At 48.4% G+C, this 142,953-nt stretch overlaps 1 protein-coding gene across 1 annotated transcript; it reads right to left on the minus strand.

Moving 5' to 3' along the window:
• Window positions 1–47,791: 47,791 nt before the first annotated feature.
• On the minus strand, window positions 47,792–101,501 carry LOC137381216 (probable G-protein coupled receptor 139). The gene is given in 2 exon segments (XM_068053593.1): window positions 47,792–48,690; window positions 101,195–101,501. Coding segments are annotated over 2 exon segments (1,206 nt in total).
• Between the last annotated feature and the right edge of the window lie 41,452 nt (window positions 101,502–142,953).

A 142,953-nucleotide genomic window follows, 5' to 3' on the forward strand; every position in this document is an offset into this window, starting at 1 on the left:
CAGAATATTACACCCTGTGTATTGGTGATGACATCTAATTTAACAAATAACCGGAATATTAAACACTGTGTATTAGTGATGAAATCTAATTTAACAATTAATCAGAATATTATGCACTGTGTATTCGTGAGGGCATCTAATTTAACAATTAACTAGAACATTATACATTGTGTATCAGTGGTGACAGTAAAATTTACCAATTAACCCGAATATTATACACTGTGTATTAGTGATGACATCGTATTTAAAAATTAACCGGAACATAATACACTGTGTATTAGTGATGACACCTAATTCAACAATTAACCAGAATATTATTCGCTGTGTACAGGTGATGACATCTAATTTAACAATTAAACAGATTATATGCTGTGTATTCCTGAGGAGTTCTAATTTCACATATAACCAGAATATTACACCCTGTGTATTGGTGATGACATCTAATTTAACAAATAACCGGAATATTAAACACTGTGTATTAGTGTTGACATCTAACTTAACAATTAACCAGAATATTATACACTGTGTATTCGTGATGACATCTAATTTAACAATTAACCAGAATATTATACACTGTGTATTAGTGGTGACATCTATTTTAACAATTAACCAGAGTATTATACCCTGTGTACTAGTGATGACATCTAATGTAACAATTAATGGGAATACTATACACTGTATATTAGTGATGACATCTTATTTAACAATTAACCAGAATATGAAGCACCGTCTATTAGTGATAACTTCTAATTTAACAAATAGCCGGAATATTAAACACTGTGTATTAGTGATGACATCTAATTTAACAATTAAGCAAATATTATACACTGTGTATAAGTGATGTCTTCTAATTTAACAATTAATCAGAATATTATCCACTGTGTATTAGTGATGGCAACTCATTTAACAATTAGCCAGAATACTATTCCCTGTGTATTAGTGATGACATCTAAATTAACAATTAACCAGAACATTACGCACTGTGTATTAGTGATTACACCTAATTTAACAATTTACCGTAATATTATACACTGTGCATTTGTGATGACATCTAATTTAACTAATAACTGCAATATTGGAGGCCTGGATTGAATTGGCACTTTCCTGGCGTGTGAGTGGTACTCAGTACCTCTCCAGCTGGTATTAATAGAGGCCTGTCTTCAATTGGTACTTTACTGGTGTGTGAGTGGGGCACAGTTCCGCTCCAAATGTTATTAATAGAGGCCTGGATTGAATTGGCTCTTTCTGTTATGTGACAGGGGCTCAGCAGCATTCCAGGTGGTATTGACAGTGGCCTGGATCGAGCTGGCTCTTTCCTGTTGTCTGCGTGCGACTCAGTACCACTCCAGCTGGTATTAATAGAGGCCTGGATTGAATTGGCTCTTTCTGGTGTGTGAGTGGGACTCAGTACCAATCGAGCTGTTACTAAGAGAAGACTGGAATGAATTGGCTGTTTCCTGGTGTGTGAGTGCAGTTCAGTCCCACTCCAGCTGGCATTAACAGTGGCCTGGGTTTAATTGACACTTTCCTGGTGTTTGAGTGGGGCTCAGTACCATTCCAGCTGGTATTAATGGAGTCTTGGATTAAATTGGCGCTTTCTGGCATGTGACTGGGGCTCAGCAGCATTCCAGGTGGTATTACTAGAGGCCTGGATTGAGCTGGCTCTTTCCTGTTGTGAGCGTGGGACTCAGCCGCACTCCACCTGGTATTAATGGAAGCCTGCATTGAATTGGCTCTTTCCTGGAGTATGAGTGGGACTCAGTGCCACTACAAATGGTTTCAGCAGAGGTCTGGATTGAATTGGCTCTTTCCTGCTGCGTGAGAGGGTCTCAGTATCTCTCCAGCTGGTATTAAGAGAAGCCTGGAATGAATTGGCTCTTTACTGGTGTGTGAGTGTGGTTCAGTACCGCTCCAGCTGATATTTATAGAGGCTTGGATTGAATTGGCACTTTCGTGGTGTGTGAGTGGGGCTCAGTACCATTCCAGCTGGTATTAATAGAGTCCTGGATTGAATTGGCACATTCCTGGTGTGTGAACAAAGAACAAAGAACAGTACAACACAGGAACAGGACATTCGTCCCTCCAAGCCTGCGCCGATCTTGATGCCTGCCGAAACTAACGCCTTCTGCACTTCCATGGCCCATATCCCTCTTTCCCTTCCTATTCATATATTTGTCAAGATGTCTCTTAAACGTCGCTATCGTATCTGCTTCAACCACCTCCCCTGGCAGCAAGTTCCAGGCACTCACCACCTTCTGTGTAAAAAAACCTGCCTGCACATCACCTCTAAACTTTGCCCCTTGCACCTTAAACCTATGTCCCCTAGTATTTGACACTTCCTCCCTAGGAAAAAGCTTCTAACTATCACTCTGTCCATGCCCCTCATAACTTAGTCTATCATGTCGCACCTCCACCTCCGTCGATCCAGTGAAAACAATCCGAGTTTTACCAACCTCTCCTCATAGCTAATGCCCTCCAGACCAGGCCACAGACTGGTAAATCTCCTCTGTACCCTCTCCAACGCCTCCACGTCCTTCTAGTAGTGTAGTGACCAGAATTGCACGCAATATTCTAAGTGTTGCCTAACTAAGGTTCTGTACAACTGCAACATGACTTGTCAATTTTTATACTCTATGCCCCGACCGATGAAGGCAAGCATGCCGTCTGCCCACATGACCATCTTATCCACCTGCGTTGCCACTTTCAGTGACCTATGGATCTGTACGCCCAGATCTCTCTGCCTGTCAATACTCCTAAGGGTTCTGCCATTTACTGTATACCTCCCAGCTGCATTAGACCTTCCAAAATGCATTCCCTTCCATTTGTCCGGATTAAACTCCATCTGCCATTTCTCTGCCCAAGTCTCCAACCGATCTGCATCCTGCTGTATCCTCTGACAATCCTCATCATTATCCACAACTCCACCAACCTTTGTGTCGTCCGCAAACTTGCTAATCAGACCAGCTACATTTGCCTCCAAATCATGTATATATACTACAAACAGCAAAGGTCCCAGCACTGATCCCTGTGGAACACCATTAGTCACATCCCTCCATTCAGAAAAACACCCATCCACTGTTACCCTCTGTCTTCTGTGATTGAGCCAGTTCTGTATCCATCTTGCCAGCTCACCTCTGATCCCGTGTGACTTCACCTTTTGCACCAGTCTGCCATGCGGGACCTTCTCAAAAGCTTTACTAACGTCCACATAGACAGCATCCACCGCTCTTCCCTCATCAATCATCTTCGTCACTTCCTCAAAAAACTCAATCAAATTAGTAAGACACGCCCTCCCCTTTACAAAACCATGCTGTCTCTCGCTAATAAGTTTGTTTGTTTCCAAATGGGACTAAATCCTGTCCCGAAGAATCCTGTCTGATAGTTTCCCTACCACTGACATAAAGCTCACTGGCCTATAATTTCCTGGATTATCCTTCCCACCCTTCTTAAACAAAGGAACAACATTGGCTATTCTCCAGTCCTCTGGGACCTCACCTGTCGCCAATGCGGATGCAAAGATTTCTTTCAAGGCCCCAGCAATTTCTTTCCTTGCCTTCCTCAGTATTCTAGGGCAGAGCCCATCAGGCCCTGGGGACTTATCTACTTTAATGCTCAGCAAGACACCCAACACCTCCTCCTTTTTGATAATGTGACGAATGAGACTATCTGCACTCCCTTCCCTCGGCTCATCTTCCACCAAGTCATTCTCCTTGATGAATACTGATGCAAAGTACTCATTTAGCACCTCACCCATTTCCTCTGGCTCCACGCATAGATTCCCATCTCTGTCCTTGGGTGGACCAATCCTTTTCCTGGTTACCCTCTTGCTCTTTATATATGTATAAGAAGGCTTGGGATTTTCCTTAATCCTGCTTCGAATGACTTTTCATGACCCCTTTTAGCCCTCCTAACTCCTTGCTTATGTTCCTTACTACTGTCTTCATATTCATCAAGTGCTTCATCTGTTCCTAGCCTTCCAGCCCTTACAAATGCTTTTTTTTACTTTTTGAATAGGCTCACAATATCCCGTCTTATCCAAGTTTCCCGAAACTTGCCAAACTTGTCTTGCTTCCTCACAGGAACATGCTGCTCCTGGATTCTAACCAGCTGACGTTGTAAGACTGCCACATGTCAGATGTTGATTTACCCTCAAACATCCGCCACCAATCTAAATTCTTCAGTTCCTGCCTAATATTGTTATAATTAGCCTTCCCCCAATTTAGCACCTTCACCTTCAGTACCACTCCAGTTGGTACTAATAGAGGCCTGGATTGAATTGGCTCTTTCCTGGTGTGTGAGTGGGGCACAGTTCCACTCCAAATGTTATTTATAGAGTCCTTGATTGAATTGGCTCTTTCTGGTGTTAGTGGGGCTCAGTACCATGCCACCCGGTATTAATAGAGGCCTGGGTTGAACTGGTTCTTCCCTGGTCTGTGCGTGGGATTCAGTACCACTCCAGTTGTTATTAATAGTGGCCTGCATTGAATTGGCACTTTCCTGGCTAGTGAGTGGAGCTCAGTACCACTCCAGCTTGCATTAATAGAGGTCTGGATTGAATTGGCTCTTCCCTGGTGTGTGAGTGAGACTCAGTACCATTCCAGCTGGAATTAATAGAGTCCTGGATTGAATTGGCACATTCCTGGTGTGTGGTGTGTGATTGCGGCACAATTCCACTCCAAATGTTATTAATAGAGGAATGGATTGAATTGGCTATTTCTGTTGTTTGACTGGGGCTCAGTAACATTTCAGCTGGTATTAATAAAGGCCTGGATTGAATTGGCTCTTTTCTGGTGTATGAGTGGGACTCATTGCCACTCCAGGTGGTTTTAACAGAGGTCTGGATTGAATTGGTTCTTTCCTGATGCTTGAATGGGACTCAGTACCACTCCAGCTGGCATAAATAGAGGCCTGGATTGAATTGGCACTTTCCTGATGTGTGGGTGGGACTCAGAACCACTCCAGCTGGTATTAATAGAGGTCTGGATTGAACTGTCTCTTCCCTGGTGTGTGAGTGGGGACAGTTCCAGTCCAAATGTTTTGTTAATAGTGACCTGGATTGAATTGGCTCTTTCTGGTGTGTGAGTGGGGCTCCGTACCACTCGAGCTGGTATTAATAGAGGCCTGGATTGAATTGGCGCTTTCCTGGAGTGTTTGAGGGGCTTAGCAAAACTCCAGCTGCTATGAATAGAGGCCCGGATTGAATTGGCTCTTTGCTGGTGCGTGAGTGGGGCTCAGTACCACTCCAGCTGGTATCAATAGGGGCCTGGATTGTATTGGCTCTTGCTGGCGGTGAGTGGATCTCAGTACCACTCCAGCTGGTTTTAATAGAGTTCTGGAATGAACTGTCTCTTCTCTGGTGTGTGAATGGGACTCAGTACCACTCCAGCTGGTACGAATAAAGGCCTGGATTGAATTGGCACTTTCCTGATGTGTGAGCGGGGCACAGACCACTCCAGATGTTTTGTTAATAGCGCCCTGGATTGCATTGGCTCTTTCTGGTGAGTGAGTGGGGCTCAGTACCACTCCTGCTGTTATTAATAGAGGCCTGGATTGAATTGGCTCATTCGTGAAATGTGTCTGGGACTCAAAGCCTCTCCAACTGGTATTAATAGAGGCCTGGACTGAGTTGTCTCTTTCCTGGTGTGTGAGTGCGGCTCAGTACCACTCCAGCGAGTATTAGTGGAGAACTGGATTAGATTGGCTCTTCCCGAGCGTGTGAGTGGGAGTAAATTCCTCTCCACATGGTATTAATAGAGTCGTGGATTGAATTGGCTCTTTTCTGGTGTGTGCGTGAGGTTCGGTACCACTCCAGCTGTTAGTACTGGAGATCTGGCTTGAATTCACTCTTTCCTGGTGTGTGAGTGGGTCTCAGTACCACTCCAGCTGGTATTAATGGATGCCTGGATAGAATTTGCTCTTTCCTGGTGGGTGAGTGGGTCTCAGTACCACTCCACCTGGTATTAAGGGAAGCCTGAAGTGAATTGGCATTTACTGGTGTGTGAGTGGGACTCAGTACCACTCTAGCTGATATTAAGAAAAGCCTGGAATGAATTGGTCCTTTCATGGTGTGAGAGTGGGTTTCAGTACCACTCCAGCTGGTATGAATAGAGGTCCGGATTGAATTTGCTCTTTCCTGGTGTGGGAGTGGGGCTCAGTAAAACTCCAGCTGGTATGAAGAGAGGACGAAATTGAACTGGCTCTGTCCTGCTATGTGATTGGGACTCAGTCCAAATTCAGCTGATATTAATAGCGGCTCTGATTGAATTGGCTCCTTCACGTGAATGAGTGGAGTTCAGTACCACTCCAGCTGTTATTAATAGAGGTCTGGATTGATTTGGCTCTTTCCTGGTGTGTGAGTGGGACTCTGTGCCCGTCCAGCTGGTATTCATAGTGGTCTGGATTGAATTGTCTCTTTCCTGGTGTGTGAGTTGGACTCAGTACCATTCCAGTTGATAGTAATAGAGGTCTGGTTTGTATTGGCTCTTTCCTGGTCTGTGCGTGGGGCTCAGTACCACTCCAGCTTCTATTGGTAGAGACCTGGATTGAATTGGCTCTTTCCTGGTGCGTGAGTGGGGCTCAGTTCATCTCCAGCTGGCATTAATAGAGGCTTGGATTGAATTGGCTCTTTCCTGGTGAGTAAGTGAGACTCAGAGTCAGTGCTGCTGTAATTAATAGAGGCCTGGATTGAATTGGCACTTTTCTGGTGTGTGAGTGGGACTCAGTACCACTACAGCTGATATGAAGAGAAGTCAGGAATGAATTGGCTCTTTCCTGCTGTCTGTGTGTTTCAGTGCCATTCCAGCTGGTATTGATGGAGGCCAGGATTGAATTGCACACTTCTGGGATGTGAGTTGGGATCTGAACCACTCCAGCTGCTATTAATGGAGGCCTGGATTAGAACATTACAGCGCAGTACAAGCCCTTCGGCCCTCGATGTTGCGCCGACCTGTGTAACCATCTGACCTATACTATTGCATTTTCATCCATATATCTATCCAATGACCACTTAAAAGCCCTTAAAGTTGGCGAGTCTACTACTGTTGCAGGCAGGGCGTTCCCGTACTACTCTCTGCGGAAAGAAACTACCTCTGACATCTGTCCTATATCTATCAACCCTCAACTTAAAGCTATGTCCACTCGTATTTGCCATCACCATCCGAGGAAAAAGACTCTCACTATCCACCCTATCTAACCCTCTGATTATCTTATATGTCTCTATTAAGTCACCTCTCCTCCTCCTTCTCTCCAACGAAAACAACCTCAAGTCCATCAGCCTTTCCTCGTAAGACCTTCCCTCCATACCAGGCAACATCCTAGTAAATCTCCTCTGCACCCTTTCTATGGCTTCCACATCCTTCCTATAATACGGTGACCAGAACAGCACGCAATATTCCAGGTGCAGTCTCACCAGAGTTTTGTACAGCTGCAGCATGACCTCGTGGCTCCGAAACTCGATCCCCCGACTAATAAAAGCTAACACACCATATGCCTTCTTAACAGCCCTATTAACCTGGGTAGCAACCATCAGGGATTTATGCACCTGGACACCAAGATCTCTCTGTTCATCGACACTACCAAGAATCTTCCCATTAGCCCAGTACTCTGAATTCCTGTTACTCCTTCCAAAGTGAATCACCTCGAACTTTTCCGCATTAAACTCCATTTGCCATCTCTCAGCCCAGCTCTGCAGCCTACCTATGTCCCTCTGTACCCTACAACATCCTTCGGCACTATCCACAACTCCACCGACCTTAGTGTCATCTGCAAATTTACTAACCCACCCTTCTGCACCCTCTTCCAGGTCATTTATAAAGATGACAAACAGCAGTGGCCCCAAAACAGATCCTTGCGGTTCACCACGAGGAACTAAACTCCAGGATGAACATTTGCCATCAACCACCACCCTCTGTCTTCTTTCAGCTAGCCAATTTCTGATCCAAAGCTCGAAATCACCTTCAACCCCATACTTCCGTATTTTCTGCAATAGACTACCATGGGGAACCTTATCAAACGCCTTACTGAAATCCATATACACCACATCCACTGCTTTACCCTCATCCACCTGTTTGGTCAACTTCTCGAAAAACTCAATAAGGTTTGTGAGGCCCGACCTACCCGTCACAAAACCGTGCTGACTATCTCTAATGAACTTATTCTTTTCAAGATGATTATAAATCCTGTCTCTTATAACCTTTTCCAACATTTTACCCACAACCGAAGTAAGGCTCACAGGTCGATAATTAACAGAGCTGTCTCTACTCACCTTCTTGAACAAGGGGACAACATTTGCTATGCTCCAGTCTTCCGGCACTATTCCTGTCGACAATGACGACATAACGATCAAGGACAAAGGCTCTGCAATCTTCTCCCTAGCTTCCCAGAGAATCCTAGGATAAATCCCATCTGGCCCAGGGGACTTATCTATTTTCACACTTTCCAAAATTGCTAACACCTCCTTCTTGTGAACCTCAATCCCATCTAGCCTAGTAGCCTGAATCTCAGTATTCTCCACGACAACATTACCATAACCCCTCCCCCCCTGCCCCCCCCCCCCCCCCCCACGAAGAGCATAAGCAAATCTCCCCCCCAGGATATTGGTACTCCTCTGGTTCAGGTGAAGACCATCCTGTTTGTAGAGGTCCCACCTCCCCCAGAAAGAACCCCAATTATCCAGGAAACCAAAACACTCCCTCCTGCACCATCCCTGCAGCCACGTGTTCAACTCCTCTCTCTCCCTATTCCTCGCTTTGCTTTCACGTGGCACGGGCAACAACCCAGAGATAACATCTCTGTTTGTTCTCGCCCTAAGCTTCCACCCTAGCTCCCTGAATTTCTGTCTTAATTCCCCATCTCTCTTCCGACCTATGTCGTTGGTGCCGATGTGGACCACGACTTGGGGCTGCTCCCCGTCCCCCTTAAGGAACCCAAAAACACTGTCCGAGACATCATGAACCCTGGCACCTGGGAGGCAACATACCAACCGTGATTCTCTCTCCTTCCCACAGAACCTCCTATCTGTTCCCCTAACAAAAGAGTCCCCAATGACTAATGCTCTGCTCCTCTTCCCCCTTCCCTTCTGAGCAACAGGGACAGACTCTGTGCCAGATACCTGTACCCCATTGCTTACCCCTTGTAAGTCGTCCCCCGCAACAGTATCCAAAACGGTATACCTGTTGTTGAGGGACACGGCCACAGGGGATGCCTGCACTGCCTGCTGGTTCCCTCTCCTTCCCCTGACGGTAACCCATCTGCATGCTTCTTTTACCTGAGGTGTGACTACCTCCCCATAACTCCTCTCAATAACCCCTCCGCCTCCAGAATGATCCTATGTTCATCCAGCTCCAGTTCCCTAACGCGGTTCTCGAGGAGCTGGAGTTGGGTGCACTTCCCGCAGATGCAGTCAGCAGGGACACTCTTGGCGACCCTTACCTCCCACATTCTGCAGGAGGAACATACAACTGCCTTAACTTCCATTCTTTCTATTCTGAATTTCCAACAAATCTACCAGAAGTCCCCTGGTCCTCCGAAAACAAAAGGGAATTAACTTTCAAACTTCCACTGAAATTGACTTCCCAGCTGTAAGCTCGCTCTCGCACCTTCGCTACTGTCAAGCTGCAGTCACCAAAACTAAAAAAAGCTGGAAGTGGCTCTTTCCTCGTGTGTCTGTGGGGTTCAGTACCACTGCAGCTCCTATTAGTAGAGGCCTGGATTGATTTGGCTCTTTCCTGGTGTTTGAGTGGGAATCAGTACCACTCCAGCAGTTATTAACGAACGCCTGGATTTAATTGGCTCTTTCCTGGTTTCTGAATGGTGTTCAGTACCACTTCAGCTGGTGTTAATAAAGGCCTGGGTTGAATTGGCTATTTATTGGTATGTGAATGCGGTTCAGTACCACTCCAACTGGTATTAATAGAGGTCTGGATTGAATTGGCTCTTTCCTGGTGTGTGAGTGGGACTCAGTACCACTTCAGCTGATATTAATAGAGGTCTGGATTGAATTGGCTCTTTCCTGGTGTGTGAGTGGGATTCAGTGGCACACCAGCTTGAACTAACCGAGGTCTGGATTGAATTGGTTCTTTGCTGGAGTGTGTGTGGGACTCACTACAACTACAGCTTGTTTTTATAGAGGTCCAGATTGAATTGGCTCTTTCCTGGTGTGAGTGGGACTCAGTGGCACTCCAGCTTGAACTAATTTAGGTCCGGATTGAATTGGCTCTTTCTTGGAGTGTGAGTGGGGCTCAGTTCCACTACAGCTGGTATTAATAGAGGTCTGGATTGAATTGGCACTTTCCTGGTGTGTGAGTGGGACTCAGTGGCACTCCAGGTGATATTAGTAGAGGCCTGGATTGATTTGGCTCTTTCCTGGTGTTTGAGTGGGAATCAGTACCACTCCAGCAGTTATTAACGAACGCCTGGATTTAATTGTCTCTTTCCTGGTTTCTGAATGGTGTTCAGTACCACGTCAGCTGGTGTTAATAAAGGCCTGGGTTGAATTGGCTATTTATTGGTATGTGAATGCTGTTCAGTACCACGCCAGATGGCATTAACAGAGGTCTAGATTGAATTGGCTCTTTCCTGGTGTGTGAGTGGGACTCAGTACCACTTCAGCTGGTATTAATAGAGGTCTGGATTGAATTGGCTCTTTCCTGGTGTGTGAGTGTGACTCAGTACCACTTCAGCTGGTATTAATAGAGGTCTGGATTGAATTGGCTCTTTCCTGGTGTGTGAGTGGGACTCAGTGGCACTCAAGCTTGATCTAATCGAAGTCTGGATTGAATTAGTTTTTGCATGGAGTGTGAGTGGGGCTCAGTCCCACTACAGCTGGTATTAATAGACGTCTGGATTGAATTGGCACTTTCTTGGAGTGTGAGTGGGACTCAGAACCACTTCAGCTGGTATTAATAGAGGTCTGGATTGAATTGGCTCTTTCCTGGTGTGTGAGTGGGACTCAGTGGCACTCAAGCTTGATCTAATCGAAGTCTGGATTGAATTAGTTCTTGCTTGGAGTGTGAGAGGGGCTCAGTGCCACTACAGCTGGTATTAATAGACGTCTGGATTGAATTGGCACTTTCCTGTTGTGTGAGTGGGACTCAGAACCACTGCAAATGCTATTAATAGACGGCTGGATTGAATTGCACTTTCCTGGTTTGTGAGTGGGACTCAGTTCCACTCCAGCTTGTATTAATAGAGGTCCGCATTGAATTGGCTCTTACCTTGTGTGTCAGTGAGTCTCAGTTCCACTCCAGGTGATATTAATAGTGGTCTGGATTGAATTGGCTCTTTCCTGGTGTGAGTGGGAATCAGTACCACTCCTGCAGTTATTAATGAACGCCTGGATTGAATTGGCTCTTTCCTGGTTTTCTGAATGATGTTCAGTACCACTTCAGCTGGTGTTAATAAAGGCCTGGGTTGAATTGGCTATTTATTAGGATGTGAATTCGTTTCAGCACCACTCCAGCTGGTATTAATAGAGGTCTAGATTGAATTGTCTCTTTCCTGGTGTGTGAGTGGGACTCAGTGGCACTCCAGCTTGAACTAATCGAGGTCTGGATTGAATTGGTTCTTTTCTGCTGTGTGTGTGGGACTCACTACAACTACAGCTTGTTTAAATAGAGGTCTAGATTGAATTGGCTCCATCCTGGTTTCTGAATGGTGTTCAGTACCACTTCAGCTGGTGTTAATAAAGGCCTGGGTTGAATTGGCTATTTATTCGTATGTGAATGCGGTTCAGCACGACTCCAGCTGGTATTATTAGACGTCTTGATTGAATTGGCTCTTTCCTGGTGTGTGAGTGGGACTCAGTACCACTTCAGCTGGTATTAATAGAGGTCTGGATTGAATTGGCTCTTACCTTGTGCGTGAGTGGGTCTCAGTTTTACTCCAGGTGATATTAATAGATATCTGGATTGAATTGGCTCTTTCCGGGTCTGTGAGTGGGAATCGGCACCACTCCTGCAGTTATTATTGCACGCCTGGGTTGAATTGGCTCTTTCCTGGTTTTCTGAATGGTGTTCAGTACCACTGCAGCTGGTATTAATAGACTTCTTGATTGAATTGGCTCTTTCCTGGTGTGTGAGTGGGACTCAGTACCACTTCAGCTGGTATTAATATAGGTCTGGATTGAATTGGCTCTTTCCTGGTGTGTGAGTGGGACTCAGTGGCACTCCAGCTTGAACTAATTGAGGTCTGGATTGAATCAGTTCTTTGCTGGAGTGTGTGTGGGACTCTGTACAACTACAGCTTGTTTTAATAGACGTCTGGATTGAATTGGCTCTTTCCTGGTGTGTGAGTGGGAATCATTGGCACTCCAGCTTGAACTAATCTCGGTCTGGATTGAATTGGCTCTTTCTTGGAGTGTGAGTGGGGCTCAGTCCCACTCCAGGTGATATTATTAGAGGTCTGGATTGAATTGGCTCTTTCCTGGTGTTTGAGTGGGAATCAGTACCACTCCTGCAGTTATTAATGCACGCCTGGATTCAATTGGCTCTTTCCTGGTTTCTGAATGATGTTCAGTACCACTTCAGCTGGTGTTAATAAAGGCCTGGGTTGAATTGGCTATTTATTAGGATGTGAATTCGTTTCAGCACCACTCCAGCTGGTATTAATAGAGGTCTTGATGAATTGGCTCTTTCCTGGTGTGTGAGTGGGGCTCAGTCCCACTACAGCTGGTATTAATAGTCGTCTGGATTGAATTGGCACGTTCCTGTTGTGTGAGTGGGACTCAGAACCACTGCAAATGTTATTAATAGAGGGCTGGATTGAATTGGCAAGTTCCTGGTTTGTGAGTGGGACTCAGTACCACTCCAGCGTGTATTAATAGAGGTCCACATTGAATTGGCTCTTACCTTGTGTGTGAGTGGGTCTCAGTTCCACTCCAGGTGATATTAATAGAGGTCTGGATTGAATTGGCTCTTTCCTGGTGTGTGAGTGGGAATCAGTACCACTCCTGCAGTTATTAATGCACGCCTGGATGGAATTGTCTCTTTCCTGGTTTCTGAATGGTGTTCAGTACCACTTCAGCTGGTGTGAATAAAGGCCTGGGTTGAATTGGCTATTTATTCGTATGTGAATGCGGTTCAGCACGACTCCAGCTGGTATTAATAGACGTCTTGATTGAATTGGCTCTTTCCTGGTGTGTGAGTGGGACTCAGTACCACTTCAGCTGGTATTAATAGAGGTCTGGATTGAATTGGCTCTTTCCTGGTGTGTGAGTGGGACTCAGTACCATTCCAGCTTGAATTAATAGAGGTCCGCATTGAATTGGCTCTTACCTTGTGCGTGAGTGGGTCTCAGTTTTACTCCAGGTGATATTAATAGATATCTGGATTGAATTGGCTCTTTCCTGGTGTGTGAGTGGGACTCAGTACCACTTCAGCTGGTATTAATAGAGGTCTGGATTGAATTGGCTCTTTCCTGGTGTGTGAGTGGGGCTCAGTCCCACTACAGCTGGTATTAATAGAGGTCCGGATAGAATTGGTTCTTTGCTGGAGTGTGTGTGGGACTCAGTACAACTACAGCTTGTTTTAATGGAGGTCTCGATTGAATTGGCTCTTTCCTGGTGTGAGGTGGACTCAGTGGCCCTGCAGCTTGAACTATTCAAGGTCTGGATTGAATTGGCTCTTTCCTGGAGAGTGAGTGGGGCTCAGACCGACTACAGCTGGTATTAATAGACGTCTGGATTTAATTGGCACTTTCCTGTTGTGTGAGTGGGACTCAGAACCACTGCCAATGTTATTAATAGACGGCTGGATTGAATTGGCACTTTCCTGGTTTGTGAGTGGGACTCAGTACCACTCCAGCTGGTATTAATAGAGGTCTAGATTGAATTGGCTCTTTCCTGGTGTGTGAGTGGGACTCAGTGGCACTCCAGCTTGAACTAATCGAGTTCTGGATTGAATTGGCTCTTTCTTGTCGTGTGAGTGTGGCTCAGTCCCACTACAGCTGGTATTAATAGACGTCTGGATTGAATTGGCCCATTCATTGTTTGTGAGTGGGACTCAGCACCACGACAGCTGGTATTAATAGACGTCTGTATTGAATTGGCAATTTCATGTGTGTGTGGGACTCAGAACCACTGCAAATGTTATTAATAGACGGCTGGATTGAATTGGCACTTTCCTGGTTTGTGAGTGGGATTCTGTGCCACTCCAGCTTGTATTAATAGAGGTCCGCATTGAATTGGCTCTTACCTTGTGTGTGAATGGGTCTCAGTTCCACTCCAGGTGATATTAATAGAGGTCTGGATTGAATTGGCTCTCACCTGATGTGTGAGTGGGAATCAATACCACTCCTGCAGTTATTAATGCACGCCTGGATTGAATTAGCTCTTTCCTGGTTTTCTGAATGGTGTTCAGTACCACTTCAGCTGGTGTTAATAAAGGCCTGGGTTGAATTGGCTATGTATTGGTCTGTGAATGCGGTTCAGTAACACTCCAGCTGCTATTAATAGAGGCCTAGATTGAATTGTCTCTTTCCTGGTGTGTGAGTGGGACTCAGTGGCACTCCAGCTTCAACTAATCGAGGTCTGGATTGAATTGGCTCTTTTTTGGAGTGTGAATGGGGCTCAGTCCCACTACAGCTGGTATTAATAGACGTCTGGATTGAATTGGCTCTTTCCTGGAGTGAGTGGGAATCAGAACCACTGCAAATGCTATTGGGCGGCTGGATTGAATTGGCACTTTCCTGGTTTGTAAGTGGGACTCAGTACCACTCCAGCTTGTATTAATAGAGGTCCGCATTGAATTGGCTCTTACCTTGTGTGTGAGTGGGTCTCAGTTCCACTCCAGGTGATATTAATAGAGGTCTGGATTGAATTGGCTCTTTCCTGCTGTGTGAGTCGGACTCAGTGGCACTCCAGCTTGAACTAATCGAGGTCTGGATTGAATTATTTCTGTGCTGGAGTGTGTGTGGGACTTCGGACAACTACAGCTTGTTTTAATAGACGTCTGGATTGAATTGGCTCTTTCCTGGTGTGTGAGTGGGACTCAGTGGCACTCCAGCTTGAACTAATCTAGGTCTGGATTGAATTGCCTCTTTCTTGGAGTGTGAGTGGGGCTCAGTCCCACTACAGCTGGTATTATTAGACGTCTGGATCGAATTTCCACTTTCCTGTTGTGAGTGGGACTCAGAACCACTGCAAATGTTATTAATAGACGGCTGGATTGAATTGGCACTTTCCTGGTTTGTGAGTGGGACTCAGTACCACTCCAGCTTGTATTAATTGAGGTCCGCATTGAATTGGCTCTTACAAAGAACAAAGAACAAAGATAATTACAGCACAGGAACAGGCCCTTCGGCCCTCCAAGCCTGCGCCGATCCAGATCCTCTCTCGAAACATGTCGCCTATTTTCTAAGGTTCTGTATCTCTTTTCTTCCTGCTCATTCATGTATCTGTCTAGATACATCTTAAAAGACTCCATCGTGCCCGCGTCTACCACCTCCGCTGGCAACGCATTCCAGGTGCCCACCACCCTCTGCGTAAAGAACTTTCCACGCATATCCCCCCTAAACATTTCCCCTTTCACTTTGAACTCGTGTCCTCTAGTAATTGAAACCCCCACTCTGGGAAAAAGCCTCTTACCTTGTGTGTGAGTGGTTCTCAGTTCCACTCCAGGTGATATTAATAGAGGTCTGGATTGAATTGGCACTTTCCTGGTGTGAGTGGGTATCAGTACCACTCCTGCATTTATTAATGCACGCCTGGATTGAATTGGCACTTTCCTGGTGTGAGTGGGAATCAGTACCACTCCTGCATTTATTAATGCACGCCTGGATTGAATTGGCTCTTTCCTGGTTTCTGAATGGTGTTCAGTACCACTTCAGCTGGTGTTAATAAAGTCCTGGGTTGAATTGGCTATTTATTGGGATGTGAATGCGGTTCAGTACCACTCCAACTGGTATTAATAGAGGTCTAGATTGAATTGGCTCTTTCCTGGTGTGTGAGTGGGACTCAGTGGCACTCCAGCTTGAACTAATCGAGGTCTGGATTGAATTGGTTCTTTGCTGGAGTGTGTGTGGAACTCAGTACATCTACAGCTTGTTTTAATAGATGTCTCGATTGAATTGGCTCTTTCCTGCTGTGTGAGTGGGACTCAGTTCCACTCCTGCAGTTATTAATGCACGCCTGGATTGAATTGGCTCTTTCCTGGTTTTCTGAATGGTGTTCAGTCCCACTTCAGCTGGTGTTAATAAAGTCCTGGGTTGAATTGGCTATTTATTAGGATGTGAATGCGGTTCAGTAACACTCCAGCTGGGATGAATAGTGGTCTAGATTGTATTGGCTCTTTCCTGGTGTGTGAGTGGGACTCAGTACCACTTCAGCTGGTATTAACAGAGGTCTGGATTGTATTGGCTCTTTCCTGGTGTGTGAGTGGGACTCAGTGGCACTCCAGCTTGAACTAGTCGAGGTCTGGATTGAATTGGTTATTTGCTGGAATGTTTGTGGGACTCAGTACAACTACAGCTTGTTTTAATAGAGGTCTAGATTGAATTGGCTCCTTTCCTGGTGTGTGAGGTGGGCTCAGTACCAATCCAGCTGGTATTAATAGAGGCCTGGAATGAATTGGTACTTTTGTGCTTTGTGTGTGAGGCTCAATGCCACTCCAGCTTGTATTAATAGAGGACTGGATTGAATTGGCTCTTTCCTGGTGTGTGAGTGGGACTCAGTGGCACTCCAGCTTGAACTAACCGAGGTCTGGATTGAATTGGCTCTTTCTTGGAGTGTGAGTGGGACTCAGCACCACGACAGCTGGTATTAATAGACGTCTGGATTGAATTGGCACTTTCCTGGTGTGTGAGTGAGACTCAGAACCACTGCAAATGTTATTAATAGAGGACTGGATTGAATTGGCTCCTTTCCTTGTGTGTGAGGTGGGCTCAGTACCAATCCAGCTGGTATTAATAGAGGCCTGGAATGAATTGGTACTTTTGTGCTTTGTGTGTGATGCTCAATGCCACTCCAGCTTGTATTAATAGAGGCCTGGATTGAATTGATACTTTTCTGCTATGTGTGTGGGCATCAGTACCACTCCAGCTGGTATTGATAGAGGCCTGGATTGAATTGGCTCTTGCCTGGCGTGTCAGTGAGACTCAGTACCATTGCAGCTTGATCTATTCGAGGTGTGGATTGAAATGGCTCTTTCCTGGAGTGTGAGTGGCGCTCAGTACCACTACAGCTGGTATTAATAAACGGCTGGATTGAATTGGCACTTTCCTTGTTTGTGAGTGGGACTCAGTACCACTGCAAATGTTATTGATAGAGGCCTGGATTGAATTGGCTCCTTTCCTGGTGTGTGAGTGGGACTGAGTACAACTCCAGCCTGGAATAATAGAGGCCTGGATTGCATTGGCTCGATCCTGGTGTTTGAGTCGGATTAAGTATCTCTCCAACTGGTATTAATGTAGGCCTGGATTGAATTGGCTCGATACTACTGTGAGTGGGACTCAGTACCACTCCAGCCAGTATTAATAGAGGCCTAGATTGAATTGGCTCTTTCCTGGTGTGTGAGTGGGACTCCGTAACACTCCAGCCAGTATTAATAGAGGCCTGGATTGAATTGGCTCTTTCCTGGTGTGTGAGTGGGGCTCCGTAACACTCCCGCCAGTATTAATAGAGGTCTGGATTGAAATGGCTCTATCCTGGTTTGTGTGGCGGACTCAGTACCACTCCAGCTGCTTTCAATGGAGATCTGGATTGAATTGGCTCCTTTCTGCTGTGTGAGTGGGACTCAGTATCACTTCAGCAGGTACTAATAGATGTCTGGATAGAATTGTCTCTTTCCCGGTGCGTGAGTGTGGCACAGTCCCACTTCATCTGGCATTAATAGAGGTCTTGAATGAATTGCCTCTTTCCGTTGTGTGAGTGGGGTACATGACCACTCCAGCCAGTGTTAATAGGGGCCTGGATTGAAGTGGCTCTTTCCTGGTGTATGCGTCGGACTCAGTACCACTCCAGCCAGTATTAATAGAGGCCTGGATTGAAGTGGCTCTTTCCTGGTGCATGCGTCGGACTCAGTACCACTCCAGCCAGTATTAATAGAGGCCTGGATTGAATTGGCTCTTTCCTGGCATGAGTGGGCCTCAATACAACTCCAGATGGTATTAATGGAGGCCTGGATTGAATTGGCACATTCCTGGTGTATGCGTGGGTGTCAATACCACTCCAGCAGTTATTAATGCACGCCTGGATTGAATTGGCTCTTTCCTGATGTGTGAGGGAGACTCAATACTACTCCAGATGGTATTAATGGAGGCCTGGATTGAATTGGCTCTTTCCTGGAGTATGAGTCGGGTTCAGTACGACACCAGCTGTAATTAGTGGAGGCCTGGATTGACTTGTCTCTTTCCTGGTTTGTTAGCGGGACACAGCAAGCTCCAACCAGTGTTAATAGAGACCGGGATTGGATTGTCTCTTTTCTGGTGTGTGAGTTGGGCTCTACCATTCCAGCTGGTATTATTAGAGGCCTGGATTGAATTGGTACTTTCCTGGTGTGAGTGGGCTCAGTACCTCTCTTGCTGTTACTAATGCAGGCCTGCATTGAATTGGCTCTTTTCTAGTGTTTCAGTGGGCCTCAATACCACTCCAGCTGGTATTAATGGAGGCCTGGATTGAATTGGCCCATTCTGGCGTTTGAGTAGGGCTCAGTCCCACTCCAGCCAGTATTAATAGAGGCCTGGATTGAATTGGCTCGTTCCTCGTGTGTGAGCGGGGCTGAGTGCAACTCCAGCCAGGATTAATAGAGGCCTGGATTGAGTTGGCTCTATCCTGGTGTTTGAGTCAGATTCAGTACCTCTCCAATTGGTATTAATGGAGGCCTGGATTGAATTGGCTCGATACTGCTGTGTAAGTGGGGTACAGTACAACTACAGCCAGTATTAATAGAGGCCTAGATTGAATTGGCTCTTTCCTGGTGTGTGAGTGGGACTCCGTAACACTCCAGCCAGTATTAATAGAGGCCTGGAGCGAAATGGCTCTTGCCTGGTTCGTGAGGCGGACTCAGTACCACTCCAGCTGCTTTTAATGGAGACCTGGATTGAATTGGCTCCTTTCTGCTGTGTGAGTGGGACTCAGTATCACTTCCGCTGGTACTAATAGAGGTCTGGATAGAATTGGCTCTTTCCTGGTGCGTGAGTGGGGCCCAGTCCCACTTCATCTGGTATTAATAGAGGCCTTGAATGAATTGCCTCTTTCTGTTGAGTGAGTGGGGTACTGGAACACTCCAGCCAGTGTTAATAGGGGCCTGGATTGAATTGGCACATTCCTGGTGTGTGAGTGGGAATCAGTACCACTCCTGCAGTTATTAATGCACGCCTGGATTCTATTGGCCCTTTCCTCCTGTGTGAGTGGGACTCAAAACCAGTCCAGCCATTATTAATAGAACCTGGATTGAATTGGCTCTTTCCTGTTGAGTGAGTGGGGCTCAGTACCTTTCCTGCTGGTGCTAATGCAGGCCTGGATTGAATTGGCTTTTCCTGGCGTGTGAGTGGGCCTCAATACCACTCCAGATGGTATTAATGAATGCCTGGATTGAAATTTGCACATTCCTGGTGTGTGAGTGGGTATCAGTACCACTTCTGCAGTTATTAATGCACGCCTGGATTGAATTGTCTCTTTCCTGGTTTCTGAATGGTGTGCAGTACCACTTCAGCTGGTGTTAATAAAGGCCTGGGTTGAATTGGCTATTTATCGGTATGTGAATGCGGTTCAGTACCACTCCAACTGGTATTAATAGAGGTCTGGATTGAATTGGCTCTTTCCTGGTGTGTGAGTGGGACTCAGTACCACTTCAGCTGATATTAATAGAGGTCTGGATTGAATTGGCTCTTTGCTGGAGATGTGTGGGACTCACTACAACTACAGTTTGTTTTTATAGAGGTCCAGATTGAATTGGCTCTTTCCTGGTGTGAGTGGGACTCAGTGGCACTCCAGCTTGAACTAATTTAGGTCCGGATTGAATTGGCTCTTTCTTGGAGTGTGAGTGGGGCTCAGTTCCACTACAGCTGGTATTAATAGAGGTCTGGATTGAATTGGCACTTTCCTGGTGTGTGAGTGGGAATCAGTATCACTCCTGCAGTTATTAATGCACGCCTGTATTGAATTAGCTCTTTCCTGGTTTCTGAATGGTGTTCAGTACCACTTCAGCTGGTGTTAATAAAGGCCTGGTTTGAATTGGCTATGTATTGGTCTGTGAATGCTGTTCAGTACCACTCCAGCTGCTATTAATAGATGCCTGGATTGAATTGGCTCTTTCCTGGTGTGTGAGTGGGACTCCGTTCCACTCCAGCTTGTATTAATAGAGGTACAGATTGAATTGTCTCTTTCCTGGTGCGTGAGTGGGACTCAGTGCCACTTCAGCTGTTATTAATAGAGGTCTAGATTGAATTGGCTCTTTCCTGGTGTGTGAGTGCGTCTCAGTTCCACTCCAGCTTGAACTAATCGAGGTCTGGATTGAATTGGCTCTTTGTTGGAGTGTGTGTGGGGCTCAGTCCCACTACAGCTGGTATTAATAGAGGGCTGGATTGAATTGGCACTTTCCTGGTGCGTGAGTGGGACTCAGAACCACTGCAAATGTTATTAATAGAGGCCTGGATTGAATTGGCTCCTTTCCTGTTGTGTGAGGTGGTCTCAGTACCAATCCAGCTGGCATTAATAGAGTCCTGGAATGAATTGGTACTTTTCTGCTTTGTGTGTGATGCTCATTACCACTCCAGCTTGTATTAATAGAGGCCTGGATTGAATTGGTACATTTCTGCTATGTGTGTGGGTATCAGCGCCACTGCAGCTGGTATTAATAGAGGCCTGGATTGAATTGGCTCTTGCCTGGCGTGTCAGAGAGACTCAGTTCCACTCCAGCTTGATCTATTCGAGGTCTGGATTGAAATGGCTCTTCCCTGGAGTGTGAGTGGCGCTCAGTACCACTACAGCTGGTGCTAATAGACGGCTGGATTGATTTGGCACTTTCCTTGTTTGTGAGTGGGACTCAGTACCACTGCAAATGTTGTTCATAGAGGCCTGGATTGAATTGGCTCCTTTCCTGGTGTGTGAGGTGGGTTCAGTAACAATCCAGCTGGTATTAATAGAGGCGTGGAATGAATTGTCTCTTTCTGGGGGGTGAGTGGGTTTCGGTCCACTCCAGATGGTAATAATAGAGGCCTGGATTGAATTGGCTCATTCCTCGTGTGTGAGTGGGACTGAGTACAACTCCAGCCTGGATTAATAGAGGCCTAGATTGAATTGGCTCGATACTGCTGTGTGAGTGGGACTCAGTACAACTGCAGCCATCATTTATAGAGGCCTGGATTGAATTGGCTCGTCCCTTTTTAGTGAGTGGGGTTCAGTACCACTCCAGCCAGTATTAGTAGAGGCCTGGATTGAATTGGCTCTTTCCTGGTGTGTGAGTGGGGCTCCGTAACACTCCAGCCAGTATTGATAGAGGCCTGGATTGAAATGGCTCTATCCTGTTTGTGAGGCGGACTCAGTACCACTCCAGCTGCTTTTAATGGAGATCTGGATTGAATTGGCTCCTTTCTGCTGTGTGAGTGGGACTCAGTATCACTTCAGCTAGTACTAATAGAGGTCTGGATAGAATTGTCTCTTTCCTGGTGCGTGAGTGGGGCCCAGTCCCACTTCATCTGGCATTAATAGAGGTCTTGAATGAATTGCCTCTTTCTCTTGCGTGAGTGGGGTACAGGACCACTCCAGCCAGTGTTAATAGGGGCCTGGATTGAAGTGGCTCTTTCCTGGTGCATGCGTCGGACTCAGTACAACTCCAGATGGTATTAATGGAGGCCTGGATTGAATTGGCACTTTCCTGGTGTTTGCGTGGGAATCAGTACCACTCCAGCAGTTATTAACGCACGCCTGGATTGAATTGGCTCTTTCCTGATGTGTGAGGGAGACTCAATACTACTTCAGATGGTACTAATGGAGGCCTGGATTGGGTTGGCCTTTTCCTGATGTTCGAGTGGGGCTCAGTCCCACTCCTGCCATCATTAATAGAGACCTGGATTGAATTGGCTCTTTCCTGGAGTATGAGTCCGGTTCAGTACGCCACCAGCTGTAATTAGTGGAGGCCTGGATTAAATTGGCACTTTCCTGGTGTGTGAGTGGGCTCAGTACCTCTCTTGCTGTTACTAATGCAGGCCTGCATTGAATTGGCTCTTTTCTGGTCTGTCAATGGGCCTCAATAACACTCCAGCTTGTATTAATGGAGGCCTGGATTGAATTGGCCCATTCTGGCGTTTGAGTGTGGCTCAGTCCCACTCCAGCCAGTATTAATAGAGGCCTGGATTGAATTGGCTCGTTCCTCGTGTGTGAGTGGGGCTGAGTACAACTCCAGCCAGGATCAATAGAGGCCTGGATTGAATTGGCTCTATCCTGGTGTTTGAGTCAGATTCAGTACCTCTCCAACTGGTATTAATGTAGACCTGGATTGAATTGGCTTGATACTGCTGTGTGAGTGGGACTCAGTACCACTCCAGCTGCTTTTAATGGAGATCTGGATTGAATTGGCTCCTTTCTGCTGTGTGAGTGGGACTCAGTATCTCATCAGCTGGTACTAATAGAGGTCTGGATACAATTGTCTCTTTCCTGGTGCGTGAGTGGGGCCCAGTCCCACTTCATCTGGTTTTGATCGAGGTCTTGAATGACTTTCCTCTTTCTGTTGAGTGAGTGGGGTAGAGGACCACTCCAGCCAGTGTTAATAGGGGCCTGGATTGAAGTGGCTCTTTCCTGGCGTGTGAGTGGGCCTCAATACCACTCCAGATGGTATTAATAGAGGCCTGGATTGAATTGGCTCTTTTCCGGTGTGCGAGTGGGACTCGGTACCGCTCCACCTGCTATTAATAGAGGCCTGGTTTGAATTGTCTCTTTCCTGGGGCGTACGTAGGACTCAGTATCACTCCAGCTGGCATCAACAGAGGCCTGGAATGTATTGGCTGTTTCTGATTTGTGAGTGGGACTCAGTACCACTCCAGCTGGTGCTAATAGAGTGCTAGATTGAATTGGCCCTTTCTTGGTATGTTAGTGGGCATCAGCACCACTCCTGCCGGTATTAATAGAGGCCTGGAATAAATTGGCTCTTTCCTGGTATGTCAGTGAGGCCCAGTACCGCTCCAGCCAGTATTAATAGAGGCCTGGATAGGATTGGCTATTTCCTGGTGTGTGAGTGGGGCTCTGTACCACTTCTGCAGGGATCAATGCAGGCCTGGCTTGGATTGGCTATTTCCTGGTGTATGAGTGGGGTTCAGTACCACTCCAGCTGGTATTAATAGAGGCCAAGACAGAATTGGCACTTTCCTGACTGTGAGTGGGCTTCAGTGCCACTCCAGCTGGTATTAATAGAGGCCTGGATAGAATTGGCTTCTTTCAGGAGTGTGGCTGTGTTCAGTATCACTCCAGCTGGTGTTAATAGCGCTCTGGAATGAATTGGCTCTTTCCTGCTTGTGAGTGGGGATCAGTACCACTCCAGCTGGAATTAATTGAAGTCTGGATTGAATTGTCTCTTTTCCCGTGGGTGAGTGGGGTTCAGTACCACTCCAACTGGTATTATTAGAGGCCTGGATTGAATTGGCTCTTTCCTGATGTGTGAGTGGGAATCAGTACCACTCCTGCAGTTTTTAATGCACGCCTGGATTGAATTGGCTCTTTCCTGATGTGTGATGGGGACTCAATACCACTCCAGATGGTATTAATGGAGGTCTGGATTGGGTTGGCCTTTCCCTGTTGTATTAGTGGGGCTCAGTCCCACTCCTGCCATCATTAATAGAGGCCTGGATTGCATTGGCTCTTTCCTGGTGTATGAGTCGGATTCAGTACCACTTCAGCTGTAATTAGTAGAGGCCTGGGTTGATTTGTCTCTTCCCTGGTGTGTGAGTGGGACTCAGTACCGCTCCAACCAGTGTTAATAGAGGCCGGGATTGGATTGTCTCTTCTCTGGTGTGAGTTGGGGTCCGTACCATTCCAGCTGGTATTATTAGAGGCCTGGATTGAATTGGCACTATCCTGGTGTGTGAGTGGGGCTCAGTACTTCTCTTGCTGTTACTAATGCAGGCCTGCATTGAATTGGTTCTTTTCTGGTGAGTCAGTGGGCCTCAATACCACTCCAGCTGGTATTAATGGAGGCCAGGATTGAATTGTCTCTTTCCTGGTGCGTAAGTGGGACTCACTATCAGTCCAGCTGGCATCAACAGAGGCCTGGATTGAATTGGCTCTTTCCTGGTGTGTGAGTGGGGTACAGTACCACTCCAGCTGGTATTAATAGAAGCCTGGATTGAATTGGATTCTTGCAGGAGTGTGACTGTGTTCAGTATCACTCCAGCTGGTGTTAAAAGCGCTCTGGAATGAATTGGCTCTTTCCTGCTATGTGAGTGGGGATCAGTACCACTCCAGCTGGAATTAATTGAAGTCTGGTTTCAATTGTCTCTTTTCCCGTATGTGAGTGGGTCTCAGTACCACTCCAGCTGGTATTAATGGAGGCCAGGATTGAATTGTCTCTTTCCTGGTGCGTAAGTGGGACTCACTATCAGTCCAGCTGGCATCAACAGAGGCCTGGATTGAATTGGCTCTTTCCTGGTGTGTGAGTGGGACTCTGCACCACTCCTGCTGGTATTAATAGAGGCCTGGAATGAATTGGCCGTTTCCAGGTTTGTGAGTGGGACTCACTACCATTCCAACTGATATTTAGAGAAGCCTGGAATGAATTGGCTCTTTCCTGGTATGTGAGTGGGGTACAGTACCACTCCAGCTGGTATTAATAGAAGCCTGGATTGAATTGGCTTCTTGCAGGAGTGTGACTGTGTTCAGTATCACTCCAGCTGGTGTTAAAAGCGCTCTGGAATGAATTGGCTCTTTCCTGCTATGTGAGTGGGGATCAGTACCACTCCAGCTGGAATTAATTGAAGTCTGGTTTCAATTGTCTCTTTTCCCGTATGTGAGTGGGTCTCAGTACCACTCCAGCTGGTATTAATGGAGGCCAGGATTGAATTGTCTCTTTCCTGGTGCGTAAGTGGGACTCACTATCAGTCCAGCTGGCATCAACAGAGGCCTGGATTGAATTGGCTCTTTCCTGGTGTGTGAGTGGGACTCTGCACCACTCCTGCTGGTATTAATAGAGGCCTGGAATGAATTGGCCGTTTCCAGGTTTGTGAGTGGGACTCACTACCATTCCAACTGATATTTAGAGAAGCCTGGAATGAATTGGCTCTTTCCTGGTATGTGAGTGGGGTACAGTACCACTCCAGCTGGTATTAATAGAAGCCTGGATTGAATTGGCTTCTTGCAGGAGTGTGACTGTGTTCAGTATCACTCCAGCTGGTGTTAAAAGCGCTCTGGAATGAATTGGCTCTTTCCTGCTATGTGAGTGGGGATCAGTACCACTCCAGCTGGAATTAATTGAAGTCTCGTTTCAATTGTCTCTTTTCCCGTATGTGAGTGGGTCTCAGTACCACTCCTGCTGGTATTAATGCGGGTTGGATTGAATTGGCTCTTTCCATGTGTGTGAGTGGGACTCAGTACCACTCCAAACAGTACACGTAGAGGGCTGGATTGAATTGGCTCTTTCCAGGTGTGTTAGTGGGACTCGGTACCACTCATTAATAGAGGTCTGGATCGAATTGTCTCTTTACTGGTTTGTGCATGGTGGTCAGCACCACTCCAGCTGGTATTAATAGAGGCCTGGATTGAATTGTCCACATTCTCGTGTGTGAGTGTGGTTCAGTACCGCTCCAGTTGTTACTCACAGAGGCCTGGATTGAATTGGTTCTTTCCTGGTGTGTGTGTGTGTGTGGGCCTCAGAACCACTCCAGCTTGTATTAATGGAGGCTTGAATTGAATTAGCTCTTTCCTGGTGAGTGAGTGGGGTTCAGTAGCACTCCTGCTTGTATCAATAGAGGCTTGGATTGAATTGTCTCCTTCCTGGTGTGAGTGTCGTTCAGGAACACTCCAGATGGTATTAATAGAGGCCTGGATTGAATTTAATCATTCCTAGTGCGTGAGTGGGACACAGTACCACTGCAGCAGGTATTAAAAGACGCCTGCATTGAATTGGCTCTTTCCTGGTGTGTGAATGGTACTAAGTACCTCTCCATCCAGTATTAACAGAGGGCTGGATTGAATTGGCTCTTTCCTGGTGTGTTAGTGAGTCTCCGTAACAATCCAGTCAGCATTAATAGTGGCCTGGTTTGAAATGGCTCATTCCTTGTGTATGAATGGGATTCAGTACCTCTCCAACTGGTATTAATAGAGGACTGGATTGAATTGGCTCTTTCCTGCTTTGCGACTTGGAATCAGTACCACTCCAGCCAGTATTAATAGATTCTTGGATTGAACTTGATCGATCTTGATGTGTGAGTGGGAGTCAGTACCACTCCAGCCAGTATTAATAGAGGCCTGGATTGAATTGGCTCTTCCCTGGTGTGTGATTGGGGCTCGGTAACACTCCAGCCAGTATTAATAGAGGCCTGGATTGAATTGGCTCTTTCCTGGTGTGTGCGTTCGTCTGAATAGCACTCCTGCTTGTATTAATGGCGGCCAGGATTATATTGGCCGTTTTCAGTTTTGTGAGTGGGACTCACTACCATTCCAGTTGATATTTAGAGAAGCCTGGAATGCATTGGCTCTTTCCTGGTGTGTGAGTGGGGTTCAGTACCACTCCAGCTGGTATTAATAGAGGCCTGGATTGAATTGGCTCTTTTCTCGTGAGTGAGTGGGGTTCAGTCCCACTCCAGCTGGTATTAATAGAGGCCTGGATTGAATTGGCTCTTTCCTGGTGTGTGAGTGGAAATCAGTACCACTCCTGCAGTTATTAATGCACGCCTGGATTGAATTGGCTCTTTCCTGATGTGTGAGGGGGGTTCAGTACCACTCCAGCTGGTATTAATAGAGGCCTGGATTGAATTGGCTCTTTTCTCGTGAGTGAGTGGGGTTCAGTCCCACTCCAGCTGGTATTAATAGAGGCCTGGATTGAATTGGCTCTTTCCTGGTGTGTGAGTGGAAATCAGTACCACTCCTGCAGTTATTAATGCACGCCTGGATTGAATTGGCTCTTTCCTGATGTGTGAGGGGGACTCAATACCACTCCAGATGTCATTAATGTCGGCCTGGATTGGGTTGGCCTTTTCGTGTGTGTGAGTGTGGCTCAGTCCCACTCCTGCCATCATTAATAGAGGCCTGGATTGAATTGGCTCCTTTTCGGTGTGCGAGTGGGTCACGGTACCACTCCAACTGCTACTAATTGAGGTCCGGATTGGATTGTCTCTTTTCTGATGTGTGAGTGGTATTCAGTACTACTCCCGCTGGAATTATTAGAGGCATGGATTGAATTGTCTCTTTCCTGGTGTGTGAGTGGGATACAGTACCGCTCCAACCAGTGTTAAGAGAGGCCGGGATTGGACTGTTTCTTTTCTGGTGTGTGAGTTGGGCACCGTACCATTCCAGCTGGTATTATTAGAGGCTTGGATTGAATTGGCACTTTCCTGGTGAGTGAGTGGGGCTCAGTACCTCTCTTGCTGGCACTAATGCTGGCCTGCATTGACTTGGCTGTTTCCTGGTGTGTCAGTGGGCCTCAATACCACTCCAGCTGGTATTAATGGTGGCCTGCTTTGAATTGGCCAATTCTGGTATTTGAGTGGGGCTCAGTCCCACTCCAGCCAGTATTAATAGAGGCCTGGATGGAATTGGCGATTTACTGATATGTGAATGGGGTACAGTACAACTCCAGCTCGTATTAATAGAGTGCTGGATTGAGTTGGCCCTTTCCTGGTGTGTTAGTTGGCCTCAGTACCACTCCAGCAAGTATTAATAGAGTCGTGGATTGAATTGGCTTTTTCCTGTGTTGTGAGTGGGACTCAGTACCACCCCAGCCAGTACTAGGAGAAGCCTGGATTGAATTGGCTCTTTCCTGGTATGTCAGTGTAGCTCAGTACAGCTCCAGCCAGTATTAATAGAGGCCTGGATTGGATTGACCCTTTCTAGGTTTCTGAGTGGGACTCACTACCATTCCAGCTGATATTTAGAGAAGCCCGGAATGAATTGGCTCTTTCCTGGTGTGTGAGTGGGGTTCAGTACCACTCCAGCTGGTATTAATAGAGGCCAAGACAGAATTGACACTTTCCTGAGGGTGAGTGGACTTCAGTGCCACTCCACCTGGTATTTATAGAGGCCTGGATTGAATTGGCTTCTTTCAGGAGTGTGGCTGTGCTCAGTACCACTCCAGCTGGTGTTAATAGCACTCTGGAATGAATTGGTTCTATCCTGCTATGTGAGTGGGTATCAGTACCACTCCAGCTGGAATTACTTGAAGTCTGGATTGAATTGTCTCTTATCTCGTGTGTGATTGGGGTTCAGTACCTCTCCAGCTGGTATTAATAGAGGCCTGGATTGAATTGGGTCTTTCCTGGTGTGTGAGTGGGAATCAATACCACTCCTGCAGTTATTAATGCACGCCTGGATTTAATTGGCTCTTTTCTGATGTGTGAGGGGGACTCAATACGACTCCAGATGTCATTAATGTAGGCCTGGATTGGGTTGGCCTTTTCCTGGTGTGTGAGTGTGACTCAGTCCCACTCCTGCCATCATTAATAGAGGCCTGGATTGAAATGGCTCTTTCCTGGTGTATGAGGCGGGTTCAGTACCACTCCAGCTGTAATTAGTAGAGGCCTGCATTGAATTGGCTCTTTCCTGGTGTGCGAGTGGGACTCGGTACCACTCCAGCTGCTATTCATAGAGGCCCAGATTGGATTAGCTCTTTTCTGATGTGTGAGTGGGACTCAGTACCACTCCAGCTGGTATTAATAGAGGCCTGGATTGAATTGACTCTTTCCTGAGTGCGACTGGGGAGCAGTACCACTCCAGCTGGTATTAATAGAGCCCTGGATTGAATTGGCTTCTTTCCTGGTTTGTGAGTGGGACTCAGTACCACTCCTGTTGTTATTGATTGAAGTCTGGATTGAATTGTCTCTTTTCTCGTGTGTGAGTGGGGTTCAGTACCACTCCATCTGGTATTAATAGAGGACTGGATTGAATGGCATTTTCGTCGTGAGTGAGTGGAACTCAGTACCACTCCTGCCTGTATTAATGTGGGCCTGGATTGAATTGGCACTTTCCTGGTGTGTGATTGGGACTCAATACCTCTCCAACCTTTATTAATAAAGGACTGGATTGAAATGGCTCTTTCCTGGTTTGTGAGTGGGACTCAGTACCAAACCAGCAACTATTAATTGAGGCGTTGATTGAATTGGCTCTTTCCTGGTGTGTCAGTGGGCCTCAATACCACTCCAGCTGATATTTATGGAGACCTGGATTGAATTGGCCCATTCTGGTGTTTGAGTGGGGCTCAGTCCCACTCCAGCCAGTATTAATAGAGGCCTGGATGGAATTGGCTATTTACTGATATTTGAATGGGGTACAGTACCACTCCAGCTGGTATTAATAGAGGCCTGGATTGAATTGGCTCTTTTCCGGTGTGCGAGTGGGACTCGGCACCATTCCAGCTGCTATTAATAGAGGCCCGGATTGGATTGGCTCTTTTCTGATGAGTGAGTGGTGTTCAGTACAACTCCCGCTGGAATTATTAGAGGCCTGGATTGAATTGTCTCTTTGCTGGTGCGTAAGTTGGACTCAGTACCACTCCAGCTGGTATTACTTGAGTCGTGGATAGAATTGGCTTTTTTTGGTATGTCAATGTGGATCAGTACCGCTCCAGCCAGTATTAATGGAGGCCTGGATTGAATTCGCTATTTCCAGGTGTGAGTGGGGCTCAGTACCACTCCTGCTGGTATTAATGCAGGGCTGGATTGAATTGGCTCTTTCCTGGTGTCTGCGTTAGTCTGAATAGCACTCCTGCTGGTATTAATGGCGGCCTGGATTGAATTGGCCGTTTCCAGGTTTGTGAGTGTGACTCAGTACCATTCCAGCTGATATTTAGAGAAGCCTGGAATGAATTGGCTCTTTTCTGGTGTGTGAGTGGGGTTCAGTAATACTCCAGCTGGTATTAATAGAGGCCAAGACAGAATTGGCACTTGTCTGAGAGTGAGTGAGCTTCATTGCCACTCCGGCTGGTATGAATAGAGGCCTGGATTGAATTGGCTTCTTTCAGGAGTGTGACTGTGTTCAGTATCACTCCAGCTGGTGTTAATAGCGTTCTGGAATGAATTGGCTCTTTCCTGCTACGTGAGTGGGGATCAGTACCACTCCAGCTGGAATTAATTGAATTCTGGATCGAATTGTCTCGTTTCTCGTGTGTGAGTGGCGTTAGTACCACTCCATCTGATATTAATAGAGTGCTGGATTGAATTGGCCCTTTCCTGGTGTGTAAGTGGGCCTCAGTACCAGTCCAGCAAGTATTAATAGAGTCGTGGATTGAATTAGCTTTTTCCTCGTATGTCAGTGTGGCTCAGTACTGCTCCAGCCAGTATTAATCGAGGCCAGGATTGGATTGGCTATTTCCTGGTGTGTGAGTGGGGCTCAGTACCACTCCTGCTGGTATCAATGCAGGGCTGGATTGAATTGGCTCTTTCCTTGTGTGTGCGTTAGTCTGAATAGCACTCCTGCTGGTATTAATGGCGTTCTGGATTGAATTGGCCCTTTCCAGGTTTGTCAGTGGGACTCACTACCATTCCCGCTGATATTTAGAGAAGCCTGGAATGAATTGGCTCTTTCCTGGTGTGTGAGTGGGTTTCAGTACCACTCCAGCTGGTATTAATGGAGGCCAAGACAGAATTGGCACTTGCTTGAGTGAGTGGGCATCAGTGCCACTACAGCTGGTATTAATAGAGGCCTGGATTGAATTGGCTCTTTTCTGGTGCGTGAGTGGGATTCAGTACCGCTCCAACCAGTGTTAATAGAGGCCGGGATTGGATTGTCTCTTTTCTGGTGTGTGAAATGTGCTCTGTACCACTCCAGCCAGTATTAATAGAGGCCTGGATTGAATTGGCACTTTCCTGGTGTGTGATTGGGACTCAATACCTCTCCAACCGTTATTAATAAAGGCCTGGATTGAAACGGCTCTTTCCTGGTGTGTGAGTGGGTCTCAGTACCACTCCTGCTAGTACTAGTAGAGTCCAGGATTGATTCGGCTGTTTCCTGGTGTGTGAGTGGGACTGAGGACCACTCCAGCCAGTATTAATAGAGGACTGGATTGAATTGGCTCTGGTCTGCAGTGTGAGTAGGTTCAGTATCACTCCAGCTGGTATCAATAGAGCTCTGGAATGAATTGGCTCTTTCCTGGCGTGCGTGTGGTACTCAGTACCAGTCCTGCTGGTATTAATGTGGGCCTGGTTAATTAGCACTTTCCTGGTGTATAATTGGGACTCAATACCTCTCCAACCGTTATTAATAAAGGCCTGGGTTGAAATGGCTCTTTCCTGGTGTGTGAGTGGGAATCAGTACCACTCCTGCCAGCATTAATAGAGGCCTGGATTCAATTGTCTCTTTTCCCGTGTGTGAGTGGGACGCAGTACCACTCCTGCTGGTATTAATGCAGGTTGGATTGAATTGGCTCTTTCCTGGTGTGTTATTGGGACTCAGTACCACTCATGCCAGTATTAATAGAGGCCTGGATTGAATTGTCTCTTTTCTCGTCTGTGAGTGGGGTTCAGTACCACTCCAGCTGGTATCAATAGAGGCCTGGAATGAATCGGCTCTTTCTGGTTTGTGAGTGGGAATCAGTACCACTCCAGCAAGTATTAATCGAGGCGTGGATTGAATTGGCTCTATCCTGGGATGTGACTGGGACTCAGTACCTCTCTTGCTGGTACTAATGCAGGCCTACATTGAATTGTCTCTTTCCTGGTGTGTCATTGGCCTCAATACCACTCCAGCTGGTATTAATGGAGGCCTGGATTAAATTGGCCCATTCTGGTGTTTGAGCGGGGCTGAGTCCCACTCCAGCCAGATTTAATAGAGGCCTGGATTGGATTGGCTCTTTTCTGATGTGTGAGTGGGACTCAGTTCCGCTCCAGCTGGTATTAATATTGGCCTGGATTGAATTGCTTCTTTCCTCGTGTGTGAGTGGGACCCGGTACCGCTGCAGCAATGTTAATAGAGGCCTGGAATCGATTTGCACTTTCCTGGTGTGTACGTGTCTCTCAACACCACTCCAGCTGATATTAATAGAGGCCTGGATTGAATTCTCCCTTTTCACGTGTGTGAGTGGGGTTCAGTACCACTCCAGCTGGTATCAATAGAGGCCTTGAATGAATCGGCTCTTTCTGGTTTGTGAGTGGGTCTCAGTCCCACTCCCGCAGTTATTATTAGAGGCCTGGATTGGATTGGCTCTTTTCTGATGTGTGAGTGGGTCTCCGTAACACTCCAGCCAGCATTAATGGTGGCCTGGTTTGAAATGGCTCATTCCTGGTGTGTGGATGGGATTCAGTACCTCTCCAACTGGTATTAGTAGAGGACTGTATTGAATTGGCTCTTTCCTGCTGTGTGACTTGGACTCAGTACCACTACAGACGGTATTAATAGAGGCCTGGAATGAACTGGCTGTTTCCTGCTGTTTGAGTGGGGATTAGTACCACTCCAGCTGGAATTAATAGAAGTCTGGATTGAATTGTCACTTTTCTCGTGTGTGAGTAGTGTTCAGTACCACTCCAGCTTTCATTAATAGAAACCTGCATTGAATTGTCTCTTTGCTGGTGGGTGAGTGGTGTTCAGTACCACTCCAACTAGAATTAGTGGAGGCGTGGATTGAATTGTCTCTCCTGGTGTGTCAGTTGGAATCAGAATCACTCCAGCTAGTATCAACAGAGTCCTTGAATGAATTGGCTTTTTATGCTTTGTGACTGGGAATCAGTACCACTCCAGCTGGCATTAATTGAGTGCTGGATTGAATTGGCCCTTTCCTGGTGTGTGAGTGGGACTCAATACCTCTCCAACTGTTATTAATAAAGACCTGGATTGAATTGTCTCTTTCCTTGTGTCTGAATGGGAGTCATTGCCACTCCAGCAAGTATTAATAGAGGTGTGGATTGAATGGGCTCTTTCCTGGTATGTGAGGGGACTCAGTACCATCCAGCCAGTACTAGTAGAGTCCTGGATTGAATTGGATCTTTCCTGGTTTGTGAGTGGGACTCAGTACAACTCCAGCCAGTATTGCCAGAGGCCTGCATTGAATTGGCTCTTTCCCGGTGTGTGATTGGGGCTCAGTGCCGCTCCAGCTGGTATTAATAAAGGCCTGGATTGGATTGGCTCTTTCCCGGTGTGTGATTGGGGCTCAGTGCCGCTCCAGCTGGTATTAATAAAGGCCTGGATTGAATTGGCTCTTCACTGGTGTGTGAGTGGGACTCAGTACCACTCCAGATGGTATCAATAGAGGCCTGAATTGAATTGGCTCTATCCTGGTGTATGAGTGGGACTCAGTAGCACTCCAGCCAGCATTAATAGAGGCCTGGATTGAATTGGCTGTTTCCTGGTGTGTGAGGGGGCTCAGTCCCACTCCCGCAGTTATTAATAGTGGCCTGGAATGAATTGGCTCTTTCTGGTGTGTGAGTGGGACTCAGTTCCGCTCCAGCTGGTATTAATATTGGCCTGGATTGAATGGGTTCTTTGCTCGTGTGTGAGTGGGACCCGGTACCGCTGCAGCAATGTTAATAGAGGCCTGGAATCGATTGGCACTTTCCTCGTGTGTCCGTGTCTCTCAACACCACTCCAGCTGATATTAATAGAGGCCTGGATTGAATTCTCCCTTTTCACCTGTGTGAGTGGGGTTCAGTACCACTCCAGCTTGTATCAATAGAGGCCTTGAATGAATCGGCTCTTTCTGGTTTGTGAGTGGGTCTCAGTACCACTTCAGCTGGTATTAATTGAGTGCGGGATTGAATTGTCTCTTTCCTGATGTGTGAGTGTGACTCAATACCTCTCCAACTATTATTAATAAAGGCCTGGATTGAATTGTCTCTTTTCTGGTTTGTGAGTGGGAGTCAGTACCACTCCAGCAATTATTAATCGAGGCGTGGATTGAATTGGCTTTATCCTGGTATGTGACTGTGACTCAGTGCAACTCCAGCTGGTATTACTAGAGGCCTGGATAGAATTGTCTCCAGTCTCCAGTGTGAGCATGTTCAGTATCACTCCAGCTGGTATTCATAGAGTCCTGTGTTGAATTGGATATGCCTCGTGGTTGTGGGGCTCAGTACCACTCCACCCAGTATTATTAGAGGCCTGGATTGAAATGGTTCTTTCCTGGTGTATGAGCAGGGCTCAATACCTCTCCAACTGGCATTAATAGAGGCGTGCATTGAATTGGCTCTTTCCTGGTATGTGAATGGGACCAGGTACCACTCCAGCCAGCATTAACAGAGGGCTGGATTGAATTGGCTCTTTCCTGGTGTGTGAGTGGGTCTCCGTAACACTCCAGCCAGCATTAATGGTGGCCTGGTTTGAAATGGCTCATTCCTTGTGTGTGAATGGGATTCAGTACCTCTCCAACTGGTATTCGTAGAGGACTGGATTGAATTGGCTCTTTCCTGCTGTGTGACTTTGACTCAGTACCACTACAGACGGTATTAATAGAGGCCTGGAATGAACTGGCTGTTTCCTGCTGTTTGGGTGGGGATTAGTACCACTCCAGCTGGAATTAATAGAAGTCTGGATTGAATTGTCACTTTTCTCGTGTGTGAGTGGTGTTCAGTACCACTCCAACTAGAATTATTGGAGGCGTGGATTGAATTGTCTCTCCTGGCGTGTCAGTTGGAATCAGAATCACTCCAGCTAGTATCAACAGAGTCCTTGAATGAATTGGCTCTTTCTGCTTTGTGAGTGGGAATCAGTACCACTCCAGCTGGCATTAATTGAGTGCTGGATTGAATTGGCCCTTTCCTGGTGTGTGAGTGGGACTCAATACCTCTCCAACTGTTATTAATAAAGACCTGGATTGAATTGTCTCTTTCCTTGTGTCTGAATGGGAGTCATTGCCACTCCAGCAAGTATTAATAGAGGTGTGGATTGAATGGGCTCTTTCCTGGTATGTGAGGGGACTCAGTACCATCCAGCCAGTACTAGTAGAGTCCTGGATTGAATTGGATCTTTCCTGGTTTGTGAGTGGGACTCAGTACAACTCCAGCCAGTATTGCCAGAGGCCTGCATTGAATTGGCTCTTTCCCGGTGTGTGATTGGGGCTCAGTGCCGCTCCAGCTGGTATTAATAAAGGCCTGGATTGGATTGGCTCTTTCCCGGTGTGTGATTGGGGCTCAGTGCCGCTCCAGCTGGTATTAATAAAGGCCTGGATTGAATTGGCTCTTCACTGGTGTGTGAGTGGGACTCAGTACCACTCCAGATGGTATCAATAGAGGCCTGAATTGAATTGGCTCTATCCTGGTGTATGAGTGGGACTCAGTAGCACTCCAGCCAGCATTAATAGAGGCCTGGATTGAATTGGCTGTTTCCTGGTGTGTGAGGGGGCTCAGTCCCACTCCCGCAGTTATTAATAGTGGCCTGGAATGAATTGGCTCTTTCTGGTGTGTGAGTGGGACTCAGTTCCGCTCCAGCTGGTATTAATATTGGCCTGGATTGAATGGGTTCTTTGCTCGTGTGTGAGTGGGACCCGGTACCGCTGCAGCAATGTTAATAGAGGCCTGGAATCGATTGGCACTTTCCTCGTGTGTCCGTGTCTCTCAACACCACTCCAGCTGATATTAATAGAGGCCTGGATTGAATTCTCCCTTTTCACCTGTGTGAGTGGGGTTCAGTACCACTCCAGCTTGTATCAATAGAGGCCTTGAATGAATCGGCTCTTTCTGGTTTGTGAGTGGGTCTCAGTACCACTTCAGCTGGTATTAATTGAGTGCGGGATTGAATTGTCTCTTTCCTGATGTGTGAGTGTGACTCAATACCTCTCCAACTATTATTAATAAAGGCCTGGATTGAATTGTCTCTTTTCTGGTTTGTGAGTGGGAGTCAGTACCACTCCAGCAATTATTAATCGAGGCGTGGATTGAATTGGCTTTATCCTGGTATGTGACTGTGACTCAGTGCAACTCCAGCTGGTATTACTAGAGGCCTGGATAGAATTGTCTCCAGTCTCCAGTGTGAGCATGTTCAGTATCACTCCAGCTGGTATTCATAGAGTCCTGTGTTGAATTGGATATGCCTCGTGGTTGTGGGGCTCAGTACCACTCCACCCAGTATTATTAGAGGCCTGGATTGAAATGGTTCTTTCCTGGTGTATGAGCAGGGCTCAATACCTCTCCAACTGGCATTAATAGAGGCGTGCATTGAATTGGCTCTTTCCTGGTATGTGAATGGGACCAGGTACCACTCCAGCCAGCATTAACAGAGGGCTGGATTGAATTGGCTCTTTCCTGGTGTGTGAGTGGGTCTCCGTAACACTCCAGCCAGCATTAATGGTGGCCTGGTTTGAAATGGCTCATTCCTTGTGTGTGAATGGGATTCAGTACCTCTCCAACTGGTATTCGTAGAGGACTGGATTGAATTGGCTCTTTCCTGCTGTGTGACTTTGACTCAGTACCACTACAGACGGTATTAATAGAGGCCTGGAATGAACTGGCTGTTTCCTGCTGTTTGGGTGGGGATTAGTACCACTCCAGCTGGAATTAATAGAAGTCTGGATTGAATTGTCACTTTTCTCGTGTGTGAGTGGTGTTCAGTACCACTCCAACTAGAATTATTGGAGGCGTGGATTGAATTGTCTCTCCTGGCGTGTCAGTTGGAATCAGAATCACTCCAGCTAGTATCAACAGAGTCCTTGAATGAATTGGCTCTTTCTGCTTTGTGAGTGGGAATCAGTACCACTCCAGCTGGCATTAATTGAGTGCTGGATTGAATTGGCCCTTTTCTGGTGTGTGAGTGGGCCTCAATACCTCTCCAACTGTTATTAATAAAGACCTGGATTGAATTGTCCCTTTCCTTGTATGTGAATGGGAGACAGTACCACTCCAGCAAGTATTAATAGAGGTGTGGATTGAATGGGCTCGTTCCTGGTATGTGAGGGGACTCAGTACCATCCAGCCAGTACTAGTAGAGTCCTGGATTGAAATGGCTCTTTCCCGGTGTGTGATTGGGGCTCAGTGCCGCTCCAGCTGGTATTAATAAAGGCCTGGATTGAATTGGCTCTTCACTGGTGTGTGAGTGGGACTCAGTGGCACTCCAGCCAGCATTAATAGAGGCCTGGATTGAATTGGCTGTTTCCTGGTGTGTGAGGGGGCTCAGTCCCACTCTCGCAGTTATTAATAGTGGCCTGGAATGAATTGGCTCTTTCTGGTGCGTGAGTGGGACTCAGTACCACTCCAGCGGTATTAATGGAGGCCTGGATTGAACTGGCTCTTGCCCCATATTTGATTGGGACTCAGTGCCACTCCAGCAGCTTTTAATAGAGGCCTGAATTGATTTGGCACTTTCTTTGTGTGTGAGTGACGCTCAGTTCCATTCCAGCTGCTATTAATAGAGACCTGGATTTCATTGTTTTTTTTTCCTGGCGTGTGAGTGGTAGTTAATTCCACTCCAGCTGGTAATAATAGTGGCCTGGATTGAAGTGGCTCTTTCCTGGTGTGTGAGTGGGGTTCAGTACGATTCCAGCTCGTATTGATCGAGGCCTGGATTGATTTGGCTCTTTCTGGTGTGTGAGTGGGGTTCAGTACAACTCCAGCGGTATTAATAGAGGCCTGGATTGAATTGGATCTTTCCCGGTGTGTGAGTGGGACTCGGTACCACTCCAGATGGTATTAAAAGAGGCCTGGATTGAATTGGCTCTTTCCTGATGTGTGAGTGTCGTTGCGTAACACTCCAGATGGTATTAATAGAGGCCTGGATTGAATTTGATCTTTCCTTGTGTGTGAGTGGGACACAGTACCACTGCAGCCAGTATTAAAAGAGGCCTGGATTGAATTGTCTCTTTCCCGGTGTCTGAGTGGCATTCAGTATCACTCCAGCAGCTTTTAATAGAGGCCTGGATTGAATTGCCTCTTTCTGGTGTGTGAGTGGGTTTCAGTACCAGTCCAGCGGTATTAATAGAGGCTTGGATTGAGTCGCATCTTTCTGGTGTGTGATTGGGGCTCAGTACCACTCCAGCTAATATTCATGGAGGCCTGGATTGAATTGGACCTTTCCCGGTGTGTCATTGGGACTCAGTATCACTCCAGATGGGATTAATAGTCGCCTGGATAGAAATGGCACTTTCTGGATAGTGAGTGGGACTCAGTACCACTGCAGATTGTATTAATAGAGGCCTGGATTGAATTTGCTCTTTCCTGGTATCTGACTGGGACTCTGTAACATTCAAGATGCTTTTAATAGAGGCCTAGATTCAATTGGCTCTGGCCGGTGTGTGAGTGGGACTCAGGACCTCTCCAGCAGCTTTTAATAGAGGCCTGGATTGAATTGGCTCTTTTCTGGTGCGTGAGTGGGTCTCAGTGCAACTCCAGCTGGTATTAATAGAGACCTGGAATGAATTGAGTAGAAGTAGAAGTAGAACATTACAGCGCAATACAGGCCCATCTGCCCTCGATGTTGCGCCGACCTGTGAAACCATCTGATCTACACTATTCCATTTTCATCCATATGTCTATCCAATGACCACTTAAATGCCCTTAAAGTTGGCGAGTCTACTACTGTTGCAGGCAGGGCGTTCCACGCCCCTACTACTCTGAGTAAAGAAACTACCTCGAACATCTGTCCCATATCTATTACCCCTCAACTTAAAGCTATGTCCCCTCGTGTTTGCCATCACCATCCGAGGAAAATGACTCTCACTATCCACCCTATCTCACCCTCTGATTATCTTATATGTCTCTATTAAGTCACCTCTCCTCCTCCTTCTCTCCAACGAAATCAACCTCAAGTCCCTCAGCCTTTCCTCGTAAGACCTTCCCTCCATACCAGGCAACGTCCTAGTAAATCTCCTCTGCACCCTTTCCAAAGCTTCCACATCCTTCCTATAATGCGGTGACCAGAACTGCACGCAATACTCCAGGTGCGGCCTCACCAGAGGTTTGTACAGTGGCAGCATGACCTCGTGGCTCCGAAACTGGATCCCCCTACGAATAAAAGCGAACACACCATATGCCTTCTTAACAGCCCTATTAACCTGGGTAGCAACTTTCAGGGATTTATGTACCTGGACACCAAGATCTCTCTGTTCATCTACACTACCAAGAATCTTCCCATAAGCCCAGTACTCTGCATTCCTGTTACTCCTTCCAAAGTGAATCACCGCATTAAACTCCATTTTCCATCTCTCAGCCCAGCTCTGCAGCCTATCTATGTCCCTCTGTACCCCTGAACATCCTTCGGCACTATCCACAACTCCACCGACCTTCGAGCCATCCACAAATTTACTAACCCACCCTTCTACACCCTCTTCCAGGTCATTTATAAAAATGACAAACAGCAGTGGCCCCAAAACAGAACCTTGTGGTACACCACCAGTAACTAAACCCCAGGATGAACATTTGCCATCAACCACCACCCTCTGTCTTCTTTCAGCTAGTCAATTTCTGATCCAAAGCTCGAAATCACCTTCAACCCCATACTTTCGTATTTTCTGCAATAGCCTACCGTGGGGAACCTTATCAAACGCCTTACTGAAATCCATATACACCACATCCACGGCTTTACCCTCATCCACCTGTTTGGTCACCTTCTCGTAAAACTCAATAATGTTTCTGAGGCACGACCTACCCTTCACAAAACCGTGCTGACTATCGCTAATGAACTTATTCTTTTCAAGATGATTATAAAACCTGCCTCTTATAACCTTTTCCAACATTTTACCCACAACCGAAGTAAGGCTCACAGGTCTATACTTACCAGGGCTGTCTCTACTCCCCTTCTTGAACAAGGGGACAACATTTGCTATCCTCCAGTCTTCCGGCACTATTCCTTTCGACAATGGCGACATAAATATCAAGGACAAAGGCTCTGCAATCTCCTCCCTAGCTTCCCAGAGAATCCTAGGATAAATCCCATCTGGCCCAGGGGATTTATCTACTTTCACACTTTCCAAAATTTGCTTACACCTCCTCCTTGTGAACCTCAATCCCATCTAGCCTAGCAGTCTGAATCTCAATATTCACCTCGACAACATTTTCTTTCTCTACTGTAAATACTGACGAAAAATATTCATTTAACGCTTCCCCTATCTCCTCTGATTCAACACACAACTTCCCACTGCTATCCTTGATTGGCCCTAATCTAACTCTAGTCATTCTTTTATTCCTGATATACCGATAGTAAGCCTGAGGATCTTCCTTGATCCGATCCGCCAATGACTTCTCGTGTCCTATCCTTGCTCTTCTCAGCTCTCCCTTTAGATCCTTCCTGGCGAGATGGTAACTCTCAAGCGCCCTAACTGAGCCTTCACGTCTCATCCAAACATCAGCCTTCTTCTTCCTCTTGACAAGCGTTTCAACTTCTTTAGTAAACCACGGCTCCCTCGACAACTTCCTCCCTGACTGACAGGTACATACTTATCAAGGACACGCAGTAGCTGCTCCTTGAATGAGCTCCACATTTCGATTGTGCCCATCCCCTGCAGTTTCCTTCCCCATCCTACGCATCCTAAACCTTGCCTAAACGCATCATCATTTCCTTTCCCCCAGCTATAATTCTTGACCTGCGGTATATACCTGTCCCTGCCCATCGCTAAGGTAAACCAAACCGAATTGTGATCACTATCACCAAAGTGCTCACCTACATCTAAATCTAACACCTGGCCGGGTTCATTACCCAGTACCAAATCCAATGTGCCATCGCCCCTGGTTGGCCTGTCTCCATACTGTGTCAGAAAACCCTTCTGCACACACTGGACAAAAACTGACCCATCTAAAGTACTCGAACTATAGTATTTCCAGTCAATATTTGGAAAGTTAAAGTCCCCCATAACAACTATCCTGTTACACTCGCTCCTGTCGAGAATCATCTTCGCTATCCTTTCCTCTACATCTCTGGAACTATTCGGAGCTCGATAGAAGACTCCCAGCAGGGTTACCTCTCCTCTCCTGTTTCTAACTTCGGCCCATACTACCTCAGCAGACAAGGCCTCAAACGTCCTTTCTGCTGCTGTAATACTCTCCTTGATTAACAATGCCACACACTCCTCCTCTTTTACCATCTTCTCTGTTCTTACTGAAACATCTAAATGCTGGAACCTGCAACATCCATTCCTGCCACAGCTCTACCCATGACTCCGAAATGGCCACAAAATCGAGATGCCAGGTACCAACCCATGCTGCAAGCTCACCCACCTTATTCCGGATTCTCCTGGCGTTGAAGTAGACAAACTTTAAACCAAGTTCTTGCTTGCCAGTGCCCTCTTGCGTCCTTGTAACCTTATGCCTGACCTCACTACTCTCAACATCCTGTCCACTGGAACTACAATTTTGGTTCCCATTGCCCTGCTGAATTAGTTTAAACCCCACCCCCCCCCCCCCCCGCAGGTCAGTCGCAAATTCCCCCCCCCCCCCCCCAGGATATTGGTACCCCTCTGGTTCAGGTGAAGACCATCCTGTTTGCAGAGGTCCCACCGACAAAGAACAAAGAACAAAGAAAATTACAGCAGAGGAACAGGCCCTTCGGCCCTCCAAGCCGACGCCGCTCCAAATCTTCTATCTAAACCTGTCGCCTATTTTCTAATGGTCTGTATCTCTTTACTTCCTGCCCATTCATGTATCTGTCTGGATACATCTTAAAAGACGCTATCGTGCCCGCGTCTACCAATTCTGCTGTCAATGCGTTCCATGCAGCCACCACCCTCTGCGTAAAGAACTTTCCACGCATATCCCCCTAAACTTTTCCCCTTTCACATTGAACTCGTATCCCCTTGTAATTGAATCCCCCACTCTGGGAAATAGCTTCTTGCTATCCACCCTGTCTCTCCCCCTCATGATTTTGTGCACCTCAATCAGGTCCCCCTCAACCTCCGTATTTCTAATGAAAATAATCCTAATCTACTCAACCTCTCTTGATAGCTCGCGCCCTCCATACCAGGCAACATCCTGGTGAACCTCCTCTGCACCCTCTCCAAAGCCACAACCTTTTGGTAATGTGGCGACCAGAACTGCACGCAGTATTCCAAATGTGGCCGAACCAAAGTCCTATACAACTGTAACATGACCTGCCAACTCTTGTACTCAATACCCCGTCCGATGAAGGAAAGCATGCCTTATTCCTTCTTGACCACTCTATTGACCTGCGTTGCCATCTTCAGGAAACAATGGACCTGAACACCCAAATCTCTCTGTACATCAATTTTCCCCACGACTTTTCCATTTACTGTCCAGTTCACTCTTGAATTGGATCTTCCAAAATACATCACCTCGCATCTGCACTGATTGAACTCCATCTGCCATTTGTCTGCCCAACTCTCCAGTCTATCCATATTCTGCTGTATTCTCTGACAGTCCCCTTCACTATCTGCTACTCCACCAATCTTAGTGTCGTCTGCAAACTTGCTAATCAGATCACCTATACTTTCCTCCAAATCATTTATGTATATCACAAACAACAGTGGTCCCAGCACGGATCCCTGTGGAACACCACTGGTCACATGTCCCCATTTTGAGAAACTCCCTTCTACTGCTACTCTCTGTCTCCTGTTGCCCAGCCAGTTCTTTATCCATCTAGTTAGCACACCTTGGACCCCATGCGCCTTCACTTTCTCCATCAGCCTACCATGGGGAACCTTATCAAATGCCTTACTGAAGTCCATGTATACGACATCTACAGCCCTTCCCTCATCAATCAACTTTGTCACTTCCTCAAAGAATTCTATTACGTTGGGAAGACATGACCTTCCCTGCGCAAAACCATGTTCCCTATCACTGATAAGCCCATTTTCTTCCAGATGGGAATAGATCCTATCCCTCAGTATCTTCTCCAGCAGCTTCCCTACCACTGACGTCAGGCTCACTGGTCTATAATTACCTGGATTATCCCTGCTACCCTTCTTAAACAAGGGGACAACATTAGCAATTCTCCAGTCCTCCGGGACCTCGCCCGTGTTTAAGGATGTTGCAAAGATATCTGTTAAGGCCCCAACTGTTTTCTCTCTCGCTTCCCACAGTAACCTGGGATAGATCCCATCCGGACCTGCCGACTTGTCCACCTTAATGCCTTTTAGAATACCCAACACATCCTCCCTCCTTTTGCCGACTTGACCGAGAGTAATCAAACTTCTGTCCCTAACCTCAACATCGGTCATGTCCCTCTCCTCGGTGAATACAGATGCAAAGTACTCATTTAGAATCTCACCCATTTTCTCTGACTCCACGCATAACTTTCCTCCTTTGTCCTTGTGTGGGCCAATCCTTTCTCCAGTTACCCTCTTGCTCCTGATATCTGAATAAAAGGCTTTGGGATTTTCTTTAACCCTGTTTGCTAAAGATATTTCATGACCCCTTTTAGCCCTCTTAATTCCTCGTTTCAGATTGCACCTACAATCCCAATATTCTTTCAAAGCTTCGTCTTTCTTCAGCCACCTAGTCCTTATGTATGCTTCCTTTTTCCTCTTTGCTAGTCTCACAATTTCACCTGTCATCAATGGTTCCCTAATCTTGCCATTTCTACCCCTAATTTTCACAGTAACATGTCTCTCCTGCACACGAATCAACCTCTCTTTAAAAGCCTCCCACATATCAAATGTGGATTTACCTTCAAACAGCTGCTCCCAATCTACATTTCCCAGCTCCTGCCGAATTTTGGTATCGTTGGCCTTGCCCCAATTTAGCACTCTTCCTTTAGGACCACTCTCGTCTTTGTCCATGAGTATTCTAAATCTTACGGAATTGTGATCACTATTCCCAAATTAGTCCCCTACTGAAACGTCAACCACCTGGCCAGGCTCATTTCCCAACACCAGGTCCAGTATGGCCCCTTCCCGAGTTGGATTATTTACATAATACTCTAGATAACCCTCCTGGATGTTCCTTACAAAATCTGCTCCATCTCGACCTCTAACACTAAGTTAATCCCAGTCAATGTTGGGAAAATTAAAATCTCCTATCACCACCACCCTGTTGCTCCTACAGCTTTCCATAATCTGTTTACATATTTGTACCTCTGTCTCACGCTCGCTGTTGGAAGGCCTGTAGTACAGCCCCAACATTGTTACCGCACCCTTCCTATTTCTGAGTTCTGCCCATATTGCCTCACTGCTCGAGTCCTCCATAGTGCTTTCCTTCAGCACAGCTGTGATATCCTCTTTGACCAGTAATGCAACTCCTCCACCCCTTTTACCTCCCTCTCTATTCCGCCTGAAGCATCGGTATCCTGGGATATTTAGTTGCCAATCATGCCCTTCCCTTAACCAAGTCTCAGTAATAGCAATAACATGATACACCCAGGTACGAATCCAAGCCCCAAGTTCATCTGCCTTACCTATTACACTTCTTGCATTAAAACACATACACCTCAGACCACCAGTCCCTTTGCTTTCATCATCTGCTCCCTGCCTACTCTTTCCCTTAGTCACGCTGACTTCATTATCTAGTTCCTTACAGGCTTTAGTTACTACATCCTTGCTCTCCACAGACCTCATTTGGTTCCCATCCCCCTGCCACATTAGTTTAAACCATCCCCAACAGCGTTAGCAAAAGCACCCCCAAGGTCATTGGTTCCAGTCCGGCCCAGGTGTAGATCATCCAATTTGTAATTGTCCCACCTACCCCAGAAAGAGCCCCAATTATCCAGGAAACCAAAACCCTCCCTCCTACACCATCCCTGGCTCTTTCTTGGATTGTGAATGAGACTCAGTAGCACTCCAGCTGCTATTAATAGAGACCTGGATTGCATTGGCTCTTCCCTGGCTAGTGAGTGGGAGTTAATTCCACTGCAGCTGGTGTTAATATTGGCCTCCATTGAATTGGCTCTGCCTGGTGTGTGAGTGGGACTCAGTACCACTCCTGCTGGTATTAATGGAGGCCTGGATTGAATTGGCTCTTACTGGTTTGCGAGTGGCGTTCAGTACCACTCCAGCGAATATTACTGTAGGCCTGCACTGAACTGGCTCTTTCCCTTTGCGTGAATGGAGTTCAGTACCACTCCTGCTGGTATTAATAGAGCCCTGGATTGAATTGGCTCTTTCCTGCTGTGTTTGAGTGGGTCTCAGTAGCACTCCTGCAGGTCTAAATAGACTCTCTGATTGAATTGGCTCTTTCCTGGTGTGTGAGTGGTACTCAATGCCTCTCCAGCTGGTATTTATAGAGGAATGTATTGAACTGGCTCTTTCCTGGTGTGTGAGTGTGACTCAGTACCACTCCAGCTGTTATCAGTGGAGGCTTGGATTAAATTGGCTTTGTCCTGGTGTGTGAGTGGGGCTCAGTTCCACTTCTAATGATCTTAATAGAGAACTGGATTACCATTATACAAATTAATCTTTAACCGTGTGCCATAATCCTGAAAGAACAAGCCAAAGATTTTCCTGTTAACTATTTGGACATGCTACTTATTCAGCATTGGCCCTTTCCTGGTGTTTAATTGGGGTTATGTACCACGCCCACTGGTATTACTAGAGGCTTGTATTGTATTGTATCTGTGCTGGTGTGAGTGGGGTGCAGTCCCACTCCAGCTGTTATTAATGGAGGCTTGGATTGAATTGGCTCTTACCTGGTGTTTGAGTGGGACTCAGTACCACTCCAGCTGGGTTTAACAAAGGGCACTTCGAATTGTCCCTTGCACGGCGACCATTTTAAATGCCATTCCATGCGGCTGTTTGTTGTTACCTGCAGTGTGCCCATTTTAATCGACGTGTGCTGTGGCCATTTTAAATGACATTCTGTATGGATGTTTGATGTCACCTGCACTGCATCCATTTAAACGACATTTGGTGCTGCCATTTTAAATGACATTCTGTTTGGATGTTTGATGTTACCTGCACTGCGGCCATTTAAACGACATTTGCTGCTGTCATTTTAAGTGCCATTCAATGCGGCTGTTTGATGTCACCTGCACTGCGGCCATTTTAATTGACATGTGCTGCGGCCGTTTTAAATGACATTCTGTGTGGCTGTTTGCTGTCACCTGCATTGTGGCCATTTAAACGACATGTGCTGCTGCCATTTTAAATGACATTCCGCGCAGCTGTTTGGTGTCACCTGCACCGCGGCCATTATAAGCGACATGTGCTGCGGCCATTTTAAATGATGTGCACTGTGGTCTGTTTGAAATATGAGAAATCCATGGTGATCCCTCCCCATCACTCTGGTAACAGACCAAGCTCCCACTCCCCGTTACCCTGGTAAGCGACACCGCCCCCACTACCCGTCACCCTGGTAACAGACCACGGCAGACATTCCTTGTTACCCTGGAAACAGACCCCGCCCCCACTCCCCATCACCCTGGCAACAGACGCCTCTCCGACTCCCCGTCATGCCAGTAACAGAACCCGCCCCCAACACCCCATTCCCCTGGTAACAGACGCCGCCCACACTCCCTGTCATCCTGGTAACAGACCCCGCCCCCACTCCCCATCACCCAGGAAACAGACCCATCAACGACTCCCCATCAGCCAGGGAATATACTCTGACCCCACTCCCCGTCACTCTGGAAACAGACCCCGCCCACACTCCCCATCACCCTGGTAACAGACCCCGTTCCACTCTCCATCTTCCTGGAAACAAACTCCACCCCTGCTCCCCGTCACCCAGGAAACAGAGCCCGCCCACACTCCCCGTCACCCTGGAAACAGAACCCGCCCCCACTTCCCGTCAGCCTGGAAACAGACCCCGCCCCCACTCCCATAACCCTTGTAACAGACCCCGCCCCCACAACCCATCACCCTGGAAACAGACCCCACCTCCAATCTCTGTCACCTTGCGAACAGAACCCTCGTCCACTCTCCGTCACCCTGGTAAAAGACACATCCCCCCTTCTCCATTGCCCTGGTAACAGACCCCACCTCCACTCTCCGTGACCACGGTAACAGACCACGCCCCCATTCTCCTTCACCGTGGAAACAGATCCCGCTCCCACCCTCTGTCACTCTGGAAACAGACGCCGCCCAGGCTCCCCACCACCCCGGAGAAAGACCCCGCCCCCACACACCTTCACCCTCTAAGGAGACCCCGATTCTGCTCTCCATCACCCAAGAAACAGACCCCGCCCCCACTGTCCATCACCATGGTAACGGAACCCGCCCCCCCGTACTCCGTCACTGGAGAATCAACCCCTGCCTGCACTCTCCATCAACCTGGAAACAGACCCCGCCCCCACTCCCCATCACCCTCGGAACAGGCTCCGCCCCACTCGCCGTCACCCTTGAAACAGACCCCGTCCCACTGCCCGTCAACCCGGAAACAGACCCCGCCACGACTCCCCTTCACCCTGGAGACTCGCCCCGCCCTCACTTCCGGTCACCCTGGAAACTGGTCCCGCCTCCACTCCTCCATCACCCTGGCAACTGGCCCTGCCTCCCTCATTCGTCACCCTGGAAACAGACCACGGCCCCACTCCCCATTACCCTGGAAACATACACCAACCCCCCACTCCCCGTCATCCTGGAAACAGACACCGTCCCCACTTCCCATCATCCTTGAAACAGACATCATCTCCAATCTTCCGTCACCATGGACAAAGTCTCCACCTCCATCTCTCCATGGTGAAAGGCCCCGCCCCCGCACTGTCTCCATGGTGACAGTCTCCATCCCCGCTCTGTTTCAATGGTGACAGGCCCAGCCCCGCTCTGTCTCCATAGTGACAGTGTCCACCCCACTCTGTCTCCGTGGATACAGTCCCCGCCCCCGCTCTGTATCCATGTTGACAGGCCACGCCCCCTCTCTGTCTCCATGGTGACAAGCCCCGCCTCCGCTCTGTCTCCACGGTGACAGGCTCCTCCCCCTCCTAAGATCATTGAATGTATTTAACAATTGTAGTAAAGGGATAATTCAGCACATTCTTCAACTGCTCTCTGAACTGAGTCTGGGTCACGGCGTAAATTGCAGTGTTTGTACAGCAACTCAGGAGCTGCAGCATGAAGCCCAATTCCCGCATAAACACACGGGGAGGAACAGACTGATGCCCCAAATACCACAACCTCTTCCATATTGAATACACCATTAACATGGCCCACAACAGGATGAAATTCACCGAGATAACTAACAGTAGAATGATGGATTTCCTTCGACTCTCCATCTCGGGGTCTCTGCGACTCTCCCCACTGCTGTGAGCTCGGAGTCTCCTGCGTCCTCTGCTGCTCTCTAAAATGTGTCGCACGGTGAGAGCGTTGAGCAGCAGAATCAGCACAAATGGGATCCCCGGGGTTAGAATGTTGTGAAGGAGCTCGATTGTTATCCAGACTCGAGAGAAATTAACATCCCCTGTTACCCAACAAAACCAGGGGTCATTCACCAGCCAATACAGACCTGTTAACATAAAATACCAGAAGATGTTCTTTAAACAGCTGACCGCAGTCACTGTTCCCACAACCACAGCCGACGATTTCTCACTGCAATATTTTCTTTTCAGCTTCTGGCAAGAAATGGCTACAAATCGATCAAAGGTGAAAGTGACGGTGAACCAGACAGAACAGTCTGTGGCTGCGTAAAGCAGGACGGCGTGGATATTACACACGGGGATGGACTGCAGGAACAGAAACTGTTCCCGATAAACAATGGGAATGTGTCTCAAAATCAGGTCCAGGATAATGACCACAAGATCCGCCGCTGACATGGCCCCCAGGTAGCGAGTGACACATTTGGAGAGACCGCACTTTCCCCGAGACAGGATCCCAATCGTCAGCAAGTTAACTGTGAGGAAGGGAAATAAACAGATAAATTATACATCAGACTGGAGCAAAGTTACCAGTTTGATTGAGGACTTATTGAGATTTATAAATGTGTTCCTGAATCCAGTAATGTATTAAAATGATTGAACCTGAATGAACGAATGGGAAGGTCTGTGATACGGTGAAAGACAGGAGAGATTAAACAATAAAAGGATGATATTGAAATTGTTAAATTCAATGTTGATCATAATCCTCCCTCGCCCTCCTGTTTCCCCGTCTGGTTTAAAAACGGTTCCATCTCTAATCTCTCCCAGTTCTGATGAAGGGTCACCGACTTGAAACATTAACTCTGTTTCTCTCTCAAAACTTCCTGCCAGACCTGCAGAGTATTTCCAGCGTTTTATGTTTTTATTTCAGATTTCCAGCATCTGCAGCACAGTGGACTTGTCTCAAGAGTTAAATACTGAACTGACTGAGAGACTCTGTCTTAATGCCTGTGGTGTGATGTCTGTGTGTGTGTGTGTGTGTGTGAGTGAGTGTGTGTGTTTATATGGCAGGCCCAGTGCTGGGGTGTGACCTGTGTGTGTGTGTGTGTCAGAGAGAGAGTGTGCGTTTCTGAGAGAGAGCATGTGTGTGTGAGAGAGAGTGTGTGTGTGTTTGTGTATGAGAGAGAGAGAGAGCCTGTGTGTCTCTGAGAGAGAGCATGTGTTTGTGCGTGTGAGAGAGAGAGAGCATGCGTGTGTGTGTATGAGAGTGAGGGTGTGTGTGTGTGCATGAGAGAACGTGTGTCTGTGTCTGATTGTATGTCTGAGAGAGTATGTGTGTATTAGTGTGCATGTGTGTGTGTGTGTGAGAGAGATAGCATGTGTGTGCATAAGTGTGTGAGTGAGTGTGTGTATGAGCGTGTGTGAGTGTGCATCCAAGAGAGCATGTATGTGTGTTAGATAGAGAGCGTGTGTATTTCTGAGAGAGAGCATGTGTGTGTGTGAGAGAGAGATCGTGTGTGTGTGCGTGTGTGTGAGAGAGGGTATGTGTGTATGTGTGTGTGTGAGAGTGACAGCGCATGTGTGTGTATGAGTGTGTGTATGCGTGTGTGTGATAGAACATGCCCGTGTGTTTGACAGAGAGTGTATGTGTGTGTGTGTGTGATGGAGTCAGAGAGAGCATGTGTGTGTGTGTGTGTGTGTGCGTGTGATGGAGAGTGTGTGCGTGTGTGTGTGTGTCTGTCTGTCTCAGATAGACAGTGTGCGTGTCTGAGAGGGAGAGTTTGAGTGTGTGTGAGAAAGAGAGCATGTGTGTGTATGTGTGTGAGTGTGTGGCTGAGAGAGAGTGTGTATGTATGTATGTCTGTTTGAGAGAAAGTGTGTGCATGCGTGTGTGTGAGAGAGAGAGACAGTGTGTGTGAGAGGCAGAGTTTGTGTGTGTGTGGCTGGGAGAGAGAGCGTGTATGAGAGAGGGAGAGAGCGTGTGTGTGAGAGAGAGAGTGTGTGTGTGGGAGACAGAGAGAGGGTGTGTGTGTGAGACAGAAAGCGTGAGTATGTGCGTGAGAGAGAGAGCGTGTGTGTGTGAGAGAGAGTTTGTGTGTATGTGTATGTCTGTGTGAGTGTGCGGCGGAGAGTCTGTATGTGTGAGAGGGAGAGAGATAGTGTATGCGGTGCGTGTGTGTGTGTGTGTGTGTGTGTGTGTGTGTGTGTGTGAGAGAGAGAGATCGTGTGTGTATTTGTATGTATATGTTTGTGAGTGAGTGTGTGTGAGAGAGAGAGTGCATGTCTGTGGGAGTGTCTGTGACAGAGAGTGTGTGTGTGAGTGAGAGTGTGTGTATGTGTGTATGTGTGTCTGTTTCAGAGAGAGCGTGTGTGTGCGAGAGAGAGAGCACGTGTGTGCGTGTGCGTGACTTTGTGTCTGAGAGAGTGGGTGTGTGTATTTGTGTGCGCGTGTGTGTGAGTGAGTGTGTGTGTGTGTGAACGAGAGATCATGTATGTATTTGTGTGTGTATGTATGTGTGTGAGTGAGTGTATCTGTGTGTGAGAGAGAGATTGCCTGTCTGTGTGTGTGTGTGTGAGAGAGAGTGCGTGTATGTGTTTCTGTTTCAGAGAGAGTTTGTGTGTGTCTGAGAGGGAGAGTGTGTGAGCAAGTGAGCATGTGTGTGTATGTGTGTGTATGTGTGTGACTGTGTACGTGAGAGAGAGAGTATATGTATGTGTGACTGTTTGAGAGAAAGTGTGTGCATGTGTGAGAGAGAGAGTGTGTGTGTAGGTGTGTGGGAGAGTGTGTGTACGTGTGTCTGTTTGAGAGAGTGTGTGTGTGTGAGAGAGAGTGAGTGTGTGTGTGTGTGTGGCTGAGTGAGAGAGTGTGTGTGTCAGTGGATGAGAGTGAGTGTGTGAGTGTGTATGTGGCTGAGAGAGGCAGTTTGTGAGAGAGCGAGAGTCTACGTGCATGTATGTGGGTGAGAGAGAGAGCGTGTGTGAGTGTGTGTGTGTGTGTGAGGGAGTGTTTGTGTGTGTGTGGCTGAGAGAGAGAGCGTGTATATGAGACAGAGAGAGAGTGTGTGTATTTGTGTGCGTGTGTGTGTGTGTGAGTGTGTGTGTGTGTGTGTGTGTGAGAGAGAGAGATCATGTGTGTATTTGTGTGTGTGAGTGTGTGTGTGTGAGATCGAGATCATGTGTGTATTTGTGTGTAAGTGTGTGAGTGTATGTGTGTGTGTGTGTGAGAGAGAGAGATTGCCTGTCTGTGTGTATGTGTGTCTGTTTAAGAGAGAGTGTGTGTGTGTCTGAGAGGGAGAGTGTGTGTGTGAGAAAGAGAGCATGTGTGTGTATGTGTGGGTGTTTCAGAGATAGAGTGTGTGTGTCTGAGAGGGAGAGTGTGTGTGTGTGTGAGAAAGAGAGCATGTGTGTGTACGTGTGTGAGTGCGTGCGTGAGAGAGAGAGTGTATAGTGTATGTGTGTCTGTCTGTTTGTGTGAGAGAGAGCGTGTGTGTGAGTGTGTCTGAGGCTGAGATAGAGCGTGTATGAGGGACAGAGAGAGCTTGCGTGTGTGTGAGAGAGAGTGTGTGTATGTGTTGTTTGTTTGAGAGAGAGAGCATGTGTCTCTATGTGTGTGAGAGAGTGTGTGTATGTGTGCCTGTTTGAGAGAGAGCCTGTGTGTGTGTGTGTGAGAGAGAGTGTGTGTATGTGTGCCTGTTTGAGAGAGAGCGCGTGTGTGTATCTGTGTGTGAGAGATAGTGTGTGTATGTGTTGTTTGTTTGAGAGAGAGAGCATGTGTCTCTATGTGTGTGAGAGAGTTTGTGTATGTGTGCCTGTTTGAGAGAGAGCGTGTGTGTGTATGTGTGCGTCTGTGAGAGAGGGAGTGCATGTGTTTGTGGCTGAGAGAGAGTGTGTGTGTGTGACAGAGATAGAGAGAAATCATGTGTGTGTGAGCGACAGTGCACGTGTGCATGTGAGAGAGAGCATGTGTGCTTGTGTGTGTGGCTGAGGAAGAGCGTGTGTATGTGTGTGTGCGTGAGAGAGAGAGTGCCTGTGTGTTTGAGAGAGTGTGGGTATGTGTGTGTGTTTGAGAGAGAGATCATGTCTGAGTATGTGTGTGAGAGTGTGTGTGTGAGAGAGGCAGAGAGTTGTGTGTGTGTGTGTGGCTGAGACAGACTGTGTGTGTCTGTGTGTGGCATAGAGGGAGAAAGCGTGTGTGTGTGTTTGAGAGAGTGTGTGTGAGCAAGAGTGTGTGTGAGAGAGTGAGCGTGTGCGTGTTTGAGAGACAGTGGATGTGTGTATATGTGTGTGAGAGAGAGCGCCCGTCTGTGTATGTGAGAGAGCGAGTGTGTGTGTGTGAGAGAGAGAGAGAGCATGTGTATGTGTGTGATTGTGTGTGAGAGAGAGGAGGTAGAGAGCGTCTGTGTATGACTGTGAGGGTGTGTGTGTGTGAGAGAGCTAGCATGTGTGTGCAGGTGTGAGAGGGAGAGAGAGCATGTGCGCATATGTGTCTGTTTGCGAGAGTGTGTGTGTGTGTGTGATAGAGAGAGAGAGTGTGTGAGTGTGTGTGTGTGTGGCTGAGAGAGAGAGAGCGCGCGTGCGTGGTGTGTGTGTGAGACATAGAGAGCGTGTGTTTCTGTCTGTGAGAGTGTGTGTGTGTGAGAGAGAGTGTGTGTATGTGTGTCTGTTTGAGAGAGAGCGTGTGTGTGTATCTGTGTGTGTGTGAGAGAGAGCACATGTGTACGTGTGTGTGAGAGAGAGCGTGTGTGTGTGTGAGGTCGAGAGCGTGCATGTGTGTGAAAGAAAGCATGTGTGTGTGTGTTTGAGATAGAGCATGTGTTTGTATGTGTGTGAGAGATTGTGTGTATGTGTGCCTGTTTGAGAGAAAGTTTGTGTGTGTGTGTGTGTGTGTGTGTGTGTGAGAGAGAGAGAGAGAGAGTATGTGTGTGTGAGAGAGAGAGAGTGAGAGTGCGTGTGTGTGTGAGAGAAAGTTTGGGTATGTGTGTGTGTTTGTGAGAGAGAGCATGTGTGTGAATGTGCGTAAGAGTGTGTGTGTATGTGAGATAGAGAGAGATCACGCGTGTGTTGTGTATGTGTTTGAGACAGAGAGAGAGAGAGAGTATGTGCGTGTGATGGAGAGAGAGCGTGTGTGTGTTTCTGTGTGTGAGGGAGAGAGAGCATGTGTGTGTGTGAGTGAGTGCGTGTGTGATCGTGCGAATGTTCGTGTGAGAGTGTCTGCGTGTGCTGGAGAGAGATTATGTGTGTGTCTGTGTGTGTGTGTGTTAGAGAGAGAGCATGTGAGTGTGCGTGTGTGAGAGAGAGAGTGTGTGTGAGAGAGAGTGCGTGTGTGTGTGTGTGTGTGTGCGTGCATGTGAGAGTGTGTGTGACAGAGACAGCGTGTTTGTCTGAGAGTGTGTGTGTGTGTGAGTGCATCGGAGAATTTTGCGTGTGCGTGAGAGGGCGCATGTGTGTGTGAGAAAGCAAGTGTGTGTGTAACAAAGAGCATTTGTGTGTGTGAGAGAGACAGCGTGTGTGTGTATGTGTGTGAGAGAGTGTGTGTATGTGCGACAGAGAGCGAGTGTGTGTATGTGTGTGTGTTTGAGAGAGAGCGTGTGTGTATGTGAGTGTGTGTGCGTGTTTGTGAGAGAATGTGTCTCTATTTCTGCGACAGTGTGTGTGTGTGAGAGAGAGCGTGTGTGTGAGAGAGCATGTGTGTGAGTGTGTGTGTGAGTGAGAGAGCATGTCTGTGTCTGTGTGTCTGAGACAGAGTGCATGCGTATGAGAGAGCGTGTGTGTGGCAGTGAGAGGGAGAGTATGTGTGTGCGTCAGAGAGTGTGTGTGTGTGAGAGAGTGTGAGTGTGTGTCTGTGTGTCTGAGACAGAGAGAGAGAGCGTGTGTGTGTGTCAGAGACAGAGTGCGTGGGTGTGTGTCTAAGCGAGAGTGTACCTATGTGCCGAAGAGAGTGTACGCGTGTGTGAGAGAGTGTGTGTGTGTGTGTGTGTAAGAGAGATAGCGTGTGTCTGTGAGAAATGGCATGTGTACATGTGTGTGTGTGTGTGTGAGAGAGAGAAAGTTTGGGTATGTGTGTGTGTTTGTGAGAGAGAACATGTGTGTGTATGTGCGTGAGGGCGTGTGTGTGTGAGATAGAGAGAGATCACGCGTGTGTTGTGTATGTGTTTGAGACAGAGAGAGAGAGCGTGTGTGTGTTTCTGTGTGTGAGGGAGAGAGAGCATGTGTGTGTGTGAGAGAGACAGCGTGTGTGTGTATGTGTGTGAGAGAGTGTGTGTATGTGAGACAGAGAGCGAGTGTGTGTATGTGTGTGTGTTTGAGAGAGAGCGTGTGTGTATATGTGAGTGTGTGTGCGTGTGTGTGAGAGAAAGTGTGTCTATTTCTGCGACAGAGTGTGTGTGTGAGAGAGAGCGTGTGTGTGAGAGAGCATGTCTGTGTCTGTGTGTCTGAGACAGAGTGCATGCATATGAGAGAGCGTGTGTGTGTGGCTGTGAGAGAGTATGTGTGGCCGTCAGAGAGTGTGTGTGTGTGAGAGGGGATGAGTGTGTCTCTGTGTGTCTGAGACAGAGAGAGAGAGCGTGTGTGTGTGTCAGAGACAGAGTGCGTGGGTGTGTGTCTAAGCGAGAGTGTACCTATGTGCCTGAGAGAGTGTACGCATGTGTGTGAGATTGTGTGTGTGTGTGTGTAAGAGAGATAGTGTGTGTCTGTGAGAAATGGCATGTGTACGTGTGTGTGTGTGAGAGAGAGAGAGAGAGTGTGTGTGTTTGTGTGTGAGTGCGTGTGTGAGAGAAAGAGCATATGTGTGAGCAGATATGCAGACAGATTTTGGAAAGATGTAAAGGTAACAGGGTTGTGGTGGTGGGTAACTTTAACTTCCCCAGTATTGACTGCGACTCACTTAGTGCTAGGGGCTTGGAAGTGGCAGAATTTGTGAGGAGCATCCAGGTGGGCTTCTTGAAACAGTATGTAGATAGTCCAACAAGGGATGGGGCCATTCTGGACCTGGTATTGTGGAATGAGCCCGGCCAGATGGTCGCAGTTTCAGTTGGGGAGCATTTCGGGAGCAGTGACCATAATTCCATAAGTTTTAAGGTATTTGTGGATAAGGATAAGAGTAGTCCTCGGGTGAAGGTGCGAAATTGGGGGAAGGCTATTTATCACGATATTCGGCAGGAACTGAAGAATTTAGATTTGGGCGGCTCTTTGAGGGTAAATCAACATCTGACATGTGGGAGTCTTTCAAACGTCAGCTGATTAGATTCCAGGACCAGCATGTTCCTGTGAGGAAGAAAGACAAGTTTGGCAAGTTTCGGGAAGCTTGGATAACACGGGATATTGTGAGCCTAGTCAAAAAGAAAAAGGAAACATTTGTAAGGGCTGGAACGCTAAGAACAGATGAAGCACTTGAGGAATATAAACTCAGTAGGAAGGAACTAAAGCAAGGAGTTAGGAGGGCTAAAAGGGGTCATGAAAAGTCATTGGCAAACAGGATTAAGGAAAATCCCAAGGCTTTTTATACAGAGATAAAGAGCAAGAGGGTAACCAGGGGAAGGGTTAGCCCACTCAACAACAGAGATGGGAATCTATGCGTGGAGCCAGAGGAAATGGGTGAGGTGCTAAATGAGTACTTTGCATCAGTATTCCCCAAAGAGAAGGACTTGGTGGATGATGAGCCGAGGGAAGGGAGTGCAGATAGTCTCAGTCATCTAATTATCAAAAAGGAGGAGGTGTTGGGTGTCTTGCAAAGCATTAAGGTAGATAAGTCCCCAGGTCCTGATGGGATCTACCCTCGAATACGGAGGGAGGCAAGGGAAGAAATTGTTGGGGCCTTGACAGAAATCTTTGCATCCTCATTGTCGACAGGTGAGGTCCCAGAGGACTGGAGAACAGCCAATGTTGTTCCTTTGTTTACGAAGGGTGGTAAGGATAATCCAGGAAATTATAGGCCCGTGAGCCTTACATCAGTGGTAGGGAAACTATTAGAGAGGATTCTTCGGGACAGGATGTACTCCCATTTGGAAACAGCATGGTTATGTGAAGGGGAGGTCGTGTCTTACTAATTATATTACGTTTTTTGAGGAAGTGACGAAGGTGATTGATGAGAGAATGGCGGTGGATGTTGTCTACATGGACTTCAGTAAAGCCTTTGACAAGGTCCCGCATGGCAGACTGTTGCAAAAGGTGAAGCTGGCAAGATGGATACAGAACTGGCTCAATCACAGAAGACAGAGGGTAACAGTGGATGGGCGTTTTTCTTAATGGAGGGATGTGACCAGTGGTGTTCCGCTGGGATCAGTGCTGGGACCTTTGCTGTTTGTAGTATATATAAATGATTTGGAGGAAAATGTAGCTGGTCTGATTAGTAAATTTGCGGACGACACAAAGGTTGGAGGAGTTGTGGATAATGATTAGGATTGTCAGAGGATCCAGCAGGATATAGATCGGTTGGAGACGTGGGCGGAGAAATGGCAGATGGAGTTTAATCCAGACGAAGTGAGGTAATGCATTTTGGAAGGTCTACTGCAGGTGGGAAGTATACAGTAAATGGCAGAAACCTGAGGAGTATTGACAGGCAGAGCGATCTGGGCTTACAGATCCACAGGTCACTGAAAGTGGCAACGCAGGTGGATAAGTTTGTCAAGAAGGCATACGGCATGCTTGCCTTCATCGGTCGGGACATAGAGCATAAAAATTGGCAAGTCATGTTGCAGCTGTAAAGAACCTTAGTTCGGCCACAATGAGAATATTGCATGCAATTCCGGTCGCCACGCTACCAGAAGGACATGGAGGCTTTGGAGAGGGTACAGCGGAGGTTTACCTGGATGTTGCCTGGTCTGGAGGGCATTAGCTATGAGGAGAGATTGGAAAAGCTCGGATTGTTTTCACTGGAACGACGGACGTGGAGGGGTGACATGATAGAGGTTTACAAAGTTATGAGCGGCATGGACAGAATGGATAGACAGAAGCTTTTTCCCTGGTTGGAAGAGTCAGTTACTGGGGGACATAGGTTTAAGGCGCGAGGGGCAAAGTTTAGAGGAATTGTGCGAGGTATGTTTTTTACAGAGGGTGGTGAATGCCTGGAACTTGCTGCTAGGGGAGGTGGTGGAAGCAAATACGATAGCGACGTTTAAGAGACATCTTGACAAATATATGAATAGGAAGGGAATAGAGGGATAAGGGCCCCGAAAGTGCGGAAGGTGTTAGCTTCGGCAGGCATCAAGATCGACGCAGGCTTGGAGGGCCGAATGGCCTGTTCCTGTGCTGTACTGTTCTTTGTTCTTTGTGTGTGAGAGAGAGATACACTGAAAGAGTGTGTATGTGTGTTGGAGAGATTGTGTTTGTATGTGTTTGAGAGAGAGTGCACATGTGTGTCTGAGAGAGTGTACGTATGTGTGTGAGTGTGTGTGAGAGAGAGTGTGTGTGCGTGTTTGAGAGAGAGCGTGGGTGCGTGTGTGTGAGAGAGAGAGAGAGTGTGTGTGTGACAGAGAGAGGGAGATTGGCTGTGTGTGTAAGTGAGATAGTGTGTGTGTGAGAGATAGCGTTGCTCCGTGTGTGTCTGTGTGTGTAAGAGAGAGAGCGTCTGTGTGTGAGAGAGCTTGTGAGTGCGTGTGAGAGAGAGAGTATCGTGTGTCTGTGTGTGAGAGAGAGTATGTGTGTGCATGTGTGTGAGTGTGTCTTTGTACGAGCATCTCAGAGTGAGTGTGTGTGTGAGAGAGTGTGTGTGAGAATGAGTGTGTGCGTGTGAGAGTTCGTGTGTTTGTGTGTGAGAGAGAGAACATGTGTGTGCATGTGTGTGAGAATCTGTGTGTGTGTGTGAGACAGTGTGTGTATGTGTGTGTGTGTTTGAGAGAGTGTCTGTGTATGAGTGAGAGCGTATGTGTGTGATAGACAGCATGTGCGTGACTGAGAGAGAGTGGGTGCATGTGAGACAGCGAATGTTTGTGTGTGTGAGAGTGAGAGAGCATATGTGTCAGGATGTGTGTGTGACAGAGAGACTGTGTGTGAGAGTGCGTCTGAGAGTGAGCGTGTGTGTGAGAGAGCATGTGTGTGTGCATGTGAGAGAGAGACTGCGTGTGTGAGTGAGAGAGAGACTGTGTGTGAGAGTGCATCTGAGAGTGAGCGTGTGTGTGAGAGAGCATGTGTGTGTGCATGTGAGAGAGAGACTGCGTGTGTGAGTGAGAGAGAGACTGTGTGTGAGAGTGCATCTGAGAGTGAGTGTGTGTGTGAGAGAGCGTGTGTGAGTGCATGGGAGAGAGAGATTGCATGTGTGAGAGAGAGAGAGAGTGCGTGTGTATGTGTGAGAAAGGGAGTGTGTTATGTGTGTTGGAGAGAGTCTGTGTGTGTGTGTGTCTGAGAGAGTGTACGTGTGTGTTTGACAGAGTGTACGTGTGTGTTTGAGAGAGTATGTGTGTGTGTAAGAGAGATAATGCGTGTGTGTGAGAGAGATAGCATGTGCTCGTGTGTGTGAGAGAGATAGCATGTGCTCGTGTGTGTGAGAGAGAGAGCAAGTTTGTGTGTATGTGTGTGTGTGAGAATGAGAGAGAGTTTGTGTGTGTATGTGTTTGTGACTGTGAGAAAGAGAGCGTGTTTGTGTGTGTGAGGGAGTGTATGTGTGTAAGAGAGACAGTGTGTGTGTGAGAGAGAGCGCTTTTGTACGTGTGTGTTTGAGCGTGTAAGAGAGAGAGCGCGTATGTGTGCGTGTGAGAGAGAGAGTTACTGTGTGTGTGCGAGAGAGACAGAGAGCATGTTTGTGCATGTGTGTGAGAGTGTGTGTGTGAGAGAGAGTGTGTGCGTGTGGGAGAGAGAGTGTGTGTGTGAGAGAGCACACGTGTGTGTGAGAGACAGGGAGCGTGTGCATGTGAGAGAGAGGGAGAAAGCGTTTGTGTCTGTGTGTGAGAGAGAAAAATAGTGTGTGTATGTGTGTGAGAGTGTGTATGTGCGTATGAGAGAGAGAGAGAGCGTGTGTGTGTGAGAGAGAGAGCATGTGTGTGCGTATCAGTGTGTGTGTCAGAGTCAGAGCGTGTGTGCGTGTGTGAGAGCGAGTGTGTGTGTATGTGTGTGAGAGAGAGAGCATGTTTGTGTGTATGTGTGTGTGTGTGGGAGTGAGAGAGAGTTTGTGTGTGAGTATGTGTTTGTGACTGTGAGAGAGAGAGAGCGAGCATGTGTGCGTGCAAGAGAACATGTGTGTGTTAGAGAGAGTGTGTACTAGAGAGAGCGACAGACAGAGTGTGTGTGCGTCTGTGTGCATTTGTGTGTGTGAGAGAGTGTGTGTGAGAGAGAATATGTGTGTGTGCGTGACTGTGTGTGTGTGTGAGAGAGAGTGAGTGTGTGTGTCTGAAAGAAAGAGCGTGTGTGTGACTCAGAGAGAGTGGGTTTAAGTGTGTGTGTCTGTGGGTGAGACAGTGTGTGTTTTGTGTGTGTGAGTGAGAGAGAGAGAGTGTGAGTGTGTGTGTGTGTGTGTGATTGTGTGTGGGTAAGAGAGTGAGTGTGTGTGTGAGAAAGAGAGAGCTTTTGTTTGTGTATGTGTGTGTGTTCGAGAGACAGCATGTGTGAGAGAGAGCGAGTGTGTGTGTGTTGGTGGGTGTGTTTGAGAGAGAGAGCATGTGTGTGCATGTGTGTGAGAGTGTGTGTGTGTGAGAGAGAGACTGTGTGTGTGAGTGTGTTTAAGAGTGAATGTATGTGTGTGAGAGAGAGTGTGGGTGAAAGAGAGCGTGTGTGTGTGAGAGACAGGGAGCATGTGCGTGAGAGAGAGCGCGTTTGTGTCTGTGTCTGTGTGTGTGTGTGAGAGAGAGAGAAAGCGCGAGTGTATATGTGTGTGAGAGAGAGAGTCAGCATGTGTGTATGTGTGCGAAAGTGTGTATGTGTGTGTGAGGGATAGAGAGCTTATGTGTGTGCGTGTGAGAGAGAGAACGTGTGCGTGTGTCTGTGTGTGTCAGAGAGCATGTGTGTGTGAGAGAGCGAGGGTGTGTTTGCATGTGTGTGTGTGTGAGAGTGAGAGCATGTGTGCTTGTGTGTGAGTGGGAGAGAGTGTGCATGTGTGGGGGAAAGAATGATCTTTTGTGTGTGTGTATGTTTGTGTGTGAGAGAGAGAGTGTGATTGTGTGGCTGTGTGTGTATGAGAGTGAGTGTGTTTATGTGTGTGTGTGTGAGAGAGAGAGTTTGTGTGTGTGTCTCTGTGTGTGTGCTTGAGAGAGAACATGTGTACGTGAGACAGAGAGTGTGTGTGTATGTGTGTGCAAGGGAGAGAGAGAGCGCGTTTGTGTGCATGTGTCTGTGTGTGTGAGAAAGAGTTTGTGTGTGTATGTGTGTGTGAGTGTGTGAGAGAGGGTGTTTGTGTGAGTGTAGGAGAGCGTGTGTGTGTGCATGTGAGAGAGAGAGCATGTGTGTGAGAGAGAGAGTGCGTGTATGTGTGTGTGTGTGTGTGTGTGTCGGAGAGAGTGTGTGTTTGTGTCGGAGAGAGATCATGTGTGCACGTGTGAGAGAAAGTGGGTGTGGCTACGAGAGACAGTGTGTGTGTGTATGAAAGAGCATGTGTGTGTGTGTGAGAGAGAGCCTGGGTGTGAGAATTTGTGTGAGCGATCGAGTGTGTTTATGTGTATGTTTGAGAAAGTGTATGTTTGTGAGCGACTGTGTGTGCGAGAGAGAGAGAAAATGTGTGACTGAGAGAGAGTGGGTGTATGTCAGAGAGAGAGAGTGTGCGTATCTGTATGTGGGCGTGTGAGAGCGTCTGTGAGAGTGACAGCGTGTGTGTGTCTAAGAGAGACTGTTTGTGTGAATGCGTCTGAGAGTGAGCGTGTGTGTGAGAGAGAGCCTGTGTGTGTGTGTGTGGGTGTGGGTGTGTGAGAGAGAGTGAGAGAGGCTGTATGTATGCATCTGTGTGAAAGAGAGCGAGTGTGTGTGTGTGTGTATGAGAGAGCAAGTGTCTGTGAGAGAGGGAGCGTGCATGTGTGAGAGAGAGAGCATGTGTGTGTGTGTGTGGGTGTGGGTGTGGGTGTGAGCGAGAGAGAGCGTGTGTATGCATGTGAGAGAGGAAATGTTGGTGTATGTGTCTGGGAGAATGTGTTGTGTGTGAGGAAGAGCGCATGTGCGTGTGTGTTTGAGAGTGAGCGTGTGTGCGTGGGGGAGTGAGTGCGAGAGTGTGTGTCTATGAGAGAGTGAGTGTGTGTGTGTGAGAGAGAGTTTGTTTGTGTATGTGTGTGTGTTTGAGAGAGAGCGTGTGTGTGTGAGAGAGTGAGTGTGAGTGTATGTGTCTATGAGAGAGAGTGTGTGTGTGTATGTAAGTGTGTGTGAGAGAGAGAGAGCGTGTGTGTTTGAGAGAGAGATAATGTGTGTATGTGTGTGTGTGAGAGAGACAGAGAGCTTGTGTTTTTGTGTCTGTGTGTGTGAGGGAGAGAGTTTGTGAGTGTGTATGTGTGTGTGTGAGAGAGAGTTCTTGTTTGTGTGTGTGAGAGAGAGAGAGCGTGGGTGGGTGGGTGTGACTGAGAGCGAGAGCGAGTGTGTATGCGTGTGTGAGAGACAGAGAGCATGTTTGTGTTTGTGTGTGTGTGAAAGAGAGAGAGTGCGTTTGTGTGTGTGAGAGAGTGTTTCTGTGTGTCTGTATGTGTGTGCGAATGTGTGTGAGACAGGGTGTTTGTGTGTGTATGAGAGTGCGTGCGTGTGTGCATGTGTGAGAGAGAGAGAGTGCGTGTGTGTGCTTGAGAGAGAGCGAGTGAGTGTGAAAGAGAGAGCGTGTGTGCGTCTGTCGGTGAGTGTGTGTGTGTGTGTGAGAGAGAGAGTGAGTGTGTGTGTGAGGGAGTGTGTGTTTCTGTGTGTGTGTAAGAGAGATAATGTGTATGCATGAAAGAGAGCATGTGCACGTGTGTGCGGGTGAGAGAGAGACTGTAATGTGTGTGAGAGAGTGTGTGTATGTGAGTGAGAGAGTGAGAGGGTGTGTATATGTGTGCGTCTGTCTTTGTGTGTGTGTGTGTGTGAGAGAGAGAGTGTGTGTGTTTGTGTGTGTTTGTGTGTGAGAAAGCGTGTGTGTGTCTGAGAGAGACTGTGTGTGTGAGTGCATCTGAGTGTGAGCGTTTGTGTGAGAGAGATCGTCTGTGTGTGCGTGTGAGAGAGAGAGCATGTGTGTGCATGTGTGTGAGTGTGTGTGAGATTGAACGTGTGTGTGAGAGAGTGTGTGTGAGTGTGCGTGTGAGAGAGAGAGAGTGCGTGCATATGTGTGAGATATAATGTGTGTGTGTGAGAGGGTGTGCATATGCACGTGTGTGTGTATGCGTATGTGGGAGAAAGAGTGTGTGTGTGTGAGAGAGAGTGTGCATGTGTGTGCTAGAGATGCAGAGTGTGTGATAGAGAGAGAGCGTGTTGTGTGTGTGAGAGAGTGTGTGTGAGAGAGAGAGCATGTTTGTGTGCATTGTGAGAGAGAGTAAGTGTGTGTGCGTGGGAGAGAGAGCTTGGGTGCGTGTGTCTGAGCGAGAGAGCGTGTGTGTGCGTGGGAAAAAGAGAGCGTGTCTGTGTGTGTGTGAGAGAGAGAGTGGTTGTGTGTCTGTGTGTGTGAGACAGATGGATTGTGTGTGTGTGTAAGAGAGCTTGTTTGTGTGTGTTTGAGAGAGAGAGAGAGTGTGTGTGAGTGTCTCTGTGTGTGTTTGACAGGAGCTTGTGTATGTGAGAGAGAGAGTGTCCGTGTGTGTGTGTCTGTACGATAGAGAGAGAGCGTGTTTGTGTGCATACGTGTGTGTGAGAGAGAGAGTGCGTTTGTGTGTGTGTGAGAGAGAGTATGCGTGAGTGAGAGAGAGAGGGTGTGTATGTGTGTGTGTATGAGTGTGTGTGAGAGAGAGTGTGGGTGCGAGTGAGAGAGAGAGAATGTGTGTGTGTGAGAGAGAGTGTGTGTGTGTGTGTGTTTGTATGTGAGAAAGCGTGTGTGTGGCTGAGAGAGACTGTGTGTGTGAGTGCGTCTGAGAGTGAGCGTTTGTGTGAGAGAGAGCGTGTGTGTGTGTGTGTATGAAAGAGAGAGCATGTGTGTGCACGTGTGTGAGAGTGTGATAGAGACGGTGTTGGTGAGTGTGTCTGAGAGTGAGCGTGTGTGTGAGAGTGTGTGTGTGTAAGAGAGATAATGTGTGTGTGAGAGAGAGAAAGCATATGTATGTGTGTGTGAGAGATAGTGTGTGTATGTGTGTATAAGAGATACAGTGTGTGTGAGAGAGAGCATATGTATGTACGTGTGTAAGAGAGACAGTGTGTGTGCAGGGGCGAGCGTGTTTACACGTGTGTGTTTGTGTGTTTAAGAGAGAGAGTATGTCTGTGTCTGAGAGAGACTGTGTATGTGGGTGCGTGAGTGTGACTGTTCGTGTGAGAGAGACCGTGTGTGGGTGAGTGTGAGAGTGAGAGAGTGTGTGTGTGTGAGGGAGAGAGAGCATGAGTGTGAATGAGTATGTGTGTGAGAGACTGTGTGTGTGAGTGTGTCTGAGAGTGAGCGTGTGTGTGTATATGTGTGTGAGAGAGCGCATGTGTGTGTGTGCGTGTGTGTGAGAGAGAGAGCGAATGTGTGTGTGTGTGAGAGCATGTGTATGTGCGTGATTGTTTGTGTGTCTGAGAGAGTTTGTGTGTGAGTGAGTATGTGTGTGTGAGAGGGAGAGCGTGTATACATGGGCGTGTGAGTGAGATAGAGCGCGTATATGTCTGTGTGAGAAAAATAGACAGACAGCGTGTGTGTGAGTGTATCTGAGAGAGCGAGTGTGTGTGTGTGTGAGAGAGAAAGAGAGAGAGAGAGAAAGAGAGAGAGAGATAGAGAGCGTGAGTGTATGTCTTTGAGAGAGTGTGTGTGCGAGAGAGAGCACGTGTGGTGTAAGTGAGTTAAAGAGTGTGTGGCTAAGAGAGACAGTGTGTGTGTGTGAAAGAGCATGTGTGTCTGTGTGTGTGTGCATAAGAGAATGTGTGCATGGGTGAAAGAGAGTGTGTGTGTGTGTGAGAGAGAGCATGCGTGTGTATGTGTGTGAGAGAGTGTTTGCATGTATGTCTGTTTGAGGGAGAGTGTGTGTGTGTGAGAGAGAGAGAAGGAGCGTGTGCATGTGGTGTGTATGTGTGAGAGAGAGAGAGCGTGCGCGTGGTGTGTGTGCGTGTGTGAGAGAGAAAGATGGAGAGCATGCGTGTGTAGATGTGTGAGGGAGTGTGTGCATATCTGCCTGTTTGAGAGAGAGAGAGTTTGTGTGTGTGTGTGTGCGTATGTGTGAGAGAGAGCGTGCGAGTGGTGTGCGTGCGTGTGTGTGTGAGAGAGATGGAGAGCATGCATGTGTAGGTGTGTGAGGGAGTGTGTGCATATGTGCCTGTTAGAGAGAGAGAGTTTGTGTCTGTGGCTGACAGTGCGAGCTTGTGTGTGTGAGAGAAAGCGTCTGCGTGTGGGGTGTGTGTGTGCGAGAGATAGAGATAGAGAGCGTGTGTCTATGTCTTTGAGAGACTGTGTGTTCGAGAGAGAGCACGTATGATGTGTGTGTGCGTGAGAGAGAGAGAGAGAGAGCATGTGTGCCTGTTTGAGAGAGAGCATGTGCGCGTGGTGTGTGTGTGTGTGTGTGAGAGAGAGCGAGTGATAGAGAGCGTGTGTGTATGTCTTTCAGAGAATGTGTGTTCGAGAGAGAGCACGTATGGTGTGTGTGTGTGAGAGAGAGACAGAGAGCATGCGTGTATGTCTGTGAGAGAGAGTGTGTATGTGAGAGAGAGAGCATATGTGTGTAGGTGTGTGTGGGAGTGTGTGCATGTGTGTCTGTTTGAGAGAGAGTTCGTGTGTGTGTGAGAGAGAGAGTGTGTGTGCGTGCGGCTGACAGAGCGAGCGTGTGTGTGTGTGAGTGAGAGAGAGAGTGTGCGTGTCAGAGAGAGTGTGATTGTGTGTGTGTGTGTGTGTGTGTGTGTGTGTGTGTCGGTGTGCTCGAGAGAGAGCATGTGTGTGCATGAGAGAGAGTGTGTGTGTGTGTGTGTATCTGTGTATGAGAGTGAGCGTGAGTGTGTGTCTGTGTGCTTGAGAGAGAGCATTTGTGTTTGTGTGTTCGAGGGATAGACCGTGTGTGTGCGAGAGTGGGAGAGAGTGCATGTGTGTGTGTCTGTGGGTGCGAAACATTGTGTGTGTGTGGGTGAGAGAGAGAGAGTGTGTGTGATTGTGCGTGTGTAAGAGAGTGAATGTTTGTGTGTGTGAATTTGAGAGAGTGTGTGTGCGTGTGAGATAGTGTGTGCTTGTACGTGTCGATGAGAGAGAGAGTGTGTTTGAGAGAGAGAGTGTGTGTGTATATGTGTGTGTGAGAGAGAGAGCGCGTGTAGGTGTGTGGGGGGAGAGAGAGAGAGTGTGTGTGTGCATGTGTGTGGGTGAGAGAGAGCGAGCGTGTTTGTGTGTCTGTGTGTGTGTTTGTGTGAAAGAGAGTTTGTGTTTGTGTATGTGTGTGTGAGAGAGAGACAGCTTGTTCGTGTGTGTGAGAGAGTGAGAGCTTGGGTGTGTGTGCCTGAGAGAGAGTGGCTTTTTGTGAGAGAGAGAGAGCCCATTATTGTGCATGTGTGTGTGTGCATGTGAGAGTGTGTGTGAGAGAGAGCGTGTGTGTGTTTCAGAGAGACTGTGTGTGTGAGTGCGTCTGGGAGTGATCATGTGTGTGAGAGAGAGCCTGTGTGTGTATGTGTCAGAGAAAGTGTGATTGTGTGTGTGTATGTGTGTGTGTGTGAGTGCACGTGTGTGTGTGAGAGAGAGAGAGCCTGTGTTTGCGTGTCTGTGTGAGAGAGAGTGTGTGTGTATGTGTGTGTCTATGTGCTAGAGAGAGAGAGCATGTGTGTGTGTGAGAGAGAGAGTGTGTGTATGTGTGTGTGAGAGATAGAGAGCATGTCTGTGTGTCTGTGTGCTAGAGAGAGACCATGTGTGCGTGTGTGAGAGAGAGAGCAAGTGTGAGAGAGTGTGTGCCTGTGTGTCTGTTTTAGAGTGTGCGAGTGTGTGTGAGAGAGAGAGAGAGCATGTGTGCCTGTTTGAGAGAGAGCATGTGTGCGTGGTGTGTGTGTGTGTGTGTGTGAGAGACAGAGAGCATGCTTGTATGTCTGTGAGAGAGAGTGTGTATGTGAGAGAGAGAGCATATGTGTGTAGGTGTGTGTGGGAGTGTGTGCATGTGTGTCTGTTTGAGAGAGAGTTTGTGTGTGTGTGAGAGAGAGAGTGTGTGCGTGCGGCTGACAGAGCGAGCGTGCGTGTGTGTGTGTGGGTGTGTGTGTGTGCGTGTGTGTGTGTGTGTGTGTGTGTGAGAGAGAGTGCGCATCAGAGAGAGTGTGATTGTGTGTGTATGCGTACGTGTGTGAAAGAGAGAGAGCCTGTGTGTGTGTCTGTGTGAGAGAGAAAGTGTGTGTGTCTGTGTGTGTGTGTCGGTGCGCAAGAGAGAGAGAGCATGTGTGTGCATGAGAGAGAGTGTGTGTGTATGTGTGTATGAGAGTGAGCGTGAGTGTGCGTCTGTGTGCTTGAGAGAGAGCATGTGTGTTTGTGTGTTAGAGGGATAGACCGTGCGTGTGTGCGAGAGTGGGAGAGAGTGCATGTGTGTGTGTCTGTGGTTGCGACACATTGTGTGTGTGGGTGAGAGAGAGAGAGTGTGTGTGATTGTGCGTGTGTAAGAGAGTGAATGTTTGTGTGTGTGTGTTTGAGAGAGAGTGTGTGTGTGTGCGATAGAGTGCGTGTGCATGTGTCTATGAGAGAGAGAGTGTGTGTGAGAGAGAGATTGTGTGTGTGGGAGTGTTTGAGAGAGAGAGAGAGTGTGTGTGTATATGTGTGTGTGAGAGAGAGAGCGCGTGTAGGTGTGTGGGGAGAGAGAGAGAGTGTGTGTGTGTGTGTGCATGTGTGTGGGTGAGAGAGAGCGAGCGTGTTTGTGTGTCTGTGTGTGTGTTTGTGTGAAAGAGAGTTTGTGTTTGTGTATGTGTGTGAGAGAGAGAGACAGCTTGTTCGTGTGTGTGAGAGAGTGAGAGCTTGGGTGTGTGTGCCTGAGAGAGAGTGGCTATTTATGAGAGAGAGAGAGAGCCCATGCTTGTGTATGTGTGTGTGTGCATGTGAGAGTGTGTGTGAGAGAGAGCGTGTGTGTGTCTCAGAGAGACGGTGTGTGTGAGTGCGTCTGGGAGTGATCAGGTGTGTGAGAGAGAGCCTGTGTGTGTATGTGTGTGGTGTGTGTGCACGTGTGCGTGTGAGAGAGAGAGAGCCTGTGTTTGTGTGTCTGTGTGAGTGAGAGAGAGTGTGTGTGTGTGTCTGTGTGTTAGAGAGAGAGAGCATGTGTGCGTGTGTGAGAGAGAGAGAGCAGGTGTGTTTGTGTGTTCGAGGGATAGACCGTCTGTGTGTGTGACAGTGAGGGAGAGAGTGTGCGCGCGCGCGTGTGTGCGAGAGAACATCTGTGTGTGTGTTACAGAGAGAGAGAGTGTGTTTCTGTCGGTGTGTATGTGTGTGTGAGAGAGTGAGTGTGTGTGTGTAAGAGAGAGTGTGTGTGTGTATGAGAGAGAGTGTGTGTGAGAGAGCATGTGTGTGTGTCTGTGTGCTAGAGCGAGAGACCATGTGTGCGTGTGTGAGAGAGAGAGAGCATGTGTGTTTGTGTGTTCGAGGGACAGACTGTCTGTGTGTGAGAGAGTGAGGGAGAGAGTGTGCGCGCGTGTGTGTGCGAGAGAACATCTGTGTGCGTGTGTTACAGAGAGAGAGTGTGTTTCTGTCTGTGTGTATGTGTGTGTGAGAGAGTGAGTGTGTTTGTGTAAGAGAGAGTGTGTGTGTGTATGAGAGAGAGTGTGTGTGTGTGAGAGAGTGTGTGTGAGAGAAAGAGAAAGCATTTATGAGCAAGTGTGTGAGAGTGTGCGTGTGTGTGCAAGAGAGGCTGTGTATGTGTGTGTTTGAGAGAGAGCGTGTGTGTGACTGAGAGTGTATGTGTGTGAGTTACTGTGTGTGCGAGAGAGGGCGTGTGCGTGTCTGAGAGTGGGGATTTGTGAGAGAGAGAGCACTTGTGTGTATATGTGAGTGTGTGCATGCGAGAGTTTGCGTGAGAGAGACAGCGTGTGTCTGTCTCAGAGAGACTTTGTGTGTAAGTGCATCTGAGAGTGAGCATGTGTATGAGAGAGAACCTGTGTGTGCGTGTCAGAGAGAGTGTGATTGTGTGTGTGTGTGCGTGTGCGTGTGTGTGAGTGAGAAAGAGCCTGTGTCAGTGTGTCTGTGCAAGAGGGAGAGTGTGTGTGCGTGTGTCTGTGTGGTAGAGAGAGAGAGCATGTGTGTGTGTGTGTGTGTGTGTGTGTGTGTGTGTGTGTGTGTGTGTGTGTGTGAGTGAGAGTGTGTGTGCGTGTGTGAGAGAGAGTGAGAGCGAGTGACTGTGTGCTGGAGAGAGAGCATGTGTGTGTGCGTGAGAGAGAGAGCATGTGTGTTTGTGTGTTATAGGGATAGACCGTGTGTGTGTGTTCGAGAGAGGGAGACAGTGTGTGCGTGCGCCTCGGTGTCTGAGAGAACATGTGTGTTTGTTAGTGAGAGTGTGTGTGTCAGAGAGAGAGAGAGTGTGTGTGTCTGAGTGTATGTGTGTGTGAGAAAGTGTATGTGTGTGAGAGAACAATTGTGTGTGAGAGTGCATGTGTGTGTGAGAGAGAGAGAGTGTGTGTGCGTGTGTGTGTGACAGAGTGTGTGTGGGTGTTTGTGTGTGTGAGCGAGTGAGTTTGTGTGTGTAAGGGAGAGCGTGGGTGTGTGTCTGAGAGACAGGGAGTTCGTGTGTGTGCGTGTGAGAGAGTAGTGTCTGTGAGAGAGAGCACGCGTGTGTGCTTGTTTGTGTGTCTGTGGGTGAGACAGAGTGTGTGTGTGTGGATGAGAGAGAGAGAGAGTGTGTGTGTGTGTGTGTTTGCGTGTGTGTGCGTGGCTGAGCAGCTTTTGCAGAAGGGAGGGTTTCAGATATCTGGATCATTGGGCTCTCTTCAGGGACAGATGGGACCTGTACAAGAAGGACGGGTTGCATTTAAACTGGAAGGGCACGAATATCCTGGCTGCTAGGTTTGCTCGCGTCACTCGGGAGGGTTTAAACAAGTGTGGCAGGGGGGTGGGAACCAGAGCAGTAGGACAGCTAGTGAAATAAATAAGGAGGACACAGTAAATAAGGCCAGCAGGACTAAGAGGAAGAGCAGGCAGGGAGATGTTGCTGAGCACAGCGGGACTGGTGGCCTGAAGTGCATTTGTTTCAATGCGAAAAATATAAAAGGTAAGGCATATGAACTTAGAGCTTGGATTAGTACTTGGAAATATGATGTTGCTGCTATTACAGAGACTTGGTTGAGGGAAGGGCAGGATTGGTAGCTAAATGTTACAGACTTTAGAAGCTTCAGGCGGGATAGTGGGGGATGTAAAAAGGGTGGGGGTGTTGCATTACGGGTTAAGGAGAATATCACAGCTGTACTGCAGGAGGACACCTCAGAGGGGTCATGCAGCGAGGCAATATGGGTGGAGCTCAGGAATAGGAAGGGTGCAGTCACGATGTTGGGGGTTGACTACAGGCCTCCCAACAGCCAGCGGGAGGTAGAGGGGCAGATATGTATACAGATTTTGGAAAGATGTAAAGGTAACTGGGTTGTAGAGGTGGGTGATTTTAACTTCCCCAATATTGACTGGAATTCACATAGTGCTAGGGGCTTGGATGGGGCAGAATTTGTGAGGAGCATCCAGGATGGATTCTTGAAACAGTATGCAGATAGTCCAACCAGGGATGGGGCCATTCTGGACCTGGTGTTGGGGAATGAGCCCGGCCAGGTGGTCGGCGTTTCAGTGGGGGAGCATTTCGGGAGCAGTGACCATACTCCCATAAGTTTTAAGGTACTAGTGGATAAGGATAAGAGTAGTCCTCGGGTGAAGGTGCTAAATTGGGAGAAGTCTAATTATCACAATATTAGGCAGGAACTGAAGAATTTAGATTGGGGGCGGCTGTTAGAGGGGAAATCAATATCTGACATGTGGGAGTCTTTCAAACGTCAGCTGATTAGAATCCAGGAGCAGCATGTTTCCATGAGGAAGAAAGACAAGTTTGGCAAGTTTCGGAAAGCTTGGATCATGAGGGTTATTGTGAGCCTTGTCAAAAGAAAAAAGGAAGCATTTGTAAGGGCTGGAAGGCTAGGAACAGATGAAGCACTTGAGGAATATAAAGACAATAGGAAGGAAATTAGGCAAGGAGTTAGGAGGCTAAAAGGGGTCATGAAAAATCATTGGCAGACAGGATTAAGGAAAATCCCAAGGCTTTTTATACATAAGTAAAGAGCAAGAGGGCAAGCAGGGAAAGGGTTGGCCCACTCAAGGACAGAGATGGGAATCTATGCGTGGAGCCAGAGGAAATGGGTGAGGTGCTGAATGAGTACTTTGCATCAGTATTCACCAAGGAGAAGGACTTAGTGAATGATGAGCCGAGGGAAGGGAGTGCAGATAGTCTCAGTCATCTCATTATCAAAAAGGAAAAGATGTTGTGTATCTTGCTAAGCATTAAGGTAGATAAGTCCCCAGGGCCTGATGGGATCGACACTGGAATACTGAGGGAGGCAAGGGAAGATATTGCTGGGGACATGACAGAAATCTTTGCATCCTCATTGGCGACAGGTGTGGTCCCAGAGGACTGGAGAATAGCCAATGTTGTTCCATTGTTGAAGAAGGTTGGCAAGGATAATCCAGGAAATTATAGGCCGGTGAGCCCTACGTCAGTGGTAGGGAAACTATGAGAGAGGATTCTTCGGGACAGGATTTACTCCCATTTGGAAACAAACGAACTTATCAGCGAGAGGCATGGTTTTTTGAAGGGGAGGTCGTGTCTTACTAATTAGATTGAGTTTTTTGAGGAAGTGACGAAGATGATTGATGAGGGAAGTGCGGTGGATGTTGTCTATATGGACTTTAATAAAGCCTTTGACAAGGTCGCGCATGGCAGACTGGTGCAAAAGGTGAAGTCACACGGATCAGGGGTGAGCTGGCAAGATGGATACAGAACTGGCTCCGTCACAGCAGACAGAGGGTAACAATGGATGGGTGTTTTTCTGAATGGAGGGATGTGACTAGTGGTGTTCCACAGGGATCAGTTCTGGGACCTTTACTGTTTGTAGTATATATAAATGATTTGGAGGGAAATGTAGCTGGACTGATTAGTAAGTTTGCGGACGACACAAAGGTTGGAGGAGTTGCGGATAATGATGAGGATTGTCAGAGGATACAGCAGGATATCGATCGTTTGCAGAGATGGGCAGAGAAATGGCAGATGGAGTTTAATCCGGACAAATGTGAGGTAATGCATTTCGGAAGGTCTGATGCAGGTGGGAGGTATACAGCAGATGGCAGAACCCTTAGGAGTATTGACAGGCAGAGAGATCTGGGCATACAGGTCCACAGGTGACTGAAAGTGGCAACGCTGGTGGATAAGGTAGTCAAGAAGGCATTCGGCATGCTTGCCTTCATCGGTCGGAGCATAGAGTATAAACATTGGCAAGTCATGTTGCAGCTGTACAGAACCTTAGTTAGGCCACACCTGGAATACTGTGTGCAATTCTGGTCGCCACACTACCAGAAAGACGTGGAGGCTTTGGAGAGGGTACAGAAGAGGTTTACCAGGATTTTGCCTGGTCTGGAGGGCACTATCTATGAGGAGAGGTTGGATAGACTCGGATTGTTTTCACTGGAACGACGGAGGTGGGTAGGCGATATGATCGAGGTTTACAAAGTTCAGAGCGACATGGACAGAGTGGATAGTCAGAATCCTTTTCCCAGGGTGGAAGAGTCAGTTACTAGGCGACATAGGTTTAAGGTGCGAGGGGCAATGTTTAGAGGGGATGTGCGAGGCACGTTCTTTTACACAGAGGGTGGTGAGTGCCTGGAACCTGCTGCCAGGGGAGGTGGTGGAAGCAGATACGATAGCGACGTTTAAGAGACATCTTGACAAATATATGAATAGGAAGGCAATAGAGGGATATGAGTCCCGGAAGTGCAGAAGTTGTTAGCGTGTGTGTGTGTGTGTCTGTGTGGCATAGAGAGAGAGCGTGTGTGAGTGTGTGTCAATGTGTGTGTATGAGTGTGTGTGTGTCTGGGTGTGTTTGTGTGAATAGGGCACTTTTCCTGGGCTCTGGGTGTTTGTGTCTGTGTGAGTGTTTGTATGCCTTGCTCAGTGCCTGGCATCTGTTTGGAAAATGTGTGTGTGTGTGTGTGTGTGTGTGTGTGTGTATGTGAGTTTGTAGTAGGTGTGTGCCAATGACTCAGGCCTCAGTTGTGCTTTGTATCTTCCTTTATCTGTGTGTGTGTGTGTGTGTGTGTATGCATGTGTTCTTGCATATGCCTGTGTGTGTGCGTGTCTGTGTGTGGGTATCTGTCAGGGCCTGGGTTGTGCTGTGTGTCTGTTCTACATCTGTTCGTTCTTCACCTGAAGAATATGACAGGACTTGATAACATAGTCACAAGATTATGAGACCCTCAGAATAAGGGATAAAGCATGCCCAGATCACACATCCATGTGATTATAAGACTCCTAATAAATAGGACAATATCCAGCCGATATGGGCTGAGCAACTGTATTTAAACTGTGGAATTTCTTCTGTTCGGTGGAGAGATACCTGGACTGTCCATAGGTCTGTTCCACACCGGTATAAATCCATAAACTCTTTGATGGTTGAATCGGATCTGGGTGTCGAATGATTTATTTAGTCATTCCACCCCAACAGCCTGAGTTGTAAAGTTTCTGAGTAATTGTGTTGTGATGCATCTCACGCCTGGGCTACGGATTGTGTGTGTGTGTGTGTGTATGTGCGTACATCTGTGTCTGCCTGAATGTGTCTGTGTGTATACGGCACACGTCCTGGGCTCTGTGTGTGTGCGTGAGCATTCATCATTGCGTGTGTGTGTGTGTGTGTGTGTGTGTGTGTGTGTGTGTGTGTGTGTGTGTGTGTGTGTGTGTGTGTGTGTGTGTGTGTGTGTGTGTGTGTGTATACCTGTCTGCCTCAGTGCCTGGGGTCTAATCGGTGTGTGTGCATGAGTGCGTGTGTCTGTGTCTGTGTAAGTGCGTGTGTGTGTGTGTTTGTATATCTGTCTGCCTCAGTGTCTGGGGTCTGATCGGTGTATGTGCGAGTGTGTTTGTGTGTGTGTGTGTGTCTGCGTCTGTGTCTGTGTGTGTGTGCGTGTGTGTCTGTATATCTGTCTGCCTCAGTGCCTGGGGTCTGATCGGTGTGTGTGCATGAGTGCGTGTGTCTGTGTCTGTGTCTGTGTAAGTGCGTGTGTGTGTGTGTTTGTATATCTGTCTGCCTCAGTGTCTGGGGTCTGATTGGTGTGTGTGTGTGTGTTTGCATATCTGTCTGCCTCAGTGCCTGGTATCTGCTCGGTCTGTGTGTGCGTGAGAGTGTGTGTGTGTGTGTGTGTCTTTGTGTGTGTGTGTGTGTGTTTGTATATCTGTCTGCCTCAGTGCCTGGGGTCTGATCGGTGTGTGTCTGTGTTTGTATATCTGTCTGCCTCAGTGCCTGGGATCTGATCGGTGTTTGTGTGTGTGTGTTTGTATATCTGTCTGCCTCAGTGCCTGCTGTCTGATCGTTATGTGTGTGTGTGTTTGTATTTCTGTCTGCCTCAGTGCCGAGGGTCTTATCGGTGTGTGTCTGTGCTTGTATATCTGTCCGTTTCAGTGCCTGGGGTCTGATCAGTGTTTGTGTGTTGTCTGTTGCATATCTGTCTGCCTCTGTGCATGGGGTCTGATTGGTATGTGTCTGTGTTTGTCTATCTGTCTGCCTCAGTGCCTGGTGTCTGATCGTTGTGTGTGTGTATTTGCATATCTATCTGCCTCAGTGCCTGGGGTCTGATCGGTGTGTGTGTTATTATATATATCTGCCTCAGTGCCTGGGGTCTGATCGGTGTGTGTGTTATTATATCTGTCTGCCTCAGTGCCTGGTGCCTGATTGGTGAGTGTGTGTGATTGCATTTCCATCTGCCTCGGTGCCTGGGGTCTGATCGGTGTGTTTGTGTGTGTTTGTATATCTGTCTGCCTCAGCCTGGGGTCTGATCGGTGTGTGTATGTGTTTGTATATCTGTCCACCTCAGAGCCTGCGGTCTGGTCGGTCTGTGTGTATATGTGTGTGTGTATATCTGTCTGCCTCAGTGCCTGGGGTCTGATCGTTGTTTGTGTGTGTCTGTGTTTGTATATCTTTCTGCGTCAGTGCCTGGGGTCTGATCGGTCCGTGTATGTGTTTGTATATCCGTCTGCCTCAGTGCCTGGGAACTGATTGGTGTGTGTGTGTGTTTGTATATCTGTCTGCCTCACTGTCTGGGGACTGTTCGGTGTATGTGTTTGTAGATCTGCCTGCCTCAGTCCCTGGGGTCTGATCGGTGTGTGTGTGTCGGGTCACTGGGGGCCAGTCTGGAAGGACCTGCTGAGGGGGATTGGACGGGTGGTCATCAAGCCCTGGGGGAGAGAGTATCCTGGGAGCTCCATTGTTTGCCGGCCGGGAGCCTCCGTGCACCACAGATTGGCCATGTAGGAGGGAGACTCCCCATCCCGCAGGGAAGGAACCCCGTTTTACAAGGTGCCCTCTCCACGTGGGGGTGTTACCCTCGCCGATGGTTAAATCACAGTGACTACTTAATGGCCTCAATTGGCCTCTGGGCAGGAAGGGCATTGTGGACCTATCCCTGCCCCCGGTAATATCACTTGGCCATGGGCTGAGGACAGGCCCTCTGCCCCCGCGACCTATCGCCATTCATTTTCTGGGCCTCCCGCCTCCGACCTCAACTCAGCGCGGCCCATAAAATCCAGCCCAGGGAGTGGTGAGACCATGGAAGAATTTGAAAATAAGCATGAGAATTTTAAAACCAAGACATTCCTTAATCGACAGCCAATGGAGGTCGGCGAACACAGGAGTGATTGGTGAACGGGAGTTATTGTGAGTTAACACATCAGCAGCAGAGTTTTGGATGAACTGAAGTTGACAGACAGCTTAATGTGGGAGACCAGCAGGAGGACATTGGAATGGTCAAGTCGAGAGGGAATGAAGGAATGAATGAGAGTTTTAACCAGAGGAGCTGAGACAGGGGGGAATTTGTTTGGACCGGATTCAGGAGAACATTTTTGGTCAGTATGTAGCAGGTCCTAAAAGAGAGAGGGCACAGATTTTGACTAAGTTTTAGGAAATGAAGATGGGCAGGTGGAAGGAGTGGCAGTGGGAGAGCATTTTGGTGGTGGTGATCATAATTTTGCCAGTTTTAATATAATCATGGAAAAGGACAAGAACGGAACAGAAGTTAGAGTTCTCAATTGGGGCAAGGCCAATTTTACAAAACTGAGGCGGAATTTAGCGAAAGTGAACTGGAAACAGCTACTTGAAGGTACATCAGTGTCAGAACAGTGGGAGGAATTCAAAGGGAAGATTCAAGAGCTTCAGAGGAAGCATGTTTCCATAAAGAAAAAAAGGGGTGAGATGGCCAAATCTAGAGCCCCATGGATGTCAAGGACCCTACAGGGTGAGATGAGGCTGAAAAGGAAAGTTTATCTCCGACACCAAGAACCCAATACTACAGAAAGCCCAGACGAATATAGAAAGTGGAGGGGTGGAATCAAAAAGGAAATTAGGAAAGCAACGAGAGGGCATGTAAAAACATTGGCAAGCAAAATTACGGTGAACCCAAAGATCGTTTATCAATACATTAATAGCAAGGTGATAACTAAGGGGAGAGTAGGGCCCATAATAGACCAAAAAGGTAACCTATCTGTAGGGGAAGAAGATATTGGTATGGTTCTTAATGAATACTTTGTGTCTGTCTTCATAAAATAGGGGAACGATGCAGATATTGTCGTTAAGGAGGATGAGTGTGAAGTATTGGATATGATAAACGTAAGGAGAGAGGAAGTATTAATGGGATTAGTATCCTTGAAAGTTGATAAATCACCCGATCGGGGTGAAATATACGCAAGGGTGTTAAAAGAAGCAAGAGAGGAAATAGCAGAGGGTCTGACCATCACTTTCCAGTCCTCACTGATACAGGTGTGGAGCCAGAGGATTGGATAACTGTTAACATTGTACCTGTTTTTAAAAAGGGAGCGAGGGATAGACAGAATAATTACAGGACAGTCTGTTTAACCTCAGCAGTGGGCAAATTATTGGAATCTATTCCGAGAGACAGGATAAACTCTCACTTGGAAAGGCATGGATTAATTAATGATAGTCAGCATGGATTTCTTAAGGGAAGATCGTGTCTGACGAACTTGCATGAAATTTTTGATGAAGTAACAAGGAAGATAGATGAGGTTAGTGCAGTGGATGTGGACTACATGGATTTTAACAAGGCTTTTGACAAGGTCCCTTTGGGAAAACTAGTTAACAAAATCAAATCCCATAGAATCCAGGGAAATGCAGAAAGGTGGATACTAAATTGACTCAGTGGCAGGAAACAAAGGGTGATTGTTGATGGGTGACTTTTTAACTGAAGGGCTGCATCCAGTGGCATTCAGCAGGGCTCAGTACTGGGTCCAGTGCTCTTTGTGGTGTTCGTTAACTATTTGAATGTAAATGTAGGGGGCATGATCAAGACGTTTGCAGACGACACAAAGACTGGCCATGTGGTAGATAGCGAGGAGGATAGCTGTAGGCGGCAGGAAGATATTGACGGTCTTGTCAGATGGGTAGAAAAGTGGCCAATGGAATTCAACTTGGAGAAGTGTGAGATGATGCATTTGGGAAGGACAAACAAGGCAAAGGAATGCATGATTACTGGGAAAATATTGAGAAGTGTAATGGAAGTGACGGACCTTGGATTAAATGTTTACAGATCCCTATAGTTAGCAGGACAGGTAGATAAGGTGGTTGAGAAGGCATATGGAATCCTTTCACTTATTAGCCGAGGGATAGAATACAAAAGCAGGGAGGTTATGCTGGAACTTTTCACTCATTGGTTAGGCCACAACTTGAGTACTGTGTGCGGTTCTGGGCATCTCATTACAGAAAGGATGTCCTTGCACGCGAGAGGGTACTGAGGAGATATACGAGGATGTTGCCAGGACTGGAAAAATGCAGCTATGACGAAAGATTGGATAGGTTGGGGTTGTTCTCCTTGGAATAGAGAAGGCTGAGGGGAGATCTGATTGAAATGTACAAAATTGTGAGGGGCCTAGACAGAGTGGAGGTGAAGGGTCTATTCACATTGGCAGAGAGATCAGTGACGAGGGGGCACAGATTCAAAGTGATTGGTAGAGAAATTAGAGGGGAGATGAGGAGCAAAATCACCCAGAGTGGGGTGGGGGTCTGGAACTCACTGTCTGAAAGGGTAGTTGAGGCAGAAATCCTGAACTCATTTTAAAGGAGTCTTGATGCACCCCAAGTGCTGTAAGCTGCAGGGCGACGGACCAAATACTGGAAGGTGGGATTCAGCTGGTGGGATTGTTATTTGGCCGGCAGAGATACAATGGGCCAAGTGGCCTCTTTCTGTGTTAGAATCATTCTCTGATTTTCTACGATTTTTCGATGATTTTCTCGGTGCAGATAGGCTGTTTTAGTGAAGGTGTGTAGATTAGAATTAGAACATTACAGCGCAGTACAGGCCCTTCGGCCCTCGATGTTGCGCCGACCTGTGAAACCATCTGACCTACACTATTCCATTTTCATCCATATGTCTATCCAATGTCCACTTAAATGCCCTTAAAGTTGGCGAATCTACTACTGCTGCAGGCAGGGCGTTCCACGCCCCTACTACTCTCTGAGTAAAGAAACTACCTCTCACATCTGTCCTATATCTATCACCCCTCAACTTGAAGCTATGTCCCCTCGTGTTTGCCATCACCATCCGAGGAAAAAGACGCTCACTATCCACCCTATCTAACCCTCTGATTATCTTATATGTCTCTATTAAGTCACCTCTCCTCCTCCTTCTCTCCAACGAAAACAACCTCAAGTCCCTCACCCTGTGGTCACAAGGTCATCTCGGGGTCAAATATGACACAAAGGTGTGAACAGTCTCTTTTAGTCTCACAGAGTTGCCAGGGAGAGGGTTGGAGTCGGTAGCTAGGGAATGAAGTTTGGAATGGGGAGTGAAATCAATGTCTTCAATCTTCTCAAATTTGAATTGTCACAGCAGAGATGTGTGGTAATCCATTTTGGAAGGATGTATGTGGAGAGACAACACAAGATACATGTTGCAACTCTAAAGGGAGGGCAAGAACAGAGAGACCTGGGGAGTTTATGTCTAAATCATTGGAGGTCGCAGGAGGGGTTAACAGAGCAGTTAATAAAGCATATGAGATCCTGGGCGTTATAAATAGAGGCATAGAAAAAAACTGGGAAGTTATGTTAAATCTATAAAAAAAAACACTGCAGCACTCCCAGTACATGACACATGGAACAGCAGAATTTTAATCACATAGTCCCAGGGATCTGGGAATTCAGTTACATGGAGAGTTTGGAAAAGCTGGGATTGTTCTCTTTCGAGCAGTGAAGGGTAAGAGCAGATTTAATATAGAATTCAAAATCATGAAGGATGTTGATAGGGTAATTAATGTGAAATTGTTTCCAGTGTCAGAAAGTTCAGTATTAAGAAGACACAGATTGAAGGTCATTGATAAAGAGCCAGAGGTGAAATGAGGAGAATGTTCTTGCACAGCGAGTTGTTGGGATCTGGAATTCACTGCCTGAAAGCATGGTGGAAGCAGATTCAATAATATCTTTCAAAAGGGAATTTAACAAATACTTGAATCAGAAAAACAAAAGCTGGACTGTGGGGAAAGAGGAGGGGAGGGGAACTAACTAGATAGCTCTTTAAAAGAGACAGCACTGACACAATGGACTGAGTATCCTCCTTCAGTGCTGCATCAATCTCTGATTCTATCAGCAAGAGACAGAGGATGACAACCCAAAACTGCCAGCCTCCCAGTCACAGCAGCTCCAGAAGACAGAGAGAGAACAGCAGCAGAACACTGATGATGAAGCCCCATCACTTGGTCTGATACTCACAGCCACCAGATCAAATACTTACACTGCGTGAACCTTCGAGGCTGGTATGGAGTCGGAATCTGCACGTGGTGAGTCACCGAGCACGAATGAGCTGCAGCCAGGCCAGGGGGAAAGGATAGTTCACGTGTCCGAATCCGAGTCCTCAAACCCGGAGCTGCTCGAGGACGTCCTGCAAGGCCATCTGTAGGGTCTCCCCCAGTGAAAGTCAGCAGCCTTCCAGCCGCCATGCTCAACCACTGGGGAAACACTGTATCGGCGTACTCGGCAAGTTGAGGGAACCCACAAGACAGACACGAAGGGAATACACAAGGGAGAATAGTTCAGTTTTGTTTCGATGTTAATGAAAAGGTTTTTGTTGGTGTTTGTATTGCAGGATGGTGACCAAGGGGACACTGTGATGGGGCGTCTCAGATGGGTGTAGTGGTGGAGAATGGGGAATCCATGGTGGGGAATGGAAGTTGTCCTCTGGGAACTGGAATCTCAGCAGGGACTCTCTGACAGCCTGTCTGGGTCGATGGCATCCAGGAAATTTCCCCCCTGCTTCCTCCTCCTCCTAAGGTGGCCTCCGAATTCCTGGTGCCAATGCCTGTGTCCTCATGATGGTGATGATATGAAGAGTGTAGCAGAACACCATGAACTTGGACACCTGCTCCAGTGTGTACTGGAGGGCTCTCCCCGAGCGGTTCAGACATTGGAAGCATTGCTTCATCACACCGATTGTTTGTTCCACCACCTTTCTGGTGACTCCATTGCTCATGTTTTGCACATGCGAATTGCGTGAGAATGGTTGGCAGTGGGAGGTAGTTTGGGGATATAGAAAAATGAGCTGTGTCTAGAGGGGGGTTTCCTATGTCTCCGAGGAGCCACATTCTGGTTCTGCACGGGGGCCCGAAGTGTTGGGACCGGCTGATTGTTTCAGAATGAAGGCATGGTGGCTGCTGCCAGGGTAGTGGACATTCACCAACATGATGTACTGGGCATGCTCACACACCAACTGTACATTAATGGAGCGTGTGTTCCTTCAGTTCCTGTAACTCTCGGCGTTGACATGGGACCCCACAGAGCCACCTCCACCATCGTGATTCCCGCTATCCCGACAAAGCCACGGGATCTGTCATCCTGCTGCTCCCTGCTGAGGGAGAAACTGATGACAGAGATGGTCACCCTCACCTCCCAGAATTATCAATGGACAACACACAAGCCTCGCAACTATTGGCCAGTTAGATTAACATCACAGTAAGGTTTTCGAAACAATAATCAGGGGAAAAGGACAACACACACTTGGAGAGGTTTGAGTTAATTAAGGATTGTCACCATAGATTTACAAAAGGTTTGACTAATCTAACTGTATTTGTTGTTGATGTAACAGAGAAAGTTGATGAAGGGAATGTGATGGATGTTGTCTATATTGGTTTGAAGAATGTGTTAGATAAAGTACCATTTAAAAGGTTAATTACCAACATTGAGTCTCATGGAATGGGACGGTCAGTGTCCAAATGAACAAAATAGGGTGGTACAGTGACGCAGTGGTTTGCACCGCAGCCTCACAGCCCCAGCGACCCGGGTTCGATTCTGGATACTGCCTGTGTGAAGTTTGCAAGTTCTTGCTGTGATCGCACTGTGACTGTGTGAGTTTTCGCTGGGTGCTCCAGTTTCCTCCCACAGCCAAAGACTTGCAGATTGATCGGTAAATTGGCCATTATAAAATGCCCCTCGTATAGGTCGGGGAATTGTGCATAGGTAGGGATGTGACAAGGGAATGGGATTAATGTCGGATTATTATAAATGGGTGGTTGATGGCCAGCACAGCCAGGGTGGGCCGAAGGGCCTGTTTCAGTGCTGTATCTCTAAATAAAAATAAAGAAGATGGATAATGTACAGAAAACAGTGTGTCATAGTAAATGTCTGCTTTTGAGACTGGAGGATGTTAGACAGTGGGTGTTCCCCCAGGGTCGGTGCTAGGGCCACTGTTTTTCTTTTTTGCTGTGTATAAATGACTTGGATCTTGGAATACAGATTAGAATTTCAAAATCTGCCTCTGATATCAAACTTGGAGCTGTGGAAAACAGTGAGTATTTTCAGAACCACCTGCGACAGGACATAGACAGGGAGTAGAATGAGCAGACAAGTGGCCGATGGAAGTGTGAGACAAGTGTGAGGTGATGCATTTTGACAGAAAGGATAGGAGGGCAATACATAATTAATAGCACAATTCTACTCAGTGTGCAGGAACAGAGAGACCTGTGGGTGCATGTGCATCGATCTTGAAAGGTGACAGGACATATTGAGAAAGTGGTTAGTAAAACACATATAATCTGATATTTCATAAATAGTGATATTGAGTACAAAAGCAGAGAAGTCATGATGAATGCTTAAAAATCTCTGGTTCGGTCTCACCTGGATTTTGTGTCTAATTCTGGTCATCACACGTCCGAGAGTTTGTGAAGGTGATTGAAATGGTGCAGAGGAGATTTAACAGAATGGTTCCAGGGATGGAGGATTTTAGTTAAAAGGTTAGGTTACAAGATTATGACAGGCTTAGATATTTCAGACAAAGAAAAACTTTTCCCATTTACTGATGGAAGAAGGACTAGGGGCACAGATTGAAGGTTTTGGACAAGGGATGCAGAGGGAATCTGAGGAAGAACTTTTTATGCTGTGGTGTTAATGATATGGAACTCACTGCCCAGAAGTGTGGTGGAAACTGATACAGTCAATGATTTCAGAAGAAAGCTGATGGGCACTTGAAGGAAATGAATTGGCTGCAGGGATTGAGCGGGGGAGTGAGACTGACTGGATTGCTCAATGGAGAGCCAGCATGGATTTGATGGGATGAATGGCCTCCTTTAGTGCCGTTAATGACTCGATGACTCCATCAATTTTTATGACTCGATGTTGGATACGTCACCCGCGCCTGTCTGGAAAGATGCGTGCACATAGAAGTTCAATGTATCTGTGATGTTAACGGCCACTGACAGTTCCGTCTTCACCCTGGTGTGAGGCTCCAGGTCGTGTTACGTGAGGTGACACAGCTCTGTGACCATGTCTTTATTGAATCAGAGTCACCTCACGCACTGTTCCTGGGTTAGGTGTAGGTAGGAAAAGTGCTCTTGGAAAACCCGGGGTTGGTAGGGCAGAGCCCCCTCCTCCAGAGCTTCCCCTCTCTGCAGCCTCTGCTCCATTTGTTGGTCATGTTACAGACCCAGAGACGCTGTAACTACAGTCCCCATACCTCGTCCAAATTTGGGTCACCAAATCCTCTGTCCTCCTTGAATGTCTGCAGCAGCTCACTGCACAACCTCCAGAAAACCATCCACAGCACATCCACTAATTTTTCAATAGCAGAAGTAAGTCAAAAGCCCCTCACCTGTAAGTTGGATGCCTGGTCCTTTTACATCACACTCGAGGGGGTTCCTCGTGCTGCTGAAAGTATGTTCAGCTGAGATTGACGAACACATGTGTCACTGTACATGCACAATCCAAATTCCAATGGCTTGCATCAAAGCAGCTGGAACGGCTGATTGATGCCAGTTCAGACCCCTCCTCACACTGCCAAAACATGCTTGGTGAACGGGGGACAGAGCCCCGTCCAGTCTGGAGCACTGCAAGTGACCGGCAGCTCAGCTCATACCATTTTATAGATCCAAGCCTCCATCGTGTTGGATAGAGTGGCGCTGCAGAGCTGAAAGTCATGGCCAGAGACAGCTACAGACAAACCATACGAATTAGGAGAAGAGCCAGGCCATTCAGCCCATCCAGCCTGCTCCACCATTTAATTAGATCATGGCTGATCTGTTCGTGTTTCGAATTCCACACAACCATCGACCCCTGGTAATGTTTGATTCCCATGCCTAACACGAATCGATCTACCTCCATCTTAAAAAAAATCCAATGATCCTGCCTCAACCATCTTTTGAGGTGGAGAGTTTCAAAGTCGCACAACCCTCAGAGGAAAAAAAAAATCTCCTCAACTCTGTCCTAAAGGGACGATCCCTAATTTTCAAACATTGCCTTTCCAAACAGTCACTTTTAAAGGGGAATTGAAGAAAAGACTTTCAGGCAAAAGATTTGCAGGGATATGGGAATGGTCAGGGGAATGTGACTAATTGGAGGGGTGAGGACATGGAGGTATGCAAACACAATAATGAGATTATTAAAATTAAGGTGCTGCCAGACCGGGAGCCAATGTAGATCAGTGAGCACAGGGGTGATGGGTGATCGGGATTTGGTGTGAGTTAGGATACAGGTAGCAGAGTTCTGGATGGGCTGTGGTTTATGGATGTTTATAACTGGGAGGGTGACCAAGATAGAATTGGAATAGTCAAGCGTGGATTGAACAAAGGCAAAGATGAGGGTTTATGCAGAAGATGGGTTGAGGCAGAGGTGGAGACGGATGATATTACAGAGGTGGTAGTAGGCAGCGTTGGTGATGGAGAGAATATGGAGATGAACTCAGCTCGGGGTTAAAAAGAACACAGAGGTTGTAAACAGTCTGGTTCAGCCTCAGACATTGGCCAGTGGGAGGTAAGTGGTTCATGGATAAGGGATAGAATTTCTTATGGAGAACGATGACACTAACTCCACTCTTCTGAAAATTAAAATTGCACAAACATTATTTCAGTGTAACAGGTTTACAGATCTCATAGCAGGAAATAGAGACTTTCAGGGAACAGCAACAGCAGCAAAGATAAGATAGTAAATTATAGGAACATTAGTACATGCATCAATTTTTTATGGAGCTAATATCTGGAGATAGAGATTTGTCAGGGATAACAACAGCAGCAAGGAGGGCAGAGTAAATGACCAGAACAGTAATGTAGTTAAACATGGTTTATAGGATTAATAGCTGGAGGGAGAGACTTACCAAGTACACTGATAATAGCCAGGATGGTATAGTAAATGTGTTGAATAATCGTCAGTGCAATAAAGATTTGTTCGTCTAATGATAGCCAATCAGAATTTGCAGAAAGAAAGTCAAACTCCCAGATGAAACTCCTGTCCAGTGTTGTAACATTCCAGCCTTTTGTTCTCAGATTCTGACCCATTGTTGTAACATTTCAATCTATTGTTCTCAGATTCTGATCTATCCTCTCCCTCTTTCTGGAGCCGCTGATCCCTGTTCCCACTGACACTATGTGATAACACATTGAAAGGAGCCCCTCATTAATAAAAGATGAGAACCCTCCAGTGACACAATTCGGGTCCATGGAGACTGACATTAATTATAGTCACTGAACAAACAGGCTCAGTTAACCCCTTTCAATCCAACACTCTTTGTACCACAATAAACTGAAAGATTTCCCCAGTCTGGATGGGATGTATGAGGGTAACTGACGAAAGGAAATGTGGAAATAGCAGAGGCACTGGATAGAAACTTCCAATCCTCCTTGGATATGGGAGAGGTGACAGAAAACTAGAGGGTTACAAATGTTAAACCCTGTTTACAAAAGGAGAGATGGGGTAAAACTTGTACTGTCCAGTCAACCTGACGTCAGTGGTGTAGATATTTCACAACACAGGACAGAAATACTTGTTGCTTGGAAAAAAATAGCTTAATAAATTTCAAGCAGCATGGATATGCTAATGATAAATCATGTCAGGTAAACTTCAACAAGAACTTATCCCAAGGTACTTCACAGCAGTATTATGAAATAAAGTATGACACCGAATCACAAAGGGAGATATTAGGTTAGGTGACCAAAAGCTTGGTCAAAGATGCAAATTTTCAAGGAGTGTCTTAAAGGATAAAAGCGATGTGGAGAGGTGGAGAGATGGAGCTGTGTAGGGAGGGAATTCCAGAGCATGGGACCGAGGCAACTGAAGGCTGTGGCCACCAATGGTGCAGTAATTAAAATCAGGGATGCACAAGGCGCAAGAATTAGATGAGGGTTGTGGGGCTGGAGGAGATTACAGAGATAGGGAGGGGTGAGACCATGGAGGGAATTGAAAACAGGGCTAAGAATTTTGAAATCAAGACATTGTTTGACTGTGAGATTATGGAGGTCATTGATCGGGGAAGAGGACTTGTTGTGAGTTAATACACAGGCAGCAGAGTTTTAGATGACATCAGGTTTACAGATAGTAGAATGTGGGAGAATGAGTTGGAATAGTCTAGTCTACAAGTAATGAAAGCATGAATGAGAGAATCAGCAGCAGACGAGTTGAGACAGGGGTGAAGTTGGGTGTTGTTATTGAGGTGGAAATAGGTGGTCATAGTGATGGCACGAATATGAGGTTGGAAGCTCATTGTGTGTTCAAATGTCACAGAATTGTTAGCGCATAGAAGGCGGCCATTCAGTCTATCGTGTCTGTACTGGCTCTCCAAAAGAGCAATTCATCTCGTGCCACTCCCCTGCCTTCTCCCTGTAACTCTGCACAATCTTCCTTTTCAGATAGCCATCCAATTTCTTGATGAATGCCTCGATTGAATCTGCCTCCACCACACTCTCAGACAGTGCATTCCAGACCTTAACCACTCGCTGTGTGAAAAAGTTTTCCTCATGTCACTTTTGCTTCTTTTACCAATTACTTTAAATCTTTGCCCTCCCGTTTTCGATCCTTTCAAGAGTGGGAACAGTTTTTCCCTATCCATTCTGTCCAGACACATCATAATTTTGAATACCTTTTTCAAATCTCCTCTCAGCCTTCTCTTCTCTAAGGAAAATGTTCCACCTTCTCCAGCCTATCTTCAAAACTGATATTCTTCATCCCTGGAACCATTCTTGTGAATGTGTTTTCACATTCACCAATGTCTCCTTGTGACCCTCAATCCCATCTAGCCTGGTAGTCTGAATCTCAGTATTCAACTCGACAACATTTTCTTTCTCTGCTGTAAATACTGACGCAAAATATTCATTTAACGCTTCCCCTATCTCCTCTGATTCCACACACAACTTCCCACCACTATCCTTGATTGGCCCTAATCTAACTCTAGTCATTCTTTTATTCCTGATATACCTACAGAAAGCCTTAGGGTTTTCCTTGATCCTATCCGCCAATGACTTCTCGTGTCCTCTCCTTGCTCTTCTTAGCTCTCCCTTTAGATACTTCCTGGCTAGCTTGTAACGCTCAAGCGCCCTAACTGAGCCTTCACGTCTCATCCCAACATAACCCTTCTTCTTCCTTTTGACAAGCACTTCAACTTCTTTAGTTAACCACGGCTACCTCGCCCTACAACTTCCTCCATGCCTGACAGGTACATACTTATCAAGGACACGAAGTAGCTGCTCTTTGAATAAGCTCCACATTTCGATTGTGCCCATCCCCTGCAGTTTCCTTCCCCATCCGACGCATCCCAAATCTTGCCTAATCGCATCATAATTTCCTTTCCCCCAGCTATAATTCTTGCCCTGCGGTATATACCTGTCCCTGCCCATCGCTGAGGTAAACCGAACTGAATTGTGATCACTATCACCAAAGTGCTCACCTACATCTAAATCTAACACCTGGCCGAGTTAATTACCCAGTACCAAATCCAATGTGGCATCGCCCCTGGTTGGCCTGTCTACACACTGTGTCAGAAATCCCTACTGCACACACCGGACAAAAACAGACCCATCTAAAGTACTCGAACTATAGTATTTCCAGTCAATATTTGGAAAGTTAAAGTCCCCCATAACCACTACCCAGTTACTCTCGCTCCTGTCGAGAATCATCTTCGCCATCCCTTCCTCTACATCTCTGGAACTATTCGGAGGTCTATAGAAGACTCCCATCAGGGTGACCTCTCCTCTCCTGTTTCTAACCTCGGCCCATACTACCTCAGTAGACGAGTCCTCAAACGTCCTTTCTGCCGCTGTAATACTCTCCTTGATTAACAATGCCACACCCCCTCCTCTTTTACCATCTTCTCTGTTCTTACTGAAACATCTAAATCCCGGAAACTGCAACATCCATTCCTGCCCCTGCTCTAACCATTTCTCCGAAATGGCCACAACATCGAGATCCCAGGTACCAACCCATGCTGCAAGCTCACCCACCTTATTCCGGATGCTCCTGGCGTTGAAGTAGACACACTTTAAACCAAGTTGTTGCTTGCCAGTGCCCTCTTGCGTTCTTGTAACCTTAACCCTGACCTCACCAGTCTCAACATCCTGTACACTGGAACGACAGTTTAGGTTCCCATTCCCCTGCTGAATTAGTTTATACCCCACCCCCCCGAAGAGCGCTAGCAAATCTCTCCCCCAGGATATTGGTACCCCTTTGGTTCAGGTGAAGACCATCCTGTTTGTACAGGTCCCACCTACCCGAGAAAGAGCCCCAATTATCCAGGGAACCAAAACCCTCCCTCCTGCACCATCCCTGCAGCCACGTGTTCATCTCCTCTCTCTCCCTATTCCTCGCTTCGCTATCACGTGGCACGGGCAACAACCCAGAGATAACAACTCTGTTTGTTCTCGCTCTAAGCTTCCACCCTAGCTCCCTGAATTTCTGCCTTAAATCCCCATCTCTCTTTCTACCTATGTCTTTGGTGCCGATGTGGACCTCGACTTGGGGCTGCTCCCCCTCCCCCTTAAGGATCCCCAAAACACGATCCGAGACATCACGAAACCTGGCACCTGGGAGGCAACACACCAACCGTGGGTCTCTCTCGTCCCAACAGAACCTCCTATCTGTTCCCCTAACTATGGAGTCCCCAATGACTAATGCTCTGCTCCTCTTCCCCCTTCCCTTCTGAGCAACAGGGACAGACTCTGCGCCAGAGACCTGCACCCCATTGCTTACCCCTGGTAAGTCGTCCCCCGCAACAGTATCCAAAACGGTATACGTGTTGTTGAGGGAAACGGCCACAGGGGTTCCCTGCACTGCCTGCTGGTTCCCTCTCCTTCCCCTGACGGTAACCCATCTACCTACTTCTTTTACCTGAGGTGTGACTACTTCCCCATAACTCCTCTCAATAACCCCCTCCGCCTCTCGAATGATCCGAAGTTCATCCAGCTCCAGCTCCAGTTCCCTGATTCGGTTCTCGAGGAGCTGGAGTTGGGTGCACGTCCCGCAGATGCAGTCAGCAGGGACACTGTTCACAGTTGATGTTCACTGGAACACCGCAGCAGGCCAAACGCAGACTGGGTGACAACTTTGTGGAAAATCTTCACTCAGTCCAAAAGCATGATCCCGAGCTTCCACTCGCTTGTCATTTCGATACCCCCTCTCCCATGCCCACATTTCTGTCCTTGTGTTCCCTCCACTGCCCCAGCCTTATTTGCTTAGTACCTATTACATGTCCAATCTTTGCAATTTCTGATGAAACGTCACAGACCTGAAACATTAACTCTGTTTCTCTCTCTACAGATACTGCCCGACCTGCTGGGTATTTACATCACTTGCTTTTTTTTTTAATTAACTCTATTTCCCCCTTCACAGATGCTGCCTAACCTGCTGAGTATTTCCAACACTTTGTTTTTATTAAGTCTGTTTCTCTCTCCACAGACGCTGCCCGACCTGTTGAGTATTTCCAGCACTCGCTGTTTTTATTAACTCTGTTTCTCTCTCCACAGATGCTGCCCGACCTGCTTAGTATTTCCGGCACTCACTGTTTTTATTAACTCCTTTTCTCTCTCCACAGATGCTGCCTGACCTGCTGAGTATTTCCAGCACTCGCTATTTTATTAACTCTGTTTCTCGCTCCTCAGATGCTGCCTAACCTGCTGAGTATTTCCAGCACTTGCTTTTTTAAAATTTCAGATTTCCAACATCTGCAGCATTTTGCTTTGATTCTCCTACAAACCTTTCTCCAGCCCAAAGAGCATCCATTAATCACTACTCTTTTTCCTGTCGCTCAACCAATTCAGTTTCTTGTTGCTACTGTCCTTTTTATTCGATGAGCTGTAACTTTGCTCACAAGTCTATTGTGTGGCACTATATCAAGTGCTTTTTGGAATTCCATTTACACCACATCAACAGCATTGCCCTCATCAAGCTTCCTTCTTACCTCTTCAAAAACTCCAACAAGTTAGTTAAACACAATTTTCCCTTAACGAATCCGTGCTGGTTTTCCTCAATTAACCCACATTTGTCCATGTGCCTATTAGTTTTGTCCCAAATATGACACCAAGGTTGCAAACAGACTGACTGAATCTCCGACTGTTACCAGGGAGAGGGATGGAATCAACAGTAAGGGAACAGAGTTGGAGTGGGAAGTGAGAATAATGACTTCACTCTTCCCAATATTTAATTGGAGGAAATTTCTGCCCATTGAATACTGGATGTCGGATAAGCAGTCCAATAATTTAACAACAGTGGAGGAAAGGAGAGAGGTGGTGCTGAGGTAAACCTGATGGAGTTCTTTGATAAAACAATGGAGAGGGTTGATGAGGGTGATGTGATTGAAGTTTTTTATATGGACTTGCAATAGGTGTTTGATCAAGTGTCATTCAATAGACAGGTTAGGAAAACCTCACCCTATGGATTACAGGGAAAGTGGCAGTGTGGTTATAACACTGACTAAGGAACAGAAAACAGAGAGAAGTGGTAAAAGGTTGCTGTTCAGACTCGATGGGTGTATACAGTGGTGTTCCCCAGGGATCAGTATTAGGATCACTGCTCTTTTTGCTCTTGGAAAACCCATAGTGGGGAGGGCAGAACCCCCTCCTCTTCCCTCTTTGCAGAGCTTCCCCTCTCTGCAGCCAAAGCATGCCTATCCTCTGTTTCCTGTCAGCTAGCCAATCTTCTATATTTGCCAATATGTTCTCTCCATGCCATGAGCTTGTATTTTCCGCAATAACCTTTGGTGTGGCACATTATCAAATGCCTTCTGATAATCTAAGTACAGTGCTTCCACCGGTTCCCCTTTATCCACAGCACATGTTATTTCTTCAAAGAACTCCAATAAATTGGTTAAACCTAATTTTCCTTTCACAAAACCATGTTGACTCTGCCTGATCACCTTGAATTTTTCTCTGTGCCCTGCTACAACGTCTTTGATACTAGCTTCCAACAACTAATCTGTAGCCAGAAAGCCTGTCTCACCTGTTACAGGTCATATGTCTACTGCTTCTAATCTGATTTTGTGCTGCATTTGAACTGTCATTACTCAATAAACTGCTTGTGACCGTTCTCCCTCCTTTTGGTTAATCTTTGACCCTTGATCATATCTTCCAGTGGTGGAGGAGGGGGATGACAGTGATCGGGATCATAGGCTTAGTTTACTTGGTATGTGAGAAATTACTCAGTTGAGTGATCATTTCTTCGAATGGGCAGGAGATTTGGAGACAGAGAGAGATTACAATCGGTCAAATGGCTGCAGAAATTTGTGACAGAGAGCTGCAGAGAGAGACATGTGATCAGCATTGGGACTGGCTCAGAAGTCTCGAAGTTGATGTCTTAGGCAAATTTGGAGATCATACTCTGTATTCAAATATCTAGTCATTTAAGTCATTTACCACGTATCATCACCTCATTCCATGACAATATGAAAGGCACAATTCAACATGGCGGCTCCTCATCGGAGTCCTTTCCTATCCTGACTGGCGTGAAACATGGCTGTGTTCTCGCACCCACACTTTTTGGGATTTTCTTCTCCCTGCTGCTTTCACATGCGTTCAAGTCTTCTGAAGAAGGAATTTTCCTCCACACAAGATCGGGGGGCAGGTTGTTCAACCTTGCCCTTCTAAGAGCGACTTCCAAAGTCAGCAAAGTCCTCATCAGGGAACTCCTCTTTGCTGACGATGCTGCTTTAACATCTCACACTGAAGAATGCCTGCAGAGTCTCATCGACAGGTTTGCGGCTGCCTGCAATGAATTTGGCCTAACCATCAGCCTCAACAAAACGAATATCAGGGGGCAGGATGTCAGAAATGCTCCATCCATCAACATTGGCGACCACGCTCTGGAACTGGTTCAAGGGTTCACATACCTCGGCTCAACTATCACCAGTAACGTGTCTCTAGATGCAGAAATCAACAAGCGCATGGGAAAGGCTTCCATTGCTATGTCCAGACTGGCCAAGGGAGCGTGGGAAAATGGCGCACTGACACGGAACACAAACATCCGAGTGTATCAGGCCTGTGTCCTCAGTACCTTGCTCTCAGGCAGCGAGGCCTGGACAACATATGTCAGCCAAGAGCGACGTCTCAATTCATTCCATCTTCGCTGCCTCCGGGGAATACTTGGCATCAGGTGGCAGGACCGTATCTCCAACACAGAAGTCCTCGAGGCGGCCAACATCCCCAGTTTGTTCGCACTACTGAGTCAGCGGCGCTTGCGATGGCTTGGCCATGTGAGCCGCATGGAAGATGGCAGGATCCCCAAAGACACATTGTACAGCGAGCTCGCCACTGGTATCAGACCCACCGGCCGTCCATGTCTCCACTTTAAAGACGTCTGCAAACGTGACATGAAATCCTGTGACATTGATCACAAGTCATGGGAGTCAGTTGCCAGCGTTCGCCAGAGCTAGTGGGCAGCCATGGAGACGGGGCTAAAATGTGGCGAGTCGAAGAGACTTAGCAGTTGGCAGGAGAAAAGATAGAGGCGCAAGGGGAGAGCCAACTGTGCAACAGCCCCGACAAACAGATTTCTCTGCAGCACCTGTGGAAGAGCCTGTCACTCTAGAATTGGCCTTGATAGCCACTCCAGGCGCTGCTTCACAAACCACTGACCACCTCCAGGCGCTTATCCATTGTCTTTCGAGATAAGGAGGCCAAAGAAAAAAAAAAGAATAGTCATTTATATATCACAAATACGCAATGGTTCCAACACTGATCTGTAGGGAACACCCATTGTCTACCATCCTCCAAACTTCAAAACAACCATTTATTACCACTCGCTGTTTTCTGTCCTCAATTCAATTTGATAATGCTCCTCTTATTCCATGAGCCTCAATTTTGCTAACCAGCCTTTTACGTGGTGCCTTCTCAAACACTTTCTTAAAATACATATCAACAACATCCACGGCGCTCTCTTCATCAACCGTCTCTGCTACTTCATCAAAACCTTCAACTAAATGAGTGAAATATGATCTGACTTTACTGGAGTGTATACGAGATGGGTTTCTGGAGCAGTACCTTGAATGACTAACTAAGAATCTGGCTATTTGATGTAACGAGGAAGGATTAGTCAATAACATTGCTGTGAAGGAGCTTTTGGGAAAGCCTGACCATATTATGGTAGAATTTCACATTACATTTGAATGTGATAATTTTGAAACTAGGGTGTTAAATCTGAACAAGGAAACTATGAAGGTACGAGGGGAAAATTGGCAAATTAGTGTTGGTAAAGAGGAAGGACTTGAAATGTTAACTGGATTGAAGTTTGATAAATCCCCTGGACCAGATGAGCTAAATTCCAGAGTGTTGAAGGAGGCGACAATATATATGTTGGATGTATTGGTGGGTATCTTTCTGTTGGAGAAAATCCAGATTGTGCCCAATTGCTGAACAAATTCTCCGGACTCAGACGTTGAGAACAAACACTTTATTGCATGATATCATGGGGGTGCACACCTTACCTAAATGCGGTCCAGCGCTACTCCCCCGAGCTACAAATCGCCGTGGACTTATATAGTATAAAAGAAGCAGAGCTAGCAGTTTCACAATTAAGCATAAACCACAGGACAACCACAAGACCACCTGCAGCTCTGTGCCCTTTGCAAAGTCCGAGGTCAGTAGAGCGTTAGTTCGAGCATAACACGCTAGTTCCTTAATTCAATGCCCACTCCAGACTATATATGGCCGTTACTTCTGGCTAGGTTGCACAAACATGATAAAAGCGGAAGAGCCAGCAACGAACAGTCTTAGTCCACTTCCCCAAAATCCATCATGAGCTCTGTCCCTTCCTAAGCCAGATAATTGTGGTCAGTTGCTCTGTCTACATTTCCTGACCATTGGTTAGGTTAGCTACAAGCTGCGTCCTGTTTTTCCTATTTCTACAAAGTTAAGTAATAATTAGTAAAGCTCAGAAAATTCTCCAACACTTTCAATTTGCTATAGATTCTGGAAGAGTTCCTGAAGACTGGAAAGTAGCAAATGTAACCCCACTATTTAAGAAGGGTAGGAGAGGGAGAATGAGAACTACAGACCTGTTAGTTTTACGTCAGTAATAGGGAAAATGTTAGAATCTATTGCAAACGATGTGATAACTGGACACTTAGAAAGTAATGGTAAAATTGGCAGAGTCAACGTGGATTTATGAAAGGGGCATCATGTGTAACAAACCTGTTGAAGTTTTTTGAGGATGTTACTTGTAGAATTACCAAAGGAGAACCAGTGGATGTGGTGTATTGGTATTTACAAAAGGCTTTTGATAAGGTCCCACACAGGAGGTTAGTAAACAAAATTATAGCACATGGGATTGGGGTAATATACTTGTATGGATTGAAAATTGGTTAACAGATAGAAAAGAGAGAGTAGTAATAAATGGGTCATTCTCAGGATGGCAGACTCTTTACTAGTGGGGTAACACAAGGATCAGCACTAGGGCCACAGCTGTTCACAATCTAGATAAATGATTTGGACGTGGGAACCGAGTGGAACAGTTACAAATTTGCTGATGACACAAAACTAGGTTGGAATGGAAGTTGTGAGGAGGATGCAAGGAGGCTTCAAGTGGATTTGGACAGGCTAAGTGAATGGGCAAGAACATGGCAGCTGGAATATGATATGAGTAAATGTCAAGTGCTCCAGTCTGGTAAAACAAAAACAGAAAGACAGAATATGTTTTGACTGTTTAGAGGATTGGAAGTTTTGATTTCCAAAGGGACCTGGGTGTCCTTATTCATGAGTCACTAAAAGTTAGTGTGCAGGTGCACCAATCAATTTGGAAGGCAAATGGTATGTTGGCCTCCATCTCAAGGGGTTTTGAGTGCAGGTGTAAAGATGTCTTGCTGCAATTGTATACAACTTTACTGAGACCACACCTGGAGTATTGTGTGCAGTCTTGGTCCCCTTGTCTGAATAAGAATATATTTGCCATACAGGGAGTGCAACTGAGGTTCAGCAGACTATCACTGCGATGGCAGGATTGTCTTATGAGGAAAGATTGAGACAACTGGACCTGCATTCTCTCGAGTTTCAAAAATGAGAAGTGATCTCATACAAAATGTTTACAGGGCGTGAGGGGGTGGATGTAGATCGGATGTTTTCCCTGGCTGGTGAGTCTGGAACCAGGGGACATAATCCCAGAATAAGGGGTAGGCAATTTAAGACTGAGATGAAGAAGAATATCTTCACTCAGAGTGTGTGAATCTTTGGAATTCATTACCAGTGAGGATGTGGAAGCTCAACACCAAGCATGATCAAGACAGAAATCAATGGAATTCGGGAGACAAATGACATCAAGGGATATGGGAATAGCACAGGAAAATGGCGTTTATGTAGATGATTAGCCATGATCTAATTGAACGACGGAGCTGGGTAGATGGGCTGAATGGCCTACTCCTGCTCCTATGTTCCGACAAATACGTGCTTGATATCTTTCATTAACTCAAACCTCTGCAAGTTTCTGTTGATTTCTTCTCCAATTCTAAAACATTAACCACCACTGATGTTAAACTAAATGGTCTGTATTTGCTCAGACTGTGCTCACAGACTTATTAAGAAGACACAGATATAAGAAAATTGGCAAAGAACCAGAGGCAAACTGAGGATAATTTTCTTACACAGTCAGTTGCCAAATCTAGAGCTCCCTGGTTATCTAGAAACATACAAGGTAAGATAAACCAGAAAACAAAAAGAAAGCATATGACAGTCACAAATAAATAATATTTTAGAAATCCTAGAGGAGTGTAGAAAATGCAGGGGTGAAGTAAAAAAGGAAATTAGGAAAGCAAAGAGAGGACAGGTAAAATCAAGGAAAGCACAAAGATGGTTTATCAGTACATTAAGAATAAAAAGGATAACTAAGGAAAGGGGAGGACCTATCAGAGATGTACGAGGGAGTTTATGCGTGGCTACAGAAGATGTGGGCAGGGTCCTAAATGAGTTTTACGTCTCTGTCTTCACAAAAGTGAGGGATGATGCAGACATTGCAGTTAACGAGGAGGAGTGTGAAATATTAGATATGATAAGCATTATAAGAGAGGGAGTACTCGAGGGTCTGACATCCTTGAAAGTGGATAAGTCGCCAGGGCTGGATGGATTTTATCCTAGGCTGTTAAAGGAAGCCTGAGAGGAAATAACAGATGGGCTGAGGATCATCTTCAGATTCTCACTAGATACAGGAGAGGTACTCGACCATTGGAGGTCAGTGAACGCAGTGCCAATGTTTAACAATGGTGCGAAGGATAGGCCAAATAATTAAAGGCTGGTCAGTCTGACCTAAAGGCCTGCTACCCAATCCAAACTGGACAAGACCCAATGACATATGTCGGGTTCAGGTCGGGTCAGGTCACTCTTCTGACTCCGGCTTTTGGGCTCGGGTTAGGTCGGGCGGGGTCCGGGTCGGACACACACAGTATTACCTTTTACTCAGCTAGGGGGAAAAGGGAAGTTGAGTCAGTGGCATTATAATTTCAAAAGCCACCCTTAGCTGGGAGTCCTGGATGTCATGGAGGGAAACATGCATCCGGACTCCACAGACTCTGAGTCTGCTCAGTGAGAAAGTGAGTCTCTCTATGATGTCACCGCGCTCATGCTGCAGCTTCCTTCCATTCCATCCGAAAGTGCTAAGGACAGTGGGTGCAATATGGTCGGGTCAGGCTCGGGCTGGGGCGGGCTCGGGTCCGATGTGGTTCTGTCGGGTTCGGTCGGGTTTATTTCCAGACCCGAGCAGGCCTTTGGAATGATATCGGTGGGCAGATTATTAGAATCAATTCTTAGAACTATGATAAACTGTCACTTAGAAAGGCAAAGATTAATCAGGGATAGTCAGCATGGATTTGTTAAGGGAGGGTCTTGTCTAACTAAGTTAATTGAGTTTTTTGAGGAAGTAGCAAGAAGGATTGATAAGGGTAGTGCAGTGGATGTGGTCTACATGGGTTTTAGTAAAGCATTTGACAAGGTCCCACATGGCAGACTGGTCAGAAAAGTAAAAGCTCATGAGATACAGGGGAATGTGTCAAGTTGGATCCAAATTTGGCTCAATGTTAGGAAACAAAGGGGAATGGTCGACAGATGATTTTTTTGTGAATGGAAATAGGTCTCAAGTGGCGTTCCACAGGGCTCAGTGTTGGGTCCCTTGCAATTTGTGATATATATTAATGCTTTGGACTTAAATGTGGGTGGCATGATTGGTACATTTGCTGACGGCACAAAAATTGCGCATGTAGTTGATAGTGAAGAGGATAGCCATAGATTCCAGAATGATATTAATGGTTTAGTTTAGTTTAGTTTAGAGATACAGCACTGAAACAGGCCCTTCGGCCCACCGAGTCTGTGCCGACCATCAACCACCCATTTATACTAATCCTATACTAATCCCATATTCCTACCACATCCCCACCTGTCCCTATATTTCCCTACCACCTACCTATACTAGGGGCAATTTATAATGGCCAATTAACCTATCAACCTGCAAGTCTTTGGTTGAGAGGGCGGAAATGTGGCAAATGGAACTCAATCTGGAGAATTTTGACGCAATGCCTTTGGGAAGGGAAATAAAGTGAGTTAATACACAATAAACGGGAGAATATTGAGAGGGGTAGAAGAAGTGAGAGACCTTGCAGTGTATGTCCACAGGTCCGGGAAGGTGGCAGGACAGGTAGATAGAGCGGTGAAGAAGGCATATGGAATGCTTTCGTTTACTGGCCGAGGTATAGAGTACAAAAGTAGTGATGTAATGCTGGAATTGTATGAAACACTGGTTAGACCAGAGCTGGAGTATTCTGGTCACCACATTACAGGAAGGACATAATTCTTCTGGAGACAGTACAGAAGAGATTTACAAGAATGATGCCAGTGATGGAAAATTGCGTCCATGATTATAGATTGGATAGGCTAATATTGTTTTCTTTGGAACAGAGGAGGCTGAGGGGTGACTTAACTGAGGTGTACAAAATTATCGGGGCCTAGATAGAATAAACAGGAAGGACCTGTTTCCCATAGCAGAGAGGTCAGTTAGCAGGGGACACAGATTTAATTGATTGGTAGACGGATTAGAGAGGACATGGGGAAAAACCTTTTCACCCAGAGGGTGTTGGATGTCTGGAATTTACTGCCAGGAACGGTGATGGAGGCAGAAACCATTAAATATTTTAAAAGGTACCTGGACATGTACCTGAAGTGCTATAACTGGCAAGGCTATGGACCAGCGGCTGGAAGGTGGTATTAGATTGGGCGGCTAGTTTTCTTCAGCCAGCGCAGACACGATGGGCTGAGTAGCCTCCTTCTGTGCCGTAACCTTTTCGTGGAACTGTGGTCCTATCGTTCTATGGTTGGGGTCTGGAATTCAGTGCCTGAAAACATGGTGGATGCAGATTCAAAAAACCTTTCAAAAGGGAATTTAACAACTACTTGACAAGGAAAAAACAACAACAGGAGTCTGGGGAAAGAAGAGGGGAGAGGAACTAATTAGATAGATGTTTCAAAGAGACAAAACTGACACAATGGGCCAAATAGCCTCCTTCTGTGCTGCATCAATCTCTGATTATATGATCTAGAGACACAGAGAGTGAAGAGACAGTGAGAGAAAAAATGGTGAAAGAGAGGAAGGAAATAGAGACAGAGTGAAAGAGAATTTTTAACCAGTTTTCAGAGGTAGGGATTGTGATTCGTGATCTGCCCGTGCCCATTCCTGTAAAGGCAGGTGACACACAAACTTCCTGCTGCCTCCTCATTTCAATGAATTCTCCGCGCCAGCCAGAGTGAACCGCGCTGCTGTCTGTCTGCACGTTTTACAGGGACCTAACTGTGTGTGAAGCTGGCACGTGTTTCAGCCAGAATTCAGTCTGTCCCTCTAAAAGGGAAGCTGCACTGAATCACAGGAGGCTGCTGCTGCTGACTGTGAATGCTGCAATTGGAGCAAGGGAACTGGAACACTAGGACAGAGAGAGGGCTCTGCAATTCACGGATGTGGTGCTAAACGCCTTAGTCATGGAGGGGGAACAGGAGGAGAGAGGCCATTCTTCTGTGGGGTGGGGCGGAGTCCCTCAAGGAACACCCTCTGAAGGGAATGGGAGCAGGTGGCCAGGGAGGTCAATGCAAGAGGTCTGGCCCCGAGGGCCTGGCAGCAGTGCCAGAAGAAGTTTAATGGGCTCACACGGGTGGTCATTGTCAGTGAATTCATTTCTACATGGCATCTCCGACCACCAACACCACCAACCTCTCGCATTGCTCAAAGTACCACACCCCAATCACTCAGTTTCAAAGACATATATCAAAGCTGCTGGAATGGCTGATTGATGTCTGTTCAAAACCCTCTGCACGCTACCAGCGCATACTTGGTGAACCGGGACTGGAGCCCTGATTAGCATGGAGCACTGCAAGTGACCGGCAGCTCAGCACATACCATTTTATGGATTCAAGCTTCCATGGCATTGGGCCCAGTGACACTGCAGAGCTGAAAATAGTGGCCAAAGACAGATATAGATGGAAAGAAGTCTTCTTCTCAATGGGAATTGAAGAAAAGACTTGAAGGCAAACGATTTGCAGGAATATGGGAAGGGAGTGGATAATGAGACTAATTGGAGGGGTGAGGCCATGGAGAGATACAAACACATGAATGAGAATATTAAAATTAAGGTGTTGTCAGATCGGGAGTCAATGTAGATCAGTGAGCACAGAGGTGATGGGTGATCGGAATTTGGTGTGAGTTAGAATACAGGCAGCAGCTTTCTGGAAGGGCTCTGGTTTATGGAGGTTTCTCACTGGGAGGGTGACCAGGATAGAATTGGAAGAGTCAAGTGTAGATTTAAAAGCTTTAAAGTTTGTGAACACAAATGTAGGTCCCTTACAATCAGAAACAGGGGAATTTATTTTGGGGAACAAAGAAATGGCTGACCGACCAAATGCATACTTGGGTTCCGTTTTCACGAAGGAGGACACATATATCATAGCAGAAATGTAGGGGAACACAGGGTGTAGTGACAGAGGAACTGAAGAAAATCAATATTAGTAGAGAAATGGTGTTGGGGAAATTGATGGGATTGAAGGCAGATAAATCCCCACAGCCTGATAATCTACATTCCAGAGTACTTAAGGAAGTGGCCCTCGAAATAATGGATGCATTGGTGGTCATCTTCCAAGATTCTGTAGAGTCTGAAACAGTTCCTATAGATTGGACGGTAGCTAAAGTAACCCCACTAGTTAAAAAAGGGAGGTAGAGAGAAAACAGGGAATTATAGACCAGCCAGCCTGACGTCGGTAATGGGGAAAGTTCTAGAGTGCATTATCAAAGATTTTATTGCAGAGCACTTGCAGAACAGTGGTAGAATCAGACAGTCAGCATGGATTTACGAAAGTGGAATCATGCTTGAAAAATCTACTAGAATTCTTCGAGGATGTAACTGGTAGAGAGGATGAGGGAGAGCCAGTGGATGTGGTTTATTTGGACTTTCAGAAGTCTTTCAAAAAAGTCCCACATAACAGATTAGCGTTTAAAATTAAAGCGCATGGGATTGGGGGTATTGCGATGAATAGAGAATTGGTTGGCAGACAGGAAACAAAGAATATGAATAAACGGGTCTTTTTCCGAATGGCAGGCAGTGACTAGTAGTATACCGCAGGGATCAGTGCTAGGACCCCAGTTATTCGCAATATATATTAATGCTTTAGATGAGGGAACTAAATGTTACATATCCAAATTTGCAGATGACACAAAACGGGGTGGGAGCGTAAGTTGTGAGGAGGATGCAGAGAGGCTTCAGGGTGACATGGACCAGTTAAGTGAGTGGGAAAATGCATGGCAGATGCAGTATAATGTGGATAAATGTGAGGTTATCCACTTTGGTAGCAACAACAGGAAGGCAGATTATTATCTGAATGGCTATAAACTGAGAGAGGCGAATAGGCAACGGGACCAGGGTGTTCTCGTACACTAGTCGCTGAAAGCAAGCATGCATGTGCAACAGGCAGTACAGAAGGCAAATGGTATGTTGGCCTTCATAGCAAGAGGATTCTTGTGTACAGGAGCAAGGATGTCTTGCTGCAATTATACAGCGCCTTGGTGAGGCCACACCTGGAATATTGTGTGCAGTTTTGGTCTCCTTATCTGAGGAAGGATGTTCTTGCTATAGAGGGAGTGCAGCGAAGGTTCACCAGACCGATTCCTTGGATGGCGAGACTGACGGATGAGGAGAGATTGAGTCTGTTAGGATTATATTCGCTGGAGTTCAGAAGAATGAGGGAGGATCTCATAGGAATCTATAAAATTCTAACAGGACTTGACAGGGCAGATGCAGGAAGGATGTCCCCGATGGTGGGGGAGTCCAAAACCAGGGGTCATAGTCTACGGATGCAGGGTAAACTTTTCAGGACAGAGATGAGGAACAGTTTCTTCACCAAGAGAGTGGTGAGCCTGTGGAATTCGCTACCACAGAACACAGTTGAGGCCAAAACATTGTATGTTTTCAGGAAGGAGTCAGATATAGCTATTCAGGTGAAAGGGATCAAAGGATATGGGGAGAAAACGGGAACAGGTTACTGAGTTGGTTGATCAGCCCTGATCATAATGAATAGCGGAGCAGGCTCAAAGGGCCGAATAGCCTACTCCTGCTCCCATTTTAAATGATTCTATGTTAACAAAGGCACAGATGAGGGTTCATGTAGCAGATGAGCTGAGGCAGACGGGTGATATTACAGAGCAGGTAGTAGGCAGGATCGGTGATGGAGACAAGAAGGGGTGAGAACTCAGCTCAGGTTAAATGCAACGCAGAGGATTCAAATGGTCTGGTTCAACCTCAGGCATTGGTCAGTGAGAGGTACGTGGTTCATGGATAGGGGCCAAAATTTCCTATGGAGACCTATGACGTGAGCTCCACTCTTAACAAAATTAAAATGGCAAGAACATTATTTCTGCCAAAACGAGTTTACAGATCACTTAGCGCGAAATAGGGCCTGAGCTGGGTCTGCAACAGCAGAAAAGATGATAGAGTAAATTATATGAACTCTAATACAAGTAGCAATGGATTATAGATCTCATAGCTGGAGATAGAGTTTTTCCAGGGATAACAAAAGCAGCAAGGAGGGCAGAGTAAATGATAAAAACAGCAATGTTGTTAAACTTGGTTTAGAACATTAATATTGGGATCGAGAGACTTACCAGGGGCACTAATAATAGCAAGGATGGGATAGTCAATGTGTTCAACAATCTTCTGTGCCAGTTAGATCCGATAGTCTAATTATAACCGATCATAATGTGCAGAAAGATGATCAAACGCACAGATGAAATTCCTGACCATTGTTGCAAAATTCCAATCTATTGCTCTCAGATTCTGACCCATTGTTGTAACATTCCAATCTATTGTTCTCAGATTCTGACCCATTTTTGTAACATTCCAATCTATTGTTCTCAGATTCTGACCCATTGTTGTAACATTCCAATCTATTGTTCTCAGATTCTGATCCATTACAGCCTTCTTATGTTCTCTTCACAAGTTGCCACTCAAACTAAGGCAGCCCCTCAAACTAAGGGAGCCCCTCAAACTAAGCAGACTCTAAAACTGAGGCAGCCCCTCAAACTGAGGCAGTCCCTCAAAGTAATGCAGCCCCTCAATCAGAGGCAGCGACTCAATCAGAGGCAGCGACTCAATCAGAGGCAGCCCCTCAAACTGAGGCAGCCCCTCAAACTGAGGCAGCCCCTCAAACTGAGGCAACCCCTCAATCAGAGGCAGCCGCTCAATCAGAGGCAGCGACTCAAACTGAGGCAGCCCCTCAAAGTAATGCAGCCGCTCAATCAGAGGCAGCCCCTCAAAGTAATGCAGCCGCTCAATCAGAGGCAGTCCCTCAAAGTAATGCAGCCCCTCAATCAGAGGCAGCGACTCAATCAGAGGCAGCCCCTCAAAGTAATGCAGCCGCTCAATCAGAGGCAGCCCCTCAAAGTAATGCAGCCGCTCAATCAGAGGCAGCCCCTCAAAGTAATGCAGCCGCTCAATCAGAGGCAGCCCCTCAAAGTAATGCAGCCGCTCAATCAGAGGCAGCCCCTCAAAGTAATGCAGCGACTCAAACTCAGGCAGCCCCTCTAACTCAGGCAGCCCCTCTAACTAAGGCAGCCCCTCTAACTAAGGCAGCCCCTCTAACTAAGAATTTAGAACATTACAGCGCAGTACAGGCCCTTCGGCCCTCGATCTTGCGCCGACCTGTGAAACCATCTGACCTACACTGTTCCATTTTCATCCATGTGTCTATCCAATGTCCACTTAAATGCCCTTAAAGTTGGCGAATCTACTACTGCTGCAGGCAGGGCGTTCCACGCCCTTACTACTCTCTGAGTAAAGAAACTACCTCTCACATCTGTCCGATATCTATTACCCCTCAACTTGAAGCTATGTCCCCTCGTGTTTGCCATCACCATCCGAGGAAATGTACGCTCACTATCCACCCTATCTAACCCTTTGATTATCTTATATGTCTCTGTTAAGTCACCTCTCCTCCTCCTTCTCTCCAACGAAAACAACCTCAAGTCCCTCAGCCTTGCCTCGTAAGACCTTCCCTCCATACCAGGCAACATCCCAGTAAATCTCCTCTGCACCCTTTCCATAGCTTCCACATCCTTCCTATAATGCGGTGACCAGAACTGCACGCAATACTCCAGGTGCGGTCTCACCAGAGTTTTGTACAGCTGCAGCATGACCTCGTGGCTCCGAAACTCCACCCCCCTACGAATAAAAGCTAACACACCATATGCCTTCTTAACAGCCCTATTAACCTGGTTAGCAGCCTTCAGGGATTTATGCACCTGGACACCAAGATCTCTCTGTTCATCTACACTACCAAGAATCCTCCCATTAGCCCAGTACTCTGCATTCCTGTTACTCCTTCCAAAGTGAATCACCTCACACTTTTCCGCATTAAACTCCATTTGCCATCTCTCAGCCCAGCTCTGCAGCCTATCTATGTCTCTCTGTACCCGACAACATCCTTCGGCACTATCCACAACTCCACCGACCTTAGTGTCATCTGCAAATTTACTAACCCACCCTTCTACACCCTCTTCCAGGTCATTTATAAAAATGACAAACAGCAGTGGCCCCAAAACAGATCCTTGCGGTACACCACTAGTAACTAAACTCCAGGATAAACATTTGCCATCAACCACCACCCTCTGTCTTCTTTCAGCTAGCCAATTTCTGATCCAAAGCTCTAAATCACCTTCAACCCCATACTTGCGTATTTTCTGCAATAGTCTACCGTGGGGAACCTTATCAAACGCCTTACTGAAATCCATATACACCACATCCACTGCTTTACCCTCATCCACCTGTTTGGTCACCTTCTCGAAAAACTCAATAAGGTTTGTGAGGCACGACCTACCCGTCACAAAACCGTGCTGACTATCTCTAATGTACTTATTCTTTTCAAGATGATTATAAATCCTGTCTCTTATAACCTTTTCCAACATTTTACCCACAACCGAAGTAAGGCTCACAGGTCTATAATTACCAGGGCTGTCTCTACTCCCCTTCTTGAACAAGGGGACAACATTTGCAATCCTCCAGTCTTCCGGCACTATTCCTGTCGACAATGACGACAGAAAGATCAAGGACAAAGGCTCCGCAATCTACTCCCTAGCTTCCCAGAGAATCCTAGGATAAATCCCATCTGGCCCAGGGGACTTATCTATTTTCACACTTTCCAAAATTGCGAACACCTCCTCCTTGTGAACCTCAATCCCATCTAGCCTCGTAGCCTGAATCTCAGTATTCTCAACAACATTTTCTTTCTCTACTGTAAATACTGACGCAAAATATTCATTTAACACTTCCCCTATCTCCTCTGATTCCACACACAACTTCCCACTGCAATCCTTGATTGGCCCTAATCTAACTCGAGTCATTCTTTTATTCCTGATATACCTATGGAAAGCCTTAGGGTTTTCCCTGATCCGATCCACCAATAACTTCTCGTGTCCTCTCCTTGCTCTTCTTAGCTCTCCCTTTAGATCCTTCCTGGCTAGCTTGTAGCTCTCAAGCGCCCTAACTGAGCCTTCGCGTCTCATCCTAACATAAGCCTTCTTCTTCCTCTTGACAAGCGCTTCAACTTCTTTAGTAAACCACGGCTCCCTCGCATGACAACTTCCTCCCTGCCTCACAGGTACATACTTATCAAGGACACGCAGTAGCTGCTCCTTGAATAAGCTCCACATTTCGATTGTTCCCATCCCCTGCAGTTTCCTTCCCCATCCTACGCATCCTGAATCTTGCCTAATCGCATCATAATTTCCTTTCCCCCATTTATAATTCTTGCCCTGCGGTATATACCTGTCCCTGCCCATCGCTAAGGTAAACCTAACCGAATTGTGATCACTATCACGAAAGTGCTCACCTACATCTAAATCTAACACCTGGCCGGTTTCATTTCCCAGTACCAAATCCAATGTGGCATCGCCCCTGGTTGGCCTGTCTACATACTGTGTCAGAAAACCCTCCTGCACACACTGGACAAAAACTGACCCATCTAAAGTACTCGAACTATAGTATTTCCAGTCGATATTTGGAAAGTTAAAGTCCCCCATAACAACTACCCTGTTACTCTCACCCCTGTCGAGAATCATCTTCGCTATCCTTTCCTCTACATCTCTGGAACTATTCGGAGGTCTATAAAAGACTCCCAACAGGGTAACCTCACCTCTCCTGTTTCTAACCTCAGCCCATACTACCTCAGTAGCCGAGTCCTCAAACGTCCTTTCTGTCGCTGTAATACTCTCCTTGATTAACAATGCACACCCCCCCCCCCTCTTTTACCATCTTCTCTGTTCTTACTGAAACATCTAAATCCCGGAATCTGCAACATCCATTCCTGCCCCTGCTCTACCCATGTCTCCGAAATGGCCACTACATCGAGATCCCAGGTACCAACCCATGCTGCAAGCTCACCCACCTTATTCCGGATGCTCCTGGCGTTGAAATAGACACACTTTAAACCAGGTTCTTGCTTGCCAGTGCCCTCTTGCGTCCTTGTAACCATATCCCTGACCTCACTACTCTCAACATCCTGTACACTGGCACTACAAGTTAGGTTCCCATTCCCCTGCTGAATTAGTTTAAACCCCCCCGAAGAGCACTAGCAAACCTCCCCCCCAGGATATTGGTACCCCTCTGGTTCAGGTGAAGACCATCCTGTTTGTAGAGGTCCCTCCTACCCCAGAAAGAGCCCCAATTATCCAGGAAACCAAAACCCTCCCTCCTACACCATCCCTGCAGCCACGTGTTCAACTCCTCTCTCTCCCTATTCCTCGCTTCGCTATCACGTGGCACGGGCAACAACACAGAGAGAACAACTCTGTTTGTTCTCGCTCTAAGCTTCCACCCTAGCTCCCTAAATTTCTGTCTTAAATCCCCATCTCTCTTCCGACCTATGTCGTTGGTGCCTATGTGGACCACGACTTGGGGCTGCTCCCCCTCCCCATAAAGGATCCCAAAAACACGATCCGAGACATCACGAACCCTGGCACCTGGGAGGCAACATACCAACCGTGAGTCTCTCTCCTTCCCACAGAACCTCCTATCTGTTCCCCTAACTATGGAGTCCCCAATGACTAATGTTCTGCTCCTCTTCCCCCTTCCCTTCTGAGCAACAGGGACAGACTCTGTGCCAGATATCTCTACCCCATTGCTTACCCCTGGTAAGTCGTCCCCCGCAACAGTATCCAAAACTTATACCTGTTGTTGAGGGAAACGGCCACAGGGGATCCCTGCACTGCCTGCTGGTTCCCTCTCCTTCCCCTGACGGTAACCCATCTACCTACTTCTTTTACCTGAGGTGTGACTACCTCCCCATAACTCCTCTCAATAACCTCCTCCGCCTCCCGAATGATCCGAAGTTCATCCAGCTCCAGCTCCAGTTCCCTAACGCGGTTCTCGAGGAGCTGGAGTTGGGTGCACTTCCCACAGATGCAGTCAGCAGGGACACTCTTGGCGACCCTTACCTCCCACATTCTGCAGGAGGAACATGCAACTGCCTTAACCTCCATTCCCACTATTCCAAATTCCCAACAAATCTACTGAAAAACCAAAAAAAACAAAAAGTCAAAACTTGTTAGGTTAGCAATCCAACGGACAGAACTTCCTAAATAAAAAGCTTACCTTATCAACACACCAGAGTCCTTTTTTTTGGTTAGAGGAGGAGGGTGGGTGGGAGACACTACACGTGTAGTGTCTCGGGTGCAGCCACCACACAAATATATACCTTTTTCCTTACCCAGCAGTCCCCTGGTCCTCCGAAAACAAAAGGGAATTCACTTTTAAACTTACGCTGAAATTGACTTCACAGCTGTAAGCCCGTTCACGCACCTCCGTTGCTATCCACGCTGCAGTCACCGAAACTAAAAGAAAGAGATTCTGAACCACACAAATATATACCTTTTTCCTTACTCAGCAGTCCCCTGGTCCTCCGAAAACAAAAGGGAATTCACTTTTAAATTTACGCTGAAATTGACTTCACAGCTGTAAGCCCGTTCACGCACCTCCGTTGCTATCCACGCTGCAGTCACCGAAACTAAAAGAAAGAGATTCTGAACCACACAAATATATACCTTTTTCCTTACCCAGCAGTCCCCTGGTCCTCCGAAAACAAAAGGGAATTCACTTTTAAACTTACGCTGAAATTGACTTCACAGCTGTAAGCCCGTTCACGCACCTCCGTTGCTATCCACGCTGCAGTCACCGAAACGAAAAGAAAGAGATTCTAAACCACACAAATATATACCTTTTTCCTTACCCAGCAGTCCCCTGGTCCTCCGAAAACAAAAGGGAATTCACTTTTAAACTTACGCTGAAATTGACTTCACAGCTGTAAGCCCGTTCACGCACCTCCGTTGCTATCCACGCTGCAGTCACCGAAACTAAAAGAAAGAGATTCTGAACCACACAAATATATACCTTTTTCCTTACCCAGCAGTCCCCTGGTCCTCCGAAAACAAAAGGGAATTCACTTTTAAACTTACGCTGAAATTGACTTCACAGCTGTAAGCCCGTTCACGCACCTCCGTTGCTGTCCACGCTGCAGTCACCGAAACTAAAAGAAAGAGATTCTAAACCACACAAATATATACCTTTTTCCTTACCCAGCAGTCCCCTGGTCCTCCGAAAACAAAAGGGAATTCACTTTTCAACTTACGCTGAAATTGACTTCACAGCTGGAAGCCCGTTCACGCACCTCCGTTGCGATCCACGCTGCAGTCACCGAAACGAAAAGAAATAGATTCTAAACCACACAAATATATACCTTTTTCCTTACCCAGCAGTCCCCTGGTCCTCCGAAAACAAAAGGGAATTCACTTTTAAACTTACGCTGAAATTGACTTCACAGCTGTAAGCCCGTTCACGCACCTCCGTTGCTATCCACGCTGCAGTCACCGAAACTAAAAGAAAGAGATTCTGAACCACACAAATATATACCTTTTTCCTTACCCAGCAGTCCCCTGGTCCTCCGAAAACAAAAGGGAATTCACTTTTAAACTTACGCTGAAATTGACTTCACAGCTGTAAGCCCGTTCACGCACCTCCGTTGCTATCCACGCTGCAGTCACCGAAACTAAAAGAAAGAGATTCTAAACCACACAAATATATACCTTTTTCCTTACCCAGCAGTCCCCTGGTCCTCCGAAAACAAAAGGGAATTCACTTTTCAACTTACGCTGAAATTGACTTCACAGCTGGAAGCCCGTTCACGCACCTACGTTGCTATCCACGCTGCAGTCACCGAAACGAAAAAGACAGACCCTCAATCTAAGGCAGACCCTCAATCTAAGGCAGTCCCTCAATCTATGGCAGTCCCTCAATCTATGGCAGTCCCTCAATCTATGGCAGTCCCTCAAACTCAGGCAGCCGCTCAAACTAAGGCAGCCTCTCAAACTAAGGCAGCCTCTCAAACTAAGGCAGCCTCTCAAATTAAGGCAGCCTCTCGAAGTAAGGCAGCCTCTCGAAGTAAGGCAGCCCCTCAAACTAAGGCAGCCGCTCAAACTGAGGCAGCCCCTCAAACTAAGGCAGCCGCTCAAACTAATGCTATCCCTCAATCTAAGGCAGCCCCTCAACTGAGGCAGCCGCTCCAACTAAGGCAGCCCCTCAATCTAAGGCAGCCCCTCAACTGAGGCAGCCGCTCCAACTAAGGCAGCCCCTCAAACTAAGGCAGCCCCTCAAACTAAGCCAGCCCCTCAAACTAAGCCAGCCCCTCAAACTAAGCCAGCCCCTCAAACTAAGGCAGCCCCTCAAACTTAGACAGGCTCTCAAACTAATGCAACCCCTCAACCTAAGGCAGCCCCAAAACTAAGGCAGCCGCTCAAACAAAGGCAATCCCTCAAACTATTGCAGCCCCTCAAACTAAGGCGGTCCCTCCAACTAATACAGCCCCTGAATCTAAGACAGACCCTCTAACTAAGGCAGCCCCTCAATTTAAGGCAGCCCCTCAATTTAAGGCAGCCCCTCAAACTGATGCAGACACTCAAACTAAGCAAGCCACTCAAATTAAGGGAGCCTCTCAAACTTCGGCAGACTCTCAAAATAAGGCAGCCCTTCAAACTCAGGCAGCCTCTCAAAATAAGGCAGCCGCTCAAACTAAGGCAGCCGCTCAAACTAAGGCAGCCGCTCAAACTAAGGCAGCCGCTCAATCAAAGGCAGCCCCTCAATCTAAGGCAGCCCCTCAATCTAAGGCAGCCCCTCAAACTAATGCAGCCCCTCAATCGAACGCAGCCCCTCAATCGAACGCAGCCCCTCAAACTAAGCCAGCCCCTCAAACTAAGCCAGCCCCTCAAACTAAGGCAGCGCCTCAAACTAAGGCAGACTCTCAAACTAAGGCAGCCCCTCAAACTAAGGCAGCCCCTCAAACTAAGGCAGCCTCTCAAACTAAGGCAGCCTCTCAAACTAAGGCAGCCCCACAAACTAAGGCAGCCCCACAAACTAAGGCAGCCCCTCAAACTAAGGCAGCCTCTCAAACTAAGGCAGCCTCTCAAACTAAGGCAGCCCCTCAAACTAATGCAGCCCCTCAAACTAATGCAGCCCCTCAATCTAAGGCAGCCCCTCAATCTAAGGCAGCCCCTCAAACTAATGCAGCCCCTCAATCTAAGGCAGACCCTCAATCTAAGGCAGACCCTCAATCTAAGGCAGACCCTCAATCTAAGGCAGCCCCTCAAACTAATGCAGCCCCTCAAACTAATGCAGCCCCTCAAACTAATGCAGCCCCTCAATCTAAGGCAGACCCTCAATCTAAGGCAGACCCTCAAACTAAAGCAGCCCCTCAAACTAAGGCAGCCCCTCAAACTAAGGCAGCCCCTCAAACTAATGCAGCCCCTCAATCTAAGGCAGCCGCTCAATCTAAGGCAGCCGCTCAAACTCAGGCAGCCCCTCAAACTAAGGGAGCCCCTCAAACTAAGGGAGCCCCTCAACCAAAGGCAGCCCCTCAACCAAAGGCAGCCCCTCAAACTGAGGCAGCCCCTCAAACTGAGGCAGCCCCTCAAACTGAGGCAGCCCCTCAAACTAAGGAAGCCGCTCAAACTAAGGCAGCCGCTCAAACTAAGGCAGCCGCTCAAACTAAGGCAGCAGCTCAGACTAAGGCAGCCCCTCAAACTAAGGCAGCCCCTCAAACTAAGGCAGCCCCTCAAACTCAGGCAGCCGCTCAAACTAAGGCAGCCCCTCAAACTAAGGCAGCCGCTCAAACTAAGGCAGCCCCTCAAATTAATGCAGCCCCTCAAAGTAATGCAGCCCCTCAAAGTAATGCAGCCCCTCAAAGTAATGCAGCCCCTCAAACTAAGGCAGCCCCTCAAACTGAGGCAGCCTCTCAAACTGAGGCAGCCTCTCAAACTGAGGCAGCCTCTCAAACTAATGCAGCCCCTCAATCTAAGGCAGCCCCTCAATTTAAGGCAGCCCCTCAAATTAAGGCAGCCCCTCAATTTAAGGCAGCCCCTCAATTTAAGGCAGCCCCTCAATTTAAGGCAGCCCCTCAAACTAAGGCAACCCCTCAAACTAAAGCAGCCCCTGAAACGAAGGCAGCCACTCAAACTCAGGCAGCCGCTCAAACTCAGGCAGCCGCTCAAACTCAGGCAGCCGCTCAAACTCAGGCAGCCGCTCAAACTCAGGCAGCCGCTCAAACTCAGGCAGCCTCTCAAATTAAGGCAGCCTCTCAAATTAAGGCAGCCTCTCAAATTAAGGCAGCCTCTCAAATTAAGGCAGCCCCTCAAATTAAGGCAGCCTCTCAAATTAAGGCAGCCTTTCAAATTAAGGCAGCCTCTCAAATTAAGGCAGCCTCTCAAAGTAAGGCAGCCTCTCAAAGTAAGGCATCCCCTCAAACTAAGGCCGCCTCTCAAACTCAGGCAGTCCCTCAAACTCAGGCAGTCCCTCAAACTCAGGCAGCCTCTCAAACAAAGGCAGCCGCTCAAACTAAGGCAGCCTCCCAAACTAAGGCAGCCTCTCAAATTAAGGCAGCCTCTCAAATTAAGGCAGCCTCTCGAAGTAAGGCAGCCCCTCAAACTAAGGCAGCCGCTCAAACTGAGGCCGCCCCTCAAACTAAGGCAGCCGCTCAAATTAATGCTATCCCTCAATCTAAGGCAGCCCCTCAACTGAGGCAGCCGCTCCAACTAAGGCAGCCCCTCAAACTAATGCAGCCCCTCAAACTAAGGCAGGCGCTCAATCTAAGGCAGCCCCTCAAACTAAGCCAGCCCCTCAAACTAAGGCAGCCCCTCAAACTAAGGCAGCCCCTCAAACTAATGCAACCCCTCAATCTAAGGCAGCCCCAAAACTAAGGCATCCGCTCAAACAAAGGCAATCCCTCAAACTATTGCAGCCCCTCAAACTAAGGCGGTCCCTCCAACTAATACAGCCCCTGAATCTAAGACAGACCCTCTAACTAAGGCAGCCCCTCAATTTAAGGCAGCCCCTCAATTTAAGGCAGCCCCTCAAACTGATGCAGACACTCAAACTAAGCAAGCCACTCAAATTAAGGGAGCCTCTCAAACTTCGGCAGACTCTCAAAATAAGGCAGCCCTTCAAACTCAGGCAGCCTCTCAAAATAAGGCAGCCGCTCAAACTAAGGCAGCCGCTCAAACTAAGGCAGCCGCTCAAACTAAGGCAGCCACTCAATCAAAGGCAGCCCCTCAATCTAAGGCAGCCCCTCAATCTAAGGCAGCCCCTCAAACTAATGCAGCCCCTCAATCGAACGCAGCCCCTCAAACTAAGCCAGCCCCTCAAACTAAGCCAGCCCCTCAAACTAAGGCAGCGCCTCAAACTAAGGCAGACTCTCAAACTAAGGCAGCCCCTCAAACTAAGGCAGCCCCTCAAACTAAGGCAGCCTCTCAAACTAAGGCAGCCTCTCAAACTAAGGCAGCCCCACAAACTAAGGCAGCCCCACAAACTAAGGCAGCCCCTCAAACTAAGGCAGCCTCTCAAACTAAGGCAGCCTCTCAAACTAAGGCAGCCCCTCAAACTAATGCAGCCCCTCAAACTAATGCAGCCCCTCAATCTAAGGCAGCCCCTCAATCTAAGGCAGCCCCTCAAACTAAGGCAGCCCCTCAAACTAAGGCAGCCCCTCAAACTAATGCAGCCCCTCAATCTAAGGCAGACCCTCAATCTAAGGCAGACCCTCAATCTAAGGCAGACCCTCAATCTAAGGCAGCCCCTCAAACTAATGCAGCCCCTCAAACTAATGCAGCCCCTCAAACTAATGCAGCCCCTCAATCTAAGGCAGACCCTCAATCTAAGGCAGACCCTCAATCTAAGGCAGACCCTCAAACTAAAGCAGCCCCTCAAACTAAGGCAGCCCCTCAAACTAAGGCAGCCCCTCAAACTAATGCAGCCCCTCAATCTAAGGCAGCCGCTCAATCTAAGGCAGCCGCTCAAACTCAGGCAGCCCCTCAAACTAAGGGAGCCCCTCAAACTAAGGGAGCCCCTCAACCAAAGGCAGCCCCTCAACCAAAGGCAGCCCCTCAAACTGAGGCAGCCCCTCAAACTGAGGCAGCCCCTCAAACTGAGGCAGCCCCTCAAACTAAGGAAGCCGCTCAAACTAAGGCAGCCGCTCAAACTAAGGCAGCCGCTCAAACTAAGGCAGCAGCTCAGACTAAGGCAGCCCCTCAAACTAAGGCAGCCCCTCAAACTAAGGCAGCCCCTCAAACTCAGGCAGCCGCTCAAACTAAGGCAGCCCCTCAAACTAAGGCAGCCGCTCAAACTAAGGCAGCCCCTCAAATTAATGCAGCCCCTCAAAGTAATGCAGCCCCTCAAAGTAATGCAGCCCCTCAAAGTAATGCAGCCCCTCAAACTAAGGCAGCCCCTCAAACTGAGGCAGCCTCTCAAACTGAGGCAGCCTCTCAAACTGAGGCAGCCTCTCAAACTAATGCAGCCCCTCAATCTAAGGCAGCCCCTCAATTTAAGGCAGCCCCTCAAATTAAGGCAGCCCCTCAATTTAAGGCAGCCCCTCAATTTAAGGCAGCCCCTCAATTTAAGGCAGCCCCTCAAACTAAGGCAACCCCTCAAACTAAAGCAGCCCCTGAAACGAAGGCAGCCACTCAAACTCAGGCAGCCGCTCAAACTCAGGCAGCCGCTCAAACTCAGGCAGCCGCTCAAACTCAGGCAGCCGCTCAAACTCAGGCAGCCGCTCAAACTAAGGCAGCCTCTCAAATTAAGGCAGCCTCTCAAATTAAGGCAGCCTCTCAAATTAAGGCAGCCCCTCAAATTAAGGCAGCCTCTCAAATTAAGGCAGCCTCTCAAATTAAGGCAGCCTCTCAAATTAAGGCAGCCTCTCAAAGTAAGGCAGCCTCTCAAAGTAAGGCATCCCCTCAAACTAAGGCCGCCTCTCAAACTCAGGCAGTCCCTCAAACTCAGGCAGTCCCTCAAACTCAGGCAGCCTCTCAAACAAAGGCAGCCGCTCAAACTAAGGCAGCCTCCCAAACTAAGGCAGCCTCTCAAATTAAGGCAGCCTCTCAAATTAAGGCAGCCTCTCGAAGTAAGGCAGCCCCTCAAACTAAGGCAGCCGCTCAAACTGAGGCCGCCCCTCAAACTAAGGCAGCCGCTCAAATTAATGCTATCCCTCAATCTAAGGCAGCCCCTCAACTGAGGCAGCCGCTCCAACTAAGGCAGCCCCTCAAACTAATGCAGCCCCTCAAACTAAGGCAGGCGCTCAATCTAAGGCAGCCCCTCAAACTAAGCCAGCCCCTCAAACTAAGGCAGCCCCTCAAACTAAGGCAGCCCCTCAAACTAATGCAACCCCTCAATCTAAGGCAGCCCCAAAACTAAGGCAGCCGCTCAAACAAAGGCAATCCCTCAAACTATTGCAGCCCCTCAAACTAAGGCGGTCCCTCCAACTAATACAGCCCCTGAATCTAAGACAGCCCCTCTAACTAAGGCAGCCCCTCAATTTAAGGCAGCCCCTCAAACTGATGCAGACACTCAAACTAAGCCAGCCACTCAAATTAAGGGAGCCCCTCAAACTTCGGCAGACTCTCAAAATAAGGCAGCCCCTCAAACTTCGGCAGACTCTCAAAATAAGGCAGCCCCTCAAACTAAGGCAGCCCCTCAAACTAAGGCAGCCCCACAAACTAAGGCAGACCCTCAATCTAAGGCAGCCCCTCAATCTAAGGCAGCCCCTCAATCTAAGGCAGCCCCTCAAACTAATGCAGCCCCTCAAACTAATGCAGCCCCTCAATCTAAGGCAGCCCCTCAATCTAAGGCAGCCCCTCAATCTGAAGCAGCCCCTCAATCTGAAGCAGCCCCTCAAACTAAGGCAGCCCATCAAACTAAGGCAGCCTCTCTAACTAAGGCAGCCTCTCTAACTAAGGCAGCCCCACAAACTTAGGCAGCCTCTCAAACTAAGGCAGCCCCTCAAACTAATGCAGCCCCTCAATCTAATGCAGCCCCTCAAACTAAGACAGGCCCTCAAACTAATGCATCCCCTCAAACTAAGGCAGTCCCTCAAACTAAGCCAGCCCCTCAAACTAATGCAACCCCTCAATCTGAGGCAGCCCCAAAACTAAGGCAGCCGCTCAAACAAAGGCAGTCCCTCAAACTATTGCAGCCCCTCAAACTAAGGCGGTCCTTCCAACTAATACAGCCCCTCAATCTAAGACAGCTCCTCTAACTAAGGCAGCCCCTCAATTTAAGGCAGTCCCTCAAACTAATGCAGACCCTCAAACTAAGCCAGCCACTCAAATTAAGGCAGCCCCTCAAACTTCGGCAGACTCTCAAAATAAGGCAGCCCCTCAAACTAAGGCTGCCCCTCAAACTCAGGCTGCCCCTCAAACTAAGGCTGCCCCTCAAACTAAGGCTGCCCCTCAAACTAAGGCTGCCGCTCAAACTAAGGCTGCCGCTCAAACTATTGCAGCCCCTCAAACTAAGGCGGTCCTTCCAACTAATACAGCCCCTCAATCTATGACAGCTCCTCTAACTAAGGCAGCCCCTCAATTTAAGGCAGTCCCTCAAACTAATGCAGACCCTCAAACTAAGCCAGCCACTCAAATTAAGGCAGCCCCTCAAACTTCGGCAGACTCTCAAAATAAGGCAGCCCCTCAAACTAAGGCAGCCCCTCAAACTAAGGCAGCCCCTCAAACTAAGGCTGCCCCTCAAACTAAGGCTGCCCCTCAAACTAAGGCTGCCCCTCAAACTCAGGCTGCCCCTCAAACTAAGGCTGCCGCTCAAACTAAGGCTGCCGCTCAAACTAAGGCTGCCGCTCAAACTAAGGCTGCCGCTCAAACTATTGCAGCCCCTCAAACTAATGCAGCCCCTCAAACTAATGCAGCCCCTCAAACTAATGCAGCCCCTCAATCTAAGGCAGCCCCTCAAAGTAAAGCTGCCCCTCAAAGTAAAGCTGCCCCTCAAACTAAGGCAGCCCTTGAAACTCAGGCAGCCGCTCAAACTAAGGCAGCCCCTCAAACTAAGGCAGCCCCTCAAACTAAGGCAGCCCCTCAAATTAATGCAGCCCCTCAAAGTAATGCAGCCCCTCAAAGTAATGCAGCCCCTCAAACTAAGGCAGCCCCTCAAACTAAGGCAGCCTCTCAAACTAAGGCAGCCTCTCAAACTAAGGCAGCCCCTCAATCTTAGGCAGCCCCTCAATCTTAGGCAGCCCCTCAATCTTAGGCAGCCCCTCAATTTAAGGCAGCCCCTCAAACTAATTCAGCCCCTCAAACTAAGGCAGCCCCTCAAACTAAGGCAGCCCCTCAAACTAAGGCAACCCCTCAAACTAAAGCAGCCCCTGAAACGAAGGCAGCCGCTCAAACTCAGGCAGCCGCTCAAACTAAGGCAGCCGCTCAAACTAAGGCAGCCGCTCAAACTAAGGCAGCCTCTCAAATTAAGGCAGCCTCTCAAATTAAGGCAGCCTCTCAGATTAAGGCAGCCTCTCAGATTAAGGCAGCCTCTCAGATTAAGGCAGCCTCTCAAAGTAAGGCAGCCCCTCAAACTAAGGCAGCCGCTCAAACAAAGGCAGACTCTCAAACTCAGGCAGTCCCTCAAACTCAGGCAGTCCCTCAAACTCAGGCAGCCTCTCAAACTAAGGCAGCCGCTCAAACTAAGGCAGCCTCTCAAATTAAGGCAGCCTCTCAAATTAAGGCAGCCTCTCGAAGTAAGGCAGCCCCTCAAACTAAGGCAGCCGCCCAAACTGAGGCAGCCCCTCAAACTAAGGCAGCCGCTCAAACTAAGGCAGCCGCTCAAACTAAGGCAGCCGCTCAAATTAATGCTATCCCTCAATCTAAGGCAGCCCCTCAACTGAGGCAGCCGCTCCAACTAAGGCAGCCCCTCAAACTAATGCAGCCCCTCAAACTAAGGCAGCCGCGCAATCTAAGCCAGCCCCTCAAACTAAGGCAGCCCCTCAAACTTAGACAGGCTCTCAAACTTAGACAGGCTCTCAAACTAATGCAACCCCTCAATCTAAGGCAGCCCCAAAACTAAGGCAGCCGCTCAAACAAAGGCAATCCCTCAAACTATTGCAGCCCCTCAAACTAAGGCGGTCCCTCCAACTAATGCAGCCGCTCAAACTAAGGCAGCCGCTCAAACTAAGGCAGCATCTCAAACTAAGGCAGCCCCTCAAACTAATGCAGCCCCTCAAACTAATGCAGCCCCTCAAACTAATGCAGCCCCTCAAACTAATGCAGCCCCACAAACTAATGCAGCCCCACAAACTAATGCAGCCCCTCAATCTAAGGCAGCCCCTCAATCTAAGGCTGCCCCTCAAACTAAGGCTGCCGCTCAAACTAAGGCTGCCGCTCAAACTAAGGCTGCCGCTCAAACTAAGGCTGCCGCTCAAACTATTGCAGCCCCTCAAACTAATGCAGCCCCTCAAACTAATGCAGCCCCTCAATCTAAGGCAGCCCCTCAAAGTAAAGCTGCCCCTCAAACTAAGGCAGCCCTTGAAACTCAGGCAGCCGCTCAAACTAAGGCAGCCGCTCAAACTAAGGCAGCCCCTCAAACTAAGGCAGCCCCTCAAACTAAGGCAGCCCCTCAAACTAAGGCAGCCCCTCAAATTAATGCAGCCCCTCAAAGTAATGCAGCCCCTCAAAGTAATGCAGCCCCTCAAACTAAGGCAGCCCCTCAAACTAAGGCAGCCTCTCAAACTAAGGCAGCCTCTCAAACTAAGGCAGCCTCTCAAACTAAGGCAGCCCCTCAATTTAAGGCAGCCCCTCAATTTAAGGCAGCCCCTCAAACTAATTCAGCCCCTCAAACTAAGGCAGCCCCTCAAACTAAGGCAGCCCCTCAAACTAATGCAACCCCTCAAACTAAAGCAGCCCCTGAAACGAAGGCAGCCGCTCAAACTCAGGCAGCCGCTCAAACTAATGCAGCCCCTCAAACTAATGCAGCCCCTCAAACTAATGCAGCCCCTCAAACTAATGCAGCCCCTCAAACTAATGCAGCCCCTCAAACTAATGCAGCCCCTCAAACTAATGCAGCCCCTCAATCTAAGGCAGCCCCTCAATCTAAGGCTGCCCCTCAAACTAAGGCTGCCGCTCAAACTAAGGCTGCCGCTCAAACTAAGGCTGCCGCTCAAACTAAGGCTGCCGCTCAAACTATTGCAGCCCCTCAAACTAATGCAGCCCCTCAAACTAATGCAGCCCCTCAATCTAAGGCAGCCCCTCAAAGTAAAGCTGCCCCTCAAACTAAGGCAGCCCTTGAAACTCAGGCAGCCGCTCAAACGAAGGCAGCCCCTCAATTTAAGGCAGCCCCTCAATTTAAGGCAGCCCCTCAATTTAAGGCAGCCGCTCAATTTAAGGCAGCCCCTCAAACTAATTCAGCCCCTCAAACTAAGGCAGCCCCTCAAACTAAGGCAGCCCCTCAAACTAAGGCAACCCCTCAAACTAAAGCAGCCCCTGAAACGAAGGCAGCCGCTCAAACTCAGGCAGCCGCTCAAACTAAGGCAGCCGCTCAAACTAAGGCAGCCTCTCAAATTAAGGCAGCCTCTCAAATTAAGGCAGCCTCTCAAATTAAGGCAGCCTCTCAAATTAAGGCAGCCTCTCAGATTAAGGCAGCCTCTCACAGTAAGGCAGCCCCTCAAACTAAGGCAGCCGCTCAAACAAATGCAAACTCTCAAACTCAGGCAGTCCCTCAAACTCAGGCAGCCTCTCAAACTAAGGCAGCCGCTCAAACTAAGGCAGCCTCTCAAATTAAGGCAGCCTCTCGAAGTAAGGCAGCCCCTCAAACTAAGGCAGCCGCTCAAACTGAGGCAGCCCCTCAAACTAAGGCAGCCGCTCAAACTAAGGCAGCCGCTCAAACTAAGGCAGCCGCTCAAATTAATGCTATCCCTCAATCTAAGGCAGCCCCTCAACTGAGGCAGCCGCTCCAACTAAGGCAGCCCCTCAAACTAATGCAGCCCCTCAAACTAAGGCAGCCGCGCAATCTAAGCCAGCCCCTCAAACTTAGACAGGCTCTCAAACTAATGCAACCCCTCAATCTAAGGCAGCCCCAAAACTAAGGCAGCCGCTCAAACAAAGGCAATCCCTCAAACTATTGCAGCCCCTCAAACTAAGGCGGTCCCTCCAACTAATACAGCCCCTGAATCTAAGACAGCCCCTCTAACTAAGGCAGCCCCTCAATTTAAGGCAGCCCCTCAAACTGATGCAGACCCTCAAACTAAGCCAGCCACTCAAATTAAGGGAGCCCCTCAAACTTCGGCAGACTCTCAAAATAAGGCAGACTCTCAAAATAAGGCAGACTCTCAAAATAAGGCAGCCCCTCAAACTAAGGGAGCCCCTCAACCAAAGGCAGCCCCTCAAACTAAGGCAGCCGCCCAAATTAAGGCAGCCCCTCAAACTAAGGAAGCCGCTCAAACTAAGGCAGCCGCTCAAACTAAGGCAGCCGCTCAAACTAAGGCAGCATCTCAAACTAAGGCAGCCCCTCAAACTAATGCAGCCCCTCAAACTAATGCAGCCCCTCAAACTAATGCAGCCCCTCAAACTAATGCAGCCCCACAAACTAAGGCAGCCCCTCAAACTAATGCAACCCCTCAAACTAAAGCAGCCCCTGAAACGAAGGCAGCCGCTCAAACTCAGGCAGCCGCTCAAACTAATGCAGCCCCTCAAACTAATGCAGCCCCTCAAACTAATGCAGCCCCTCAAACTAATGCAGCCCCTCAAACTAATGCAGCCCCTCAAACTAATGCAGCCCCTCAAACTAATGCAGCCCCTCAATCTAAGGCAGCCCCTCAATCTAAGGCTGCCCCTCAAACTAAGGCTGCCGCTCAAACTAAGGCTGCCGCTCAAACTAAGGCTGCCGCTCAAACTAAGGCTGCCGCTCAAACTATTGCAGCCCCTCAAACTAATGCAGCCCCTCAAACTAATGCAGCCCCTCAAACTAATGCAGCCCCTCAATCTAAGGCAGCCCCTCAAAGTAAAGCTGCCCCTCAAACTAAGGCAGCCCTTGAAACTCAGGCAGCCGCTCAAACGAAGGCAGCCCCTCAATTTAAGGCAGCCCCTCAATTTAAGGCAGCCCCTCAATTTAAGGCAGCCGCTCAATTTAAGGCAGCCCCTCAAACTAATTCAGCCCCTCAAACTAATTCAGCCCCTCAAACTAAGGCAGCCCCTCAAACTAAGGCAGCCCCTCAAACTAAGGCAACCCCTCAAACTAAAGCAGCCCCTGAAACGAAGGCAGCCGCTCAAACTCAGGCAGCCGCTCAAACTAAGGCAGCCGCTCAAACTAAGGCAGCCTCTCAAATTAAGGCAGCCTCTCAAATTAAGGCAGCCTCTCAAATTAAGGCAGCCTCTCAGATTAAGGCAGCCTCTCAAAGTAAGGCAGCCCCTCAAACTAAGGCAGCCGCTCAAACAAATGCAGACTCTCAAACTCAGGCAGTCCCTCAAACTCAGGCAGCCTCTCAAACTCAGGCAGCCGCTCAAACTAAGGCAGCCTCTCAAATTAAGGCAGCCTCTCGAAGTAAGGCAGCCCCTCAAACTAAGGCAGCCGCTCAAACTGAGGCAGCCCCTCAAACTAAGGCAGCCGCTCAAACTAAGGCAGCCGCTCAAACTAAGGCAGCCGCTCAAATTAATGCTATCCCTCAATCTAAGGCAGCCCCTCAACTGAGGCAGCCGCTCCAACTAAGGCAGCCCCTCAAACTAATGCAGCCCCTCAAACTAAGGCAGCCGCGCAATCTAAGCCAGCCCCTCAAACTAAGGCAGCCCCTCAAACTTAGACAGGCTCTCAAACTAATGCAACCCCTCAATCTAAGGCAGCCCCAAAACTAAGGCAGCCGCTCAAACAAAGGCAATCCCTCAAACTATTGCAGCCCCTCAAACTAAGGCGGTCCCTCCAACTAATACAGCCCCTGAATCTAAGACAGCCCCTCTAACTAAGGCAGCCCCTCAATTTAAGGCAGCCCCTCAAACTGATGCAGACCCTCAAACTAAGCCAGCCACTCAAATTAAGGGAGCCCCTCAAACTTCGGCAGACTCTCAAAATAAGGCAGACTCTCAAAATAAGGCAGACTCTCAAAATAAGGCAGCCCCTCAAACTAAGGGAGCCCCTCAACCAAAGGCAGCCCCTCAAACTAAGGCAGCCGCCCAAATTAAGGCAGCCCCTCAAACTAAGGAAGCCGCTCAAACTAAGGCAGCCGCTCAAACTAAGGCAGCCGCTCAAACTAAGGCAGCATCTCAAACTAAGGCAGCATCTCAAACTAAGGCAGCCCCTCAAACTAATGCAGCCCCTCAAACTAATGCAGCCCCTCAAACTAATGCAGCCCCTCAAACTAATGCAGCCCCACAAACTAATGCAGCCCCTCAATCTAAGGCAGCCCCTCAATCTAAGGGAGCCCCTCAATCTAAGGCAGCCCCTCAATCTAAGGCATCCCCTCAAACTAATGCAGCCCCTCAAACTAATGCAGCCCCTCAAACTAATGCAGCCCCTCAATCTAAGGCAGCCCCTCAATCTAAGGCAGCCCCTCAAACTGAAGCAGCCCCTCAAACTAAGGCAGCCTCTCTAACTAAGGCAGCCCCACAAACTTAGGCAGCCTCTCAAACTAAGGCAGCCCCTCAAACTAATGCAGCCCCTCAAACTAATGCAGCCCCTCAAACTAATGCAGCCCCTCAAACTAAGACAGGCCCTCAAACTAATGCATCCCCTCAAACTAAGGCAGCCCCTCAAACTAAGGCAGCCCCTCAAACTAAGCCAGCCCCTCAAACTAAGCCAGCCCCTCAAACTAAGCCAGCCCCTCAAACTTAGACAGGCTCTCAAACTAATGCAACCGCTCAATCTGAGGCAGCCCCAAAACTAAGGCAGCCGCTCAAACAAAGGCAGTCCCTCAAACTATTGCAGCCCCTCAAACTAAGGCGGTCCTTCCAACTAATACAGCCCCTCAATCTAAGACAGCCCCTCTAACTAAGGCAGCCCCTCAATTTAAGGCAGCCCCTCAAACTCATGCAGACCCTCAAACTAAGCCAGCCACTCAAAATAAGGCAGCCCCTCAAACTAAGGCAGCCCCACAAACTATTGCAGCCCCACAAACTAATGCAGCCCCTCAATCTAAGGCAGCCACTCAATCTAAGGCAGCCCTTCAAACTCAGACAGCCTCTCGAAATAAGCCAGCCCCTCAAACTAAGGCAGTGCCTCAAACTAAGGCAGCCCCTCAATTTAAGGCCGCCCCTCAAACTAATGCAGCCTCTCAAACTAATGCAGCCCCTCAATCTAAGGCAGCCCCTCAATCTAAGGCAGCCCCTCAAAGTAAAGCTGCCCCTCAAACTAAGGCAGCCCTTGAAACTCAGGCAGCCTCTCAAAATAAGGCAGCCGCTCAAACAAAGGCAGCCTCTCAAACTGAGGCAGCAACTCAATCAAAGGCAGCCCCTCAAACTAAGCCAATCCCTCAAACTAAGGCAGCCCCTCAAAGTAAGGCAGCCTCTCAAACTAATGAAGCCCCTTAAAGTAAGGCAGCCCCTCAAACTAAGGGAGCCCCTCAACCAAAGGCAGCCCCTCAAACTAAGGCAGCCCCTCAAACTAAGGCAGACGCTCAAACAAAGGCAGTCCCTCAAACCATTGCGGCCCCTCAAACTCAGGCGGTCCCTCAAACTAATACAGCCCCTCCATCTAAGACAGCCCCTCTAACTAAGGCAGCCCCTCAAATTAAGGCAGCCCCTCAAACTAAGGAAGCCGCTCAAACTAAGGCAGCCGCTCAAACTAACGCAGCCCCTCAAAGTAAGGCAGCTTCACAAACAAAGGCAGCCTCTCAAACTCAGGCAGTCCCTCAAACTAAGGCAGACTCTCAAACTAAGGCAGCCCCTCAAACTAAGGCAGCCCCTCAAACTAAGGCAGCCCCTCAAACTAAGGCAGCCCCTCAAACTAATGCAGCCCCTCAAACTAAGGCAGCCCCTCAAACTAATGCAGCCCCTCAAACTAATGCAGCCCCTCAAACTAATGCAGCCCCTCAAACTAATGCAGCCCCTCAAACTCAGGCAGCCTCTCAAACTAAGGCAGCCTCTCAAAGTAAGGCAGCCTCTCAAACTAATGAAGCCCCTTAAAGTAAGGCAGCCCCTCAAACTAAGGGAGCCCCTCAACCAAAGGCAGCCCCTCAAACTAAGGCAGCCCCTCAAACTAAGGCAGCCGCTCAAACAAAGGCAGTCCCTCAAACCATTGCGGCCCCTCAAACTCAGGCGGTCCCTCAAACTAATACAGCCCCTCCATCTAAGACAGCCCCTCTAACTAAGGCAGCCCCTCAAATTAAGGCAGCCCCTCAAACTAAGGAAGCCGCTCAAACTAAGGCAGCCGCTCAAACTAACGCAGCCCCTCAAAGTAAGGCAGCTTCACAAACAAAGGCAGCCTCTCAAACTCAGGCAGTCCCTCAAACTAAGGCAGACTCTCAAACTAAGGCAGCCCCTCAAACTAAGGCAGCCCCTCAAACTAAGGCAGCCCCTCAAACTAAGGCAGCCCCTCAAACTAATGCAGCCCCTCAAACTAATGCAGCCCCTCAAACTCAGGCAGCCTCTCAAACTAAGGCAGCCTCTCAAACTAAGGCAGCCTCTCAAACTAATGCAGCCCCTCAAACTAAGGCAGCCTCTCAAACTAAGGCAGCCGCTTGAACTAAGGCAGCCGCTTGAACTAAGGCAGCCGCTTGAACTAAGGCAGCCTCTCAAACGAAGGCAGCCTCTCAAACGAAGGCAGCCTCTCAAACGAAGGCAGCCGCTCAAACTAAGGCAGCCCCTCAAACTAAGGCAGCCCCTCAAACTAAGGCAGCCCCTCAAACTAAGGCAGCCGCTCAAATTAATGCAACCCCTCAATCTAAAGCAGCCCCTCAACTAAGGCAGCCCCTCAACTAAGGCAGACCCTCAATCTATGGCAGACCCTCAATCTAAGGCAGCCGCTCAATCTAAGGCAGCCGCTCAATCTAAGGCAGCCCCTCAAACTAATGCATCCCTTCAAACTATGGCAGCCGCTCAAATTAATGCAACCCCTCAATCAAAGGCAGCCCCTCAACTAAGGCAGCCCCTCTAACTAAGGCAGACCCTCAATCTATGGCAGACCCTCAATCTAAGGCAGCCGCTCAAACAAAGGCAGTCCCTCAAACAAAGGCAGTCCCTCAAACTCAGGCGGTCCCTCCAACTAATACAGCCCCTCCATCTAAGACAGCCCCTCTAACTAAGGCAGCCCCTCTAACTAAGGCAGCCCCTCTAACTAAGGCAGCCCCTCAAAATAATGCAGACCCTCAAACTAAGCCAGCCACTCAATTTAAGGCAGCCCCTCAAACTTAGGCAGACTCTCAAAATAAGGCAGCCCCTCAAACTAAGGCAGCCCCTCAAACTAAGGCAGCCCCTCAAACTAAGGCAGCCCCTCAAACTAAGGCAGCCGCTCAAACTAAGGCAGCCCCTCAAACTAAGGCAGCCCCTCAAACTAAGGCAGCCCCTCAAACTAAGGCAGCCCCTCAAACTAAGGCAGCCCCTCAAACTAATGCAGCCCCTCAAACTAATGCAGCCCCTCGATCTAATGCAGCCCCTCGATCTAATGCAGCCCCTCAATCTAAGGCAGCCCCTCAATCTAAGGCAGCCTCTCAAAATAAGGCAGCCGCTCAAAATAAGGCAGCCGCTCAAACTAAGGCAGCCTCTCAAACTAAGGCAGCCTCTCAAACTAAGGCAGCCACTCAATCAAAGGCAGCCACTCAAATTGACCCAACCCCTCAAACAAAGGTAGCCCGTCAAAGTCAGGCAGACTTTCAAACTAATGCAGCCCCTTAAAGAAAGACAGCCCCTCAACCAAAGGCAGCCCCTCAAACTAAGGCAGCCCCTCAAACTAAGGCAGCCGCCCAAATAAAGGCAGCCGCCCAAATAAAGGCAGCCGCCCAAATAAAGGCAGCCGCCCAAACTAAGGAAGCCGCCCAAACTAAGGAAGCCGCCCAAACTAAGGAAGCCGCCCAAACTAAGGCAGCCGCTCAAACTAAGGCAGCCGCTCAAACTAAGGCAGCCGCTCAAACTAAGGCAGCCCCTCAAACTAAGGCAGCCCCTCAAACTAAGGCAGCCCCTCAAACTAAGGCAGCCCCTCAAACTAGGGCAGCCCCTCAAAGCGAGGCAGCCGCTCAAACCGAGGCAGCCCCTCAAACCGAGGCAGACGCTCAAACAAAGGCAGCCCCTCAAACTGAGGCAGCCCCTCAAACTGAGGCAGCCCCTCAAACTAAGGCAGCCTCTCAAACTAAGGCAGCCTCTCAAACTAAGGCAGCCCCTCAAACATAGGCAGCCTCTCAAACTTAGGCAGCCTCTCAAACTTAGGCAGCCTCTCAAACTTAGGCAGCCTCTCAAACTTAGGCAGCCTCTCAAACTAATGCAGCCCTTCAAACTAATGCAGCCCCTCAAACTAATGCAGCCCCTCAATCTAAGGCAGCCCCTCAATCTAAGGCAGCCCCTCAATCTAAGGCAGCCCCTCAAACTAAAGCAGCCCCTCAAACTAAGTCAGCCTCTCAAACTAAGGCAGCCCCTCAAACTTAGGCAGCCTCTCAAACTAAGTCAGCCCCTCAAACTAAGGCAGCCCCTCAAACTAATGCAGCCCCTCAAACTAATGCAGCCCCTCAAACTAATGCAGCCCCTCAAACTAATGCAGCCCTTCAATCTAAGGCAGCCCCTCAAACTAAAGCAGCCCCTCAAACTAAGGCAAACCCTCAAACTCAGGCAGCCCCTCAAAGTAAGGCAGAATCTCAAACTAATGCAGCCCCTTAATGTAAGGCAGCCCCTCAAACTCAGGCAGCCGCTCAAACTAAGGCATCCCCTCAAACTAAGGCAGCCGCTCAAACTAAGGCAGCCCTTCAAACTAAGGCAGCCCTTCAAACTAAGGCAGCCCTTCAAACTAATGCAGCCCCTCAAACTAATGCAGCCCCTCAAACTAATGCAGCCCCTCAAACTAATGCAGCCCCTCAATCTAAGGCAGCCCCTCAAACTAAAGCAGCCCCTCAAACTAAGTCAGCCTCTCAAACTAAGGCAGCCCTCAAACTTAGGCAGCCTCTCAAACTAAGTCAGCCCCTCAAACTAAGGCAGCCCCTCAAACTAATGCAGCCCCTCAAACTAATGCAGCCCCTCAAACTAATGCAGCCCCTCAAACTAATGCAGCCCCTCAAACTAATGCAGCCCTTCAAACTAATGCAGCCCTTCAAACTAATGCAGCCCTTCAAACTAATGCAGCCCTTCAAACTAATGCAGCCCTTCAATCTAAGGCAGCCCCTCAAACTAAAGCAGCCCCTCAAACTAAGGCAAACCCTCAAACTCAGGCAGCCCCTCAAAGTAAGGCAGAATCTCAAACTAATGCAGCCCCTTAATGTAAGGCAGCCCCTCAAACTCAGGCAGCCGCTCAAACTAAGGCATCCCCTCAAACTAAGGCAGCCGCTCAAACTAAGGCAGCCCCTCAAACTAAAGCAGCCCCTCAAACTAAAGCAGCCCCTCAAACTAAAGCAGCCCCTCAAACGAAGGCAGCCCCTCAAACGAAGGCAGCCTCTCAAACGAAGGCAGCCGCTCAAACTAAGACAGCCTCTCAAATTAAGGCAGCCTCTCAAATTAAGGCAGCCTCTCAAAGTAAGGCAGCCTCTCAAAGTAAGGCAGCCCCTCAAACTAAGGCAGCCCCTCAAACTAAGGCAGCCGCTCAAACTAAGGCAGACTCTCAAACTAAGGCAGCCGCTCAAATTAATGCAACCCCTCAATCTAAGGCAGCCGCTCCAACTAAGGCAGACCCTCAATCTATGGCAGACCCTCAATCTAAGGCAGCCGCTCAATCTAAGGCAGCCCCTCAAACTAATGCATCCCCTCAAACTATGGCAGCCGCTCAAATTAATGCAACCCCTCAATCTAAGGCAGCCCCTCAACTAAGGCAGCCCCTCTAACTAAGGCAGACCCTCTAACTAAGGCAGACCCTCTAACTAAGGCAGACCCTCTAACTAAGGCAGACCCTCAATCTATGGCAGACCCTCAATTTAAGGCAGCCGCTCAATCTAAGGCAGCCCCTCAAACTAATGCATCCCCTCAAACTAAGGCAGCCCCTCAAACTAACCCAGCCCCTCAAACTAAGGCAGCCCCTCAAACTAAGGCAACCCCTCAAACTAATGCAACCCCTCAATCTTAGGCAGCCCCAAAACTAAGGCAGCCGCTCAAACAAAACAGTCCCTCAAAATATTACGGCCCCTCAAACTCAGGCGGTCCCTCAAACTAATACAGCCCCTCAATATGAGACAGTCCCTCAAACTAAGGAAGCCGCTCATACTAAGGCAGCCGCTCAAACTAAGGCAGCCGCTCAAACTAAGGCAGCCCCTCAAACTAAGGCAGCCCCTCAAACTAAGGCAGCCCCTCAAACTAAGGCAGCCCCTCAAACTAAGGCAGCCTCTCAAAATAAGGCAGCCTCTCAAAATAAGGCAGCCGCTCAAAATAAGGCTGCCTCTCAAACTGAGGCAGCAACTCAATCAAAGGCAGCCCCTCAAACTAAGCCAATCCCTCAAACTAAGGCAGCCCCTCAAAGTAAGGCAGCCTCTCAAACTAATGAAGCCCCTTAAAGTAAGGCAGCCCCTCAAACTAAGGGAGCCCCTCAACCAAAGGCAGCCCCTCAACCAAAGGCAGCCCCTCAAACTAAGGCAGCCGCTCAAACAAAGGCAGTCCCTCAAACCATTGCGGCCCCTCAAACTCAGGCGGTCCCTCAAACTAATACAGCCCCTCAAACTAAGGGAGCCCCTCAAACTAAGGGAGCACCTCAAACTAAGGGAGCACCTCAAACGAAGGCAGCCCCTCAAACGAAGGCAGCCCCTCAAACTAAGGCAGCCCCTCAAACTAAGGCAGCCCCTCAAACTAAGGCAGCCTCTCAAATTAAGGCAGCCTCTCAAAGTAAGGCAGCCCCTCAAACTAAGGCAGCCGCTCAAACTCAGGCAGACTCTCAAACTGAGGCAGCTTCACAAACAAAGGCAGCCTCTCAAACTCAGGCAGTCCCTCAAACTAAGGCAGACTCTCAAACTAAGGCAGCCCCTCAAACTAAGGCAGCCCCTCAAACTAAGGCAGCCCCTCAAACTAAGGCAGCCCCTCAAACTAAGGCAGCCCCTCAAACTAAGGCAGCCCCTCAAACTAAGGCAGACTCTCAAACTAAGGCAGACTCTCAAACTAAGGAAGACTCTCAAACTAATGCAGCCCCTCAAACTCATGCAGCCCCTCAAACTAATGCAGCCCCTCAAACTAATGCAGCCCCTCAAACTCAGGCAGCCTCTCAAACTAAGGCAGCCTCTCAAACTAAGGCAGCCGCTCAAACTAAGGCAGCCTCTCAAACGAAGGCAGCCTCTCAAACGAAGGCAGCCCCTCAAACGAAGGCAGCCGCTCAAACTAAGGCAGCCGCTCAAACTAAGGCAGCCCCTCAAACTAAGGCAGCCCCTCAAACTAAGGCAGCCCCTCAAACTAAGGCAGCCGCTCAAATTAATGCAACCCCTCAATCTTAGGCAGCCCCAAAACTAAGGCAGTCGCTCAAACAAAGGCAGTCCCTCAAACCATTGCGGCCCCTCAAACTCAGGCGGTCCCTCCAACTAATACAGCCCCTCCATCTAAGACAGCCCCTCCATCTAAGACAGCCCCTCCATCCAAGGCAGCCCCTCCATCCAAGGCAGCCCCTCTAACTAAGGCAGCCCCTCAAAATAATGCAGACCCTCAAACTAAGCCAGCCACTCAATTTAAGGCAGCCCCTCAAACTTAGGCAGACTCTCAAAATAAGGCAGCCCCTCAAACTAAGGCAGCCCCTCAAACTAAGGCAGCCCCTCAAACTAAGGCAGCCCCCCAAACTAAGGCAGCGTCTCAAACTAAGGCAGCGTCTCAAACTAAGGCAGCCGCTCAAACTAAGGCAGCCGCTCAAACCAAGGCAGCCGCTCAAACCAAGGCAGCCGCTCAAACCAAGGCAGCCGCTCAAACCAAGGCAGCCGCTCAAACCAAGGCAGCCCCTCAAACCAAGGCAGCCCCTCAAACTAAGGCAGCCCCTCAAACTAATGCAGCCCCTCAAACTAATGCAGACCCTCAATCTAAGGCAGACCCTCAATCTAAGGCAGACCCTCAATCTAAGGCAGCCCTTCAAACTCAGGCAGCCTCTCAAAATAAGGCAGCCGCTCAAACTAAGGCAGCCTCTCAAACTAAGGCAGCCACTCAATCAAAGGCAGCCACTCAAACTGACCCAACCCCTCAAACAAAGGTAGCCCGTCAAAGTCAGGCAGACTTTCAAACTAATGCAGCCCCTTAAAGAAAGACAGCCCCTCAACCAAAGGCAGCCCCTCAAACTAAGGCAGCCCCTCAAACTAAGGCAGCCGCCCAAATAAAGGCAGCCGCCCAAATAAAGGCAGCCGCCCAAATAAAGGAAGCCGCCCAAACTAAGGCAGCCGCCCAAACTAAGGCAGCCCCTCAAACTAAGGCAGCCCCTCAAACTAAGGCAGCCCCTCAAACTAGGGCAGGCCCTCAAACTAGGGCAGGCCCTCAAACTAGGGCAGCCCCTCAAACCGAGGCAGCCGCTCAAACCGAGGCAGCCCCTCAAACTAAGGCAGACGCTCAAACAAAGGCAGCCCCTCAAACTGAGGCAGCCCCTCAAACTAAGGCAGCCTCTCAAACTAAGGCAGCCCCTCAAACTTAGGCAGCGTCTCAAACTAATGCAGCCCCTCAAACTAATGCAGCCCCTCAATCTAAGGCAGCCCCTCAATCTAAGGCAGCGTCTCAAACTAAAGCAGCCCCTCAAACTAAGTCAGCCTCTCAAACTAAGGCAGCCCCTCAAACTAAGGCAGCCCCTCAAACTAAGGCAGCCCCTCAAACTAAGGCAGCCCCTCAAACTAAGGCAGCCCCTCAAACTAATGCAGCCCCTCAAACTAATGCAGCCCTTCAATCTAAGGCAGCCCTTCAATCTAAGGCAGCCCTTCAATCTAAGGCAGCCCCTCAAACTAAGGCAGCCCCTCAAACTAAAGCAGCCCCTCAAACTAAGGCAAACCCTCAAACTAAGGCAAACCCTCAAACTCAGGCAGCCGCCCAAATTAAGGCAGCCGCTCAAACTAAGGAAGCCGCTCAAACTAAGGAAGCCGCTCAAACTCAGGCAGCCATTCAAACTGAGGCAGCCGCTCAAATTAAGGCAGCCCCTCAAACTAAGGCAGCCTCTCAGACGAAGGCAGCCGCCCAAATTAAGGAAGCCGCTCAAACGAAGGAAGCCGCTCAAACCAAGGAAGCCGCTCAAGCTAAGGCAGCCGCTCAAGCTAAGGCAGCCCCTCAAACAAAGGCAGCCCCTCAAACAAAGGCAGCCCCTCAAACAAAGGCAGCCCCTCAAACTAAGTCAGCCTCTCAAACTAAGGCAGCCCCTCAAACTAAGGCAGCCCCTCAAACTTAGGCAGCCTCTGAAACTAAGGCAGCCCCTCAAACTAATGCAGCCCCTCAAACTAATGCAGCCCCTCAATCTAAGGCAGCCCCTCAATCTAAGGCAGCCCCTCAATCTAAGGCAGCCCCTCAAACTAAAGCAGCCCCTCAAACTAATGCAGCCCCTCAAACTAATGCAGCCCCTCAAACTAATGCAGCCCCTCAATCTAAGGCAGCCCCTCAAACTAAGGCAGCCCCTCAAACTAAAGCAGCCCCTCAAACTAAGTCAGCCTCTCAAACGAAGGCAGCCCCTCAAACTTAGGCAGCCTCTGGAACTAAGGCAGCCCCTCAAACTAAGGCAGCCCCTCAAACTAAGGCAGCCGCTCAAACTAAGGCAGCCCCACAAACTAATGCAGACCTTCAATCTAAGGCAGCCCCTCAAACTAAAGCAGCCCCTCAAACTAAGGCAGCCCCTCAAACTAAGGCAGCCCCTCAAACTCAGGTAGCCCCTCAAACTCAGGTAGCCCCTCAAACTCAGGTAGCCCCTCAAACTCAGGTAGCCCCTCAAACTCAGGTAGCCCCTCAAAGTAAGGCAGATTCTCAAACGAAGGCAGCCCCTCAAACAAAGGCAGCCCCTCAGACAAAGGCAGCCCCTCAAACAAAGGCAGCCGCTCAAACTAAGGCAGCCACTCAAACTAAGGCAGCCACTCAAACTAAGGCAGCCACTCAAACTAAGGCAGCCACTCAAACTAAGGCAGCCACTCAAAGTAAGGCAGCCTCTCAAAGTAAGGCAGCCTCTCAAAGTAAGGCAGCCTCTCAAAGTAAGGCAGCCCCTCAAAGTAAGGCAGCCCCTCAAAGTAAGGCAGCCCCTCAAAGTAAGGCAGCCCCTCAAAGTCAGGCAGCCCCTCAAACTAAGGCAGCCGCTCAAACTAAGGCAGACTCTCAAACTAAGGCAGCTTCACAAACAAAGGCAGCCCCTCAAACTAATGCAGCCCCTCAAACTAATGCAGCCCCTCAAACTAATGCAGCCCCTCAAACTCAGGCAGCCGCTCAAACTAAGGCAGCCGCTCAAACTAAGGCAGCCTCTCAAACTAAGGCAGCCTCTCAAATTAAGGCAGCCTCTCAAATTAAGGCAGCCTCTCAAATTAAGGCAGCCCCTCAAAGTAAGGCAGCCCCTCAAAGTAAGGCAGCCCCTCAAATTAATGCAACCTCTCAATCTAAGGCAGCCCCTCAACTAATGCAGCCCCTCAACTAAGGCAGCCCCACAACTAAGGCAGCCCCTCAACTAAGGCAGCCCCTCTAACTAAGGCAGACCCTCTAACTAAGGCAGACCCTCAATCTATAGCAGACCCTCAATCTAAGGCAGCCGCTCAATCTAAGGCAGCCCCTCAAACTAATGCATCCCCTCAAACTAAGGCAACCCCTCAAACTAAGGCTGCCCCTCAAACTAAGGCTGCCCCTCAAACTAAGGCAGCCTCTCAAAATAAGGCAGCCGCTCAAACTAAGGCTGCCTCTCAAACTGAGGCAGCAACTCAATCAAAGGCAGCCCCTCAAACTAAGCCAATCCCTCAAACTAAGGCAGCCCCTCAAAGTAAGGCAGCCTCTCAAACTAATGAAGCCCCTTAAAGTAAGGCACCCCCTCAAACTATGGGAGCCCCTCAACCAAAGGCAGCCGCTCAAACAAAGGCAGTCCCTCAAACCATTGCGGCCCCTCAAACTCAGGCGGTCCCTCAAACTAATACAGCCCCTCAAACTAAGGGAGCCCCTCAAACTAAGGCAGCCCCTCAAACTAAAGCAGCCCCTCAAACTAAAGCAGCCCCTCAGACGAAGGCAGCCCCTCAAACTAAGGCAGCCCCTCAAACTAAGGCAGCCTCTCAGACGAAGGCAGCCGCCCAAATTAAGGAAGCCGCTCAAACGAAGGAAGCCGCTCAAACCAAGGAAGCCGCTCAAACTCAGGCAGCCCCTCAAACAAAGGCAGCCCCTCAAACTAAGTCAGCCTCTCAAACTAAGGCAGCCCCTCAAACTTAGGCAGCCTCTGAAACTAAGGCAGCCCCTCAATCTAAGGCAGCCCCTCAATCTAAGGCAGCCCCTCAATCTAAGGCAGCCCCTCAATCTAAGGCAGCCCCTCAATCTAAGGCAGCCCCTCAAACTAAAGCAGCCCCTCAAACTAATGCAGCCCCTCAAACTAATGCAGCCCCTCAAACTAATGCAGCCCCTCAATCTAAGGCAGCCCCTCAATCTAAGGCAGCCCCTCAAACTAAAGCAGCCCCTCAAACTAAGTCAGCCTCTCAAACGAAGGCAGCCCCTCAAACGAAGGCAGCCCCTCAAACTTAGGCAGCCTCTGGAACTAAGGCAGCCCCTCAAACTAAGGCAGCCCCTCAAACTAAGGCAGCCGCTCAAACTAAGGCAGCCCCACAAACTAATGCAGACCTTCAATCTAAGGCAGCCCCTCAAACTAAAGCAGCCCCTCAAACTAAGGCAGCCCCTCAAACTAAGGCAGCCCCTCAAACTAAGGCAGCCCCTCAAACTCAGGTAGCCCCTCAAAGTAAGGCAGAATCTCAAACGAAGGCAGCCCCTCAAACAAAGGCAGCCCCTCAAACAAAGGCAGCCTCTCAAACTAAGGCAGCCGCTCAAACTAAGGCAGCCACTCAAACTAAGGCAGCCTCTCAAAGTAAGGCAGCCCCTCAAAGTAAGGCAGCCCCTCAAAGTAAGGCAGCCCCTCAAAGTCAGGCAGCCCCTCAAAGTCAGGCAGCCCCTCAAACTAAGGCAGCCGCTCAAACTAAGGCAGCCGCTCAAACTAAGGCAGACTCTCAAACTAAGGCAGACTCTCAAACTAAGGCAGCTTCACAAACAAAGGCAGCCCCTCAAACTAATGCAGCCCCTCAAACTAATGCAGCCCCTCAAACTAATGCAGCCCCTCAAACTGATGCAGCCCCTCAAACTCAGGCAGCCGCTCAAACTAAGGCAGCCGCTCAAACTAAGGCAGCCTCTCAAACTAAGGCAGCCGCTCAAACTAAGGCAGCCTCTCAAATTAAGGCAGCCTCTCAAATTAAGGCAGCCCCTCAAAGTAAGGCAGCCCCTCAAAGTAAGGCAGCCCCTCAAAGTAAGGCAGCCCCTCAATCTAAGGCAGCCCATCAACTAATGCAGCCCCTCAACTAAGGCAGCCCCTCAACTAAGGCAGCCCCTCAACTAAGGCAGACCCTCTAACTAAGGCAGACCCTCGAACTAAGGCAGACCCTCTAACTAAGGCAGACCCTCAATCTATAGCAGACCCTCAATCTAAGGCAGCCGCTCAATCTAAGGCAGCCGCTCAATCAAAGGCAGCCCCTCAAACTAATGCATCCCCTCAAACTAAGGCAACCCCTCAAACTAAGGCTGCCCCTCAAACTAAGGCTGCCCCTCAAACTGAGGCAGCCTCTCAAAATAAGGCAGCCGCTCAAACTAAGGCTGCCTCTCAAACTGAGGCAGCAACTCAATCAAAGGCAGCCCCTCAAACTAAGCCAATCCCTCAAACTAAGGCAGCCCCTCCAAGTAAGGCAGCCTCTCAAACTAATGAAGCCCCTTAAAGTAAGGCACCCCCTCAAACTAAGGGAGCCCCTCAACCAAAGGCAGCCCCTCAAACTAAGGCAGCCGCTCAAACAAAGGCAGTCCCTCAAACCATTGCGGCCCCTCAAACTCAGGCGGTCCCTCAAACTAAGGGAGCCCCTCAAACTAAGGCAGCCCCTCAAACTAAAGCAGCCCCTCAAACGAAGGCAGCCCCTCAAACGAAGGCAGCCTCTCAAATTAAGGCAGCCTCTCAAAGTAAGGCAGCCCCTCAAACTAAGGCAGCCGCTCAAACTCAGGCAGACTCTCAAACTGAGGCAGCCTCTCAAACTCAGGCAGTCCCTCAAACTAAGGCAGACTCTCAAACTAAGGCAGCCCCTCAAACTAAGGCAGCCCCTCAAACTAAGGCAGCCCCTCAAACTAAGGCAGCCCCTCAAACTAAGGCAGCCCCTCAAACTAATGCAGCATCTCAAACTAAGGCAGACTCTCAAACTAAGGCAGCCCCTCAAACTAAGGCAGCCCCTCAAACTAAGGCAGCCCCTCAAACTCATGCAGCCCCTCAAACTCATGCAGCCCCTCAAACTAATGCAGCCCCTCCAACTAATGCAGCCCCTCAAACTCAGGCAGCCTCTCAAACTAAGGCAGCCTCTCAAACTAAGGCAGCCTCTCAAACTAAGGCAGCCGCTTAAACTAAGGCAGCCTCTCAAACGAAGGCAGCCTCTCAAACGAAGGCAGCCCCTCAAACGAAGGCAGCCGCTCAAACTAAGGCAGCCGCTCAAACTAAGGCAGCCGCTCAAACTTAGGCAGCCCCTCAAACTAAGGTAGCCCCTCAAACTAAGGCAGCCCCAAAACTAAGGCAGCCGCTCAAACAAAGGCAGTCCCTCAAACCATTGCGGCCCCTCAAACTCAGGCGGTCCCTCCAACTAATACAGCCCCTCCATCTAAGACAGCCCCTCCATCTAAGACAGCCCCTCCATCCAAGGAAGCCCCTCTAACTAAGGCAGCCCCTCAAAATAATGCAGACCCTCAAACTAAGCCAGCCACTCAAACTTAGGCAGACTCTCAAAATAAGGCAGCCCCTCAAACTAAGGCAGCCCCTCAAACTAAGGCAGCCCCTCAAACTAAGGCAGCCCCTCAAACTAAGGCAGCGTCTCAAACTAAGGCAGCGTCTCAAACTAAGGCAGCCGCTCAAACTAAGGCAGCCGCTCAAACTAAGGCAGCCGCTCAAACCAAGGCAGCCGCTCAAACCAAGGCAGCCGCTCAAACCAAGGCAGCCCCTCAAACTAAGGCAGCCCCTCAAACTAAGGCAGCCCCTCAAACTAAGGCAGCCCCTCAAACTAATGCAGCCCCTCAAACTAAGGCAGCCACTCAAACTAAGGCAGCCGCTCAAACTAATGCAGCCCCTCAAACTAATGCAGCCCCTCAATCTAAGGCAGCCCCTCAATCTAAGGCAGCCCCTCAATCTAAGGCAGCCCCTCAATCTAAGGCAGCCCTTCAAACTCAGGCAGCCCTTCAAACTCAGGCAGCCTCTCAAAATAAGGCAGCCGCTCAAACTAAGGCAGCCTCTCAAACTAAGGCAGCCTCTCAATCAAAGGCAGCCACTCAAACTGACCCAACCCCTCAAACAAACGTAGCCCGTCAAAGTCAGGCAGACTTTCAAACTAATGCAGCCCCTTAAAGAAAGACAGCCCCTCAACCAAAGGCAGCCCCTCAAACTAAGGCAGCCCCTCAAACTAAGGCAGCCGCCCAAATAAAGGCAGCCGCCCAAATAAAGGCAGCCGCCCAAATAAATGCAGCCGCCCAAACTAAGGAAGCCGCCCAAACTAAGGCAGCCGCCCAAACTAAGGCAGCCCCTCAAACTAAGGCAGCCCCTCAAACTAAGGCAGCCCCTCAAACTAGGGCAGCCCCTCAAACTAGGGCAGCCCCTCAAACTAGGGCAGCCCCTCAAACCGAGGCAGCCGCTCAAACCGAGGCAGCCCCTCAAACTGAGGCAGACGCTCAAACAGAAGCAGCCCCTCAAACTGAGGCAGCCCCTCAAACTAAGGCAGCCTCTCAAACTAAGGCAGCCCCTCAAACTTAGGCAGCGTCTCAAACTAATGCAGCCCCTCAAACTAATGCAGCCACTCAATCTAAGGCAGCCTCTCAAACTAAAGCAGCCCCTCAAACTAAGTCAGCCTCTCAAACTAAGGCAGCCCCTCAAACTTAGGCGGCCCCTCAAACTAGGGCAGCCCCTCAAACCGAGGCAGCCGCCCAAACCGAGGCAGCCCCTCAAACTAAGGCAGACGCTCAAACAGAGGCAGCCCCTCAAACTGAGGCAGCCCCTCAAACTAAGGCAGCCTCTCAAACTAAGGCAGCCCCTCAAACTTAGGCAGCGTCTCAAACTAATGCAGCCCCTCAAACTAATGCAGCCCCTCAATCTAAGGCAGCGTCTCAAACTAAAGCAGCCCCTCAAACTAAGTCAGCCTCTCAAACTAAGTCAGCCTCTCAAACTAAGACAGCCCCTCAAACTTAGGCGGCCCCTCAAACTAAGGCAGCACCTCAAACTGAGGCAGCCCCTCAAACTAATGCAGCCCCTCAAACTAATGCAGCCCCTCAAACTAATGCAGCCCTTCAATCTAAGGCAGCCCCTCAAACTAAAGCAGCCCCTCAAACTAAGGCAAACCCTCAAACTCAGGCAGCCGCCCAAATTAAGGCAGCCGCTCAAACTAAGGAAGCCGCTCAAACTAAGGAAGCCGCTCAAACTCAGGCAGCCCCTCAAACTAAGGCAGCCTCTCAAACGAAGGCAGCCGCCCAAATTAAGGAAGCCGCTCAAACGAAGGAAGCCGCTCAAACCAAGGAAGCCGCTCAAACCAAGGAAGCCGCTCAAACCAAGGAAGCCGCTCAAGCTAAGGCAGCCGCTCAAACTCAGGCAGCGCCTCAAACAAAGGCAGCCCCTCAAACAAAGGCAGCCCCTCAAACAAAGGCAGCCCCTCAAACTAAGTCAGCCCCTCAAACTAAGTCAGCCCCTCAAACTAAGTCAGCCTCTCAAACTAAGTCAGCCTCTCAAACTAAGGCAGCCTCTCAAACTAAGGCAGCCTCTCAAACTAAGGCAGCCCCTCAAACTTAGGCAGCCTCTGAAACTAAGGCAGCCCCTCAAACTAATGCAGCCCCTCAAACTAATGCAGCCCCTCAATCTAAGGCAGCCCCTCAATCTAAGGCAGCCCCTCAATCTAAGGCAGCCCCTCAAACTAAAGCAGCCCCTCAAACTAATGCAGCCCCTCAAACTAATGCAGCCCCTCAAACTAATGCAGCCCCTCAATCTAAGGCAGCCCCTCAATCTAAGGCAGCCCCTCAATCTAAGGCAGCCCCTCAAACTAAAGCAGCCCCTCAAACTAAGTCAGCCTCTCAAACTAAGGCAGCCCCTCAAACTTAGGCAGCCTCTGGAACTAAGGCAGCCCCTCAAACTAAGGCAGCCCCTCAAACTAAGGCAGCCCCTCAAACTAAGGCAGCCCCACAAACTAATGCAGACCCTCAATCTAAGGCAGCCCCTCAAACTAACGCAGCCCCTCAAACTAAGGCAGCCCCTCAAACTAAGGCAGCCCCTCAAACTCAGGTAGCCTCTCAAACTAAGGCAGCCGCTCAAACTAAGGCAGCCGCTCAAACTAAGGCAGCCGCTCAAACTAAGGCAGCCGCTCAAACTAAGGCAGCCACTCAAACTAAGGCAGCCACTCAAAGTAAGGCAGCCCCTCAAAGTAAGGCAGCCCCTCAAAGTCAGGCAGCCCCTCAAAGTCAGGCAGCCCCTCAAACTAAGGCAGCCGCTCAAACTAAGGCAGACTCTCAAACTAAGGCAGCTTCACAAACAAAGGCAGTCCCTCAAACTAATGCAGCCCCTCAAACTAATGCAGCCCCTCAAACTAATGCAGCCCCTCAAACTAATGCAGCCCCTCAAACTCAGGCAGCCGCTCAAACTAAGGCAGCCTCTCAAACTAAGCAGCCTCTCAAATTAAGGCAGCCTCTCAAATTAAGGCAGCCTCTCAAATTAAGGCAGCCCCTCAAAGTAAGGCAGCCCCTCAAATTAATGCAAACCCTCAATCTAAGGCAGCCCCTCAACTAATGCAGCCCCTCAACTAAGGCAGCCCCTCAACTAAGGCAGACCCTCTAACTAAGGCAGACCCTCAATCTATAGCAGACCCTCAATCTAAGGCAGCCGCTCAATCTAAGGCAGCCCCTCAAACTAATGCATCCCCTCAAACTAAGGCAACCCCTCAAACTAAGCCAGCCCCTCAAACTAAGGCAGCCCCTCAAACTAAGGCAGCCCCTCAAACTAATGCAACCCCTCAAACTAATGCAACCCCTCAATCTTAGGCAGCCCCAAAACTAAGGCAGGCGCTCAAACAAAGGCAGTCCCTCAAACTATTGCGGCCCCTCAAACTCAGGCGGCCCCTCAAACTAATACAGCCCCTCAATCTAAGACAGCCCCTCAATCTAAGGCAGCCCCTCAATCTAAGGCAGCCCCTCAATTTAAGGCAGCCTCTCAAAATAAGGCAGCCGCTCAAACTAAGGCAGCCGCTCAAACTAAGGCAGACTCTCAAACTAAGGCAGACTCTCAAACTAAGGCAGCCACTCAATCAAAGGCAGCCCCTCAAACAAAGGTAGCCCCTCAAAGTCAGGCAGACTCTCAAACTAATGCAGCCCCTTAAAGAAAGGCAGCCCATCAATCTAAGGGAGCCCCTCGACCAAAGGCAGCCCCTCAAACTAAGCCAGCCGCTCAAATTAAGGCAGCCCCTCAAACTTAGGCAGACTCTCAAAATATGGCAGCCCCTCAAACTAAGGCAGCCCCTCAAACTAAGGCAGCCCCTCAAACTAAGGCAGCCGCTCAAACTAAGGCAGCCGCTCAAACTAAGGCAGCCGCTCAAACTAAGGCAGCCCCTCAAACTAAGGCAGCCCCTCAAACTAAGGCAGCCCATCAAACTCAGGCAGCCTCTCAAAATAAGGCAGCCGCTCAAACTAAGGCAGCCGCTCAAACTAAGGCAGCCACTCAATCAAAGGCAGCCACTCAATCAAAGGCAGCCCCTCAAACAAAGGTATCCCCTCAAAGTCAGGCAGACTCTCAAACTAATGCAGCCCCTTAAAGAAAGGCAGCCCATCAATCTAAGGGAGCCCCTCGACCAAAGGCAGCCCCTCAAACTAAGGCAGCCCCTCAAACTAAGGCAGCCGCCCAAATAAAGGCAGCCCCTCAAACTAAGGAAGCCCCTCAAACTAAGGCAGCCCCTCAAACTAAGGCAGCCCTTCAAACTAAGGCAGTCCCTCCAACTAGGGCAGCCCCTCAAACCGGGGCAGCCGCTCAAACCGGGGCAGCCCCTCAAACTAAGGAAGCCCCTCAAACTAAGGAAGCCCCTCAATCTAGGGCAGCCCCTCAAACAAAGGCAGACCCTCAAACTGAGGCAGACCCTCAAACTGAGGCAGACCCTCAAACTAAGGCAGCCTCTCAAACTAAGGCAGCCTCTCAAACTAAGGCAGCCTCTCAAACTTAGGCAGCCCCTCAAACTTAGGCAGCCCCTCAAACTTAGGCAGCCCCTCAAACTAAGGCAGCCCCTCAATCTAAGGCAGCCCCTCAAACTAAAGCAGCCCCTCAAACTATGGCAGCCCCTCAAACTAAGGCAGCCCCTCAAAGAAATGCAGCCCCTCAAAGAAATGCAGCCCCTCAAAGAAATGCAGCCCCTCAAACTGATGCAGCACCTCAATCTAAGGCAGCCCCTCAAACTAAGGCAGCCCCTCAAACTAAGGCAGCCGCCCAAACTAAGGAAGCCGCCCAAACTAAGGAAGCCGCTCAAACTAAGGAAGCCGCTCAAACTCAGGCAGCCCCTCAAACTCAGGCAGCCCCTCAAACTCAGGCAGCCCCTCAAACTAAGGCAGCCCCTCAAACTAAGGCAGCCTCTCAAACTAAGGCAGCCTCTCAAACTAATGCAGCCTCTCAAACTAATGCAGCCCCTCAAACTAAGGCAGCCCCTCAAAGTAATGCAGCCCCACAAACTAATGCAGACCTTCAATCTAAGGCAGCCCCTCAAACTAAAGCAGCCCCTCCAACTAAGGCAGCCCCTCAAACTCAGGTAGCCCCTCAAAGTAAGGCAGAATCTCAAACTAATGCAGCCCCTCAAACTAATGCAGCCCCTCAATCTAAGGCAGCCCCTCAATCTAAGGCAGCCCCTCAAACGAAAGCAGCCCCTCAAACGAAAGCAGCCCCTCAAACGAAGGCAGCCCCTCAAACGAAGGCAGCCCCTCAAACTCAGGCAGCCTCTCAAACTAAGGCAGCCGCTCAAACTAAGGCAGCCGCTCAAACTAAGGCAGCCGCTCAAACTAAGGCAGCCGCTCAAACTAAGGCAGCCTCTCAAAGTAAGGCAGCCTCTCAAAGTAAGGCAGCCCCTCAAAGTAAGGCAGCCCCTCAAAGTAAGGCAGCCCCTCAAAGTAAGGCAGCCCCTCAAAGTAAGACAGCCCCTCAAACTAAGGCAGCCGCTCAAACTAAGGCAGACTCTCAAACTAAGGCAGCTTCACAAACAAAGGCAGCCCCTCAAACTAAGGCAGCCCCTCAACCTAAGGCAGCCCCTCAAACTAATGCAGCCCCTCAAACTAATGCAGCCCCTCAAACTAATGCAGCCCCTCAAACTCAGGCAACCTCTCAAACTAAGGCAACCTCTCAAACTAAGGCAGCCGCTCAAACTAAGGCAGCTCCTCAAACTAAGGCAGCCGCTCAAATTAATGCAACCCCTCAATCTAAGGCAGCCCCTCAACTAAGGCAGCCGCTCCAACTAAGGCAGACCCTCAATCTATGGCAGACCCTCAATCTAAGGCAGCCGCTCAATCTAAGGCAGCCCCTCAAACTAATGCATCCCCTCAAACTATGGCAGCCGCTCAAATTAATGCAACCCCTCAATCTAAGGCAGCCCCTCAACTAAGGCAGCCCCTCAACTAAGGCAGCCCCTCTAACTAAGGCAGACCCTCAATCTATAGCAGACCCTCAAACTAAGGCAGCCGCTCAATCTAAGGCAGCCCCTCAAACTAATGCATCCCCTCAAACTAAGGCAACCCCTCAAACTAAGGCAACCCCTCAAACTAAGGCAGCCCCTCAAACTAAGGCAGCCCCTCAAACTAAGGCAGCCCCTCAAACTAAGGCAGCCCCTCAAACTAATGCATCCCCTCAAACTATGGCAGCCGCTCAAATTAATGCAACCACTCAATCTAAGGCAGCCCCTCAACTAAGGCAGCCCCTCAACTAAGGCAGCCCCTCTAACTAAGGCAGCCCCTCAATCTATAGCAGACCCTCAATCTAATGCAGACCCTCAAACTAAGCCAGCCACTCAAATTAGGGCAGACTCTCAAGCTAAGGCAGCTTCACAAACAAAAGCAGCCGCTCAAACTAAGGCAGCCCCTCAAAATAAGGCAGCCCCTCAAAATAAGGCAGCCCCTCAAAATAAGGCAGCCCCTCAAAATAAGGCAGCCCCTCAAAATAAGGCAGCCCCTCAAAATAAGGCAGCCCCTCAAAATAAGGCAGCCCCTCAAAATAAGGCAGCCCCTCAAAATAAGGCAGCCCCTCAAACTAAGGCAGCCCCTCAAACTAAGGCAGCCCATCAAACTAATGCAGCCCCTCAAACTAATGCAGCCGATCAAACTAATGCAGCCCCTCAAACTCAGGCAGCCTCTCAAACTCAGGCAGCCTCTCAAACTCAGGCAGCCTCTCAAACTCAGGCAGCCCCTCAAACTCAGGCAGCCCCTCAAACTAAGGCAGCCCCTCAAACTAAGGCAGCCCCTCAAACTCAGGCAGCCTCTCAAACTAAAGCAGCCGCTCAAACTAAGGCAGCCCCTCAAAGAAATGCAGCCCCTCAAACTAATGCAGCCCCTCAAACTAATGCAGCCCCTCAAACTAATGCAGCCCCTCAATCTAAGGCAGCCCCTCAAACTAAGTCAGCCTCTCAAACTAAGTCAGCCTCTCAAACTAAGTCAGCCTCTCAAACTAAGTCAGCCTCTCAAACTAAGTCAGCCCCTCAAACTTAGGCAGCCCCTCAAACTAAGGCAGCCCCTCAAACTAAGGCAAACCCTCAAACTAAGGCAAACCCTCAAACTAAGGCAAACCCTCAAACTAAGGCAAACCCTCAAACTCAGGCAGCCCCTCAAAGTAAGGCAGCATCTCAAACTAATGCAGCCCCTTAATGTAAGGCAGCCCCTCAAACTAAGGGAGCACCTCAACCAAAGACAGCCCCTCAAACTAAGGCAGCCCCTCAAACTAAGGCAGCCGCCCAAACTAAGGAAGCCGCTCAAACTAAGGAAGCCCCTCAATCTAAGGCAGCCCCTCAACTAAGGCAGCCCCTCAACTAAGGCAGACCCTCAATCTATAGCAGACCCTCAATCTAAGGCAGCCGCTCAATCTAAGGCAGCCCCTCAAACTAAGGCAGCCCCTCAAACTAAGGCAGCCCCTCAAACTATTGCATCCCCTCAAACTAAGGCAACCCCTCAAACTAAGGCAACCCCTCAAACTAAGCCAGCCCCTCAAACTAAGCCAGCCCCTCAAACTAAGGCAGCCCCTCAAACTAAGGCAGCCCCTCAAACTAATGCATCCCCTCAAACTATGGCAGCCGCTCAAATTAATGCAACCCCTCAATCTAAGGCAGCCCCTCAACTAAGGCAGCCCCTCAACTAAGGCAGCCCCTCAACTAAGGCAGCCCCTCAAACTATAGCAGACCCTCAATCTAAGGCAGCCGCTCAATCTAAGGCAGACCCTCAAACTAATGCATCCCCTCAAACTAAGGCAACCCCTCAAACTAAGCCAGCCCCTCAAACTAAGGCAGCCCCTCAAACTAAGGCAGCCCCTCAAACTAAGGCAGCCATTCCAACTAAGGCAGCCCCTCAAACTAAGGCAGCCCCTCAAACTTAGGCAGACCCAAAACTAAGGCAGGCGCTCAAACAATGGCAGTCCCTCAAACTATTGAGGCCCCTCAATCCAAGACAGCCCCTCTAACTAAGGCAGCCCCTCAATTTAAGGCAGCCCCTCAAAATAATGCAGACCCTCAAACTAAGCCAGCCACTCAAATTAGGGCAGACTCTCAAACTAAGGCAGCTTCACAAACAAAGGCAGCCACTCAAACTAAGGCAGCCCCTCAAAATAAGGCAGCCCCTCAAAATAAGGCAGCCCCTCAAAATAAGGCAGCCCCTCAAACTAATGCAGCCGATCAAACTAATGCAGCCCCTCAAACTCAGGCAGCCCCTCAAACTCAGGCAGCCCCTCAAACTCAGGCAGCCTCTCAAACTCAGGCAGCCTCTCAAACTCAGGCAGCCTCTCAAACTCAGGCAGCCTCTCAAACTCAGGCAGCCTCTCAAACTCAGGCAGCCTCTCAAACTCAGGCAGCCTCTCAAACTCAGGCAGCCCCTCAAACTCAGGCAGCCCCTCAAACTCAGGCAGCCCCTCAAACTAAGGCAGCCCCTCAAACTCAGGCAGCCTCTCAAACTAAGGCAGCCGCTCAAACTAAGGCAGCCCCTCAAACTAAGGCAGCCCCTCAAAGAAATGCAGCCCCTCAAAGAAATGCAGCCCCTCAAACTAATGCAGCCCCTCAATCTAAGGCAGCCCCTCAAACTAAAGCAGCCCCTCAAACTAAGTCAGCCTCTCAAACTAAGTCAGCCTCTCAAACTAAGTCAGCCTCTCAAACTTAGGCAGCCCCTCAAACTAAGGCAGCCCCTCAAACTAAGGCAAACCCTCAAACTAAGGCAAACCCTCAAACTAAGGCAAACCCTCAAACTCAGGCAGCCCCTCAAACTCAGGCAGCCCCTCAAACTCAGGCAGCCCCTCAAACTCAGGCAGCCCCTCAAACTCAGGCAGCCCCTCAAACTCAGGCAGCCGCTCGAACTCAGGCAGCCGCTCGAACTAAGGCAGCCGCTCAAACTAAGGCAGCCGCTCAAACTAAGGCAGCCCCTCAAACTAAGGCAGCCGCTCAAACTAAGGCAGCCCCTCAAACTAATGCAGCCCCTCAAACTAATGCAGCCCCTCAAAGTAATGCAGCCCCTCAAAGTAATGCAGCCCCTCAAAGTAATGCAGCCCCTCAAACTAAGGCAGCCCCTCAAACTAAGGCAGCCCCTCAAACTAAGGCAGCCTCTCAAACTAAGGCAGC

The sequence above is a fragment of the Heterodontus francisci genome, chromosome 21 (assembly GCF_036365525.1).
Source record: "Heterodontus francisci isolate sHetFra1 chromosome 21, sHetFra1.hap1, whole genome shotgun sequence".
Classification (NCBI taxonomy): Eukaryota; Metazoa; Chordata; class Chondrichthyes; order Heterodontiformes; family Heterodontidae; genus Heterodontus; species Heterodontus francisci.